Raw genomic sequence first — 144,179 nt, forward strand, 5'->3', positions numbered from 1 at the left:
AATTACAAGTAGTCAAGCTGCAGAATGTCCAGCTTGAATGGCAATTGAATGAGATATTCAACAAAGAGGAGGAAGAGAGGATATGACGAGAAGAGTCAGCAAGAGATGATGGATGAGTTGATGGGGGTTTGTGGCATTGAATATATATCCTATCAGTGGTAACCATTTATGTTACACATATAATGTGGATTGCTATCTCATAGTAAAGGCGGCATTATCTGAAGAGCATGCTACTAATAGCCTTAAGCTTTTTTTAAGGGAAAGCTTGGCAAAAAGCGGATCTTTTTCGAGAAGAGGATCGACATAAAAACATTGTGAAGGCAAGGAGAAAAGGGGGCGTCCATAAGCTCTATTTTCATCAACTTCTTCTCAGTCTCTCGGCTTTCATGTGGCGCCAAGTCATTGGCCTCTTTGAGAGCAAAGTCTTCCCCTCTGAGACTGGATGCCCTACATCTTGTCTGTGGCCATGAACTAATAATTGAACAGGACCCTATCACATGATCCCTTGCCTGGTTTAGATCCTTTCACTTTCTCCAAAAAGCATACGGATGCTTCTAAAGCTTTGTTTGGAAACTTTTATGGCCGGTGTTGCTTTAATGGATTGTTTATGATCAAAGAATTTCACAGCATCTGTAACACTGGAATCAAGGTAGTAACTTCTCCTTCTCCGTTTTTGCAGCCGATGATAAAATTTTGACGCTTGGTACATGCTTCTACTTCTTGTCCATTACATCACTTTGACATTATGTACGCGCATGGTTTTGGACACACCTAAGCATCTTCTAGCAGGATTCATCGGTCAAAGCTCCAATTGAGAATAAGCTGCACTATGTAGTCTAGAATTTGTCTTCTTCTTTTGATTAATGTGTCATATGCATGTCATATCAACAATTATTGCATTCAATATGAAGAGACTGGAGTTTAGTGCTACATAGCCTGATCTTGCTTGACTGGAGTTTACACAGCAATAAAGAAATTAGATGAGATTGCAAAGAAATTTTGCTTTGAGTTGATGTAATAAAGCATAAATGCCTTAGTCTAGGGTATAAGTATAAAAGGTGGATATGTAATATGTGAAGGATCTTTTTGCCATTTTACAACATTACATGTTTGAGGTCTCAATCTCCCACCATCTAAGAGGATGAATACTCTTGGCCACCATAGCTTGGGGTGCATACCATTCTGCAACCTCTCATCATTTGATTCTCAGCCATTTATAGTAATATCATTTCATGCCTAGCCACTTTTGGCTATGGTTTCTTGGCATTTAGTTTATTTCTTTGTATTTTCAGTTTAATGGTTACCTGTGGGAATTAGAATATGTACATTGGTATTAGAGCACATCTTTGATCCAATGGAAAGGTCATTTTCATGGTGAATCTAGTTACAGTTTAGGCACAAAGTAACTAGAGGACAAGAATTAGTCACAAGATTTGATTTAGTTAAAATCGTGACTAGTTAATGTCTAAAGCCTAAAGTCTTGATAGTCTTGAATAATGTCTAAAGAAATAATGGCGGATTCATAGTCATTTTGGTGATTCGTGGTCAATTTTGGGCCATTTTGAAGGATCATGGACTTAACTAAAGCCTAAATAGGGTTTAGAGAGGTTAAAATGTGATTGCTTTTTGGAGCAAGCTTCTCTTTCCTCTTTCCAAGCTTCTTGTTGAAAATGCCATGGAGATCTCTTCTTATTTCTCTTTTCCATGGCCATATCTCTTCATGAAACCTTCAAAGAATGATTCCTGATGTCTCAAGCAACCTATGGACTACCTATTTGGCCAAGCATCATCAAGTTTATGATCACGTGGAGTAGAAGAAGGAGCTCGATAGTTTGTGCCATTTCTTTGTGCTCTTTCCTACCTGTTTATTCAGCAATCTCCTTCATCACTGAGCTTCTCCTTCATTTGTTAGATCATTGGCAGCCCTAACATGAAGTACATACACTCTATTGCTTGATCTTTCACTCTCCTTTAGTCCTGAAGGTTCCTTCACAACCCTAGCTATGGCTGAAAGTGGACAGCATGAAGATCTCAGCATTTTCTTGAAGTTTTGAGTCAATCTTGGTCTCTTCTTTTAGCTTCAAGAAGTGAAAAGCAAGCACTGACATTGGACAAACATTGGAGCTTCCAAGCAAGATTGAAGCATTTTTCTAATCTCAGATTGGGAAAAAATAGGGCAACCATCAATCTTCATTAAATTTTGCTTCATTGAGGCTTCAATCATGGGGCTTTTGTTGTCTACAACCCGAGAAGGTTTAATTGAATGTATTTCATAAAGATTGGGCTTACATTGAAGAATTTCTTCAAGATTGAAGGCATTTTCAGCTCTTGAACATGGCAATGTCTGAAATTTTATGGAACCCTTGACTGTAACAAGAATTTACACTCTTCAAAGTTCAAAGGATCTTCTCCAACAAGCTATTGTAGACTTTTATCAAATCATTGGCTTATCTTGATTGCATTGGAGCAATCTTATTGATCAGGAGCTGAAGATTACATGGGACAATCATATTGGACAAAGCTTTCTTGAAGTTGGTCTTATAATCTTCAATCTTGGTCCATTGATGGTGTTTTATGCTGAATGTTGATTGATTGGATTCATCTACTACTCTTCATCAACATTAAAGAGGTAATTATATTGCTTTTAGCTTAATCTCTCTTTTCATCCAATTGTTGAGCTAGTCCTATTGTTCATAAGAGAGATTGAGTGTAATAGAATCTCTTAATTCCCATTGAAGGGCATGTAGAATTTAGCCTAGGATTTATTATGATTGCTTCATGAATTTCTTTCCTGCCCATTCAAATGTTGATGTTGAATTGATAGCATAAAACTCACTGCCTGCTTAACTTGGATTTTTGTTGGATGATTGAACATTGATGCTATAGGATTGAAATAATGATGAAAATGGTAAGTGAGAATATTGTAAAAGCAGTGAGTCACTGCAAAAGGGTAATGCCCTATCCATAGCCCTTTCAATTTAGTCATTTTCCAATACCCACTTGCATTTCATTAAATAATTTAAAGGCTTTTTCAATCAATGCATAGCATCCTTGTTTGATTAGCCATTAGAATGTACTTGTCATGTTGGTTCCCACGAGGAAAAAACAGATGCCAAGTGAGTCACAAAGACAAAATAGAGGTGACCCTCCCATCCCAATTAAGACCCTGAAGGGGTGTACAACCCGGCTTGAGGGGAAGCTTTGCACACCCCTCTTGTCTTGGAGCCCATGCAATTTTTAAATTTAGGTGCAGGTATATTCCCCATTATTAGATTTTGGTAGTAGTACAACAATGATTAGCCCTATTAAGGGTACCACATATGATTGAAGATTCCATTAGAACAATATTGGAAGAGAAGTAGCGCATCTCCTATTTTCAGGATACCTATAGGTATTGGATAGAGTTTTTACAAGTCACACAGCAGGTACATACCAATCTACAGGCTATCCTTGATCCCTATAGGTGCCCCATAACCTCTTGTGGTTGTTATAGTGGTTTACAAGGGTTTCTTCCACTTAGGGTATTCCTACAGGGTCAAACATGGTACTTCATGTTTACAAGGTGCAAGAAACTCATGTTTAGACATAAAGATTCAAGTACAGAAAATTTTTTCCTAGTCCAAATTAAGAAACTGATAGCTCCATTTGAATAATGGATTCTAAGCTTTGATCTGAATTAAAAAATTTGGCGATTCAATATCCCAAGCTCAAGTTATTGCTAATTTTCTGACACTAGGTATACTAAGACAACACTCAGATAGCATACAAGGGGACACTATTTGACATTGTTCCACCCAAAGTAACCAATCTAAGTCCATATCTTTTGAAATCTAGTATATTCCCATATAATAAGCTTCCCATAAATATTAGGATTGGTGCTATATTTTGAGAGAAACAGAGGATTAATTGATAATTTTATTAAAAAAAGAAAGTGTGCCCCCTCGTTCCGCGCACCAATGCGGGCAGGGGGTAAAAAAAAATTGCTTTGATTGGAATGGTCGAGAGCAAGGGGGAACCCAAGGGTGCTAAATGGGACATGATGAATGCCTGGAACACCTTTCAAGGTGAAAACCCGACATGCGGGGATGAAAAATAAAAATTTGGACAAAAATCAATTTAGAAGGATTCGGGCATTGGATGAAGATGCCATAAAAAGAAAACTTGGGTAGGGTGATGGGAGGAATGGCACAGACAATGCAGCCGGGCTCGGACAATAGCAAAGAGAGGGGTTCACATGGAAAAAGATGAAAACCCAACCACTAAAATTCACATGAAAATTAATTTTGCAAAATTTAATAATCGAAACAAAATGTGGAAAAAAGAAAATTATCCATAATGAGGAGTCTTTGATTTGCAGCAAAGCAACAAATCTTTATTCCAAGAACTCATCTCAGCCATAAAGGAAATTGGGAGGAAGCCACAAAGGGAACCTCAAACTATTGAATATTCCCATGCAATTCCCTTTGTTGGTAATCCTTCCCATCCAAACAAAGAGAATTCTCAACTATTTATGTACACTTTTGAAATGAGAGAACCATCTAGAGTGAGGGGCAACCATCATCTTCACAAATCCATGGCATTCATACCCCAAGGCCTCAGTTTAGCAGCCCAAAAGATAATCATAGACATGATGGGGAATAAGACAACACTCGATGGGATAATGATTATCATGGATGTGACCCCTTCTACAAGACTTTTTATGATGAACCCTCAAAGGTACAAAAAGAAAATGCAGTCAACAATCAAGTTCATGAAGGTGAGCGGTATGATGAGCGAAGATTAGTCCATGACATCCCAAACCAAGAGCATGTTTCAAATGGTCAACCGTCATCTCATGGTTTTGAGCAATCTACTTTTAGGCAAAACTCATGGAACAAATATTTATGGAGGCAACATTCTTACAGGCAGCCATCTTACAATGAAAAAGAATATAAGGAAAAGATCAATATCACTAATTTAAAAGGGGATAACGCTTCACCTTTGGAATGGGAGGAGTCAATTAATAAGCTTGAATTGCACTTCACCCTTTATCGTAGAAGTGAAGAAGCCAATATTTATTTCGTAGCTCTTCATCTTGAAGGTTACGCCCATACTTGGTGGCATTACATGCACAAGATTGGGAAAAACTTTGTCACTTGGGAGGAATTCAAGCCAGCAATGATTGATGTCTTTGTTTCTCCTTTGGAAAAAGAAAGGCTCCAAAGAAGATGATATGCATGTGCTCAAAGAGAAATGTTCGTTAGAGACTATTCGAACACCTACTTGAATATTTTCGTGTATGTTGAAGGCATTTCAGATTTTTCTAAGCTGAATAAATACATTTTTGGTCTTGACCTTGCCCTATCATCGAAGGTAGGAGCTCAACAACCAAAAACATTACATGAAGCCATACAATTGGTTGAAAGATACTCCTTGAAGTACAAGAGAGATGCAAAAAGTTTCCAGCAATGGAGTATGGGTAATAATATTTCCAATCAACCTACAAAATATGGGCAAGTTTTTAGCCAATCAAGAAACTCTTTTAAGCAAGAAAATAGGGATTATAACAGTCAAAACAACTATAACAGAAAAGTGCTAATAGGGTGGAAATTATGCACAGAAACAGGGGCAAACACTTGCTACCCATTGATATGGATTCTTCCTTGCAAATACAAGTTGCCAATGGTGTATATGAGTCTAGTAAAGAAGTGTGTCCATGTACTTCAATTGAGCTATCGTCCTCTTATACAATACATGTAAACTTGATCACTTTGGATATGGGGCCTATTGACATTGCTATTGGATGTAATTGGCTGAAGACACTTGACAAATTCACTTTAGACTTGGAGCAAATGCAAATGGGATTTAATTGGCAAGGACAGCACATAGATTTGAAAGGCATAGACCACAAACACATAGATTTGAAAGGCATAGATTTGAAAGGCATAGACCACAAACATATAGAACTTATCTCCATGAAGATATTGCAAAAGGAAATCAATGCCAAGTCATGTATCTTCACTCTTTTTCTTGCGAAAGTAAATGAAGAGAAATCATCAAATCAACCATTTTCTTCTTCAAAGAAAAGGGATCCAATATTGGAAGAGTTATTGGAGGAATACAGATTTATTTCAGCCACCATCATCTTTATCTCCACCAAAGTGAGAGGTTGACCATCATATTGATTTGTTGCCCAACACAAAGCCTATCAACAAATCTCCCTATCACTTGTCCAAGTTTGAAAGGGAAGAAGTGGAGAGACAATTCAAAAGAATTGTTGTAAATGGGTTTAACTAAGCAAAGTCAATCACCATTTGCCTCTCCCGTGCTCTTAGTCAAGAAGAAGGATGGATCATTTTGCATGTGTATCGATTATTAGGATTTGAACAAGTCAATGGTCAAGAATAGGTATCCTATTCCCTGAATTGATGATCTTTTGGATGAGCTTAAAAATGCAAAGGTCTTCACCAAAATAGATCTTCGATTGGGTTATCATCAAATTCGAATGAAGGAAGGAGATTGTTGGGGGTAAAGGCACCTCTGCCTAGCCGCCCGTGTATTACTACACTGACAATCACCACCACTGCACACTGCAGGTGGCGGGCGCCCGTCACCGTCACTTTATTATTTATTCTTTTAGTGACAGTTTGAATAAAGGAAGGCCCGGTCACACATTGTGATTGTTGGAGTTCCCATTTCTTGTCTCTCTCTTTCTTGCTCTTGCTCTCCCGCCATAGCTCTTGAGTGCAAGCTTCGATCCTTCTCACCTTTCAACCGGTATCAGAGCTCGGCTTCCCAACTCTTGAGCTTGGCTCATGGCATTCTCAGCTTCCCATCGACTCTCCACTTACATTGGGTCTCCTTCCTGGCAGCCATAGCTCATTCTCTTGAGCTCCCGTAACTCCCCGGCTTCCCGAGCTTCTTCCCGGCCTATTGAGGCACCATCAGGGCACTAACATTGAGATATTACTTCATTATTTCAGATATTTATTTCAGTCCACATGTCTAGGCAAACAGGGCAGCCACCATTGAAGCTTCCAACCTTCATATCTCTTTACCACTCGTTGTGGGCTACTAGAGGCTTGTTCCCAGGCCCCTTTGGCTCATGTTTGAGCCCTCCAACCACTCCAGATCTACCATGTGGACTAGCAAGACCAGCAACAACCCCACACAAATTTGCACCTATTTTCTGGACAGCCACACAGTCAGCCACTTCAGCTCCAGCTCTAGCTTGGCATTAAGCACTTGTTTGGGCTTCATTTCGGGCTTCTTGCACATGTTTTGATAATTGGCATTGATCCTTTGGGATTAGGCATTGGTTGGTGGCTGAAAATAGTGTTTCAGGACTGTTATAAATAGTGCACAAACATTTGATGCTAGTGCTACATTCACAATTTATGCCTATGCTTGTTTGGGCATGACTACATAACCGGTTTGATGCCTATTGCATCCCGATTGACTTGGGGATTGAAGCTACATGTAATGCTATGATTTTGGCCTGATTGTAGGGCTGGAAATACTCAGTTTATAATAGTAAATGCATATTAAATACTCTTGGGCCGAAGCTATCTTTCATGCTTTGACATATGCCTATTGGTTCCGGGTGTATATCTTGGGTTATGCTATGATGTATTAATCATCAAGGGACGACTTCGAGCTTGTCATTGGATCCAGATGATTTTGGAATCTTGAGCTTATTTCAGCCCGCACTTATTGACATTGGTCTATGCTTGACAGTGGTCGGTGCTTTGACAGTTATATGCTATTTGGGCACATGCTTACCCGACGCCTACGGCTTGATGCATTTGTCTTGGCGCAGTGTACCATATACTTGTTGAGCTTTAGTGCTCTCTAAAGATTTGGCTTGGATTCTCATTTGCTATTCCAAAAATTCTTATTGGATGTCATTTTGGTTATCAGAGATATTTATTGGGATGTATGTCTTGCTCATGGATGCTACCTACAGTTGCTTTATAACCATCATACTCTTAGGATGCTATTGAGGCATTGTCTTGGTTACATGTCTTTGGTACTTTGACTTGGCTTGATTGAGTTGTTGAGCTCGTTTATCCACATTTTGTGCTAGTGGGAGCATCTTGTATACTTGACCGACATTGAGCAGGAGGTTTATGCTATTTGACATTTTGCAGATACTTGAGACTTTGGGATCTCTTACACTTATATGTTGCATGGTTCATACTGATATCTTGGAGTTGCTTTTGACCTAAGCTTGGACTTTGCACTCTTGTGAGCATACTTTGCCAGGTCTTGCCAGTGTTATGTATACTTTGCCCTACTATCCAGGGGGTATGCTGCCTACTCACTAATGGATGCTTTGGTGTCATGTTTGGGTATTTGCTTAGGGTCTTGATGACTGTTTGGTGCTGATTTATGCCCGTTTATGGCTAGTCATGTCTTGGCTATCATTTATTGACTTGGTGCAGTGATTTGGTCAACAATTGACTCTTACAGTATCCTGTTATCATTTATTACATCAAGCATATAACTCCGAATTAACATGGATTTTTCATGCTAAAATATTCCGAAATGATGTACTTTCACTAGTACTTAGTGGGCAACAACTTTGATTGCACTTTTCTCACCATTTTCTCTCGATTTTGGTGATTTTTTTTGTCATTTTCTGCAATAAACAGCAAGCAGTTTTGAACTGTCTGCAGTCTTCCTGCATTATGGCGAATTTTTCCACTGAACATGCTATTTTTAACGTCACTAAGCTTGATGGTACGAATTACTCTTATTGGAAGAGCCAAATTTGGCAGGTGTTGGTGCAGAAATCACAGATCAAAACATTGAGGTTTAGCGGCGGACAGCCGCCTGCAACTATGCCAGATGAGGAATGGTTTGAGCTTGATGAGTTATGCAAGTCCACTATTGTATTATCTCTCACAGAATAGGTTCATTACAATGTATTTGAGGAAGAATAGAGTGCATGGTAGTTGTGGGATAAAATCAAGAATCTCTATGATAAGAAAATTCCAGCGAGTCAAATGTATTGGTTGAAGCAGCTTATGGATCTGCACATGAAGGAGAATGTGACCATATCTGCTCACTTGAGCCAGTTCCATGCTATACTCAAGAACTTGACTTTGCAGGACATCACTTTTGCAAAGGATGTCACTCCTCTTTTCTTGCTTGGTACTCTTAATGAGTCATGAGATGTATTCCGCATTGCATTATGTGCCTCTACTGCTACCTTGAAATTATCTGATGTTGAGAGTGCTCTTCTACAGGAAGAGGTTAACCGTAAGAATTTGAATGCCTCTCGTGTGTCGCATGCTATGACAGTTAGAGGCAGGAATGATGGATATGGCAAGCATGGCAATGGCAATGGCCGTGGACGAGATTCTCAGAAATCTCGGTCCTCATGGAAAGTCACGTAGCAAATCCCGTGGCAAGAATGCAGATGTTACTTGTCACCGTTGTGGGAAAAAGGGCCATATTAGGCCACAATGCCATGAACTGCGCAACAAAATGTGAAAAGATAAGGGGAAAGACAAAGTGCAAGATAAGTCTTCTGATCGCAGCATAGTGCCTGCAAACTCCAGTGTTAAAATTGAAGAGATCAATGTTATGCAGCCTAAGGATGTTGATGATGATTATATCCTTGCAGCTTCTTCTAGTGCTTCGCAGATGACGGAGATACACTTTATGTATGCACAGTGTTGGCTCTTGGACTCAGGTGCTTCCTTTCATGTGACGCCTTGCCGAGAGTGGTTTCATTCATACCGTACTGTTTCGGGTTCTATGCACTTGGGTGATGACAGTTCTCTTAATATTGTGGGCATTGGTGATGTTAGGCTGTAGTTTCCTTCTAGCAGCAGTTTTGTTATGCAGGATGTACGACATGTACCTGCTTTGACACGCAATCTCATGTCAGCTGGACAGCTTGATGACGCAGGTTATCATGTATCTTTTGGAGACTCTACATGGAAGATCACTCGTGGCAGACTTGTGATTGCAAGAGGTGTCAAGGCTGGCAACCTCTATCCCTTAATTGTATCCACTTCTTCCCTTGATCGTGTTTTGTCTGTGGGTTCTATCCCACATATATCTCTTTGGCATGCCCATTTGGGCCATATGTCTTTGAAGGGAATGAAAATGCTTTCTGGTTTGCAGTACTTATCGCCCCTTGATTATGCATGTTTTGATTCATATGAGTATTGTCTTTATGGCAGGCAAACTAGGTCTACACATAAGAATTCTGGTAGGCCACGTATGAGTGAGCCCTTGGCATTGGTACATTCGGATGTCTATCATCCCATGCCTTCTTAGTCTATGGGTGGTGCAAAGTATTTTGTTACTTTCATAGATGATTTCTCACGAAAAGTTTGGGCTTATCCCATTAAGCTAAAATTCGATGTCTTGGCTATGTTTCAAAGATGGCTTGCATTGGTTGAGAACCAGTCTGGGTATAGGCTAAAATGCCTAAGGACAGATAATGGGGGTAAGTATGTCTCACGTGCTTTTGAGCAGTTATGTGATGAGAGGGGTATTAAGCATCAGTTGACCGCCCCCTACACCCCCCCAGAATGGTCTGGCTAAGTGGATGAATAGAACCATCTAGAAGCATGTACACAGTATTGGCTCAGATCGGATGTTGTACGCTCGCGTAGTGAATGTCGAAAGGTCCCCAAGAATAATAGAACTCTATTTTTTGCACAAATTAGAAGGTAAAAAGCATGAACGACAAGAGCAAGAGACCAATTGGGTGCAATCTCCCCCCATGCCTTGTGTGAGGGCTCCATAAAGCATGTATTTTATGTATTATTCATCTTCAAGCTCAAATAATAGCCCAAATTACAAAATAGCAAGCTTTTAGCTTTTGAGTTTGCTTTAACACAAAATAGGAATAAAGCTAATGGGCAGTACCCAAAGAGTCTGGCATGCCCAATACAATGTCCAAGTAGAAATAACATAATCGTGCGTCCATGCGCATACAAAATAATAATAAATAACCGACGCCTCAATAAATAGGCGTGACAAAATATAGGCGTCATGCCTAAGGTATGCGCCCATCAAGATATAATCAATAAATCGAATACTCACTATCCTCCAATGCTTTCCTCCGCCACTGCTGCTATCTCTACACATCAACTAAAGCATTCACAATCGTTAGTAAAATAATATAATTAAACCGACAAAAGTGAATACCTAGCAATCTTCAGCTACATAAATAAATCAACTGGTTAGAAATAAATCCTAACCTTAATTTATTGTGAGTGCGCACTCTAAACTCATAAACATTTATTAATTTAATATGCATTTTGCGGAATCACCTGCTATGGAATCACCCATGTACACACTAAATTAATGAAACGCCCGAAAAGGACAGGCGTCCCCATCAACTTCTCGCACAAAGAATCCACTTTGTGTATGAGCCCCGATCATCAAAGTTTACGGAATCCACCGTGGCATGGAATCCATCGTGAAATATGCCTCCTGGCATCATACCCCCGGTGCACAAATCGGATGTTGTACGCTTGCATAGTGAATGCCGGAAGGTCCCCAAGAACAATAGAACTCTACTTTTTGCACAAATTACAAGGTAAAAAGCATGAACAACAAGAACAAGAGACCAATTGGGTGCAATCTCCCCCCATGCCTTGTGTGAGGGCTCCATAAAGCATGTATTTTATGTATTATTCATCTTCAAGCTCAAATAATAGCCCAAATTACAAAATAGCAAGCTTTTAGCTTTTGAGTTTGCTTTAACATAAAATAGGAATAAAGCTAATGGGCAGTGTGCCCAAAGAGTCTGGCATGCCCAATACAATGTCCAAGTAGAAATAACATAATCGTACGCCCATGCGCATACAAAATAATAATAAATAACCGACGCCTCAATAAATAGGCGTGACAAAATATAGGTGTCATGCCTAAGGTATGCGCCCATCAAGATATAATCAATAAATCGAATACTCGCTATCCTCCAATGCTTTTCTTCGCCACTGCTGCTATCTCTACACATCAACTGAAGCATTCACAATCGTTAGTAAAATAATATAATTAAACCGACAAAAGTGAATACCTAGCAGTCTTCAGCTACATAAATAAATCAACTGGTTAGAAATAAATCCTAACCTTAATTTATTACGAGTGCGCACTCTAAACTCATAAACGTTTATTAATTTAATATGCATTTTGCGGAATCACCTGCTATGGAATCACCCATGTACACACTAAATTAATGAAATGCCCGAAAAGGACAGGCATCCCCATCAACTTCTCGCACAAAGAATCCACTTTGTGTATGAGCCCCGGTCATCAAAGTTTACGGAATCCACCGTAAAACCTCACGGAATCCACCGTGGCACGGAATCCACCATGAAATATGTCTCTCCTGGCATCAAGTATGCTTAGCCATGTAAGCCTCCCACAGAGCTTTTGGGCTGAGGCAGTTAGTATAGTTGTGCATATCATAAACAAATCACCTTCTAGTGGTTTGGATTTCCAGGTTGCAGAGGAGGTATGGACTGTAAAACCTCCCTCTTATGTGCATCTCCGTGTCTTTGGTTGTGAGGCATTTTGCCATGTGCCCAGTAACAAGCGAAGTAAGCTGGATCCTAAGAGTGTCAAATGCATTTTCCTTGGTTATGGGGATGCAGGCGAGATGGGTTACCGTCTTTGGGATCCGCAGGTGCGGAAAGTCATCCGCAGTCATGATGTAGTCTTCCATGAAGACAAGATGCATAGGCAGCCTGAGAGAGTTATTGAGATCTGTAAGGTCATAATTTAGGAGGAGCCGAGGGCTCTTGCACAACCAATTGGACAGCCTACAACTGCAGCAGATGCTCATGTCCAGGGTGTTGGACAGGCAGCTGGGCAGGCAGCAGAGCTTGACGGTCTACTAGAGACAGGCATCCACTTGATAGATTTCAGCTCTCAATGCATTATGTCTTGGTTACAGATGCAGGAGAGCCTTTCACTTATGATGCGACTATGCGCAGGGGTGACAGTCACTCCTGGGAGAGGGCTATGCAGTCTGAGATAGACTCCTTGCATAAGAATGAGACTTGGGATTTGGTTTCCTTGCCTACAGGCAAGAAGGCTTTGCCATGCAAGTGGGTATACAAGCTGAAAAGTACCCCTGGACACCCCAAGCCGGCATACAAGGCTAGATTAGTAGCAAAGGATTTTAAGCAGAAGCATGGTGTGGACTTTGATGAGGTCTTTTCTCCTGTGGTTAAGATGACCACCCTGCGCTTAGTCTTGGCTTTGGTTGCTCAGCTTGACTTGAATTTATACCAGATGGATGTCAAGACGGCTTTCTTACATGGGGACTTGCATGATGAGATTTATATGGAGTAGTCTAAGGGCTTTGCAGAACTTGGCAGGGAGCACCTAGTGTACAAATTGAAGAAAAGTTTTTATGGCTTGAAGCAGGCACCTAAGGAGTGGTATCGTAAGTTTGATGCCTTTATGCAGTCACAGGGTTACAGCAGGAGTGCTACGGATCTGTGTCTTTACACAAAGAAAGCCCGTGATGGTTCTTTATTGATTTTGGTACTCTATGTGGATGATATGCTGATAGCAGGGAAAGCTCATGATGAGCTAGATGCTCTTAAGGCTCAGCTCAAGAAGAGCTTTGAGATGAAAGATCTGGGACAGGCTACTCACAAATTTGGTATCCGCATTAGACACGACAGGCATCAGACGGAGGGAGTACATTCATAAAGTCCTTAAGTGCTTCCGCATGCAGGATGTAAAGCCTTTTGGCTGTCCATTGCCTTCTTATATGAAGGTATCACAGGCTAATTATTCACAAACAGATGAGCAGAGGGCCAAGATGACCAGGATTCCCTATGCATCCACAGTGGGCAGTCTTATGTATGCCATGATAGCCACTCGTCCAAATATTGCCTTTGCAGTTGGTGTTGTAGCATGCTATATGGCTAGGCAAGAAGCATTGGGATGCCGTGAAGGGTATCATGAGGTACCTGAAGGGCACTGCAGATATGCACATATGCTATGGCAACCAGGATACAAGAGTCATGGGGTGCACTGACTCTGATTATGCAGGATATGCAAATGGTAGGAAGTTCACTTCCGGCTATGTTTTCACCTATGCTGGAGGTGCTGTTTCTTGGATGTCCATGGTGCAGAAATGCACGGCCCTTTCTACTACAGAGGCCAAGTATGTTGCAACCACTCAGGCTTGCAAGGAGGCCATTTGGTTGGGTCGTTTGGTTGCTGACCTTGGTATTGATGATGTCCCTACATTGCATTCGGATTCTATGAGTGTTATTCAGTTAGCCAAGAATCCGGTCTTCCATCATGCAAAGACGAAACACATTGAGGTGAGGTATCACTTCATAGGTGGATCGTTGAGGACAAGTCTGTTGACCTTGTCAAGATCTCGATTGACCAGAATCCTGCAGATCTGCTCACGAAAAGCCTCTCTACACAGCGCTTTGCCTTTCTCAGGGGGCTGATGGGAGATGATGTCTTTCCTCATTCTATTGTACATGTGTACATGTTGTACTGTCTTTTTCTTTTTTCTTTTCACTCCTCACTAGGGCAGATTCGCCTTTAAGTGGGAGGTTGTTGGAGGTAAAGGCACGTCCGCCTAGCCGCCCATGTATTACTACACTAACAGTCACCACCACTGCACGCTGCAGGTGGTAGGCGCCCGTCTCACCATCACTTTATTCTTTATTCTTTTAGTGACAATTTGAATAAAGAAAGGCTCAGTCACACATTGTGACTGTTAGAGTTCCTATTTCTTGTCTCTCTCTTTCTTGCTCTTGCTCTCTCTCTTTCACATTGTGACGATTCCTTGAGTTATCATCCTCCTATAGGAGGTTCATCAATAATTATGCTCATATGGTGACTCCATTAACAGATAGACTCAAAAAGGAGGCTTTCTTTTGGGAGCCATTGCCAATCAAAGTTTCAATGAGCTGAAATCTCTCTTAATTTCAACGCCTATCCTTGTATGCTCGGATTTCTCTAAGGAGTTTATCATATGTGCGGATGCTAGTGGAAGAGGAATTGGGGTTGTTTCATGTCAAGACCATGGAATCATAGCTTATGAGAGCTGAAAGCTTGATGACAAGGAGTGTCAATTAATGTTTATAAGCAAGGGATATTAGAAATATTGCATGCTATTGAAAAGTGGCTTCCATTTCATGGTCAAAAGTGATCATCGTGTGTTGAAACACTTCCTTTCACAACCAAATTTGTCTCCCAAGCAATGAAGATGGTAGCTACTCTTCAAGGATATGACTGGAAAAGATAATATGGTGGTGGATACCTTATCAAGAATGTGGGCATGTTCCATCTCTATAATTTCAATTGGGCATAAGGACTGGATACATGATATCTAAGAAGAGTATTTTCTTGATGAGCAAGCATCAAAGATGATGAAGAAATTTCAGCAAGGCAAAGGAGAAGAGTATCCCAATTTCAAATGGCACAACAGTCTCTTATGGTATCATGGTAGAGTCTACTTGGACACCACAATTTTCTTTCAAATACCATATCTTGTATGAGATGCACTCTTCGCCTTTAGCGGGATACCATGGGTTGTTCAAAACATTTGACAATATCCATAAGAGTTTCTATTGGAAGGGCATTTGGAGGGATGTCAAGGATTATGTTATGCACTATCTTTCGTGTCAACAAAATAAGAACTCCTCTCTTCTACCCGGTGGCTTACTTCAACCACTCCCTATTCCTCAAGGCAAGTGGACTGATATTACAATGGATTTTATTGTGGGATTACCTACAACAAAGCATGGGTGGAATAGCATTTATGTGGTGGTAGACTGGTTAACTAAATCATCTCATTTCATCTCTACCAAGGCTCAATTTATAGCAAAGCAAGTGGCTAAACAATTTATTGAATGTATTTTTAAGCTTCATGGTATGCCATTGAAGATCGTATCTGATCGTGATACTAAGTTCATGGGAAGTTTTTGGAGGAGTTTGTTCATTTCTATGGGAACAATTTTGACTCCTAGCATGGCATATCATCCCCAAACGGATGGCCAAACAGAGCGTGTCAATAACTAGTTGGAAGTCTATCTTCAATATTTTTGCCATGACACTCAAGCTTCGTGGGATCATTGGCTACATCTTGCTGAATTTTGTTATAATAACACTCATCATTTGAGCATTGGCATGTTGCCATTTGAAGCGCTTTATGGATATAAAGTGCAAATACCCTCAACTCTCTTTCATCAAGATGTGAATCCACAAGCCAAGACTGAAGTTGAGAAAATGGAAGCTCTTTTACATCAATGCAAAGAAAACATTAGAAAGGCACAATATGTTATGAAGGCTTGTGCTCATGAAAAGAGGAGGTCTTTGGAGTTTGAAGAAGGATATTGGGTATTCCTCAAAGTGCCTAAATCTAGGTATGCTTCTCTCAAAGGGGGTCATAATAAGTTGGATCATCATTATTATGGGCATTATCAAATCCTCAAATGAGTTGGCGAGCTTTCATACAAGCTTTATTTGCCTTCTTCAATAAGCATTCATTCTATCTTCCATGTTTCCTAGCTTAAGAAATACTAGGCACTCCGTGCCTAGGCTCGCCCCGGCGCTTCGCACCGGGGCAGGCGCGATTTTTGGGGGGGGCGGGTGTTGGACGCGTGGCACCCGCCCCCGCATTCTCTTCGTTTTTTGTGGGGGAGGTGGGGGGACTACCACATGGCACCCGCCCCCCACCTTTCCTTAACTAATAGTATAGATGTGGGTCCACTCATAAGAGTTTTAGAGGAGTTACCTCCCATAGATGAAGATGGTCTCATCATTTATGAGCTCAAAAAGATTATTGGCAAAAGAGAAAAGGTTTTAATGAATCATTCACTATTGGAATACCTTATTAAATGGCAAGGTTTGCCCATGGAGGAGTCTACTTTGAAACCATCATCATACCTTGATTCTTTTCCATGGCTTTTGCAAGAAACAGAGTAAAATCTGAATAGGACAGCTTGATGTATAAAAATTCTGTCATAAAAATAATTGTTCTACTATCATCAAAATTGGATTTTTATGGCATGGCTGGATACTAGAGATTGTCCTCTACATTTTTATAGCTCATACATGGTGATTGGACATTTCTTCTTCAAGTTATGGCCATTCTTGTGCAATAGCCTATTTCGGACAGTTTCCAGCACTATACTCAAATATTATACTTGTACTTCATTATCATATGAGATCTTCTTCAACTTGGAGTTTCATTTCAGCATGGATCCATTACTTACAAAGCTATCCTTGTAAATTCTCCCAATTCCAGCTTTGAGGACAAAGCTCTTTTCGGCTGGGATGGCTTGTAATAAAGAATAAATGCCTTAGTCTAGGGAAGGGTAGGGTTAAGTATAAAAGGTGGAGATGTAACATGTGAAGGATCTTTTTGCCATTTTACAATATTACATGTTTGAGTCTCAACCTTCCACCATCTAAGAGGGTGAATACTCTTGGCCACCATAGCTTGGGGTGCATACCATGCTACAGCCTCTCATCATTTGATTCTTAGCCATTTATGGTAATATCATTTCACGCCTAGCCACCTTGGCTATGGTTTCTTGGCATTTATTCTATTTCTTTGTATTTTCATTTTAATGGTTACCTGTGGGAATTAGCTTCTTTACAGCCGAGTGATTATCCTTCCACCTTTAAAATCAGTAAACATGAGTGTTAAAACTATACACACAAGGGTTGGTCAATATGAACTCGGGCGCACAGTTGAAGAGGGCTCTTTCCTCTTTTGCAACAAGGCTTGTTGGGAGACAGACAACAACTGACACTTGAAGAAAGCGTGAGTCTTGCAGCAAGGTGGCCAGTTTATGATTGCATGCATATTATGGCATAGAGTTCGTCATCTCATTAGTGACTTGGGAAACCATCAACATAGTAAGTGAAGGCGCAGCTGATAAGGAGCATTCTATCTAGACACGTTGCATGGAAGAGGTGTGACAATCCTATTATAGTAATCAAACCTTTTTAACAGTTTTGGTGGGTCGATGACCATTAGTTGTGTTGCCTCTATTTGGCATCACAGTTGTCGGGTTTACTTGCCAACAAAGGTTCGGGATTAAAGAAAAAGAAGAAGGACAACGTAAAGGAGGAGTCTTCTAAGGGTTTCCAAGTATCCTCTAAAGCTTCCCATTCCAAGAACAATGCTAATATCATGAGCATAATCTGAAGATGGATGGGAACATGGTGATGCTTGTTGTGCTTCAAGGAAGGCCTTCAAGTTGTCTTTAAGTGCTAAAAGAATTGAACTAAATTTCTATGACCAAAAAGATTATAGTAAGAGGTCCACAACTGACAGGAGTTTATACTTGGGAAATGGGCTTGCAAAGACAACTAAGCCAACTAAGACAAGCCATGGGAGGTATGACATCATGACGAGCAATGCATAAAGGAACTTTCATGAATATGCCAAAAAATGATGAAGTACTTATCATTGAGAAGCTTACCACCAGCTCTTCTGTCTTGTGGGAAAAGTTCTTAACATGAGCTTATTTCTTAGAGCAATGATTAACACATTGTCAGTTTACTTCCCTTTGGCTTTGAATTTATATTTGCAATATAAAAAACCTTTGACATCAAATCTAATGACTTGAATTGATCTTGTTCTTGTCTAGGTCTTTGGCCAAATCATATTCTTTGATAGGATCCACATGCTTTTTCAATCGGCTAGGGAATAGGGCCATACCCACTTTTATCTTCCCTTTTTCTTCTAGGCCTTGACAACACCTGTGCTTTTTCTTCTTGAGGAGGTACTTTGGCATCCTTTTTCTCCTGGACTTCTGGTCATGTCTCTACAATTGTCTATGTGGCTCTCTAGTTCTTTGTACTACATTGTTCTGTACTGCACTATTTTGTTGCTCCCTAGGAAGGTTGAACTTCACAGTCTTGGCAAGAACGTTCTCTTTTGGAACTATGGGTTCTCCTTTCTTTGCACGTGTTATTGAAGTAACTTCCAATTCCACCAAATTGGAAGTGGGTTCTTGGGTCTTTTGTTGGGTATCAGAAGTATCTTTCACAGGAGTTGTACTTGGATAGTCTTTTGTAGTGTGGCCTTCTCCCTTGCACTTACTACATAAGAGCTTATAATCTATAGACCTTCTAGGGTTTGGATAGTTTGGTGAGATATGACCCTTTTCTCCACATCTATAACACTCCACCTCTGATCTCTAGCCACTGCCAGAGACTGTCATCCTCTGTAACTCTAAGAGGAAAATCTCTTTGGACTAAAATTAGGATTGAACTCCCTAGGCTTTGGCACAATATCATGCATTGTCATTTTGGATTCCAACTAGTTGAATCTTGTGTCTTCATCTTTCTTTCTTCTTTCGTGCATCTCTTTCACAGAGCAAGTATCCTTTGTATGGTTCTTCCTCAAACAATATGAACAAAAGGCTTTAGAAATGGTTGGTTTTCAAGTACATTCAATGGTTAAATGTCCTCCTTGATGGCACTTTTTGCACCATATATTAGAACGCATCACATCTCTCTTCCTTATTGAGAAGCATTTTGATGTGTGGAATTGATGGTGCCATGCTCGAATTAGCTTCTCCATTGGGTTGTAGGATATCTTTATATTCAAAATCAAAATGTTTAGTATCATAAATTGCTTTTAAAATACTTTATGAGATAGAAAACAAGGAACAAAGAGCTTACTTCATTGCATGTATCATTTTCTTGATGCCACCACTTCGCAACTTTATAACTTGAATATTTTGAAGTTTTTCACACTATTTATGAACCCTAATACCATTTCTTTGAGCCTTAATTGATCTCCCTATTTCTCTAGCTCTAAGATAGTCTCCCTGTTTTGTAATAGTTTGTGCTTGCATTGCTCTAATATTAGCCTCAAATAGGCACTCTCTTGCTTTAACAAGTCTCTTGCTAACTTATATGCATCGCTACTTGCATCTAAATGTTATGTGTATCCTAAATGGCTATTATACCCATCTCCAACAAAGCTAACCAAGGATATTATATTCCTAAATGGAGGCATGAATTTATACAAATTATATTTTGGATACAATATGGATATAAATGATATGATATAGGGTTTATTTTTCTGATGTAATGTTGAGGACCGAAATGGCTTTTTTTTTTTGCTAATTGTTGCTGTTTTTGTGAGTTAAATGGTTGATTTTATGATGAATTGATTAATTTTGGATGAGTTCAAAAGTGTTTTGTAATGTACTGGGATGGGTTGAGTATGTTTGAGAAGCTCATGATGGTTTTTAGTCGAGATATGATATTCTGATAGATTCTGTGAATTGTCTATTTAGTTCTGATAGTGTTTGTTTTGTCTCTATTTTGATCTATTTTCTTTTTGTTTGTGAGGTTGAGATTGTGAATGAGTCTTGAGAGGAATGATTGAGAGTGTGTTGGGTTTTTAATGGTTTGAGATGGTTTTGGTTTGAGCTGTATGGACTTTATGCCTTCTGTAGACATTTTGTAGTGTTTTTGTAGAGCTTTTGTATGTGCTCTATAAGCGTCTGTTTGCTTATGTAAGTGTTTTGATGGATGGATTTTTAGCTTGGAGAATGTTTTGAAATCTTGAAAGAGGAAGAATACAAGCTCAAAATAGCTTGAGAAATTAGAAGAAGTAGCTAAAGAAGACTTGAAGTGAAGAGTGAAGTGATAGTGACATTGATAATGATAATGTCATTGAGCTCAAGGGACACTATAGTGGCTTTGGTGACTCTTCATATCAGGCATACCTCTTGGGATGGGTATCCACAACCAAGAGAGGATTATTGAGAGTTATTCTTGGTTATTCCAATTTTCCATTGAGAGAGAGCGTATGTGAGAGAGATAGAGTATGAGAGATAGCCAATTTTCTATGAAGAAACATTGTATCTAGATGAGAAAAAGACTATGAAGATGATGAAATATGAATACTATGTGATGAATCCCATTCAAATTTGATCTTTTGTTTGCGTTATTGTGGTTCTTTGATGGTTTCTATGAAGAATATGTTGAAGATTTGTTATGATAAATCCGTGGAAGATTTACTATGTGATGCTACGTGAAGATTTGTGGAGATTGGTGTTCTTTTTCTTCTTGTGGTTGATACTGATATTTTGATATGTACATGTAGCCAATACTCCTTTGGTTTCGAGTGAGTTGGATACTGATATTTCTCAGGTTGCTAGTATGATTGATGTCATGAGTATGATACGGAAGATCATGGTTTATCTCAAGTTGCACAGGTTTTAAGTTTGTGATCAGTCGGGTATTACAACACAGGTTTTGACTACTGAGAGGATGAGGGCTAAGGATTTGGCTCAGCAATTGAGGCAGAAAGTAGCAGATTATGATGCTATTTTTGCTAAGCATCATGAGCAAGTTTTAGCATTGCAGTAGTAGCTAGAGCATAACAAAATTTCGGTGAATGTCTTTGAAAGATGGACTGAAGAATTGAATTCTCAGTGTTTCGATAGTATGCATAATTTTATGGATATGTATGCACAGTTGCAGGTGGATTATAAACTGTTGATGAATAGGTTTGATCCTTTGACAAAGCAAAGATTGAGCAATAGATTCTTCAAAATTTGGATGTGGATGTGGATAGGTTTGTAGTACTTAAATCTGAGTATGAAGAACTTCATGATGCTTTGCTTTCGGAAGTAAAACAATCATGGCAGAGGGCTGCTCAAACGTTGGATGCTTTGGTTTCTTGTCCCTTTGCTATGTTTAACGATGTGTTTAGGGTAGAGCAACCGGTTGATAGTCATGGAAGTGAAGAGTTGTATAAGAATATATCTATCCTTAAGGGAATATGTCGTGATTTGGAGATAAGATTGCAAGTGGCTATGGAAGCCAAGAGAAGCAGTGAGGATTATATTGCTACTTTGTTGCAAGAGAAACATTTTTATGTCAATGATAGCAGTGATATTGTACAGGAGGTAGTGCATGAAGTGCATGATGAGTTTCAGGAGATACGAGGAGTTGTACCTGTTGGACATGATGGTCAGTCTTCTGGAGTGCAAATGTCATCTTGCAGAGATATCATTGTCTATGTTCCTATTTCTTTCTGGTTGCTCATAGTTTCATGATGTTCTTTCTTTTTTTTGGATCTTTGTACTTTGTCTATCTTTTTGATTGGCTTTAGAACTACTTATGCAACTGCACTAGAGATCTTTAAGTATCCTAGAGGGGCTCTAATCACTACTGCTCAGTGTGGCTTGTCAAGGGGTGCAAGGCCTCTGGCAAGGTATAAGTATGTTCTTTATGTCATCTAGTGTCTTACTTTATGCTTGTGGACTCAGGTGATGCCTATGCCAATCATCCATCAGGCCGTGCCAGGTGTTAGGGGCACAAATGCCTAGGACTCAAATTCCATTAGTGACCTTAGTTTCTTACTTTCATATATGGATATAGTGGTTTGAGATTAGCCTATGTAATTATGTCTTTAAATGTTATGGGAAAGAATACCTATATGCCAGGCGTGCTCCCCCCACCCCCACTACTATATAAATAGGGGTAGGTCATCATGTCAAAGGCACATAGACACACAGCAACCCATGCAGATGTCTCTCTACTACTATTGACGCGACAAAGCTCTACTGCAATCAGTCGAACCTCTCTCTCTCTCTCTCTCTCTCTCTCTCTCTCTCTCTCTCTCTCTCTCTCTCTCTCTCTCTCTCTCTCTCTCTCTCTCTCTCTCTCTCTCTCTCTCTCTCTCTCTCTCTCTCTCTCTCTCTCTCTCTCTCTCTCTCTCTCTCTCTCTCTCTCTCTCTCTACTCTTACACGGAAGCGTTTCCCGAACCCATCAAAGCTTCTTCCATGGCTCCCAAGAGACATCAAGATACTGAGCAAGGTCACACTCAGAGAGCTCCCCAACGCGAGGAAATGGCCGCTACTGATGGAACTCAACACGATGTTGAAGCACAAGCAGAAGTTAACCCCGAACCCATTCAAACCGAAGAACTATCCCACAACGAATTGAGGTTGCGGCTATAAACCGTATTCACAATGGATGGCCAAACAAAGATAATTAGGTTAGTACCTAAGAAAAGGATCACAATTAGTTAGAACTTACTTTGACTTGTAAAATCATGTTAGTATCACCAAATACTTTTTAGAAAAGGAACACAGAAATTGATGAAGGGGATAGATTCTATGCATCGCATTGACAACTGTGTTAAAATGTCTTATGGTTATGACTGCTTTTGGATTTGTGAATGATGAGTTATGGCTCTTGTGATTCCGGGCTTGCACAGAGCCGAACAAATTGTGGATTGTGGTGGTTTGGGACATTGGGGTCCCCAACCCAATGCTCCCTTACACTCTGTAGAGTGTTAAAAAACCCATCTCTGCAGGTGGGGATCCTACACTCTCGAGGGAGGTAGGTGTTCTTTATTTTGATCACTCGAGCACCTAAGAGAGCAAAGGGCCGAGTGGTAAGTGCCCCTGTTATGTAGGACGGCTCTTGAGGCTCAGGGAAGCTTAGAGGGGCTCTGAGCCAATAAATTTCCATGTTGACTGTGGATGGAGTGCAATCACATACAATCCAATCTCGAGGGATTGGAAGGTCCTATCCTAGGTTGTTGAACGGTGTCTTTCTGCGAAAAGACAGTTTTGTATCACTCTGCGGGGTGATGGTGAAATAAAGTATCTAATTTCTAAATTGTTTGTTATGTGCTAAAGATCGAGTTTAATGAACCCAGTTTAATGGGTTAATAAAAGGAAGCTGGTTTTATATGTCCAAACAGTGTGGTAGTATGCTTTGCTAATTAGAAAACTAAGCAAACCCATCGAGGAAAGTGGAAGCTTCAATCCTGACGATTGGACGCTTGTAGCTGGGTGGACCCGATAAGTTGAACACTAGATAGGGCTGATTAAATCGTGACCCTCCTAGTACTGGTAGGATTAGTTACCAGGTTTAACACCATTTTAGGTCGGAGCTGAGATTTTACCTTATGTGGGTAGGGGGATCAAGTTACAATATCCCCTGTCTCTCATTCTCTTTGAAGCAAGTGCGATGTTAACCTCACTCCTGCCTTTAATTACAAAGTGGTCTTTCTTAGGTGGGCGTTAGATTGCTGTTAGGGGTGACTTGTCCATGCTTCCCCTATGAAGTAGAACTGAGATTCCCATGCTCAACTAAGTCCAAGGTTTCCCATGGGGAGATGGGATGGTGATGTGCGTGGATATGAATTTCAATCAACTACTTGAGGACTCCTCTGGGTTTGTTGGAGGAGGCACCTCACACGTGGTATCAAAGCCTAGGTTTCAAAAGAGCCTAGGTTTGAAAAGAGATTTTAGCGTAAGGTTAAGTAGTCAACGTATAAAAGGAATTAAGAAAATAACCACACTTGTTTAAAGAAAACTGTTGTTGAATATCGTGCACTAACACTAGCATACACATTGTGCTCATTAGGAACTTAGTGATGAGGAAGCTACACGTTTGTTGGATATTTTTCCCATCATTTATCAAGTAGCCTTAGGGTCGAATGAATTCTCATATCGTGAGGCTATATTTGAGATAATGGAGATTATGTTTATTTCTCCAATTGCATTGCAACCTTATCCTAACACATGGTACATTAGATATTTATGGCCAAGGAATGGGTCACATATGGAGATATATTGTGAGTATAACATTCTTCTTCATTATGAACTATGGAGGATTTAATGGGCTAAACAACTAAGGATAGTTAAGATATACCTTTTGTTTAGTGCCTTTGTTGAATGGTTACTAGACATTGGGGATGAGCCTGTATCTGAAACCTTGTGGGTATATCGGAAAGTGTTACAAATAGGACCACCTCAGAAGTTGTTGTAGTACCAAGAAGGCCTTATTTTGGTATTGGATGTTTTGGTTATCCCCAAGAGCCACCACATTATGTTGTTTGCCATGTATATGAGAATCCCCCAAGATATAAGAATATAGACCTTGATACTTTTCATGAGGAAAGGATCCATGAGATGATGTATTGGTAGATCATAGTATGATCAAATACATATTTGTAAGTACTTTTCATAAATATAAAGTCTAATTATTGTTTTTGAAGAGCGTGAGCTATGAGATTATGATGATAATTGAGCTGATTTGACAAGTTAATGACGAAGTACGTTTTATGCGAGTTATTTTTGAGATCATGTAGTCCACTACTTGTGTGCCAGTCAAACATGTTGGAATTAAGAGAAAGCGTAATGGCTATCTTAGAGAAGAATCGTCTGTGGAATTGTTTATGCTTACGAAGGGGCTAAAACTAGAGCCCAAATCCAGGGAAGGGACGGCCCTTACCTATACTTAGACTCAACTATACGAAGATGTGAAAGTCTATCTCAAGTTGTTGAAATGGCTTGAAGAACTAAAACTAATCGATGTTCTTATACTATGACAATTAATGGGGAGCCAATGACTGTTGAGAATAGCAAATTATGTATTCCCATAGAGGTTGAATGTGTGCCCAAAAGAGGCTTGCCCATAAGTGGCTTTGTATGAAAGATATGACAAAGATGTATGCTCTAGAAGCTCTAAGAAGAGATGTCCAAAATCCCATATGCACAGTGAGGTACAGTGGTACTATCCAAAAAGCTATAAAGGAATGTACTTGACACTTTCAAAGTAGTGGCACTATCAATTTGATTCACTCAAGATTGTGTTTATGAGTCCAAGCTAATCTATCTTGGAACCTAATTCACTTGAGTTACAATCTCTCCTTTTGATAATGTATCGTGTGTTTGATTTGCGTCCACCATAGCTAACTAGCTCTAGATCCGTGTTTCTCAACATGGTATTAGAGCTATGGTTGAGCTAGGTAGCTAGTAGGTGGAGTTTCTCCTTCTTTTCATGCTTTACAATCCTTCCTCTCTCATTCTCTCCCTTGTACAAACCTATTTTTATTCCAGTATCTCAAGGTATCCAACATCCATTGTGCATTCGGGGTGAAGAAGCTCAAGGAAGGAGGTGCAAGGTGTTATTCAAGAAGCTTGATTTGGATTTGGAGTCTACATTGAAGCAACGACGAGGTGCAAGCTGAGATCAAGAACTAGAATCTAGGCAAGAGGCTGCAGCAGGACTGAAAGATGGTACAACCAATGGTGATCTGTATAACAATCCAACCGTGAGTGTTGTTGCAGAGAAGCTTGATTCAAGAAATGAGAATGGCGACCACTCTCCAGTCATGTTGTTCCGTCAAAACCTCAGCTCTCCCACCCGCAGCATCCAGTAACCATGCCGGCGGCAGAGCATTAGCCTCTTCCATCCATCATTTGCCTCTTCCGCTTGGCCTGAGTTTGTTGTCGAGGTCCCTGTGCAAACCTTCCGCCATTGTGATGCGACGCCTTGAAGCTCCGCGTGGTTTGAGAAAGGGTGGGGTTGAGCCTGACCTGCCTGAAGACACCACTTTTGATCACAGCACTGCAGGAGAACCTCGAGAGGGTGAGGAGGATACTTCTCCTTATGGCATCGCAGATGGCCACCATACCTATCATGATGGGGAAGATGAAGAAGGGCTAGAAGTACATGAAGATCATTCACAGTTGTCTTTCGGATTACCACCTATGTCAAGCACTACCCTCCAGCCAGATAAGGAGATCGGTGGGAAAGATGGCATGGGTAGCCTTGTTCAGCTGTCGTCGGTCGTCTCTAATCTCAATTCGGGTATCACACTCGATGAAGGCTCTCCATCTCCTGGATCAAATTACCATGTCTTTAATAGCGAGCTATCGCCCTGCTGGTTTATCATCAAAGCAACAGAGAGATCAAAGGCCTTTGCATTTAATCATCGGCAGTCGGCTAAATTGATGTTGACCACAGAATGCAAAAGATAACACAATTTTAATATATTAAACCTTATCATTAAAGGTTTTGAAGTCTCCCCTATTAAAGCCCTATTCACACCTTGGTTTATCCATTTTTTTAAAAATTCATACTAGACCTTTCTTGAGAACCTCATTCACACACACCTCTGATTGCATTCAAACCTTCACTGAAATTCAATATCAATTTTTTGAAATTGTAATCGGGATTAGACACTGCCATTGAGCAAGATTGCCAATTGGTAAGACCTTCCCTCATTAAATGATTTGCTTGCACAAGCGCTCAAAAGGAAAGTCAATGCCAAATGAAAACCCAAAAACCATGTATTCCAAAATTCATCTCATGTGTGAGAGTTTGTCAAACAAAGCTCATGTATCCATCAGTGTGCTCACGTATAAAAGCATGAAGCAAAACGACCATGTCAAGAAGATTGAAGCAAAAAGATAAGTACCACACATCGACAAAAGGGATAAGGAGCATAACAAAAGCCAAGGAGCATGAAGATAAAGAATTCCAAAAAAGACGAAGAAGATCAAAGGTTGCCAAAGAAGCAACAAAACAAAAAGGATGAAGAAAATATTTTCCGCTGCTACAAACTAACAAAATGTTTTGCAAAAATTTCCCATAGAGGATCTCGAATTCCCTGAGTGGATCTACTTCCCATAGTGGATGTAAAAACCCTACCAAAGATGTAAAGTTTCAAGCCTTAACTTGACTAGGCTGCCAAAGAGCTAGTCTCCTGGTCCATGTCTACATGTAGGGGGGGCAAAAGCCAACAAGGGTAGAGACATCATTTGAGGGGGGGTGTTGAGAATAGCAAATTATGTATTCCCATAGAGGTTGAATGTGTGCCCAAAAGAGGCTTGCCCATAAGTGGCTTTGTATGAAAGATATGACAAAGATGTATGCTCTAGAAGCTCTAAGAAGAGATGTCCAAAATCCCATATGCACAGTGAGGTACAGTGGTACTATCCAAAAAGCTATAAAGGAATGTACTTGACACTTTCAAAGTAGTGGCACTATCAATTTGATTCACTCAAGATTGTGTTTATGAGTCCAAGCTAATCTATCTTGGAACCTAATTCACTTGAGTTACAATCTCTCCTTTTGATAATGTATCGTGTGTTTGATTTGCGTCCACCATAGCTAACTAGCTCTAGATCCGTGTTTCTCAACAATGACCCTACATCACTGGGTGTATGACCAATATACAAAGGTTATCTCTCTTGATACGATAACCCTTATATTGGAAGTGTAAAGTCAAAAAATTTATGAGCTTCCAGAGTATCCCAATCTCCCAAAATCTTATCGATTCCTAGAGATACCTCATTTTGTAACAAAGAAGATACGGAGATAATCAAAATCGCCAGCTGGTGCAAATTGATGAAACATACAAGGACTCCAAGAGAAAAAGTTTCTTCTCAAGCATACACCAACACCTAGGTTTAGCAGTGAAGGACCCAAGGTGGAGCAAGATGCAAAAGGGTGGATTGAGGCTTTGGACCACTATTTCCTAGCTATTGAAACTACTACTGCAAATCAATCCATGACTGCTCATCTTCGTCTTACGGGCGAGGCTAAGCTTTGGTGGGAACAATTTTGCCAAGATAAAGGGGTAACATAAGCTTCCCAAACTTGGGAGGAGATAAAAAAAGTTGTTAAAGGACGTTATCTTTCCCCATCTTTTGAATCAATCAAGATGAATAAATTCTACAACTTATGACAACTAAGCTAACCTTGGAAGGATACTATTCCACATTTGTGAGTCTGCGCAAATATGCACCCCCAATGACAACGTCTCAACAGATTGCAAGATTCTACCAAGGACTAAATCCACCTTTGGACACTCGCCTTCAATCAATGAGACCAATGACTCTCGAAGATGCTCTTATGTGAGCAAAACCTATGGCTGTACATTTGATTAATAATCAAATGTCAATTAAACGTAAGCAAAGCACAAATTTTTCACGTCCTCGTGACACGGAGATGCATTGGGAGGGGACACGCTAGGCATCATCCTGATGCTCTACAGTAGTCATATTCCAAGGGGGACCTGAGTGATTTACCCAAGGAATGCATGGCTTGGCATGGAGCCCTTTTCTCTTCTGATTGTACTTGTTGTGGACACGGAGGGGGCTTGGTTCCTGTACTTGTTCCTTATTTCATTGATCTGATTTAGAGTTATGTCCTTCTTCGTGGACCAGCTCCAATGGCTCCTATTGAGGCAGCTGCATTTGTTGTTTTGGTTCCCCAAACCCCTAGCAAGGAGAGTTCCTATGAGGTTTAGCTAGTTGAGATTAGGGGAGCATATTACTCCTCTACTCCTAAGCCAATGTTAGGCTTAGGTGTCATGGCATGGAGTCCATGTTGCAGTGATGTGCTAGCTTGTAGGCTAAATCTTTGATTCCATCTTCATTAGAGTAATCTCCTCCTCCTTTTTGCCTTAGTCATTCTTCTTCTCTTTTGGATTTTACTTGCACTCTTCTTCTAATCACCTCAATTCCTCCTCCACCCTTTGCAGCTCTCTGTTTTCTTTGGAGGTGGATCGAGTTCTTCTTATGGGGATTTTGAGAGTGTGATCTTTCCTTTCCACTTGACATGACAATTTTTTAGCCTTGTTGCTCACGAATTGTCCTCTCACTCTCTTATTGTTGAGATGGTTGGTCATTCTCCTTTTTATTAGTAACTCTCTCCATGTTATCATGCTATTCCTTATGGACTTTGTCTCCCTTTTGTTCTTGGATTGGTGAGGGCTCACCCCCAGCATATTATACACACCACTCCTTGGGCATTTCTCAGTCTTGCTGCTAGCTAAACCTAGGGCCTTCTCCACTGTCGCAGGGCTCAACTCCACCTCTACTTGGTGAGCTTCTTCTTCTCTTCTCACCATCACCATGCCACAATTTCTTTTGACATCGAAGCTTCTTGAAATTTTGCGCACTTGCTATAATTGATAGCCTACCTTGACCTTCTCTACATACTTCTGTAGACTGCATTGGTCCAGGAGTTGTTTTACGATTGGCTCCTCCATGATGGTTTCTTCTAGATTTAGGGTAAGCTTGAATGTGAACTAGTTGAAACCCCTGGTTTCCACCATTAGGCCATACTTTGCTTGCTCTTCCACCGTGAATGGGAGCTTGCTACCTTAATCTTGCGCGGGATGTAGAGTCTAGCCAAGAAAGAGAGAGTAGCCAATGACTAGGCTTTAGGCCATGCTCAAATGTAATGTGTGCTTTCTATAGGGGTAACTTTCTCTTCCAATAGTGGGGCTTCCATCATGGCTCTTTGTTCTTAGTATTTATGTCGCTTTCTCTATAATGGTTCTTTGTGGGGTTGGTGGACTTGTGATGACTTGGACATTAGACACTTTCGTACAGAGACCCGTGCCGTCCTGCATTCACTTGCCAACTCGTGAGAGTATATACAAGTCATAAGCTTCAACCATAATGAACAGGTGCAGTTCAAAGAGACATCACTTATCTGAATCCCATGGTGTTAACTTCAATGCATATCACCTGTGCTTGATTATCATGTGTGTACTGGCTTTTTTTTTGTATTATCTATACACAGTCACAAAACACATTGTTTATTTATATACACGTTTATAAATCCATGTCTCTTCATCAGGATAAAAACCAATTGTAGAACTCAATATTGTATTGAAGTGTGGCACACACATCTAGTACTCATGGCAGCCTACTCAATAACAATAGATGTTTTGCAACATCGAGTAGCATAGTACCTTATCCGAGTCTATTGGCAATATATAGTTCCTCCTCAATGAGAATTTTATCAATCAGAGAGTTCTCTTAGCTGGCTCCGGCTAAGTCCATACCGTGAATGGAAGTTGGTGCCACATAGATTGGGTCTCTTTGAGACCATCGTTTGGCCAATCGCTCCTCTAAGACTAGCTCCAAGTTCGGCCATTGTAGCATGGTTTTCAAACCAATGTTTTGCAAATTGACTTCGACCCTCTGATTGTTGCTTTAGCTACTCTATCTCAAAGAGATTTGGTTGGCAAAGCACTTCTTTGAATGTCACAATCAAGTGTAGTTCGTCGGCTTCCTCGTCAGAGATGAGTTGCATGCGCTCATATAGGAGCTTGCCATAGTGCTCATTAAGATATTCTTGCTCTTCCTAGGATAGATGATATGGAAAATATTCCTCAAGTTGCTCCCTAGGGAATGTGCCCATGTCTGCAAGGACGTAAGCATGTGCGAATAATTTGATTTCAGACTCCAACTCAGTTAAGCACTTTGTAACACTTCTATGTTCTATGAAGGCTTGCTCAATTGCTATCTCATGCAAGGTTCTAGGAGTTTCCCTATGCTTTAGCATAGCTAGGGGCTCAAGCCTAGATGAGCAAGATTAGTCAATGCTAGGATTGATTATGTCCTTAGGGTTTTCATGTTTCTCCTGAGGCTTTGCTACTATTGAGTCATGGTTCTCCTCAGTGTGACTGGTATAGTTTTGTTACTTGTTGTGATCATGTTGTATCCACTCTTGATTGGTCAATGTAAGTTCTGTTGTTGGTGGATTGCGTGTTGCAAGCAACCATTGATGGTAATGGTTGCTTTGACTTATCATAATACACAAATGTTTCTGAGGTTTCACCAGTATTAGGAGAGATGGCAATGGGTTCATTCGTGGGTGAACTCAATGCTTTGTTCTTCAACTCTTCAGCACTCTTGATCTCAATCTTCTTAGAGTCTACAGCCACTTGCAACTGCCATTGTTTTCGTTGTTTCTCCTCTATTTCTTGGGCAACTGAGGTGTATCCTTTAAAGACTTAGGACCCTAAACTAGATCAACCGTCGATGTGCTTAGTTGGGCCTTAGCATTCTCTTTCTCTAGTGTATCCTCATGGGACATAGTTGCAACCTGCTAAACAACCTCGTTAGGTTGTGAGGGTAAAACTGCCTCTCTTTGTGGAGAGTCTAGCTCTTTAGCCAATTCTCTTTTGTTTAGTTACTCATCTGTTTGCATTGGCAGTTGCTCTTGGTTAGGTGTTTGCTATAGACTCTTATCCTTACCCATTGGAACATGTCTCCCTTGCTTCTTATTAGTGCCAGTGTTGTGTTTAGAGTTGTTTTTCTCTTGATTAGGAGGTTTGGGTGACTCTAGTATAGAACCAAGAGACTGTTGAGATATCGAGCTCCACTCGTGATACGCCAGGGTGACCGTTGTCTATTTATGTCACCGACTTGTCAGTTGCAGACGCGGTTGGTACACTGCCCATGAATAATAGCTACATGATAGCTATCCTTATCTACTCTAGTTTGTGGCTCAGTTAGTATGCCACCTTAGTTAGTTGAGTTTGGTTTGAGACCCATATATAGGGTTCTTCTATTTCTTTGTAAGAGAGTTCTTTTTGGCTTACACAACTAAGAAGAGGAAAACTGTTTTCAGCCTCCACCCTTGTGTGTCTTCCCCCATTGTGCAAGCAAGAAAGCTTCAAGCGAGACTCCTTCCTTCTCTCCCACAATCTTGACATGGTATCAGAGCCTTGTTCGTGGTAAGGAGCTCAAGAAATCAAGCCAAGCTCGCGGTGTTCTGGTAAGAGGAGCAGTGTTGCTTTCATTTTCTATTTTGGGAGCAGATCTCTGCAGGTAGCACAGCCGAAAAGTGCAGGAGTGCATTGTCTCAGGTTGAGACGCCCTTCGCGGTGAAGCAAGAGGGCAGTATATGCTGCGGGTGAGGGCTTTAGCCCTCGGCGACCTTGTTTTTTTGATTTGAGGCCATTTCGGGGCCTGTTTCGGAGGCGGAAGTTTTCTGCACGCACTCAAGAAAAGGCCCAGTTTTATGCTGTGCAGCCACTGTTCTACAGGTCAGTGAATAGTTACTGTAAAAATTGCATTGTATGCTTGTGCGCAGAGACATTGGAAGTTACAGAATCATCCCTGTTGCCTGTTGATGCAAAATCGTCACTAGGAAGTGACTGTGTGGTCATATACCACGTTCGCCAATTTTACAGATTTTCCCTTGTGAGGGTGAAGCTGTGGTTTTTGCAGTGACAGAATTTTTTGCAGTCTTCTGTAATGGCATCTGATTCTCTTTCACAGATTGTCACTGAAAAGCTTGACAATAACAACTTCCAAGCATGGAAGTTTAGAATGACGAATTTCCTTATGGGAAAAGGATATTGGGAATTTGTTGCAGGAAATGAAGAAGAACCAGTTCTTCCTGATGTTCCCAATCAACAGCAAATGCAGGCATTCAAAGCATGGCATGAGAGAGCCAGGAAAGTTATGTATTGGCTGTCTATCAGCATTTCAGACTCTATGATTGTGCATATTCAGGATGCAAGTACGCCAAAGGAGGCATGGGATACTCTGTCAAAGATGTATAGCACAAATACGCAAGCCAGGAAAATGCAGCTCAAGCAAGAGTTGCACAATGTGCAAAGAGAAAATATGAGCATCAACGACTACCATATGAAGGTGAAGAAGATTGCAGATGCACTTGCTTCCATTGGGTCACCAGTGGAAGATGATGATTTAGTTTCTGTGACCTTGAATGGTCTAGGAAAGGATTATGCACAGTTTCGGACATCCATTTCAGTTCATGAAAGATTTCCTGATTTTGAGGAGTTGATTGCTCTTCTAATTTCTGAGGAACAGAGAAATGGTGGTGCATCTTCTTCAGGAGGAACTTCAAAAGAAGCTGTCTTCTACTCAAATGCTGGAAGAGGTAGAGGCAGAGGTAGAGGAGGCCGATTTGGAGGCCGTGGTAGAAATCAGAATATGCAGCAAACTCAAGAAAACCAGTCCTATGGAGGAGGACGTGGTAACTCTAGAGGCAGGGGGAGCCAAAGAGGTCGTGGTGGATGGCAAAGAGGTCAAAATGCAAACAGTAATGTTGAATGCTATTACTGTGGTAAAATGGGTCATATGGCTAAAGACTGCTATAAAAAGCAGAACGACATCATGAATGGAAAACTGCAACAAGGGAACTATGCATCTTCTAGTAGACAGGGCGATGACAGAAATGAGCATTTGTTTATGGTGCAGCACATGAACAATTCTGTGACAAGTGCAGAAGAAAGCAATGATGTATGGTATGTTGACTCAGGTGCATCAAACCACATGACAGGTCATGCAGAATGGATGGAGGATGTAAGGAAAATGGAAAAACCAGGATTTGTGGAGACTGGTGATGATACTGCACATCCTATTGTGCAGATTGGAAAAATTCCCTTGTCTATGCAGGATGGGAAAAAGAAATACCTGTCCGATGTATTTCATGTCCCGAATATCACCAAGAATCTGGTTTCTGTTGGTCAAATGGTTGAGCAGGGCTTGCAGGTCAGATTTAATCCTCATGGATGCTTTGTTGAGGATATGAAAAATAAAGGTCGCTTGATAGCAAAAGGAAAGAAGAAGGGCTGAATGTTTACATTGGATGCAGACATGTCTGAATTGAGTGCAGCAATGTTTTCACATGGGACCGGTGGAGTTGCAGATATTGATATCTGGCATAAACGCATTGGTCATGTTAATGTACAGGGACTTAAATCAATGCAGGCCCAAAATATTGTTGCAGGCTTGCCGAAATTCAAGGTTGCAGAAATGCATAAGGTATGTGAAGCCTGCCAATTTGGAAAACAGGCAAGGAAACCATTTCCTAGACATATTCAAGAGAGTAAGAAGCCATTGGAATTAATCCACTCTGATGTGTGGACAACTAAAGCTGCATCTCTTGGAGGCTGTCATTATTTTGTCAGTTTTATTGATGACTATAGCAGAAAAGTTTGGGTGTATTTTATTTAAAAAAAAGTGAAGTTTTTGGGCATTTCAAAACTCTTAAAGCTATGGTTGAAAAAGAAACAGGCCTGCAGATAAAATGCCTAAGGTCAGATGGAGGGGGAGAGTACCTCTCAAATGAGTTTGCAAGGTTCCTACAGGAGCATGGCATAAAGCAGCAATATTCATGCAGTCATACCCCACAACAAAATGGAATTGCAGAAAGAAAAAACAGGCATATTGGAGAGGTATCTCGTGCCATGCTCAATGAAAAAGACTTGCCAGATTTTTATTGGGCTGAAGCAGTTGCTACAGCAGTCTACATAATGAACAGGACTCCCACTGCAGCAATACATGGAATGACTCCAGAGGAGAGGTATACTGGTAGGAAACCAGATATTTCTCATTTGAAAATTTTTGGTTGCATTGCCTATGTACATGTGCCAGATGAGCTGAGATCCAAGTTGGATCCAAAAGCTGAGAAGTGCATCTTTATTGGTTACTCTCTGCAGCAAAAAGGGTATAGATGCTATAACCCTTCTACTCGTAAGTTTACAGTGAGCAGAGATGTTGTTTTTGATGAGATGAGTAGCTGGTATAAACCAGTAAATGTGATTGATGATGTAGATGCACAAAATGGTAATGCTGCACAGAATTCACAGCAGCAGTCACAAAATATTAGTGGACCTGGAGCGTCCTCTAGCAGTGGTTCACATTCTTCGCCATGGACAGGCAGATTGAGATCAGGAGAATCTTCTCAAAGCAATGCAGATAGTGGTATGCAGGTATCACGAAAAGGAAAAGAGAAGGTTGATCAGCCCATGTTTGATGTGAATGCAGGTCACTCTTATGTGGATGGTGAATCCAGTGGCTCAGAACAGAGCATTGATGATGAGTTGGGTATTCCTTCTATTGTTACACCTGGAGTAAGGAAGACCAGGGATGTTTTGAGAGCATCTGGGAGTGAACCTACTTTGCGCAGGTCTACGAGAGCTAGGTATCCTGTGGATAGGCTGAAATATGATGGATTTACAGCCATTCACTATGCATATATGGTCAAAGTAATACAGGAACCAGAACCCACATCTTTTGAGCAAGCCATGGGAAAAGAAAAATGGGAGAAAGCCATGGATGAAGAAATGGATGCCTTGGAAGAAAATGCTACATGGGAGTTAGTACCTTTGCCTAAAGGTAAGAATGCAATTGGCTGTAAGTGGGTTTATAAGGTGAAGCACAATGCAGATGGTTCTGTGAACAGATACAAGGCAAGATTAGTAGTCAAGGGGTATGCACAAACATATGGCATTGACTATGAAGAAACATTCAGTCCAGTTGCAAGGATGGCAACTGTAAGAGCAGTCATTGCTATGGCTGCATCAAAGGGATGGTCTTTACATCAGATGGATGTAAAGAATGCCTTCTTGCATGGTGATTTGCAAGAAGAGGTCTATATGGAGCAGCCACCAGGTTATGTGCATACTGTTCATCCTGAGTTTGTTTGCAGGTTGAAGAAAGCCTTGTATGGCTTGAAGCAAGCACCTAGAACATGGTCTGACAAGATAGGACAGTACCTTGTCACTATTGGCTTTCAGATTTCCAAGGCAGATTTCTCACTTTATGTGAGAAAAACAAAGAAAGGTATTATGCTACTTGTCATTTATGTTGATGATTTGATTATGACAGGTGACAGTGATGAAGATATCCTTCATGTGAAAATGCTATTGAAGCAGAAGTTTGAGATGAAGGATTTGGGAGAGCTGCGTTATTTCTTGGGCATTGAGGTGATTAGATCACCAAGTGGGATACAACTCTTGCAGAGACAGTATGGATTGGACATGTTGTCCAAATATGGGATGACAGGCTGTAAGCCTATTTCAGTTCCTTTGGAGCAGAATGTGAAGCTGAGCATAGATGCAGGTGAGCTTCTAGAAGACCCTACTATGTACAGACGCATAGTAGGAAGTTTGATTTATATGACTATTACCAGGCCAGATTTGAGCTATGTTGTTGGATTGGTAAGTCAGTTTATGCAGGCTCCAAGGAAACCACATTTGGATGCGGCTAGACGCATACTCAGGTATGTGAAGTCCACATTGCAGTATGGACTATTTTATGAGACTGGGGTTCAGATACAGTTGCATGGATACACTGATGCTGATTGGGCTGGTAGTATTTCTGATAGACGATCTACCAATGGATATGTGTTCTCTTTTGGGAGTGCTGCAGTCACTTGGAGCAGCAAGAAACAGCCTACAGTTGCCTTGTCGAGCACAGAGGCTGAGTACAGGGGTGCAGCAATGGCTGCATGTGAGGTAGCTTGGTTGCATAAGCTACTTTATGATATGCATCAGTTTACAGATGGGCCAGTTGTCATTTATTGTGACAACATGAGTAGTATACACTTGGCAAATAACCCAGTCTATCATGCTAGAACAAAGCACATTGAGGTGCATTATCACTATGTGCGAGAGAGGGTTTTACTAGGTCTTATTGATCTAGTTTATGTCAGCACAGAGGATCAGGTAGCTGACATATTCACGAAGGCATTGGGCGCAGAGAAGCTGCGCAAGTTCAGAGACCTGCTTGGTGTGCAGGAATTGGGATTGAGCTCGAGGGGGAGTGTTGAGATATCGAGCTCCACTCGTGATACGCCAGGGTGACCGTTGTCTATTTATGTCACCGACTTGTCAGTTGTAGACGCGGTTGGTACACCGCCCATGAATAATAGCTACATGATAGCTATCCTTATCTACTCTAGTTTGTGGCTCAGTTAGTATGCCACCTTAGTTAGTTGAGTTTGGTTTGAGACCCATATATAGGGTTCTTCTATTTCTTTGTAAGAGAGTTCTTTTTGGCTTACACAACTAAGAAGAGGAAAACTGTTTTCAGCCTCCACCCTTGTGTGTCTTCCCCCATTGTGCAAGCAAGAAAGCTTCAAGCGAGACTCCTTCCTTCTCTCCCACAATCTTGACAGAGACAGTTTAGGATTCCTGTCATGTAAGCTTGGACGAAACCAACTGAAAAAGTCAGGGTTGTATTGATGGGAAACATAGAGATCTAGGATTGCACAGTCTTGAGTGAGGCAAAAGATATATGCGCTAACATCAAGTACCATGCTTCCTACTTTTAGCCTGCTAGCCACGTATAGATCTTCTTCTAGAAGCAATTTATCATACAAGGAATGTTTTTGGACAGTGGCAAAAAGCTAGACCTCATGGACCATTGCTAACACTCTTAATGAGAGGGCAACATACATGGGACCATGTATTGATGTCCAAAGGGCTTTCTTTTGCTCAGCTAGTGTCATTAATTGGTGGCCAATTTTGGCTACCAGAGACTCTGGTTGGATTACCATTTCTGCACAAAGTTAACTTGTCCTTTCCTTTTTTGTTTGATTGCTTCTAGTTTTTCCTTGTTTGTCTCACATTGAGTAATATAGAGTGAGGGTATCAAGTGCAATTCCCTAGCTGTGGCTTTTGGGATGTCCTTTATGACTTCTTCGGCGACAGCTACATAGCAGGAGCAAACATGCTGTTGCCCAGGGGTTCAGCTATGAGCTTTGTGTGCTTTGGTGTTGGCCTTCCAATGTCCACATGGATGTATGGACGTGTAATGGCTGTCAGCTTGTGATCAAGCTTCATCATGCACTTCATCTTTGGTTCATTGGTCAAATGCGCCATCTCCTTAGCCAAAACTTCGAGAGATTTCTCCTCAAGCCTAGGCTTTAGGTGCTTCAAAAGTGCTGGAGGTGTCAAGGATGTTAGTTGTGACATCTCTTCTACAAGTGAATTGCTAAGGACACGTTCCGCAAGCGGCATTGTCATGACCAAAGGCTGTGATTGCTGTGATTCCTGATTGGAAGTAGTAGTGGCTAGTTCAGCGGATTGGCTACTATTGGTAGACTGCAGTGTCAAGTCCTTAGGCAAATTGGAAGTGGTTGTGTCTTTTGTTGCCCTTTGAGCATTCACTTGTGTAGATCGAGCATCAATTGAGCTAGCCACATTGGATTACACATGCATATCCCTAGGTTGAGAATTAGGGGTGTTGTCATGTCCCGCACTTTGGACATTTGGAAGCTTAGATGGAGATAGAGATTGGGATTGAGCAACTGCACTTAACGAATACTGTTGTGCCTCTTGTGTCTGTTTAGGGAAAAAGGGTGTAGGAGATTTGGGACTCCTAGATGGACTTGGCACTGGCTGGAAGATTTGCTCATTGCTGTTTGACGATTCTGCCATTTGCTTTGTTGAGAAATCAGCCTTACACCTCTTGTGCTCATTATCCTCTTGGGAAGTCAAAGACTCCTTGGGCACTAGTGGTGTTTGTGCACACTCTATGGTTACATCCAAGATCTGCTTGTTAAGCATGCTAGACTGAGGATCTACCTTTCAAACAGTCATGTTTGGTTTCTTGATTTCAATCGTGAGGGGCTCAGTCACTCCAACCTTGTTGAGCAAAGACTTGGATTTTCGTTTAGATATTCTCCTGTGCTTCTTTGCTTTTGATACGATCTAGCCTTCAACTTCTGATAGAGGTGGTTTAGCAGGGGTTTTGGCACCCAAATCCATCACTTACTTGTGTAATACCCTTGAGTACGTAGCAACGCTTTGGATATCCATCACGACATTGTGATGGCTCTCCATCGATACCTTCATCTATAACGCTTGGGCTTCTTTTGTGGTCTTCTATGATATCGAAAGTCAAAAGCATGTCCTTGGCATTATCTCCTGACCTTCTTGTTTCAAGCATGGCCTCACTCACTGGTTCTCTCTATTCAACATGCACTTGTATCAACTCTTTCAACAAGTCCTTGCTCTCGTTACTAGGCTTGCATGGTATGTCAAAATGTTCATTGTCTTTCCCTCGACATTTGATGAGGTCACCCTTACTCAAGGTCGTGATTATCCTCACACCCGGTAGTGTGAAGTGTATCCCCGGTACTACATAGTCTGTCTCACATTTCACACCCTTTTGAAGGGTCTTCCTAGGTGGGTTTCCTTTCCACAATTAGCACTATTTGAAGGAACATGAAATAGGATAGGCAAGCTTTCAATTTCAATAGTTACAAGGATTTTTCATTTCCCTATAAGTGCTTGTGGGTGTTCCCTGTATGGACTAAGAGTTGCATTAGTTGATGTGAGCTCTAGTTGGCATAGTAAAGTCCATGCTTCATAGGTGAAGATATTAAAATTTTCTCCTTCATCGATGAGCGCATCGACACTATGCTCTCTTTTTGCGGTGAGTTTGACCCTAAGATAAGCAAGCGGTACTATGTCTTCATCTTCTAGGTCTTGGCTTATAAATTCAAGCCTTCTAATGCATGCCTTTGAGTCCCCAATTGCACAACTGAATATGGATTCTCTATTGATGTCTTGGGTCTAAGCAGTGCCATTCAAGGTGAATCTATCATCAGGATTGTCATGTCTAGTCATCCTTGCAGTTGTAGCTTGATATTGTTGCATTCCGCTTTGACTAGATGCAATCCAAATGCAACATATATATGTTTTTGTGGTGTGGCCTTTTTGTCCTTGTTGGATAGATTGGCCCTTTGAGGTTCTAGGGTCTTTGATTATCTTTGTTTAGGTATGGGATTTTGGTTGCTATTTTGCAAGTGAGAATCTATGCTTGTGTAGAGCCATTACTACATTAGGATCTAATTTGGAGGACTTGTCACGGTGTGCATTTTCTCTCCAGCCTACTTGGGGAAGGACCGTTCATAGCCATAGGGATTAGATGTATCAAATTTGTATTCTGTTCACCTACCCGATTTTGACAGTTTTCTGTCCGATTCTCAGAGGTCCGATTATCAAGAGTCTGATTATCAAAATCGGACATGCGATTTTGGGTTGGTCGGATATCGGTGGACGGTCCAAGTCGCAGTGGTCCGATTATGGGTTGGTCCAATTTTCATATGTCCGATTTTTGTGCATCCGATTCTGGGAATCGAACATCCAATTTGACAGGTGTCCAATTTTGGTATCTCTAGTCCAATTTTTGTGTCTGATTTTCATGCGTTTGATTCTGGGAGTTCGATTCTAGGAATTAGATGTCTAATTATGGGGTGTTCAATTTTCAAAATCAAACAACTTATGCCCGATCAGACAAGATGGGTTGGTCTGAGTCCAAAAAATGGACCCGTCCGAGTCCGATTCTGGGAATCGAACTCTGGTAACAGTGTCCGATTCCTATGGACAAGTTTCCAGGGATGACGAAAATCACTCAATTCTAACGATTTTGGTTATAAGGGGTTTTCGCACAAACTTCCAGAATGTAAGAATAGACCCTAATGAAGGATTGTGTATACCTGGAATAGCAAATAAACTCCAAAATACAAATCGGCAAACAAATCAAACCCTCTTGCCCTGTTATGACAACAGAAATACTAATGTCTGTTTTTCTTTTTTGTTTTTTGTTTTTTCCTACCCTAATGCATCCAAATCACAAAGCAAATACCTAACTACGCTAACATGCTTTTCCAAATCCAAAAAACCAAAAACCTACTTGTTAAGGAGATCGAATACCTCTTCAAACTCCCTCGTTTCCTATCTATCTACTCAAGCACTGGTTCGGGGAAAACCCTACTTCAATGCTTGATTCGGAGCGCACAAGCACTCAAGGCTTGAATCCATTGGTCCCGGGCAACGGAACCAAAATATAGAGGTCAACCGCCAAGACCCATGAACCTCTTATTGTTTCAAGCATTCCAAGCTGAGCACTAATGGCTATCTCTCACATAGCCGATGTGCTATCTCTCTCTACAAATGTAGTGAGCTTACCTTTATGCCCAATCAAGTTACCTCCTCTCCCAAGCACTACGGTAGCTCCACGATCCAAGTGCAAGCTTCAAGCAAGCTCCACGCTCCAAGCTCCATTGCCACAAGCAAGACAAAAGAAGAGAATGGAAGAGAAGAAGAAAGGAGAAGATGGAGAGCTTTTCCACCACAGTCCCTCACCCTCATACACTCCCTCGCACTTTCACACTCCCTCTCTCAAGCACAAGCTCAAGCAAGTAAGAACAAGAAGAGGAGAGCTACTTTTGGCGACACACAAGAATGAGCTTCTCATTCACTTTTCAACTTTATATACAAAACCCTAAATCCCTTTTAGGTAGTCATCCCCTTTACATGGCCATGGCCTAGGCGCTTTTTCCCATTGTTCTCCTATTTTCCTAGCTTCCTTCCTACGGCCCATCTACCTTTACAATTTGCACGGCCGATGCTCTTAAAATAAATCATGGTGCACCTTGTTTTACAAAAGTATTGACTTGCACTTTTTCTTGTACACCTTTCTCCTTAATTTAAGACTTTTCTACACTTCTTGTATTTCCATATTTTTCTTAGTGCGCCTTCGTCTTCCGTTTCACTTTTGCCTTGGTATTGTCTTCTGCTTTAGATTTTTCAGATTTTTTGCCTTGTTCGTCTGAGGGTTAACAATGTCTTTCCTTCTCGCATATTAGCACATGTGTAGCTAGGAATTAAGTATCCGATAAGTGTTCAAGCTTAACCAAGCGCTCTGTCCATGCCTCCTTCCCATCCCATCTCTCTTGAAGGACTATCCTCAGGCTAGGGATGAATAACTCTAAGGGTAGAATTGCCTCAGTTCCATAGGTCAACCTAAAGGGATTCTGACCCACAACCATTTTATAAGTCGTGCAGTAGGTCCACAAGGCCGCCATCAACTTGCTATCCTAGTCACTGCACGAAGTAGAGATTACCTTAGTCAAGATGTTCACCAAGATCTTATTTGTGGATTCCACTTGGCTGTTTGCTTGGGGGTAATAAGGTGAATATTTCCGATGGATGATTAGGAAGATGGATAGGAGATGAGCTATCGCATCATTGAGGAAGTGTGTGCCTTGGTCGCTAACAAGTTTGATGGGGTAGCTGAATCGTGAGATCACTTGCTCCCATAAGAACTTGGTAGTGGTTCTAGTGTCATTTCTTCTCATAGCTCGTTCTTCTACCCACTTTGTTAGATAGTCAGTGGCAACAATGATGTATTTAGCTTGTGAATATTGTGTTGCAGGACTAATGGGTTCGACAAAGTCAATCCCCCACTTCTTGAAGGGTTGTCATGCAATGATTGGGGTAAGCTCCATGTGGTCCTTACGAATAGGTACCTTAGTCCGTTGGCACTCATCATAATGCTTTACGAATCGTGTTGTATCTTGAAAAAGGGTAGGCCACCATTGCTGGGATTGCAGCACCTTATGGGCTATCGTATCTCCACTGAAGTGTCCTTCTGCAATTCCACCGTGTGTCTCTATGAGTACGTCATGCATTTTATGCTCACACATGCATCTGTGCAGCAATCTGTCTTGCCCCAACTTGTAGAGTTGGCCTGCTATCAATTGATAGGAGGCCAACTCTACACACATGCATCTACGCATTTTATGCTCACACATGCATTTATACAACAATCCGTCTTGCCCCAACTTGTAGAGTTGGCCTGCTATCAACTGATAAGGTTGGATCTTTAGGATGATTCGCCTCAGTCGGGCCTTTTCTATTGGTTGTTCAGGTAATCTGTGCTAAAGCACATGGACTATGTCATCTACCCAATACGGTGTCATGTTGGCTCTAAACATATCCCTTTCACTGGACAAGCTGAATAGATGTGCGTTTGAAAGTTTGTCTACAATGCCTTGCCCAGCAGACTCTCATGTGGGGATGCAAGACATATGGTCAGCTATGTAGTGCTACTTCCCTTTACATACCACCATGGAGAAGTCAAATTCCAAGAGTAGAAATAACCATCAAGCAATGGGTCCTGTAGTGCAAGGTTTATTAACCAGATACAACAAGGCTTGGTGGTCAATAAAGAATGTAAAAGGCGTAGCCAAGAGATAATGCCAAAATTTCTTTACAGCAAACACCATGGCCAATCCCCCTCTCTCTATTGTTGAGTAATTTATTTCGATATCAATGAGTTGTCTACTAGCAAATCTCACTAGATGATCTAGGTTGTGTTCACCAGGCTGGCACAACATAGTTCCTATGGCGAATTTTAATGTGTCGATGTGCACATGGAACGTGAGTGTCCAATCTGGGGCTTGTAGGATTGGTGCCATGGTTAGAGCCTTTTTTAGTTTCTCATACGCACGTTGGCATTCCTCAGTCCATTCAAATATGATCAGTAGCTTGTATAGAGGTCTAACAATCAATGCATAGTTCAACACAAATCGCTAATAATACCCTGTATGGCCTAAGAAGCATTAGATGCCCTTGTAATTGGTTGGGGGTGGAAGATCGAAAATGACCCTAACTTTTGAGAGGTCTGTGACAATGCCATTCTTCGACACTACATGCCCTAAGATGCATCCGTGCTTCACCCAAGACTGCCACTTCAAGGGGTTCAATGAGAGACGATATAGTCGACATAGTTCAAAGACTGCTTGGAGTCAGCGGTCTAAGTGTTTCCCCCAAGTAGAGTGAACAACAGGTCGTCCACGAAGACCTTTAATTCCTTCATAATCATATCTTTGAACAGTGCACATCAATCATTGAAAGGTAGCTGGTACATTAGTCAACCTAAAAGGCATGACTATGTAGGCAAAGATACCTTATTCAATGGTAAATATGGTCTTGTGTCTATCATTAGGATGCACTTGCACTTGATTGTATCTAGAGAAGTCATCCATGAAACTGTAGGCCTCTTTCCTTGCTACTCTCTCGAGCATGTGCTCGATGTACAACAATGGATAATTATCTCTCTTTGTAGCCGTGTTTACCTTCTTGTAATCGACGCACACTCTAATATTTCCATTCTTCTTCAATACGATGACTATGGGCAAAACCCAGTCCGTGTGCTCAATTTTGTAGATTGAGCCCTACTCCCATTAGCTTGCCAATTTCTTCCTTGACGATGTGGGCGTGCTTTGGATTCATAAGGTACGGCCACTGACTAACTGGCGTTGCGTCTGGTATCATGGGTATGTTGTGAGTCAACCCACTCAGGTCTATCCCCTTGAGTTCTTCTAGGGACCAAGCCAGGACGTCTATATATTCTCATAAGAGAGCAATGAGGCTTGCTTCCTCTTCCTTGGTCAAGTCATCGACTATAAAGATAGGTCAAGGTGTCCCCCCTTCCTTGGCCAAATTGACCTCCTTGACCTTGGCGGGTCCTTCCATTGGTTTGCTTGCTTTCCCTTGTCGTTTGACTCTTGGCAAGATCACTATCCTATCCCCTTTTTTGAATTTCGTGAATTGCCTTGGTAGGTATTGTGGTTTTTTCTACTCTTTTACCTCCGTATCTTTAGGCAACTTCCCTCGTTCCTCCCTTGATCGTTAGTGTCTTAGGTGGATGGGTAGGTTGTCCTTGGTACGTCTAGTCTTGGAAGGTAGAGGGATCTCAAAATCACTATCTGAGATGACTTCCAACTCAAAATCAAACTCTCCGTCTTCACTAGAAGAGGGAGTCTCTCTTGGTGGTCACAACTCAGAAGGTGAGTTTGTTCTCAGTAGTGGTGCGTTGTTCAGGTGGGCTAGGCTTGCATGCTCGTAGTCGATTGCGCCCATGTGCTCCAAGCAAGTTTGATCACAGTTCTTGTGCATGACTCCTTTCTCTATTCTAAGGGTGCTCTACTTGCGTGGTCTAGAGTCCACTCGTATTTGCTCGATTACATGTCCCCCCAGTGTCATATTCTATAGTATCGATTTCCCTTTCGCTCTCATCATTGAAGAAACAACAGTCTTTATATTCGTTGTCAGAGCTGTCTTTGTCTGATTGCTCATCATTCTCCAAGTTCTTATACGTCTCTTCTTGTTGATCGGGGACTAAATCCCAATTGTACATTAAGTTTAAATTGTGCACCTTGGACCATCGCCATTCAGGCTCATCCAAGAGATCGTGGAGTGGCCTAAGATTAGATGTTGGATTGCCATCCAATTTGTCGTTCAGATATCCTAGGATTTCTATGAGCTCTTGTCTATTGTTCAAGACTTGAAATGTGACAGGGTTGGGCTTTCCGCGTAAGCTTCCAGCTATCATGCAGATTAGTGTTGAGGGTGTGTCCTTGGGCTTGCCAATTGCCTTGATGGATTATTCGTACTCCTCATTATTCGAGAACGATAGGTCAATGGTAGCAAGAATATGCATCTAGTCTCGCTCATCCTCAGGGCACGAGATATGCTTGGTTAAGGCCCCATAGGATTTCCTAATCTGATTTCACCCTTCAGCATGGTGAAGATGGCATATAGGTCAACTGGCGTAGACTTCCAAGTGTCCATCTCTACTCTTACAATCTTCGTTCAATTGCCTAAGAAGATAAGACCGTTGCCCCAATCTTCTACGACTCTCGCATTGCGCATCCCGAGTCGGCCTAGCAGGATGTCGTAGTCCACTCCCTTTCATGACTGTAAAGTCAACAGAGAATTGGATTTCTATGATATTCATTGGCTAATTTTTCAACACTCTGAATGGTTTCACCTTCATTCCATTAGCCAATGTGACGTTGAACTTAGCAGTCTCGATCGGTGGATTACCCCAAGTTTGGGGTACTGCATGGCTTAGCACACTTACTCCCGCCCCCATGTCTACGATTCTCTTTCTTGTGACATCCCCCAGAGAGCTAAGACTGACAAGATTGTATGCATTTCTGTGCCTTCCCAAAAAGCATTGACATGCAAGGATTTAGATATGGAGTGCAACATCAGACTCGGTATTTGCGTTTTTGCATTGTGCTCAGGCAAGTCTGTGGCAACTGGCTGATTTGATTCTTCAACCTACTGTTTTAGCTCTTGCCATAGTATTGGATGCTGCCTAAGCAGGTTTCCTAAGCTTAGACTCACAGGGGTGGTCACCAATGTATTAAGGAGGTTGCTAGCCGTTTGCCTCTCTCCTAACTCTGCAATTCTTGGCCAATGGCCCCAATTGGTTTGCTGGCCTGTAGCATTTAGACTTTGTCTAGACGACATTGCTTGTGGTGCCATCGTATCCCTTGATTTTGGTCATGGGGGAGACACTGATGTGCTTATACTTGAGAGATCATTGATCTCGTCTTCTAGTATGGGCTTAGCTTCTTTTAGGTGCTCTTAGGACTCCTTCACCCATTCCTTCATTTTCTCGATGGCTTCGAGTTGGCGCTTCGGGTTGGGGTACTCCTCGACCTTAGCAATTTCCTTTTCAACCATTCGTGGAGTTGATGTTTTTGCCTCTATGTCAATGACTTTCTTTCCAATAGGCAGTGTTGTGGCACTTTCGATTTTGAGAGTGACCTTAGCATCTCGCCTTTTCTTCCTCCGTCTCTGACTCTTCTTTCTAGCTGAGGTTGCCCCAAGGTTGTTAGGCCCTGTCAATGATATGTCGGCCTTCTTTGTCTACGTGCGGGTCATGACATGCAATGGGATAGGCATGGCCTCCCCATCGAGTGTCTCAACACCGAACAACCCCAATGGAATCAATGGCTCGTTTGTTGAACTAGAGGATGGCTTCCATCTAGGGCAATCGACAAAGAGATGAGTGATTCCACACTCAGAACATTTTAGGTCAGCCTTGTCTCTATTTTCTTGCTCCATCTCGGAGCAAAGCAAAGAAATGTGTCCTGGGAGACCGCAAGTCCAATACATGATTGGCTCTTGGGTCTGCCCTCTTAGGCCTCTACCTCTCCCTCTACCTAATGCTATCACTAATACTAGTTAGTAATCTATAAGGATTGCATTGCCTTCTTCATTGTACGATACATAAGGGTTTACATAAGGCTCATCGCCATTTGGCTCCTCCATGTAGTGGATTGGATTATCACTTGGTGGATGGGTTACATATGATCCATGTGGTCTAGGGATACCTATAGGATTTATCTCCATCTTAGGGATGGCCAGCTTAGCATCATTAGGTGGGGCTCCCATTCCAAATAAGTTCACTGGAGTATTCACAAGGTAGGGTTGAATGTAAGGCTGCATGTATGGGAGTCTCCAAGGTAGTCGACAATGCTGCATGGTGTCATGGCTAAACCTACTGCAATTAGCGCAAGGTCGTGGCCTAGGGTCTTGACAATCGGCTGGCAGGTGATTTTTGCCACAATGCACGCATTGGACATGTGGGCGCATTGGTCGTCTCATCATCTCCTGCATTTTAGTTATTTCCATCTTCATCTCTCCTAGCTATTGTCTTGAATCAATGCCCTTCCCCTTATCCTGAGCGTGCTTGGGCTTGATCTCTCACTTGACATTGAAGCCCTTTCATAATCCTTGGCACTGGACTCTTCTTGATTCTAGCTCTTGGAGTTTCTCTCTTTGAGCTGGTCGTCCACTCTAGTAGCTTCTTCAAAAAGACTCTCACCAGTGCATCTCATTGCTCAAGTTGCTGGCCAAGGCTTTGTAGAGCTCTTCACTTCATATTTTGCTAAGGAATACCGTGGACACCGCTCTTTCGGTTGGTCTCTCGCCCATAGGGATTCTCTTGAAGAGACTCCTCACATGGGTCACATAATCTCAGATGTTCTCTTTCTCTTTCTGCTTGATGTTCGTTAGTCGCACTAGCGGATTATCGGAGTATCTAGGTTCAAAAAATCTCTTAATGAATAGATTTTCTAGGCCATTGAAATTGGCACGCTCCGCAGCATCCAGACTCGTGTACCAAGTTCGACCCTTGTCACCTAAGCACAGTCCGAAAGCTTGGGAGTGTTGAGTAGGATCAGTGAGGCCGTTGACCTCGTAAACCTGCTCAAACTTCTCCACAAAGTTGTATGGGTCATCGTTTGCTTGGTATTTGTCTAGTTGCTTCACTACCATGGGAATTTTTAATTGGCTCTTAGAGCCTTGGTTGATTCCCAACCCTGCCAGTAGCGATGTTGCCAACACTGTAGCACTCTATTCTATTGTCGTGTTATCTAATAGCTGCTTCATTAGAAGCTCGCTCAACATAAGGTCTCCTTCTAGCACTCTCTCACTCTCTGTCTGATTTATGCCTATTAGGGCTAGCACTCTCTGGATCTCTCGCATTTCTATACTCTGGCGTAAGCTCCTAGTTTGCTGATTCTAGGTATACTTGGCTAGACCTTGCAGAGCCCTGCATGCTAGCTTCCTCTTCTCCTCAAGATCTTCTATGATGTCCTCTATAGGTCTGCCACGGTGTTCTAGTCAAGTTTGAGCATCATATATGTTCGCTAACTGATGGATAGCCTCAAGAAAATCTCCTAGGTCAAGTTCTTTTGCTTCTACAGCATGAGCTGCCCTCTTCCATGTCCAAGACTTTCCGTTTTGCTAAGTTGTTGATCATGTTTATGAGGCCGAGTAGATCCACTTCCACGATAGTGTTGATCCTTGTTGCGTCTGGCTTTTTTGCTACGTTCTTCGCTTGGTCCTACTTTTGGGGATTCGGTCATCCGTCTATATCTTGGGATCTTCTCTTATTGGTGGGTTCCTTCAAGGTTTTATGTTTGAGTGAGTTCCTTGTTAATTATAACTAGTCCTCAACTTACCCTCACTGTGTGTATGTGTGTGTGCAGGTGTATTCTTTTTCGTGCCCCATGCACAACCAGACTCTTAGCTCTTCTTAAGTGTGTTTCGGGTGCTGGAAATCAGAGTGAGTGAGAAAACAAAGTGTCTACGTAGCTCTAGCGCTCTCGCTTATGGTTTGTCCTGATAGGCTTGTATGTTCTCAGTTTTTGGCTATCCTCACCGGCTTATAGGTTATTTCACTGTGCTATGCCATTCAGATTGTGTTCAAGGTCAATTTGGGGTCTTACAACTAAAGCCCATAGCACCAGACACAAGTTTGTGGAAACGCGCTACTATACGATTTCAGGTTGTCCGGCCACGATTTCTAGGTCTATAACTCTCTGTAAAGCGTTCGGTGGGTTCTTTGGGTGTGGGTCACACTCTTCATTGGTCGGGGTTTGTCAAATTTCTAAATTTTCTCTCTTAGGCTATGTTCGATCTACTAGAGTCCAATTTTGAAAATCGAACGTCTGATTTACTAGTGTCCGATTCTAGAAATCGAATAGGGTCATGTCTGATTGTCACGATCGAACAAAGTGTGTTCAATTGGACATCGTGGGTTGGTGCGATTTGAATATGTTCGATTCTTAGATAGGTGTCCAATTCGACAGGTGTCCTTGGGTCCAATTTCATGGTCCTATTGTTGCGATCGGATGGGTCGGTGGATGAGGTGTTGTGTTTGATTTTTTCTCATCCGATTCTCGAAATTGGACATGGGTGGGTTGTTTGAGCAGTGATGTGGTGGGTCCAATCCTATGTGCCCGATTTTTTGGATCAAACCAAGTCCTTGGTCCGAGCGTCCAATTCCACAGAATCGGACACTGGGAAGAGTGTTCGATTCTGCCGGCCGAAACACGCGCCGACTACAATTTGTTAAAAATCTCCACTCTTAAGCTACTACCACCTACAAGACCTTCCAAAATTGAAGCAATGATGTAGCCCAAGGGTCTCATGTACCTAAATCCCGTAGAATACTTCGACACGCTCTGATCGATCCGATGTGGACTCATGACCTACAAGCTTCCTCTTTCTCACTCTCTTTCTCTCTCTCAAAGCTAAGATTGTAAATGAAGCTTTCCCTTGCCCCTCAAGGCCTTAAACCTTTGCTAAGTACAACCTTAGTCTTCATGATCACTCCCCTTGCGACTCTGACACATCTAAGCACTCCTTTTTCCCATTCTTCCTTGTTTGTGTCTTGTTCATGCGTGGTTTACAATAGCGAACCCTAAGCTTTCCACTCAGATCTCTCAATCCTATCTGATTTTAAATGCAACAAAAATCAAAAGCAAAGTACTGAAACGATTTCTCCTACTCAACTAATCATCAAAAAACAAAAATACTTACTTGTCGTATGGATTAAAAACCCAAAACCTTCTATCTATCTTAAGCTCCGGTTCAGGGATGAAACCCTTACTTCGACACTTGATTTGAGCGCGCAAGCATTCAAACACGAATCCGTTGGTCCTGGCCATGGAACCAAAACGTTGGGAGCTCATGCTCAACCGCTAAGACCCACGTACCACTTATTGTTCAAGCATTTCAAGTCGAGCACTAATGGCTACCTCTCGCATAGCCAACGCACTATCCCTCTCTATGAGTGTAGTGAGCTTACCTTGACGCTCGATTGAGTTGCTTCCTCTCTCAAGCACTCCGATAGCTCCAGATTCATGATACAAGCTCAAGCATCCTCAAGTCTCTTCCTCCAAGCTCCATCCTCCATAACCACGTGCGAGACTAGAGAAGAGAAGAGAATAAGAAAAGAGGAGATGGTGGAGGGCTTCACCTCCAAGATCCCTCACCCTCACACACTCACTTCCTCACTTACTCGCACTCCCTCCATCAAGGACTCATAAGCAAGCAAGCAAGAGAAGAGAAGGAGAGAAGAAAAAGAATCCACCTTGCCACACACCAAAGAATGAGCTTCTCATTCACTTTTCAACTTTATATACAAAACCCTAAATCCCTTTTGGGGTGGTCATCCCCTTATCCCCTTTTTTACATGGTTGGCCGTGGTGCCCTTTTTCCCATTGTTCTCCTATCTTCTTAGCTTTCTTCCTACCGCCCATTTACTTTTACAATTTGCATGGGTGAGAGCCCGGTGCTCTTTTACAAAATAAATCATGGTGCACCTTGCGCTCTTTTACAAAAGTATTGACTTGCGTATTTTCTTGTGTCCCTCTCTCCTTGATTTAGGACTTCTTTGCACTTCCTGTGCTTCCAGATTTTCCTCGGTGCACCTTCATCTTCCATTTCACTTTTGCCTTGGCCTTGTGTTCTGCTTTAGATTTTCTAGATTTTCCACCTTGTTCGTATGAGAGTTAACAAACATCATGAACTAACCTACTAATAACTAACTTATAATAATCTACTAACTAGCCAACCAACTGACTAACTTACATAAACTTACTAACTAATAACATCATAAACTAACCTACTAATAACTAACTTACAATAACCTACTAACTAACCAACTAATAACTAACTAATAACGATTCACTAATTAATAATTCTCTCTCTGTCTAACCATCTAACCTATAATAACCTACTAACTAACAACATCATAAACTAGCCCAACTAATAACTAACTTACAATAATATCATAAAGTAACCAACTGACAACTAACTTACAATAATCCACTAACTAATAACATCCTAAATCAACCAACTAAGCTACCATCTCTCTCTCTCTCTCTCTCTCTCTCTCTCTCTCTCTCTCTCTCTTCTTCTCCCTGCCTTGCTTCTCTCTCTCGCTCTTCTTCTTATTCTCTTTCTCTCTCTTCTCACCGCTCTCTCTCTCTCTCTTAACAACTTTCTCTCTCTCTCTCTCTCTCTCTCTCTCTTTCTCTCTTCTCACCTCTCTCTCTCTCTCTCCTCAACTCTCCCTCCCTCCCTCCTCTTCTCTCTCTCCTCTCTCCCTCTCTCTTAGCAACTGATCAACTCTCTCTCTCTCTCTCTCTTCTTCTTCCTCTCTCTCTCTCTCTATCTATTTAAGATTTCATTAGATTCTACCAGATTTCGCCGATGCTCCTTTTGCTAATATACTGTAGTAGGAAAAGGGTGAGAGGACATCTCTCTCTCTCTCTCTCTCTCTCTCCCGCACAGAGGTGAAAATGCCTCTCTCTCTCTCTCTCTCTCTCCCCCTACAAAGACATGCGAAAATGCCGCACAGGTGGAAACATCGTAGAGAGAGGACGAAACGCCTCTCTTTGTCTCTCTCCCATAGGGAAGGAGAAAATCCCACACATAGGCGCATGAGAGAGAGAGAGAGAGAGAGAGAGAGAGAGAGAGAATGATTTTAAGGAGAGAGAATGATGACTCACCTGCCTCTGCTCCCTTGTGTTGGCCCTCTGCCTACTGTCTCTGTCTTTGCACGTTGCTGTTTCTAAATATTGTTGCCTCAGCCTACACTTGCCTTTAAGTGAGAGTGCCACAAAGAGAGAGAGAGAGAGAGAGAGAGAGAGAGAGAGAGAGAGAGAGAGAGAGAGCATGTACGTTTTCCTTTGCTCCCAATCATGAGCAATCCTCACCGCATTTCTTGGTTTGGTTTGGGAGCTCTTTGATGCTTCGACACCTCCCGAACTTGTAGCTCAAATGATAAAGTAATATAGATAGATAAAAGATAAGTATAGATATTGATAGCTCAAATAATAAAGTAGTATAGATAGGTAAAATATAGGTATAGATAGATTTTGAATGATAAATTCACGAGAAAGAGGGAGAAGAGAGGAGGAAAGAGACCACATACGTTTTCCATTGCTCCCAATCACGAGCAATCCTCACCACATTTCTTGGTTTGGTTTGGGAGCTCCTTGATGCTTCAATACCTCTCCAATTTGTGGCTCAAATAATAAAGTAGTATAGATAGATAAAAGATAGGTGTAGATAGATAATGAATGATAAATTCACTTCTAAACGTTTTTGAAAGGTAAACCCCCTTTGGAGGGTTCTTAAACCTTCAAAGTCAAGCCGTCGATGTTGGAGGCTGGGGGAGGGGGCGGGAGGAAAGAGAAGAGAGAGAGAATTATGCACGCTTTTGCGTGACTGAGGCCAAACTTCAAAGGGTCGTTAGGGCCAAGCTAAACTGTAATTCTGACAAGAAAGCGATGGTGGCAGGGTCCAAGTTACAGAAGCCATGTTCTTCGTTCAAGAATAACAGCAAAACCTTGAAAAAGAAGAAGAAACACGGGAGACCTGGACAGGACATTTCTGCTGTCCCAACAGTAAAGCTTCCAGACACGAGTGCAGTTCAATGGAGGTCTCCGGAAGGCCAAGCGCAGTGGCTCACCGTCGCCTTCGGTGCAGCCCAAGGTCCATCTCTGTCACACCTAGAGAGCAGCGATATTCCGCGTAATGCACTTCTCTCCCTGTCTCGCTTTTCCATGCTTGAATTTCACATGCAAGGCTACAGAATTTAGTAAGATTTCCGGTGTGGCAGAAGTGTGGTGTCCTGACTAGAAGATACATGCATTTAATAGATTTTGGTTATTGCAGAAGATAGTGTGGTGTCCTTGCCAGAGGATAAAGACCGGTCCATTGAGAATCTGGCTTGGCATGTAAATAAGATGTTTGGAGAATCCTGGGAGCAGTTGGTTTCGAAGGGAGATGCTGAAAAGGAGAGAGGATGTCCTGTTCTTCTCATTCTTTGCAGCTCTGCAGCTCGATCTGTCCAAGTCCTCAAGTAAAGTTGTCTTTTACCTTGAAGCGGTTTCGTCATAAGTATGGATATGCATAAGCCTGGAATATCAATTGCCATGTGGACATATCATCTCAGTAATTAGTATGGTGTGATCATCTTTGGATGGCATAGAACGAGCCATCAACAAGTCATTTGTAGGGAGAAAACTGCAGTGTCTATATCTGCTGCTTGTAAAAATCTTGACTCTTCAGTGGATGTCTAACAACAAAAGGTGAGTGACAAGGTAGTACCATATGGGATCCCAAATCTGCAAAAAGTGGCTACACATCTGCCCCAAGTCAATAGCTTGTTCCAATTGGATTTTGCAGCTTAGTACATGGAATCAAGACTACTTGTCTCTTGTAATATCTTGGAAGTTGATATTTACCTTGTAATTAGTCATCTATTGGCATTCGCTTCCTATGATTCTTGGCAATTGAAGATGAGGAAGAAGGTGATCATGCTCAATGTACTGATGCTTGGTTGCTAGTTTGGCAACATTCACTTCTCGTCACTTACACAAGGGTGGAGGGAGGTGTGAGAGGGTAGTGGAGAGGCCTGAGAGAAGAGGTGACGGACTCAATGAATCAGCTGTGAAGAATGAATGAGAGAGTGGAATGATGAAGTTTTGAATCATGGAGTGAATGTGATACATGGGAACAAAGGTGCCGTAGCACAAGGAAGATGATGAAGATAGCCACGAACCACGAACTGCAATGTCCTCCTAAAGGGGTGTGAGGGTAGTGGAGAGGCCGGAGAGAAGAGGTGACGGACTCAATGAATCAGCTGTGAAGAATGAATGAGAGAGTGGCCTATAAATAGGCACAGTCAGTCTAGGATGGCGTCCCTTTTTGGGGCTGCAAATCCTAAACGTAAGACGCCTAAACGCAAAAACACAAACTGTGGGTGAAGGGTTTTTCAAAACCCCCTCTCAGGCCCCAAAAGGGGAACAAGAGAAGAGTGAGGTGGAGATGCAATGCTACATGTTGAAGAATGCTCCTGCAGTAGGTGCCACTTGGACAGTGTTCCTCATGGAAAAATTGTTCACTTACCTAAGCGTCCTAGTACAAAGATAATGAAATCATGCAATGTATAGGAGGTAGAGAATCCCTAAGATTCAAGATTTCCAACTGAAAGGGAACCGACAGTAAAGAACAGTAGACAGAGTGAACTGGAGAACCCGAAACTCAACCTTGGGAGAGAAGCCACTAGCTCTGTGTATCCATGCTGGAAGGAATACGAATTGTTGCAAAGCAACTCGACAAGTACCAACCCCACGATGACCCATACAATTTTGTGGAGAAATTCGAGCAAGTTTGCGAGGTCAACAGTCTCATCGACTTGACTCAATGCTCTCAAGCATTCAGGCTTTGCTTAGGTGACAAGGGTACGACTTGGTACACGAGTCTAGATGCCGGAGAACGAGTGAATTTCAACGGCCTCAAAGACCTCTTCATCAAGAGGTTCTCCGAGCCCGGATACTCTGACAATCTGTTAGTGAGAATGATGAATATTAAGCAGAAGGAGAAAGATGACATTCGTGACTATGTCACCCACGTAAGGAGCCTCTTCAAGAGAATCCCCATGGGCGAACGGCCTACTGAGAGAGCGGTGTCCACCATATTTATCAGTGGAATACAGAGTGAGGAGCTGTGTAAGGCCTTGGCAGATAATTCAAGCTTGCAGTGAGACTCGATAGCTAGGGTGTTTGAAGAGGCCATTCGAGTGGATGACCAATTGAAAGAGCGGAGCTCCAGGAGCTCAAATTTAAAAGAAACCAACTCGCAAAGTTCGGAGAGAGTGTCAGCCTCTAGTGAACGATTAGGTCCAACAACCCAGGACAAGGGGAAGGCCTCTGAGACAAACCAAGACTTGACTGAGGTGAAAATGGAGATAGCCAAGCTGCAAGACATGTTGAGACGACCAATGCACCCGCATGTACAATGCGTGTATTGTGGTGGAAGCCACTTGCCGGTCGAGTGTCAAGACCCTAGGTCACAACCTTGTGCTAATTGCAGTAGATTTGGTTATGATGTTGTGCATTGTAGATTACCAAGAAGACTCTCTTACTCACAACCCTATGGCCAGCCATACCTAGCAAGCAGACCCCAACAATTCTTCGGAAGGGCGGCCCCATTGGCCCTTCCTATGCCTAATGATGTTAAACTGGCTATTCCTAGAATGGACATAAATCCTATAGGTATACCAAGACCGCATGGTCCCTATGTGACTCATCCACCAACTAACGCGCCAATCCACTATGTGGAGGAGCCAAACGAGGAGGACTTATGTATACCCATACGTCTCGCACGACGACGAGGGAAACACAGCCCTTATGGACTATCGGCTAGTGCCGGTGATGGTGTTAGGAAGAGGCCTAGGAGGGCAGACGCAGGATCCAATCATATGTTGAACTTGCGGTCATCCAGGGCACGTCTCATCACATTGGCCTGAATGGGAGAAACCAAATAGAGATAAAGTAGACCTAGGATGCCCAGAGTGCAAAATCACTCACCTCTTCATTGACTATCCCAAGTGAAAACCATCCTCAAGTTCAGCCAACGTGCCATCTGTCCCATTGGGGCTATTCGGCATTGAGAATCTTGATGGGGAGGCCACACCTATCCCATTGTGTGTCATTACCCGAGCACAGACAAAGCATGCCGGCATATTGTTGCCAGGTCCGAGCAACCTCGATGTAGCCTCGATCGGGAAGAAGAGCCGTAGACGGAGAAAGAAGAAACTTGAAGCTAAGATCATGCTAAAAATCGAGACTGTCACCACTCTACCTGTGGGAAAGAAGGTTACTGATACGGAGGCAAAAACCTCAGCCCCTAAGATGGCCGAAAAGGGAAGTGCTAGGGTAGGAGAATACCCGCATCCTAAGCACCAACTAGAGGCTATTGAGAAAGTGAAGAAATGGGTAAGAGAGGCCCAAGAGCACCTAAAAGATGCGGAGCCCATCCTAGAGGACGAGATTGAGGATCTCTCTAGCATAAGCATGCCAGTCTCACCCCCTCGATCAAAAGCAAGAGATGCAACTATGCCGCAAGCAGTACTGCTTAGGCAAAGCCTCAACACTACAGGCCAGCAAATCAATCACGGCCATTGGCCAGGACAATCCGGAATAGGAGAAATGCGAGCAATCAATGATCTCCTTACCACGCTGGTGACCACCCCTGTGATGCTGAGGTTGGGAGACCTGCTTAGGTCGCATTCCACCCTATGGCAAGACGTGAAGCAGTGGGTTGAAGGATCACAAGAGCAAGCTGTTGTAGACTTGCACACCGTGACTCAAATTGTGGAAGAAAAGGTGGACATAAAAAAAATTTCTTTATGAAAGTTTCGTATGAAGAATTTTTTGGTTGGTAGAGATTATTGGAACTTATGTACATGTGATGAGGCTGAACTTGAAATGCATGAAATGAATTCGAAAAATGATTAGAAAATGAGTCATAAGCTATGGACGAAGAGAGCATGCAAGGTATTACATTGGTTTTCCTTATGTATATCAGATGTTATGGTTCTTGCTATAAGATTCCGAGATACACGCTCGACTTTCTTATATACTTAAAATATATATGGCGAATATTATGCTAGCACAGAGGGAGAATAGATGAGAGAAAAGAAAGATATAGAGAGGGAGAGAGAGGTAGAGAAATTGGCAACACACTAGGGACTGGAAGATAGGCCAGTCCCCCCCTTGTGGAGTTATATTATTGACAAGGAGCAAGCTCCTCCATTACACATAAGTTAGTTCTTACTTGTAGATCTTGGAAATAAGATCACAATTCCTTGCACGGTATACAACTGGCCAACACTTGCACAACTTGGAAGTTGGCACCTTTTGATCCTTTTTGAGTCTCCTTCTCTCCTACACAATATGTGTAGGGCTCTCCTCTTAGCGCTTGATTTCAGCAGAGCTTCTGCAGCACTTGCACCTTCTCTTCTCCTCTTCGAACTTGATTTCAACAGAGCTTCCACAGCACTTGCACATTCTCTTCTCCTCTTGGAACTTGATGTCAACAGAGCTTTCATAGCACTTGATTTCAGCAGAGCTTCTGCAGCACTTGCACCTTCTCTTCTCCTCTTGGATGCATGCAAAGTGATGCTTCCTTTACCTCAAGATGCATGTGATCCTACATGTCTTAGCCTTAGGCGATACAACTCAAAAGGGGATTGTAGACACAGGAGAGGGGGTTAGTGTACAAAGCCACACAGTGCTTCAAACGTGGGGAAGCCTGCCTGTGCAGACCGCCAGGTTCAATGTCACACTAGCAAATAGTATGAAAGTGAAACCATTCGGGGTACTTAACAACTGGCCGGTGAAGATCCCAGGTGTCCAGTTCTCAGTCAACTTTATAGTCATGAAGGGAGTGGACTACGACATCCTATTAGGCCGACCCTAGATGCGCAATGCTAGAGTCATCGAGGATTGGGGCAATGGCTTAATCTTCCTGGGCAATAGGATGGAAGCTGTGAGGGTAGAGATGGACACGTGGAAAACCTTACTAGTCGACTTAAATGCCATCTCCACGATGCTTAAGGGTAACGCTCAGGTCAAGAAGCCCTATGGGCCCTTGACCAAGTATATCCCATGCCCGGAGGATGAGTGAAGGGGAGCTATGGAGCTCTACTCTGAGACCTACGGACCGCTTATTGATCAAGAGTTTCAAGCCGATCAGCCATGGCTACCTCTCACATAGCTGATGCGCAATGCCTACCTTACAGGTGTAATGAGCTTATCTTGATACTTGATCGAGTTCCCTCCTCTCTCTTGCACTCCGGTAGCTCCACGATCCTTGTGGCAAGCTCAAGCAACCTCAAGCCCTCTTCATCAAGCTCCATCCTCCATAGCCGCGCGAGAAAAGAGAAGATGGGGAGCTTCTTCTCCACGATCCCTCACTCTCACACACTCACTCCCTCACTCCCTCACACTCCCTCAATCCCTCACTCAAGCACAAGCAAGAAGGCAAGAAACAAGAGAAGAAGAAGAAGAAGCTTTGGCCACACACAAGAATGATATTCTCATTCACTTTTGAACTTTATATACATGCCCTACTTTTTGGGCGGTCATCCCCACTTTTTACATGGCCGGCCATTAGCCTAGGCCCTCTTTCCTTATTTTTCACCATTCTAACTTATCCCATTCCCAACTAGTACATACAATTTGCACAGGAGTGAGCCTGGCACTCTTTTACAAGGATTTAGGAGTGCTTTCACAATTAATGGTGCACTTTTACTATTTTCTTTTCTCAAGGCGACATTGAGGCCTTCTGGAGAGGTCGTCATTCAAATTTTTTAGGGTCTGACTTCCATCCGGGGCGCCTTTTCCTTCCTTTGTCCTGTGCCCTTTCGGTTATCTCCTTTTTTCATTTTCCCGCTCTTCTACTCCATTTTCCCACTCCTCTGTGCTGCGGTAAACATTACCTCCCTCCTAGTAGCTGAGTGCCAGTCCCATGGCGCTGCGGTGGGGAGTAGCAGTGTAGTTGGGGTTGTTGATAAGTGGAACTGGTGGGTAGATGACCACAATCAAAAGGTGCTATTGTGAATGAGAGGTGATGGAGTTTGATTAACGATGATCGGGAGAGATTCCGTCGGGCTTTAGACTTCATGAAGATGCTCGGCATTTCTCACACTGTTGTAGCTCCCATTCTGCGACGGCTGATAAAGGTTTTACATGGGCATCTCTAATCCTTTTCATTGCTAGTCCGCTGTTGAGAACCATGTAGCCATCCATCCCGTGCTGATTCGAAAGCACTTAATCAATAAGCAATCCGCAGGTCTAGGGGTTTGAACATACATTTGGAGAATATGAGGTTCCAAAATCTATGCCAATGGTGGGTCCATCATTGAGTTTTCCTTCTGCTTGATTTGGTTCAGTCATGGTAGCCATCAACAGGCAGATGGTCGGCTACATCAAGCATGTTGGTCCATCCAACCATCGGAGTATGCAAAAGCTCTTGAAGTTGCTGTAGTGGTGTCCTGTCTGATTCATGGGAAAATTCCTGGTCATTAGCGGATGTCGTGGATGGTCTTCTTTAGCTGGGTAGCCATTCACCGAGTCACGATCATAGCCTGCAAGAGAAAGTTGTGCACTCCCTAAGGGGTATGTCTGTCTCACGGTGTGGTGTAAGTGCATGTGTAGTGGAACTAGGAGATGGGTCTAACCTTGGGTAAGCCCTTGGTAATATCCCACACTTGAGGACCCAGTTCATGTGTTGTTGGAGATGCAGTGCAAAGATTAGGGTGACAGGTCTGGAAATCCTGCCCTTGATGTGCCCTAAGCGTGAAGTGGGGGAGGGGCCAGGTGTAAACCCTAGGTGTAGTGAGTGAAGTGAGCCCGCTTTTTTCTTTTTTTCCCCTTTTCTTCTCTTTTTTTTTTGAATAATTGCATACAAGGAAGATGTCATGGCTAATGACTATCACCTTCAATTGGATTACGAGGCGGTCGCAAGCATTGGGATAGGAATGCGCGACTTGTAGATATTATTTAATACGGGCCCGGGCCTTCAGAGGTGTGGATGGCAAGAAAGGATGATTGCACCTCGTGAAGCGGGTATCACTCATATCCTCTAAGATTTCTAGGCAGCAAAAGGAGAGAAGTAGGGTTGCCCTCATCATTAATCTAGTCATGGCTCTACTATCTATCCCTAGGTTGATGTCAAAAAAGAGTGGAGGGAGGTGGGCTTCCTTGGCTATGGGTCTCTGCATTAGTAGGAACTTGATAAGCCTAAGATAATTACAGGTAGTTAAGAAGGCTGGATCTGGGCCAGAAGAAAAATTTGCGAGGAAGCGGTTGATAGATGGGAGGAGATCCTCTAACCTAAAGACTAGGCATTCCTCGGGGCTCCTGGCATTAACATTATATATCTTAGGAAATTCAAAATCCCCATGAATATTTCGATCATAGTCAGGGCATGTAGATGGGGTCATTGCATTCTTCAGGGAGCGAGCTACAGAAGGCGGTCCAGGCGTCAGAATTGGTATCCCAAATCCTCCACCACTTCGGCTGTGCCTCGTAGCCTTGGATGGTTTTGGGAACCTTGTTTACCTTGTCTTGCCAATAGTCTTCAGGCTCTTGCCTCCATCTGGTTATTATGAGTCTTCTTTCCTCTATCCACCTATTTGCAAGATCATTAGCTAGATCCTTGATCTTGGCTAGAATACTTAGAGGCAAAGCATAGCCCAGAGAGCGTGGATAAGCAAATGAAAGTTCAAAAGGCCTCGTCTGGAACTCTTGTTGACGCCATACGACCAATTCTTGAGGCCAATCGATAGGATGGGGATCCCCTCGTAGTGGCACAGGCTCTTCAGGGAATTGTCTTGGTAGTGATCGTGCTCTGCGTTGGGCTTCCTCTGCTAGTTCTTGTCTTCTTCTTTTGGCTGCCACAATGCGCTCGGGCATATGGGCATCTTCGGGCTCTTCAGGCGGGAGGTCTGGTAGAGGCGGACTGGGCATTCTTTATTGCTCTTCTTCAGCATCCTACTCAAAGTCCGGACCCTCTTCTACATTCTGCTTGACGACTAATGGAACCGCTTGTGGTAGTGGTGGTGGTTGCTCATGCCCTTCAAATCCAAGTTCCTTAAGCTCAACAGTGGAGAGGCCGGCACGGTGTAGGTAGTGAAATTGCTGCTCTTTGGTGATTCTTGTGCCTGTTGGAAGCTCCTGTTCTTGAAGGCCATACTTGAGTGCTCGAGTGGTCAGTTCTAGCTTTCTTCTTACCTTCTCCATTGAATCATTGCCCTCCGCCTGGGTGACGTGTAGTACTGTGCTGAGGAATGCTTGCCTTTGTGTGTTGGCACATACATTGACAGCTTCTGCCCTGGACTCCGCAAGCACTCTCTCGCACTCAGCCATCGCAAAGCATTCTGTTAAATCCCTAACTCTTTCAAAATTGTTTCTTTCCCACTCACTGGCTCTCTCATCCATCTTCTTTCTTCCCTCCTCCAGCTCACTTGCCAAGGTTGTCACAACATGCTGCTGCTCATTTGTTAAGAACTAGAGTTGGTTCCTTTTCCTAGATTTTCGAGCCAGCTGCAATTTCTTTTGCCTGATTTGCAATGCTGAATCTTTTTTCTGCCTCGGCAAATAGCTCTGACTTTTCTTGCACAAGCTGCTCTTGACTTTGGATCTCTGCGAAGTGCAATCTTCTTTGGGTGAAGGCCATGGCCATGAGGGCCTCTATGTTTCCCTTGGTAATCTCCAATGCATCTTGCAGTCATTGTGCCTCATTCTGTAGCCTTTGTGCTTTTGCTGCGGGAACTCCCGGCCTTTCCTGTTTTAGGAACTCTATTTCCCTCTCCAATCTGTCTTGTTCATCAAGTTCATACCATAGCTGGAAAGCTATGGCATCTTCTTGTTGCTCACTTGGCTCACCCTCTTGAGCTTCTATATGTCTGTATCAGTTCGGCAGTTCTCTATTGCAAGTCAGCATACTACTGCACTAGTAACTTCAAGCTTCACTATTCTGCCACGAGGTTTTGCTCTTCATCTTCCAGCCTTTGTCTTAGGCAGCTCTCATTGTCCTGGGCTTCCTTGGTCTTTGCTTCCAGCTGATCTTGTAGAGTTTTCACTTTCCTTCTACGATCGGCTCCTTGCTTTGAAACTTCTAGCCTTAAGGTTGTCGAAGTTTCCTTTTCTTTCTCTAACTCCACCAGGGCTATCTTCTTTTCTTCTTTTGCCTTGTCCAATTGTGCTAGAAGCTCAGCCACATAAGCGCCATAGTCGGCACAAGATGGCAGTGGAGTAGGGGCTGTAGCGGTGGTTGATACCTCTAGCTTCTGTCGTTTTGGATCTTGTCTAGACTCGGCATTTGCAGCAGCGGGCCTTTTTGCTCCGACTTCTGGTACAATTTCAGCCACTTTACTGACAAGTAGCTGCATCATGTTCATCAATTGGGCCGTGTCTAGAGAGGGCGTGGGTTGCGGGGTAGTTGTGGTTGTGGTGTCAGTTGTTACTGGCACAAAGGAGGAAGGCAGGGGTGCAGCAGGGACTTGCCCTTGCCTACAACTATTGGAGCCGTTTCCACACTGCCACTTGCTTCAGCTTCATGGTGTGGACTCAAAGGATCGATCTCTCCTGCCCCATGGGTTTCTTCGATAGATCTATGAGTGGCCTCTGCCAACTGAGCAAGTTCTTTCATTCTTAGTTCTTCGGCTTCCTTCTCTGCCCTTCTTTGCCTCTCTTCTTCTGCTCTCTTTGATTCTTCTCTAAATTTTTCGAGTTCTTCCTCTTCTTTTTTCCTTCGTTCCTCCTCCACCCTTCTTGACTCTCTTTGAGCCCTCTTCATCTCGGCTTGCTCTTGTTTGCTCAATCTTTCTTTCTTCTCCTTCTAGCTCTTGTCACTCTTGTTTTGCTCCCGTGGTTTAGCCGCTTGAGTAGGTGGTACCTCCGGCTCTCCTTTGTCGCTTAGTGTCCTTTCACTCGAACCTTCTTCCTTGCGGTGAGGTGAGCTTTGATGCACAGCTTGCTCTTCATCTACATCAGCATCCTTGATAGCCTCATGGATGATTGCCGTCAAGACACTGCCATATCTGATTGTGGAGGCTTTCGAGGCAGGATTTTTCCTTGCGGATCGTGCAGTAGAAGCAAGAGACTCCCCACCAATTAGCTGAACTCTTAATAGTTTTTTGCACAAAATCGTTCCAATCCACCTCCTCTGGAACTCCTGCAGCGATGCTCTCTAGTAATGGCACCCCGATTCTGTTCATTAAAGCGTTGTATCTCTGTCTTGAGAAAAGGGCGTGGACCATTTTAGCTTGCATCTTTGTTGCGGGGTCTGGAACATCAACCAAACTGATTCCATCCAGGGCGTGGACCATTTTAGCTTGCATCTTTGTTGCGGGGTCTGGAATATCAACCAAACTGATTCCATCCACTGTGTGCATGTCATCTTTTTTTACTCCCATCATGGTATATACATCTCTCCTTGGGCGCCTCTCCTTCTTGGACACAAGCCCCATGGCTTTCTCGACGATAGCTTCATTAAGGGACACTTGCACCCTTCTTTCCTGGTCACCAGTCCTTATTGTGACCGTGCCACAGCTCCTACCTTCATCAAAGCTCTTTAAAAAGTCAGTGCACATGCTATAATCTACAGCCTGTCTGATCTTTTCCACATGCTTTCAGAGGTTGCATTTATCCACCAACTCCTTCACTGCCGGCTCTTCCAGGATAGCATTGTTTAAATTCAGGGTATGTTTGAACATGAACTGGCTAAATCCACATGTCTCAACACTAATCCCATACTTTGTCAGCTCCTCTTCAATTAATGGAAGTTTAACCCCCTTTTCTTGTCCTGCCATGGTAGGTGCTTGTCATTACACCATGCCAATATTAGCGTTATGAATTGACTCATCATTAACAAAAACCCAAGAAAGAATGCATGTGACAATTTTCCATGCTGCTTTAGAGGTATGAAACTTGGAAATAATTCAAAAGCAACATCTATTTCCTCCTTGCATTCTTTCCTATTTAAATTCAGTTGATCATTTTCATCCATCACTACACCTTTCTACATCACTTGGCTCTCACTTTGCTCTGCTCCCCCCCCCTTCCTTAAGTTTTAAAGGAATCCTTCCTAGGATTAGCAAGGGGAGAAGGAGGACTCACATGGACTTTGTGGGGCGAGTTACTTGGCCAATAGCCATAACAGAAGACTGGTATATTTTCAGACTCGATAGAGATAGCCACTTTGCATTTTCCTAAGAGTGAGTAAGTGTTGCCCCCAAATGGGCCGAGTTTAGCATTTGTGGGATGTAATTTAGGTTGACCAATGCGTGTCCAATGGTCATGCATCAAGATATTATAGTCGACACCTTCGTCGATCAAGGCATCAAAGGAATACGTCCATTCTGCAGTGATCGTGATTCATAGGTAGGCGGGTGCTAGTGCTTCTTCATCTTGATCTGTCAGTTCGGTAATAGTGGCCACGTAGACATTGACATGGCTTCAAGTATAAGTGGCTCATGCAATGGATGGGAAGGAGGATAGTACTTTTTCATGCGACTGCCATTGAAAAAGCCTATTCCTTCACCTTTGAGCATCTCCAATTCAACATTGCCTGTTCTACTAATTGTCCGTACTCGAAAATGTCCTAGTCCTCGAAATTTCATTTTCTGTTTGTGACCCTTCACAGAGTATAGTAGAACGAGGTCCTCTTGATCAAAGTTGCGCTGTTTGACATGCTTGTCAAACCACATCTTTCTTTGTGCCTTCTCACAAATTAGAGCGTGGGTGACTAAGAGTCAAGTCTCCGTGAGACACTCTAACTCCACTAAGCAGTTGGTCCAAGCCTCTCTTTCCTCCCAATGCTCCTGGGCTGCTATCCTTAAGCTAGGGACAAAGAACTCTAAGGATAGAATGGCCTTCGTTCCATAAGTCAGTCCCCACTTGTACACACTTTCCTCACCTATTGCTAATATATGCCAAGTCTTTAACAAGCACCGGAATGGGCACTTCGGGTTGGGGTACTCCTCGACCTTAGCAATTTCCGTTTCAACCATCCGTGGAGTTGATGTTTTTGCCTCTGTGTCAATGACTTTCTTTCCAATAGGCAGTGTTGTGGCACTTTCGATTTTGAGAGTGACCTTAGCGTCTGGCCTTTTCTTCCTCTGTCTCTGACTCTTCTTTCTAGCTGAGGTTGCCCCAAGGTTGTTAGGCCCTGTCAATGATATGTCGGCATTCTTTGTCTACGTGCGGGTCATGACATGCAATGGGATAGGCATGGCCTCCCCATCGAGTGTCTCAACACTGAACAACCCCAATGGAATCAATGGCTCGTTTGTTGAACTAGAGGATGGCTTCCATCTAGGGCAATCGACAAAGAGATGAGTGATTCCACACTCAGCACATTTTAGGTCAGCCTTGTCTCTATTTTCTTGCTCCATCTCGGAGCAAAGCGAAGAAATGTGTCCTGGGAGACCGCAAGTCCAATACAGGATTGGCTCTTGGGTCTGCCCTCCTAGGCCTCTACCTCTCCCTCTACCTAATGCTATCACTAATACTAGTTAGTAATCTATAAGGATCGCATTGCCTTCTTCATTGTACGATACATAAGGGTTTACATAAGGCTTATCGCCACTCGGCTCCTCCATGTAGTGGATTGGATTATCACTTGGTGGATGGGTTACATATGATCCATGTGGTCTAGGGATACCTATAGGATTTATCTCCATCTTAGGGATGGCCAGCTTAGCATCATTAGGTGGGGCTCCCATTCCAAATAAGTTCAGTGGAGTATTCACAAGGTAGGGTTGAATGTAAGGCTGCATGTATGGGAGTCTCCAAGGTAGTCGACAATGCTGCATGGTGTCATGGCTAAACCTACTGCAATTAGCGCAAGGTCGTGGCCTAGGGTCTTGACAATTGGCTGGCAGGTGATTTTTGCCGCAATGCACGCATTGGACATGTGGGCACATTGGTCGTCTCATCATCTCTTGCATTTTAGTTATTTCCATCTTCATCTCTCCTAGCTATTGTCTTGAATCAATGCCCTTCCCCTTATCCTGAGCGTGCTTGGGCTTGATCTCTCACTTGACATTGAAGCCCTTTCATAATCCCTGGCATTGGACTCTTCTTGATTCTAGCTCTTGGAGTTTCTCTCTTTGAGCTGGTCGTCCACTCTAGTAGCTTCTTCAAAAAGACTCTCACCAGTGCATCTCATTGCTCAAGTTGCCGGCCAAGGCTTTGTAGAGCTCTTCACTTCATATTTTGCTAAGGAATACCGTGGACACTGCTCTTTCGGTTGGTCTCTCGCCCATAGGGATTCTCTTGAAGAGACTCCTCACATGGGTCACATAATCTCAGATGTTCTCTTTCTCTTTCTGCTTGATGTTCGTTAGTCGCACTAGTGGATTATCGAAGCATCTAGGTTCAAAAAATCTCTTAATGAATAGATTCTCTAGGCCATTGAAATTGGCACGCTCCGCAGCATCCAGACTCGTGTACCAGGTTCGACCCTTGTCACCTAAGCACAGTCCGAAAGCTTGGGAGTGTTGAGTAGGATCAGTGAGGCCGTTGACCTCGTAGACCTGCTCAAACTTCTCCACAAAGTTGTATAGGTCATCGTTTGCTTGGTATTTGTCTAGTTGCTTCACTACCATGGGAATTTTTAATTGGCTCTTAGAGCCTTGGTTGATTCCCAACCCTGCCAATAGCGATGTTGCCAACACTGTAGCGCTCTATTCTATTGTCGTGTTATCTAATACTGCTTCATTAGAAGCTCGCTCAACATGAGGTCTCCTTCTAGCGCTCTCTCACTCTCTGTCTGATTTATGCCTGTTAGGGCTAGCACTCTCTGGATCTCTCACATTTCTATACTCTGGCGTAAGCTCCTAGTTTGCTGATTCTAGGTATACGTGGCTAGACCTTGCAGAGCCCTGCATGCTAGCTTCCTCTTCTCCTCAAGATCTGCTATGATGTCCTCTATAGGTCTACCACGGTGTTCTAGTCGAGTTTGAGCATCATATTTGTTCACTAACTGATGGATAGCCTCAAGAAAATCTCCTAGGTCAAGTTCTTTTGCTTCTACAGCATGAGCTGCCCTCCTCCATGTCCAAGACTTTCCGTTTTGCTAAGTTGTTGATCATGTTTATGAGGCCGAGTAGATCCACTTCCACGATAGTGTTGATCCTTGTTGCGTCTTGCTTTTTTGCTACGTTCTTCGCTTGGTCCTACTTTTGGGGATTCGATCATCTGTCTATATCTTGGAATCTTCTCTTATTGGTGGGTTCCTTCAAGGTTTTATGTTTGAGTGAGGGACGCTCGGACCAAGGACTTGGTTTGATCCAAAAAATCGGGCACATAGGATTGGACCCGCCACATCACCGCTCAAACAACCCACCCCTGTCCAATTTCGAGAATCAAATGAGAAAAAATCAAATGCACCCCCTCGTCCACCGACCCATCCGATCGCAACAATTGGACCATGAAATCGAACCCAAGGACACCTGTTGAATTGGACACCTATCTAAGAATCGAACATATTCAAATCGGACCAACCCACGATGTCCAATTGAACACACTTTGTCCGATTGTGACAATCAGACATGACCCTATTCGATTTCTAGAATCGGACACTAGTAAATCAGACGTTCGATTTTCAAAATTGGACTCTAGTAGATCGAACATAGCCTAAGAGAGAAAATCTAGAAATTTGACAAACCCCGACCAATGAAGAGTGTGACCCACACCCAAAGAACCCACCGAACGCTTTACAGACAGTTACAGACCTAGAAATCGTGGCCGGACAACCTGAAATCGTATAGTAGCGCGTTTCCACAAACTTGTGTCTGGTGCTTAAGATTGTAAATGAAGCTTTCCCTTGCCCCTCAAGGCCATAAACCTTTGCTAAGCACAACCTTAGTCTTCATGATCACTCCCTTTGCGACTCCGACACATCTAAGCACTCCTTTTTCCCATTCTTCCCTGTTTGTGTCTTGTTCATGCGTGGTTTACAACAGCGAACCCTAAGCTTTCCACTCAGATCTCTCAATCCTATCCGATTTTAAATGCAACAAAAATCAAAAGCAAAGTACTGAAACGATTTCTCCTACTCAACTAATCATCAAAAAACAAAAATACTTACTTGTAGTATGGATTAAAAACCCAAAACCTTCTATCTATCTTAAGCTCCGGTTCGGGGATGAAACCCTTACTTTGACACTTGATTTGAGCGTGCAAGCATTCAAGCTTGAATCCGTTGGTCCTGGCCATGGAACCAAAACGTTGGGAGCTCATGCTCAACCGCTAAGACCCATGGACCACTTATTGTTCAAGCATTTCAAGTCGAGCACTAATGGCTACCTCTCGCATAGCCAATGCACTATCCCTCTCTATGAGTGTAGTGAGCTTACCTTGACGCTCGATTGAGTTGCTTCCTCTCTCAAGCACTCCGATAGCTCCACGATTCATGATACAAGCTCAAGCATCCTCAAGTCTCTTCCTCCAAGCTTCATCCTCCATAACCACGTGCGAGACTAGAGAAGAGAAGAGAAGAAGAAAAGAGGAGATGGTGGAGGGCTTCACCTCCAAGATCCCTCACCCTCACACACTCACTTCCTCACTTACTCGCACTCCCTCCATCAAGGACTCATAAGCAAGCAAGAGAAGAGAAGGAGAGAAGAAAAAGAATCCACCTTGCCACACACCAAAGAATGAGCTTCTCATTCACTTTTCAACTTTATATACAAAACCCTAAATCCCTTTTGGGCGGTCATTCCCTTATCCCCTTTTTTACATGGTTGGCCTTGGTGCCCTTTTTCCCATTGTTCTCCTATCTTAGCTTTCTTCCTACCGCCCATTTACTTTTACAATTTGCACGGGTGAGAGCCCGGTGCTAACATCATAAACTAACCAACTAATAACTAACTTACAATAACCTACTAACTAACCAACTAATAACTAACTAATAACAATTCACTAATTAATAATTCTCTCTCTGTCTAACTATCTAACCTATAATAGCCTACTAACTAACAACATCATAAACTAGCCCAACTAATAACTAACTTACAATAATATCATAAAGTAACCAACTGACAACTAACTTACAATAATCCACTAACTAATAACATCCTAAATCAACCAACTAAGCTACCATCTCTCTCTCTCTCTCTTTCTTCTTCTCCCTGTCTTGCTTCTCTCTCTCTCTTGCTCTTCTTCTTCTTCTCTTTCTCTCTCTTCTCACCGCTCTCTCTCTCTCTCTTAACAACTTTCTCTCTCTCTCTCTCTTTTCTCTCTTCTCACCTCTCTCTCTCTCTCTCCTCAACTCTCCCTCCCTCCCTCCCTCCTCTTCTCTCTCTCCTCTCTCCCTCTCTCTTAGCAACTAATCAGCTCTCTCTCTCTCTCTTCTTCTTCCTCTCTCTCTCTCTCTCTCTATCTATTTAAGATTTCATTAGATTTTACCAGATTCCGCCAATGCTCCTTTTGCTAATATACTGTAGTAGGAAAAGGGTGAGAGGACATCTCTCTCTCTCTCTTTCTCTCTCTCTCTCCCGCACAAAGGCGAAAATGCCTCTCTCTCTCTCTCCCCCTACAAAGACAGGCGAAAATGCCGCACAGGTGGAAACATTGTAGAGAGAGGCCGAAACGCCTCTCTTTGTCTCTCTCCCATAGGGAAGGAGGAAATCCCACACATAGGCGCATGAGAGAGAGAGAGAGAGAGAGAGAGAGAGAGAGAGAGAGAGAGAGAATGATTTTAAGGAGAGAGAATGATGACTCACCTGCCTCTGCTCCCTTGTGTTGGCCCTCTGCCTACTGTCTCTGTCTTTGCACGTAGCTGTTTCTAAATGTTGTTGCCTCTGCCTACACCTGCCTGTAAGTGAGAGTGCCAAAGAGAGAGAGAGAGAGAGAGAGAGAGAGAGAGAGAGAGAGAGAGAGCATGTACGTTTCCCTTTGTTCCCAATCATGAGCAATCCTCACCGCATTTCTTGGTTTGGTTTGGGAGCTCTTTGATGCTTCGACACCTCCCGAACTTGTAGCTCAAATGATAAAGTAATATAGATAGATAAAAGATAAGTATAGATATTGATAGCTCAAATAATAAAGTAGTATAGATAGGTAAAATATAGGTATAGATAGATTTTGAATGATAAATTCACGAGAAAGAGGGAGAAGAGAGGAGGAAAGAGACCACATACGTTTTCCATTGCTCCCAATCACGAGCAATCCTCACCACATTTCTTGGTTTGGTTTGGGAGCTCCTTGATGCTTCAATACCTCTCCAATTTGTGGCTCAAATAATAAAGTAGTATAGATAGATAAAAGATAGGTGTAGATAGATAATGAATGATAAATTCACTTCTAAACGTTTTTGAAAGGTAAACCCCCTTTGGAGGGTTCTTAAACCTTCAAAGTCAAGCCGTGGATGCTGGAGGCTGGGGGAGGGGGCCGGAGGAAAGGGAAGAGAGAGAGAATTCGGCTTTTGCGTGACTGAGGCCAAACTTCAAAGGGTCGTTAGGGCCAAGCTAAACCGTAATTCTGACAAGAAAGCGATGGTGGCAGGGTCCAAGTTACAGAAGCCATGTTCTCCGTTCAAGAATAACAGCAAAACCTTGAAAAAGAAGAAGAAACACGGGAGACCTGGACAGGACATTTCTGCTGTCCCAACAGTAAAGCTTCCAGACACGAGTGCAGTTCAATGGAGGTCTCCGGAAGGCCAAGCGCAGTGGCTCACCGTCGCCTTCGGTGCAGCCCAAGGTCCATCTCTGTCACACCTAGAGAGCAGCGATATTCCGCGTAATGCACTTCTCTCCCTGTCTCGCTTTTCCATGCTTGAATTTCACATGCAAGGCTACAGAATTTAGTAAGATTTCCGGTGTGGCAGAAGTGTGGTGTCCTGACTAGAAGATACATGCATTTAATAGATTTTGGTTATTGCAGAAGATAGTGTGGTGTCCTTGCCAGAGGATAAAGACCGGTCCATTGAGAATCTGGCTTGGCATGTAAATAAGATGTTTGGAGAATCCTGGGAGCAGTTGGTTTCGAAGGGAGATGCTGAAAAGGAGAGAGGATGTCCTGTTCTTCTCATTCTTTGCAGCTCTGCAGCTCGATCTGTCCAAGTCCTCAAGTAAAGTTGTCTTTTACCTTGAAGCGGTTTCGTCATAAGTATGGATATGCATAAGCCTGGAATATCAATTGCCATGTGGACATATCATCTCAGTAATTAGTATGGTGTGATCATCTTTGGATGGCATAGAGCGAGCCATCAACAAGTCATTTGTAGGGAGAAAACTGCAGTGTCTATATCTGCTGCTTGTGAAAATCTTGACTCTTCAGTGGATGTCTTTGCATATTGTAAATAATTGTACATCAACTAACAACAAAAGGTGAGTGACAGGGTAGTACCATATGGGATCCCAAATCTGCAAAAAGTGGCCACACATCTGCCCCAAGTCAATAGCTTGTTCCAATTGGATTTTGCAGCTTAGTACATGGAATCAAGACTACTTGTCTCTTGTAATATCTTGGAAGTTGATATTTACCTTGTAATTAGTCATCTATTGGCATTCGCTCCCTATGATTCTTGGCAATTGAAGATGAGGAAGAAGGTGATCATGCTCAATGTACTGATGCTTGGTTGCTAGTTTGGCAACATTCACTTCTCGTCACTTACACAAGGGTGGAGGGAGGTGTGAGAGGGTAGTGGAGAGGCCTGAGAGAAGAGGTGACGGACTCAATGAATCAGCTGTGAAGAATGAATGAGAGAGTGGAATGATGAAGTTTTGAATCATGGAGTGAATGTGATACATGGGAACAAAGGTGCCGTAGCACAAGGAAGATGATGAAGATAGCCACGAACCACGAACTGCAATGTCCTCCTAAAGGGGTGTGAGGGTAGTGGAGAGGCCGGAGAGAAGAGGTGACGAACTCAATGAATCAGCTGTGAAGAATGAATGAGAGAGTGGCCTATAAATAGGCACAGTCAGTCTAGGATGGCGTCCCTTTTTGGGGCTGCAAATCCTAAACGTAAGACGCCTAAACGCAAAAACACAAACTGTGGGTGAAGGGTTTTTCAAAAGCCCCTCTCAGGCCCCAAAAGGGGAACAAGAGAAGAGTGAGGTGGAGATGCAATGCTACATGTTGAAGAATGCTCGTGCAGTAGGTGCCACTTGGACAGTGTTCCTCATGGAAAAATTGTTCACTTACCTAAGCGCCCTAGTACAAAGATAATGAAATCATGCAATGTATAGGAGGTAGAGAATCCCTAAGATTCAAGATTTCCACCTGAAAGGGAACCGACAGTAAAGAACAGTAGACAGAGTGAACTGGAGAACCCGAAACTCAACCTTGGGAGAGAAGCCACTAGCTCTGTGTATCCATGCTGGAAGGAATACGAAGGCCTTGTCACCAAGTTGCGGTTGAACCTTCAAGGTCTTGATCTAGGTGGTAGCTGAAGATCCTGGGTATCAGTAGAAGAGATGACTGGTCGAAGACAACCACCCCAAGAAAGTAGAGGATGGGTGAAGAACTTCATGTGGAGTAGGTTCCCCCTTTGAGGTGGGAGGTGGAGGGCCCCTCGCAGAAGTCAAAGAAGTAGATGCCCCCTCTGAGGGCAAAGAAATAACATTCCCCTTTGAAGCAGATAGAGAATCCAAAAACTCATGGATCATGGACTCTGAAATGTATAATGACGAAGGAAGTGCCGTTGGTCGTGCCGAAGAAGGTATTTGGGGTGCCAAAGAGCTCCTGGAGTTGGCCTATCGACCTTGAGTAGGCGAGGGTGAAAGGTGGTGCTCAGACCGAGAAATGAGTGGGTAACAGTCGCTGCTTCTCAATGGAGCAGACCGGGAAGCCGAAGAAGAGGAAGGAGTCGAGCAGCCATTGTCTCTTGAAGGAGCGGACTGACGAGGAGACGGTATGAAACAATCGTTGTCTCTCGATGGAGCGGATTGTAGAACCGCGGGCCGTGGTAGCCACTGTGCCTGAAAATAGGTGGGAGAACACTGCCACTGGCATTGCAATGATCTCCAAGAGGTCGTAGCGCCAATCGATCCTCCATATGCTCGAAAGGACTTAGTGCGCATCGGATGCGTCTTATTGCCTTGAGCATAGTACTTTTGATAGTTGATGCAAAATGATCTCTGTGGCCCAGAAAGGAGAGGTGGCACAAGGAGTGCTTGGTGGAAGACGCATATACTCTGGGGGGGGTGGGGAGCAAAGGTTGAAGTTGGCAAGCATTGGTGGTGTGTTCGGTGATGCCACAGTAGGAGCACCCAGTAGTCTGGACATCTGTTGGTAAAGAAGCCATGGATACCAGTGTGCCTTGCTGAAGAAGGAAGAGGTCAGCCACTATGAACCACAAACCGCAATGTCTGTCTTAAGGGGTGTGAGGGCAGTGTGAAGCATGAATTGCAATGTCCGTCTCAAGGGGTGGGAGGGTAGTGGAAGGGTTGGAAGTGAGCTGCCAGTAGGAGGAGGATGTGACCAGCAGTAAGAGGTTGCAACCAGTAGAAAAATGTAAGTGACGAGAGAGACTAAAAACGTAGGCAGGACAGCTTGCAGGAGAGAGAAAGACTTTGCTAAGGTTAGGGTGGCTTGCTATTGCTTGTGAATGGATTGTTGAGCTAAAAATTCATTACTAATTGATTAGTTCTTTAAAACAGCCCAAAAACAATAAATTACCAAAAGTTTCATCAAACAAGGAGTGGTTTTAGAGAGTTTGTGTTCCACATGCAAAACCCTAATTTAAGAGGATCCTTTTGTCTCTATAAATAGATAGGATGCCCACCATTCAGCCCAATCCTTGTCTTTCAGGTTTTAGCCATTAGCCCTCTTTCACTAGTTGTCCAGCCCCTAGCGATTACTGCTACTTGGTCTAGATTTATAAGTAGACAATTGGCTTTTTGCTCATGATGTTGATATCGGCCCCTGTGACCCTACCTTTAGGAGAGCTGCTCAAGCAAAACTCGACGCTATGGCAAGGGTTGAAGCAATGGGTAGAACAACATGATGAGCTTGGAGTGATCGACTTGCTTGACCACGACGCAGTAATGCGCATACCAAGCTTAGCTTTGAACTTAATGCCTAAGTCTTTGCACATATATGCCTTTTGGAAAGGCATAGAGATGCACGCAATCTTGCCTACTTGGGATTCGTACACATTGACACCTTCCTTAGCCTCTCCCACGAGAGGCACTGGCTGTTGGACAGCTCTACCCTTGAGCAACTTGTATGTTCTTTTCTTCATTTATAGCATTCATTCATTCACTTGAGTTTTCTCTCTTCTCTATTTGTGTTTGTGTGTTTTACATTTTGTGCTTTGCATCTAGGATTTGAGTTTTGCATGTCATTGTTTGACTCTTTGTGTTTCAGTTCTGGTCATACTTTTTGTGTTTCCTCAGTGCAAACCCTAGCATATCTTCACATAGTATTAGAGCCGGTGCTCTTTGAAAGAGTATGATGTGGCTATCATAAGTGTTTAGTTTTGTGCGAGATACATGAATGACACATATGTGATTCACGATGGCTGAAATGATTCCATCTTTGGATTCTCTAATGTTTTCTTCAACTACTCCTTTAATGAAGGCCTTAGAGGAGGCATTATGGTATTGATTTGGAGGACCATGCTCCTACTAACCTTTCTTGTAGGGATTACTCATGAAGGCCCAATTCTTTATCATCTCATACTCCTTCATAAGGTTCATCTTAGTTGGAGCACTTTGCTGACGAGATTGATTACTTCTTAGTTGAGGAAAGACTATCCACTTAGGACACAACTGAAAGTTCAAACTCTTCATAGTGAAGCGTAGTGGTGGGTCTATACAATCCATTTTTGTGTGAGTTTAATTTTATCTATATTGCTTATTCTATTATGCAAGAATCAATTGTAAGTCACCATGGAAACCCAAATTGGCGCTAGTATGGTTTTGAAGAAAACTCTGTTCAGAGATGTTCCACAATATAATCCTTTATCTAGCGTCATTTGAGTATGAGGTTGGTGCTTCCCATTCACCTTTACATTTCGCACCCTTCCCTCTCACATTCACTTCACATTTAGATTCCTCTTCTTTCAAAATCCCAATGCAACCATGCGAACAATAAACCTTGTTGGTTTCAAACTGAGATTAGCAAATTCCCAATCGGCAACACATCAAGCTGAAATCTTCAATTTCCAAGGCCAAATTGCACATGCATTTGACATGAATGAGGGAAAATGAAGAGAGAGAGAAATGCCCCATTTTCTACCCTAAAATAATGACCAACATTAATTTCCAGCCTAAATAGTGACCATTATCATTAATCCTGAAGTTGTCTATTGTTTTGGAAATTGGAATGCTTGGGGATCCAAATCGAGTCTTCAATAGTTGCATGTAGGTCACCTTGCTATAGATTACTATATCTCTTCAAATGTGTTGGTAATCTTTGGATTTGAAGCAACAAAACTTCATGCATGGCTAAGATTTACTCGCATGCATCTCGAGACAACTGGTGAACCCTAATTGCTATAATTGCAACCCCCTCTTGTTTTAGAGAGAAAATTAGGTCACTTGCTAGTTTCTAGGGACTTGTTGTTGTTCGTGTCATGGGGACATGAAATTTTGAGATGCTTAATCTTGTTGATAACATGTGATTAAGTTATTGATGAAATGTGCAAGGTTGTTTAGCACATGTGATGCACATGGCAATTATTTCATGGTAACAAGCCAAGGATTCCAAGGATGCAGTGGGTGTCAAAGGTAAACGTTTTAGTAAGTTATGCCAATTGGGTTTTGGTGGTCAATTGGTGCCAGTTTTGACCCTAAGGACAATTGTTTGGTCAATAAGTGTTAGTGGTGACATTAGAGGCTAGCATTAATTAATTTATCAATGCTAGTCTAAGGGTCAACAGAGGGTGGGGACCACTCTAGGTTGCAAGTGGCCTAATCAATTTAATTATGGATAGGCACATTTAATTTTGGGCAAAGTAGGAAGGGCTAAAATTAATTTTCAGAATTATTTAATTTTGAAAATTAATTTAATGGTTGGATAATGTGTGGTGTGTGAGAGAGAGCGCTGATGATTAGAATTTGTTGCTGTGGAGACATTCTGGAGGTTGCCAACTGCTGCAAGAGACCCTAGTGCTACAGGTGACAGCATTTATGATGCCTACAGATGCAGGCGACAACATTGAATCTAGCAATAGTAGCTGGGCACTTCCCTTGGTAGTAGGCGACAACAATCTGGGCTGATTAGAGCAGGCAAGAGTCAATTTCAGCCATTTTCCATGTGGAAATTGGGAATTTCTCTCTTCTTTGGCATTCTCTCGTATTCTTGACTCAATTCTCAAGAAATCTCAGCATTTCTTAGCCATTTGGAGTAGAACTCAGCCATATTTGGTGGACAGCAGAGGGAATTCTGCTGTAAACCCTAAATTTTTGCAGAAATTAGGGTTTAGCAGCCATCTTGGGACTGTGCCAATAGGAGAGGGCATCATACATTGAAATCAGCACCTGAAATTTGTTGTATTGTTAGGGATTTCAAATGTTGAGTCATCCATTTTAAATTTGGGGCAGCATTTGGCCAGTTGGGGTCCAATTAGAGCAAGTCTTGGGTGAATTTTAAGGGGCAAATCGCCCAATTTGTTTGCTGATTGTTGGAACAACAAAGGGCTTTTGGATTAGCCAAGGAGATTGTGGAATCTCGGCTTGTAATCAATCCATTGGCAATTGAAGTTAAAGAAATACTGAAAGGGGTGCCGGTTTTGGGGCCAATAGGGTGTCCAATGTTTAAGATTATTAAGGTAAATTGTGCATTTCAATTTATATTTATTTGCTGATTGCTGTAATTAAGTGCTTGATTAGGGAACTACCACCCCATCCAAAGAAGGAAGGCTGGTTTCAGTTTTAAACCTTAATTTCTGCACCAACAATTGCCAATGACCTCATTTTTAAGGTTTCCTATTGTTTACAAACCCAATAGAATCTGCCCCTGATCAGGTTACCCTACTGTCCTGATGCTTCAACAACTGTCTCCCAACTCAACTAAATTCACCACCCTTAGACCTGCCCCAAATAGGGGCCTCCACATGCAAAATTGAGTTCCATAGCCATTTGGCCTTGCTGTCATTAAAGCAACATTAAAGGCTATCCAACCTCAATTTTAAATCCTTACCTTTTGGAACTTGGAAATGTTGAAACTTTCCATACATCTTAGTCTAGGATGTAAATCATTTGAATATCTAACCCCTATAATTACGATAGTCATTTCCAAGGGGAAATTCAATGTCCTTGACCAATATTTGACTCAATCACCCCATTGGCACTTGTACACAACTTCTTTTGGCAATGTCTCCCGTTACAAAGGCTAGGATTGCCTGTCATCATGACACACATTTAACTTATTCTCACATGTGTAAAACTTAAGTGTCCCAACTTGAGTGTCCAAAGAGTATTAAGTTTAAAAAATCATGTCCTCATGACATGCCCTACTGTTCCAGCACCAAAAAGTATTGTAGATCAGGTCACCTTGCCATTCCAGCCCCAAAAAGTGTTGTAGATCAGTGTTGTCGTGCTGAAAATAGGGTTTTCTTGTTGTTCTCTGCTCCAACAACAGCTCTGCACCTGGTCACCTTGCTGCCTTGATGGCTCAGCTACTCTTTCTCAACCCACAATTGAGTTCTTCACCCTTAGATCTGCCCCAAACAGCCTAGGATGGCTCCTAAATTTAGCTAATTGCCAAGTGTCTAACCCGCCCATGCAAACTCAACCTCTAGACTTCATTTCTAGCCGATAATAATTCTTTAAATTGAAAAAAGACATGGTCTATCCAAACTTTGGCCATGCCCAACCCCAGTTTTAAATTCCTAACTTCTTTGGACATGATAGTGTTGAAACTTTCCACGAACCTTAGTCTTGGGCATTAAATCATCTAATTCCCTAATTGCCATGGCAGTTAGACTTGTTTCCAATACGTGTAACCAAGATTTGTCGCCAACACCCCACTGACACTTGTTCACACAAACTTTTGCCAATATCCTCCACAACCCAAGCTAGGATCTGTCATAGAGATACACGTTCAACTTAATCTCACATGTTCATCACCCGTGCATAACTCAAGTGTTGTCCTGACTTAAGCATCCAAAGAGCATTAAGTTAAAAATTCACATCCTCGTGACCTAAATTTGTTAAGTATCCGAGACTTTTAAGAAGCAATCTCTTGTGGGAGCATCCCTTTCCTAGATTACAAGTGTGAATTGAACCCTTCCATATAGTGGTGACTAAGCAAAGATTTTGATATGTGTAATGTCTTCAGCCTCTAGCATCTTGTTGTACAGAAAAGGCTAAAATTTGAGCAGTTTTTGATAGGAGATATGTTGGAAATAGTCAAGAAGAAATATGTATGGAGAAGAATAAAATGACCTATGAGGTCTTTGAATGGATATTCACGTAGTACAAAATGAAAATATGGTTGAAAACAGAATTTAGTACAATGAGTGTATCTATCCTGCTACTAGTTGGTCTACCATCCCAAAATGTCCCATGGGGTTGTGTAGCATGAAGTGAATATGGTGAGATTAAGATGCCAATGGTTGGTGTTGTGTTTTGCAATGATAATTGTGAGCATGTTGTGATGGGTGTTAATGTGGGTGAGGACCTTGTGCTTAGGGACATAGCTTTGTGGCTTTATCTAGTGTTACTTTTCTTGGGAAAATTTTGGTGTTCATGTGGGGTCTAGAACTAGGAGAGTGGATTTGTTGTATGAAGGCAGTTGGAGTGCTAGTTTAGGTGGCTTTGTTTTGGAAGAAGTCATTGATAGCCTTGTGTGGGTCCCATGGTGTGTTTGTGGTGGTCCATGACTGAAGGAGCTGTTGAGTGGTTGATTGTTAATGTAAATCTTGTAGTATGCTTTGTAGTGAAGGATAAGTTTTTTTTTTTGGGCATCATTTTCTAGACGCTTTGAGGAAGTCCTCATTTCTTTTTTGCAAAAGGTGCGAAGTGAAAGTGCAAAACTCTGATTTTACTTTCAGGGGATTGAAGAAATTGACTAAAGATTGCAAACCTGCCAAGTTGTTTGCAAAACATATCAAGATTGAAGAACAGGTGGAATTTTCTTATTGACCTCAATTTAGGAAAGGCCATAAAGTCTGCTGTTAATTTAAAAAGTTGTGTTTCTTGTGGAGAATCTTTGGAGTCCAAGTGCTTCATGTCTGTCGCTATAATCTTGTCAATGATGTAGAATAGTGTTCTATATAAGTTGCAAATGAATGTTTTACTTATATGTAGACTAGTTTGCAAGGAAATACCCTTGGTGAAAGGCATAAGTAGATTATAGTGTGACCTTGTTGTGGTTCTTGTTAGTTAGGAATTGTCATAGTGCTAGAGATATTTAGTTATGAAGTGCAATTCTCTGATATAATAAGAGGGGTATCTAAGTGCCAGCTATAGCGAAGCTCCTCTATCCATCACCCCTAACTTTGCTTTGGTGATAGCGGTGGGGTGGAGGGCGTATCTTGATCATGCATGATATTATTATTATCGATGGTCTCTCTATGCAATCTCAGCTATAATAGTGGTCTCTCTCTGGGCCTGTTTGGTCAACGAGTGGGCTCAATCATTTGTGATGTAGGCTGCAACCCCATACCTTAGTTCCATTCAGGAGAGTAGGTGTGACTAGAGTGTCAAACAACCATAGTTTGGTGCAAGGTTCTTGAAAGTGTATGTGGGCACATTGGCTTGATAGTACATCCAAGTGATGCCCAAGCTCTCTGGTGACTCGTGAGTCTGAAATGAGTATAATATTATTGGTAGTATTGGTATTAACAATCTATTGGTAGAATTGGTATTAACAACCTAGCTAGACTAGCTTCACATCCATCTCCTGTATTAATGTAGACAGATAGCTCATGTATTGTCAGAGTGGAGTGGTGCGGAAGCATATGACCAAGACAGAGAGTGAACAGAGAGAGAAGAGAGAGAGAAAGAGACAATGGAACATATAAAATTTGCAATGAAGAATGCTGTATAAGGAAGCAGATATGTTCATGGGCGCAGAGTGTATGTTTGCATATGTCTCCATCTTGAAGATCTCACAATCTGTGAATCTTGAAGCAGTTTCCATGATCAGCAATCTGGAAACTTATAATCAGAATGACTGAAAGTATGTGGAGACTGGGCAGAATAAATAGACCAAAAGAAATGCTAATAATAATGCAGGTTGAGGTTGGCTGCATTAAATGCAACTGATTGCACAGAAACTGGCCGACTGCACTTCTTGTGCCATGTGGCACCTACAATGAGTGCAACTTGCTGCACTTGTTGACGCCACTTGTTGTATGGCCAGGCTGCCATGTGTCTTGCCTACTGTGACTGCACAGAAATCTGCCACGTGGATATCCTACCTGCTCCACCACACAAAACTGCTCACAAATGCACATTTCTGCCTGTCCAGGGGATGACAATCTCTAACACCCCCTCTTAGATCCTGGACAAGGCATAAGGCTAAGGGATTTGGAAGTAAAGTCTAAGGAAGTACCTTCGTAAACAAATTTGCAAGATTGTTCATAGGGTTTTGGCCCAAGGCAAGGCAAGTCTCATTGTCGCACTGAAGAATAGTAGGACATGTCTGCAGGCAACCAAGCTCCTCCAATAACTTGCGAAGCCACACTGTCTCACATGTGGTAGAAGATGTTGCCTGATACTCCGCCTCAGTTGAAGATAGGGCAACCGTGGGCTGCTTTTTGTTGCTCTAGGAAACAACACCGGTGCCCAAGGTAAAGCAATATCCTGTTGTGGACCTCCAATGATCCACGTTGCTAGCTGAATTTGAATCACTTCATCCTATAAGTACCAAGCTTGCATCACCTGTACCTATTGGAAAATAGAGCCCAAGATTGGGGGTCCCCCAATGGAATCGCAAAATTCTCTAAGCAACCTGTCAATGCACCATCTTGGGTTCACTCATAAACTCGACCACACATCTACAACATAACATCAGTCAACAAGAGTATTGCCTGTATTGGAATGAGCTGTGGCCTTCCAGTTCAGATTCATAGGGGTTGTAATAGACTTGCATCCCTCCATCTCATACGTAGTCAGGAGCTTGTGCACATACTGTTGCTGGGAGATAAAGATCCCCCTCGGAGTTTGATAGATCTCATGACTTAGAAACAAGTGAAAAAGTCCCATATCATCATCTTAAACTTCTCATGAAGTGCTGTCTTCGTTTGTGCAATCATTTGGGCATGGTTACCGGTCACAATCAAGTCGTCCACACAAAGTATAAACAACACACGGTCTCCACTTTGAGGTGTGGACATAAAGACATGGGTTGGCCATGGAACCTCAATCTCTCTTGAAGGAACGAGTTAGTCTTCTCATTTCAAGCACGGGGAGCTTGCTTAAGGCCATAGAGAGCCTTCCTCAATTTGTACACTTGATCGTCATGAGAATCGAAGCTTGGAGGCTGCTCAACATAGATCTTCTCCTTCAACTTCCCATTCAAGAAGGCAGACTTCACATCCAATTGATAGATTGACCATTTCATATGGCTAAAGTATCATGGAAATCAACTCTTGGGCGTTGTGCAAAATCTTTAGCAACAAGGCAGGCTTTGTGTTTGTCCAACGTGCCATTGCTGCGGTACTTGGTCTTGAAGACCCATTTGACTCTAGTTACCTTTTTATGTGAAGGCTTAGGCACAAGAAACAAATTCCATTCCTCTCAATCGACTCCAGCTCTTGCTATATCGCTCTTTGCCAATGATCATGCTGTTCTTCATGGAGGTGGGCTCCGGATCTTGCATGGCATGAGTCTTTAAATACTAACTAGTGTACACAAGCTTGGTGTGGTGTGTCTGGTTTCTTCGAGAATGCTATGGGCTATCCTGCAGCGGCTACTACTCCTCAGGGACCCCCTCAATCCTTGTGTCACATGCCCAACGAGAAGGAGGCCGGATCTCGTCTCGTCGCTCTCCATTTACTGAAGTCTCTGGAATGTCCATTGACTACTAGGGCTCAATTGGAGAGGTCGGTGGCGGAGAGGTAAGCTCCTCATCAAAAGAAGAATCCTCAAGAGGCACGGGCTCTATAGGGACAATCGTTAGTGCCCCAACTATCTCATGGATCTCCAAGACTGGGGATCTCCTCACCCCCCTTTGAGGCTGGAACTTCTAGGAAGCGAACATCACGGCTCGTGTAGACATCCCAGCTTAACGGGATTATACAATCGGTAACCTTGTGATTGGGAGCTATAGCCCACAAACACTTGTCTTTTGGAAGCAACTTCAAATTTGTCATGCTATGTTTTTGGAATGTGAACATAGGCGTCAAACCCAAAATTCTTGAAATAAGAAACATCCGGCTTAGATCCAAAATACACCTCATAAGATGTCATACCACATAAGGTATCATACCAACAATAGCGGAAGTAGGAGATTGATTAAGAATGTGGACTGCAGTAGCCACAGCCTCAACCCATATAGACTCTAAGGTGTTTGTCTATGCTTCATCATGGTACAGGCCATCTCGATCACATTGTGATTCTTCCGCTCCAATATTCCATTCTCCTGATGGATGTTGGTGTTGGCAAACTCTTGGTGGATACCACAATCTGCACAAAAATGAGCAAGCTCATTAGAAACAAATTCTTCGCCCTTATCCGATCGTAAGGTCTTCAGTGTCCGGCTCGATCAGTTCTCCTCAAAGAGTAACCAATCGGTGAAGTTGGAGAAAGCCTCCGACTTCACCTTCAAAAAATAAGCCCATGTCATCTTGCTATAATCATCCACAATTAGTATGAAATACAAGCTCCCTTTAAGGGACTCCATCCTCATCGGTCCACAAAAATTGGTAGAAACAAGCTCCAAGGGTGTTGAAGACCGCCTTGAAGCCTTGCTGTGAATGAGTTTACTCCCCACAGATGCAGGAGACACATGGCTGCTGGCTCACCACAATATGTGGCAAACCTTGAACAAGCTATCCCTTAGACGTCTTCCGAAGGTAATCATAGTCGAGGTGGCCAAATCGAGCATGCCAATGTTAGCAGTCATGTTTGTCATGCCTTGTCATCTCTTGCCTGTGAGCCTCAGTTTGAGTCAGATGAGGACATTAGGAACTCTGACATGTCTGTCATGTGTTATGATGGGGGAGGCTAGTCACTCTTGACTGGCTATCTTAGGATGTGTATTTCTTTTTGGCCTCTTTTAGTGGGCAGCCATTGGCTGCCCGGCCACTTTTTGGTCACTGTTGTGGGGCACCCATTTTAGGGCATTTTTAGGGTTTGCGTCCATTTTAGGGTTAGGGTTAGGGTTTGTCCTTTGCCTATTTATTGGCAGCCCCCCTCCCCACTTGATCACTTGTCTTCTTGCAGATTCCGACACTCCTTCTCCCCCGTGGTGGTGCTGCCATCATCATCAGCCTGATCTGGTGCCCTCACTGACGGTGTGGGCTGCGTGCAGGGACTGATCAGTCCATTTCAGTGTATTCAGCATTCATTTCAGTCAGTGCAGATTTCTCTTCCTTATTTTCTGCTTTCTCTCTCTCTCTCTCCCTCCGTGTTCGTATTCCCTCTTCCGCAGTGCACTCTCACAGCCAAAGCTTAGACTGTGTCTGAGAGGTAAGAGAAGAGAAGTCAAGGTAGAAGAAGATCGCAACTTGTAGGCTCCATTCTTCTCATAACCTGAACTAAAGACTTGTCTCGATCCACGATTAAGAACTTGAAAGGAATCCACATTAAACTCGACCAAAAGGCCGAGGGCACAAATCTTGTGCATTGAAAGCAAATGGTATCCCAAGACTGGCACATAAAGCACCTTGGATGTATGGGCACCACCATGCCCATCTGGAATAAGATGCATGTTACCCGGTCCCTGAATAGGAATAGAATAACTATCACCAATGAGAATCTGCTTATGCGAAGGCCGTAAATGAGCACCACCTGTTGTAGAAGGAGTCATGTGCCGGGATGCACCACTATCAACAATCCACTCCTGAGTGTGTGGGGTAGTCAATGTAGCTTCAGAGGCCTTCAGGGTCGATGCCTCAACCACTTCCAAGTGGAGGAAAGCAGCTTAGCTGATGAGGGAGCAGCCATCGCTTCGGAATTCTTTGAAGACTTCTCCTTCTTCTCCTTTTTCTTCTTCTCTTTGTCGGGGTAGTTCTTCCAGCGACCGGTCTTGCCATAGATGTGACGGGTGGACTTCTTTTCGTTGTCCTTTTATTTGTCCTTTCTCTTCTTCTTTTGGTCCTTCCCTTCTTCTAAGAGGACTAACCTATCAATGCCTTCGATCTAGAAGCATTGGTTCCTTTCAATTGCTCCTCTTGGTTCAAGGTCATAGGAACCAACTTGTCTCAATGAAGAGTCTTCGACCGCCCTGAGGCAATCAAGGGAGAATGAAAACCATTGAAATGAGGCAATAACTGTGAAAGAAGAGTTATCACCATGTCTTCAGAAGTGATTACCTTTCCTGTGTTTTACACATGCATCTAAAGTTGCCTCAGCTTGTTGATATGCTCCTGCGTAGAAGATGACTTGTTGACACTCATGGTCTTGATCTGCACTTCCAAAGAAATTGATTTCATGACGGTCATGCAATTATACATCTGATCAAGCTCCAGCCATATCTCTCGAGCCATCGTCAAATGCTCTATATGGGAGATCATAGCTGTGGTTCATGAGAAAAATAAAAATGAGCGGATGTGAGCATTTAGTTTGTCCTAATGTGCTTGAGCCTTTGCCAACTCCAACTTATCACTTGTAGAGAGTTTGGACTTGTCTCTCGAAGAAGGACGATGGATAGCCTCCGTAACAAGCTCCGCCAAATCATAGGACTCCAAAATGGCAAGTATCATAACCTACTAGATGTGGTAGTTCTTGCCATCGAGCTTTTGATCAGATGGAAGAGTCGGTAATACGGGCACCTTTTGATCAATGATCGCTTGATACTTTGTCTCGACCTTAGAAGACATCTTTGCCTAAAATGCTTGCACAAGACACAGAAAGAAGCTCCCTCTGACTATGTAAATGCAGCTTGCTAGGGCTCTTCTCCGCTTGTCCCGCTCCTTCGTCACCCATGGGGGGTGATGAACATGTAAAATCTGCACTTGAAGGCCCAAAGTGCAGCCTTTTTTTTTTCTCAAACAGCAAAAATCAGTAGAACTTCAGCAACTGTGCTCTTTTCTTGCATGTCCATGCTCGCCTAGCCTTGTTTTGATGCATAGCCCTTTATCTCACCCTTGAACGCCGAAAACGCAGCCTTGTGTTGTGCTGAAATCTCCTCTTTAGGTAGGTCCACCCTTAGTTAGTCCTTCAATGCACTGATACCATGTCAAAGTGAAGCGGTGAGTTAGCGTATGACTAAGACAAAGAGGAGAGAGAGAGAGTGGAACACAAGCGCAAAAATCTGCAATGAAGAATGTTGTATAAGGAAGCAGATACGTACACGGGCGCAGAGTGTATGCTTGCGTATGTCTCCACCTTGAAGATCTCAGAATTTGTGAACCTTGAAGCAATCTCCACGATCAACAATCTGGAAACCTGTAATTAGAATGATTGAAAGTGTGTGAAGGTTGGGTAAAATAAATAGCCCAAAAGAAAATGCTAAAGATCAACTGCATTAAATGAAGCCGATTGCACAAAAATTGGCCGACTGCACTTGTTGTGCCACGTGGCACCTGCAATTAATGCAACTTGCTGCGCTTGCTGACGTCACTTGTTGTACGGCCAGACTGCCACGTGTCTTGCCTACTGCGATTGCATAGAAATCTGCCACGTGGATATCCTACCTGCTCCAACACACGAAACTGCTTGTGAATGCATATGACTGCTTGTCCAGGGGATGACAATCTCTAACATGTATGTATAGTCCAAATAGTGTGGACGAAAGCGGGCATCCTTGTTTCACTCCTAAGGTGCCGTCAATCCTTTTAGATATCCCTCTGGGTATGCCCATATGATCTGTCATAGTTCCATGAGCAAAAGTGGCTTTGTGCACGTCATCGAATCTTGCTTGAGATAGTAGATTGATGCTTTGATACCAATGAAGCGCCCACCTAGGATCGAACTTATGCACGAGACATCAGATTTCCAAAGGTAAATCCAACTCATAAGATATGCCACTTATCTTCTTGGTCATCTAGAAAGGACCACAATACCTCAAAGACAGTAATCGTTAACATCTCGTGCATATCGTGCAAAAAGTCAACATCGTTAACATCTCGTGCAAAAAGTTAACTACAGATTGTACAAGGATGTGGTTGCATACCAATAGTCCACGCCATCACGGTGTATGGATGTGTAAGTGAATGGTCCAAGATTGGTGATCACACAGTGAATGTGCACAATAGGGCCTTGAGCCCTATAAATAGGACTTAGTTGCCCTAATCCGGAAGTGTCCTTGGTGCATTTGCACTAAGTCATTTCATGACCACTATGACAATGCTAGTAGTGCCCATCAGGATGTCTAGGGATGGAACACTAAGCATATTTGTCAATGGAGAGCTTGCCATGCTACAACAAATGTTGAGTTAATGTAGGGGTTTCTTCTTGAGTTTCATTCTCAGTTACAATGCTTTCCCTTAGCATTCGATACTGGAGTCATCTCCTTGACTGCTATGTGTTGAGAGATTGAACTTAATGCAAGGTCTGTTCTGTGAAGTATTTGATCGCAATACATCAAAAAAGACATGCTGAGCAAAATTCATGTTTTGCACATACAGGCATCCTAGAGTGTTTTGGATTCACTGCCTCACTTCTTGCAGAGCAACCACTTTTCCAGGAAAAACAGAGAATGAATTCAGAAGTTGGAAACTGCCTCAAAGGAGACATCATCCTTGCTTTGTTCATAAACTGCCGAAGCAAACTCCATCTGAAATCAGAAAAGCAGCAGCTTGGAAAACCTGTTGATGCATCTGAGTAGCTGCAGACGATCACCACAAGACAGTGGGTGCAGTCAAGCTGTGAGAGATGACACTTAGAAAGCAGGAGCAGATCTGCAGCAATACATAAATAGCAGAAAACATTGCCAATGATAACAGAGGCAAGAATGGCAAAGAAGCAGACATGAAGAAAAAATGATGAGAAATAATAGAACAGGGAGAGAAAAAGAGCAGTCCTGCTGCTGCCTGGAAGCATGACTGGTATGCAGCAGACTGTGACTGCCTTGGAGAGAGTCACAGCTGAGGAGAGCAGGTGATCGCTTGCAGAAAACTGGTGATCACAGCCCTAGAAACCCCAATATCAGGGCAACACAATGGCAGCCTCTCTCAGGACATTCCACCTCACATGCATGCTCACGTATGCGCATGTGCATACGCACACACTCTGCACGCATGCACATGTGTGCACACACATCAAGTGTTTGATTGTAAGGCTGGTGCAAGAACATGTATTAAGGCTATACATAATGTGCCTTAGAAAAGTTAAAAACTCTGATTATATTTTATCAATAAAAGAGTTTCTATGCAAATATTTTTGCAGATCAAGGCTTTGAAAGAATTTGTGAATATTGCAGTGGGCACACCAAACAGGTTTGTACCTTCCACAATTGTGCTTTGGACTATCCATTTCTTTATTGTATAGAGCCACACTGGTTACAGGTGTTTCTATCAGAGCATACCAACAAAGTTCGGGGTATGGACAAGGAAATGAAATTCTTTGTTTTTACCACCATGTACTAACAGTTCACATATGCTCATATAGTTTTATCATACATATGTGCATAGATGAGTGTATTATTTGCAACTCTATCTCCTATGCATGCACTGAGCAAGATATTGCAAACTGTTCTTCCTGCTACCCATCAGCTAGGCTAGTAGTATTAGCTATATCACAAACTGCAACACCTTCCAGCGAGAAACACACATTTTTCATGGTCATCATTGTACTCCAGGCTCTTCAATACTGATGAGGTTCAGCGACCATCACTGGCGTTCTTCCTGAATTCTACCTCTTTGCTCCACAGTTCTACTTCATTTAGTTCACTCTTCAAAAGAATTCAAATGAAAGTGCCTCACCACTGTCTGGTTCATCTTCCTTTCGTATGTTTCTAGTGGCTGAGACCTTGAACTTGCTATCAATCGTTTGAAAAGTAACCATTTGAGGAACCCCCCAATCCTGATTCATGCAAGGTAATCTAGGGCAGATAAACCAGTTTAATGACATCTACGAGGCTCATTATATGTTATTTGAGAAAAATTTTTGCATACTGCTTTTCAACATTTGCACCAACCATACGATTATAAGAAATTTAGGGCATGTTGTTTTTTTACATCAGCTAGAGATAGTTCAATACATATAAAATAGTTGCGATTGGAATTGGAACCAAGTTTTTTTGGGCACCTTAGGTGATGCCAAGCAAGAAACCAATTGTATGATATAAATTGATAAGATACCAGGTTTCTACTTATTGATTTGTGACATTGCTTCACAAGCCAAAAAGTGTTTATATGGGCTTACCTTTCACAAAGTTGATAGTAAATTGGTTATGTTGTGTTGTGTTTTGTGTTTGTCACTTGATTTGGCACTTAATGCTTGTTGGAGCCTCTTTGCATAGCCTCTGTTGGGTGTAAAGTCCCTTCGGATGTAAAGTCCCTTCATCTCTGTGTGTATAAACTTACATGGGTGTGAACACACCCTTATTTGTACCCGAACATATAAATACATTTTATTCTTTGTGTACCATCACTGCCTGGTACACTCATCTTTGGATTCTCTCGCTCTCACTCTCAACACTGCTGCTGCTCCATTTCTGTCTTGCACTCCATTGCACACTCATCCAACAAACTAGTATCAGAGTTGCAGCAAGAGTGTGCACGCTTCCCGATGATAGTGTGAGTCAATTCAGCATATGCACGTGAAGGAGGAGTCAGGTTGTTCACCTTTCAGCCAGTCAATGGGCAGCAGGCATTTGTCTTGACCATGCAATTGGTTAGGTTGCTCAGTTGCATTTTTTTAGGCCAACATGGGCAGTGGATTAGTTGGCGATAGGTCATTTTTGACCAAATAGGTCAGCCGCATGAGCAGGTTTGACAATGTGAGAAGGTCCTACGGTGTGAGCAGGCGATAGCTTGGTGGAGACCACACGAGAGGAGAGAGAAATGGATTAGGAGCAATGTTGAGAGTGAGGGTGAGAGAATTCCAAGATGAGTGTACCAGCCAATGACGATACAAAAAAATGTATTTATATGTTAGGGTACAAATAAGACACACGGAGATTAAGGGACTTTACACCCAACAACCTCCCACTTGAAGGCTCGAAGTGGTACCTTTGTAAGACTCTTAGTGAGAACATTTGCAGGGTTATCTTGGGTTTTGACCTTCGTCAATGTGACAAGACCATCATCCAAGACGTGTCGAATGAAGTGGTACCGAACATCTATATGTTTGGTATGTGCATGAAACATGGCATTCTTAGCCAGACATACAGCACTGTGGCTACCACATCCAAGCATTGGAGTTCCTGAAGAGAGACCAAAATCCTTGATCAAATGGCCAAGCCAAATAGCTTCCTTAGAAGCTTCTGTGGCTGAAATATAATCAGCCTCTGTAGTACTCAGTGCCACAATTTTCTGCAGCCTTGAACACCAAGAAATGGCCCCACCAGCCAAAGTAAAGACATACCCACTAGTAGATTTTCTAGTGTCAAGATCTCCTACCGTGTTCGAATCGCAAAGTCCCTATAACTCTAGTGTACCCATTCCATAGCATATACACTTTTCCTGTGTACCTTTTAAGTATCTAAAGATATATTTCACTACTTCCCAATGTGGCTTGCCAGGGTTAGACATGAATCTATTAACAACTTCCACTGCATGAGCAATGTTAGGGCGAGTTGCAACCATGGCATACATCAAAGAACCACAAGTTGATGCAGGAGGTATGTTTTTCATAGCACTAGCCGCTGCATCATTCTTTGGGCAATCAGCTTTGTATGCAGCGGTAAAGGCACACCGATACATTACAGCAGTCTATTCAGCCTGATTTATAGCCACAACAGCATTATGGTACCTTGTCAAAAGAGCAACCCCTTATTCTAGATCAATTGGAGCATACAAGGGCTGAAATTTAGCAGCCTTAAAGAGTCCTTCACTAGCTGTTAGACACTCTTCGGGATAGCAAACAACCTCTTTCTTTGGCTGCTGCACATGAGCCTTTGCTCACAAAGATCAAGGTAATCTTTCTGCATGTGCATTGGTGGCCATAGCATGCAATGAAGAACCTCTATGTTGTAAAGATGTTTTTTCAGATGATTGTTGGGTGAAAGCAATGAAGGTAGAGATTGATTCCATCCATTTGAATGACACTTGGGAGCTATGTGACTCGCCTCACGGCAATTGTGCCATAGGTACCAAATGGGTTTACAAAATTAAAAGAAAGTCAGATGGTTCTATTGACAGGTACTGAAATGTGGAACCAGACTGACGAAGAGCTGAATCACTCAGTGAAACGTTTGATGATCTTGAAAACAGTGGCAGGAGACGTTCATTTCTCCTCCCAACCTCGCCTAGATAGTTGCTGGCACCTCCCTTCTTGTTTCCTCTGCCAGCTGTCCACTTCAGGTGAGTCCTACTATTCTCGGACTCTCTAACTCTCTAGGCTCCCCTAGACCCTGTTCGGGTGCCCAAGGCCCCCAGACGGTCATCCCTCGTGCCTGTTTTCCATAATTTACCTTATTAATGTAACATTTCCTTCCCCTTAAGAATCGGTTTCGTCCTCGAAAACGATACTTGGAAGGTCCAACTGTAAATTGGGAAACCTTTTCCTTAGGGTACTTACTCGCTCCCATGTTGAGCTTTCTTCTGAACAATCTTTCCACTTAACCAAACATTCTTGATAAATAGTATTCCTTGTTCGTTTGTTATGAACATTTAATATTCTTTCTGGTTCATGTGGATTAGATTGGTCATCTAATAGCTTCTCAAGTTTATCATTTAAGATTAGATTATCCAAATCACCCAGCTTCTTCCTTAGCTTGCTTACATGAAAAACTGGATGTATTTTACTACCAGCAGGTAGTTGGAGCTTGTAAGCCTGTTCTCCCACCTTTTTAAGTATTGTGAAAGGACCACAATACCTGGGTGAAAGCTTTGGACATCGTCCCATTTTCATGGTTTTAGTTTGTTCTAGGACCTTAAGGTAGACCAATTCTCCTTCTTCAAAGGAGATATCTCTTCGGTAAGGATCTGCATAAGCTCTAGCTCAATTTTGAGCTTTCTTAATATTTTCTTGAGCAAATTTTAACATACTATTTATATCCTCCAAAAAATCCTTGGCTGCTTGAACCTGTTCCTTATGCAGTCCCACTGCATGAGGAGCTCTGGGCTGAAACCCATACATTAACATAAATGGACTATATCCAGTGGAAGAGTGCTTGGCACTATTATATGCAAACTCTGCTATTGGTAGATACTCTTCCCAATTAGTTTGCCTTTTACTTACATATGCCCTAAGCATATCTTCAAGGATTTGGTTAATCCTTTCAGTTTGCCCATTTGCGGGTGGTCCGCCGTACTCATGCTAAGTTTAGTATCCAACTTCCTAAATACCGCATGCCAAAATTGACTATCAAATTTTCTATCCCGATCAGAAACTATATTTGCCGGAAGGCCATACAATCGGTATATGTTCTCTACGAACAATCTAGCCAATTCTAGTGTTTTAACATTAGTTGAAGTTGGAATAAACCTAGCCATTTTGGTTAACCTATCCACAATCACCTACACAGAGTCGTGTCCCCTCTGTGTTCTGGGTAATGTAACAATAAAGTCCATGGAGATACTCTCCCATTTTCCCGAAGGAATCTCTAATGGGTGGAGAAGTCCTCCCATTTTTAGTCTTTCAGCTTTATTAACTTGGCATTTATTACATTTGACCATATAGTCAAGGACGTCCTTATTCATTCCAGGCTAATAGAACTGCCTTTTAATAAGACTATAAGTCTTATTAACTCTTGGATGTCCCGTGCTAGGGGTATCATGACCCTCAAAGAGTATCTGGCGCCTTATTTCTTCATCTTTCAGGACACATACCCTACCCTTGTAGAGTAAATAACCATTATCAATGGTAAAATTCTTCCACTTGAATCCCATTTGAGCAACCCCGATGCTCCATTTCTTTGTCGAACATCCTCAAATATTCCTTCCTCAGTGGAGGCCCTTCCATTTGGATCCCCAATTTCTATTGCTTCCCATATGTTGGAATATGCCGGATCAACTTGTCCTTTCCCTTTTAAGGATTCAAGCAAATCGAAAGTGAACTGAGTAAAACTCCATTCATTTATGATGGGCATTCTGCTGAGTGCATCAGCCACTATATTATACTTTTCTTTTCTATACCTTATCTCATAGTCGAACTCTTGGAGGAGACCCATCTGGCTTTACGTCCTTGTAGATCCGGTTGGTCAGTAAGCCACTTAATGCTTTCATGATCCGACAAGATCAAAAGTTTGACACCGTACAGATAGTGTCTCCATTTCTTCATTGCATGTACTATTGCATATAGCTCCCTCTCATAAACAGAATAATTCTGTTTTGCATGGTCTAATTTCTTGCTTTCAAAAGCAACTGGTCGACCTTCTTGTAATAAGACCGCGCCTATCGCCTTATCACTAGCATTAACTTCAACCACAAATGGTTTATTGAGATCCACAATTAATAGTACAGGAGCTATAGCAATAGCTACCTTAAGTTTTTGAAAACTTACATTTTGGTCTATTCCCCAATTAAAACTCTTTCATTTCCCTTTAAGTTGGTCTGTCATTGGAACAACTATTTTGGCATAATCTCGAATGAATCTCCGATAAAATCCAGATAATCCTAGGAAGATCTGTAGCTCTTCCAGGTTCCTTGGAGATGGCCATTCAATAATTGCCCTTACTTTTTTTGGATCCATCTTGATTTCCTCTTTCGAGATAATATGCCCCAAATATTTGACCTTTTGTGCGAAGAATTCACATTTAGTTTTCTTCGCATAAAGGGAATGTGTTCTTAACAATTGGAATACTAATCATAAGTGTTCCAAATGTTCTTCTCTTGATTTACTAAAGATTAAGATATTATCCAAGAAGACTACTACAAAGTGTCCTAGATAGGGTCGTAACACACTATTCATCAGCTTCATAAAGGTAGCTGGTGCGTTAGTGAGGCCAAAAGGCATCACCAAAAAATCATAATGCCCATATCTAGTACGAAATGCTGTCTTAGGAACATCTTTTGCCTTAATTCTTACTTGGTGATAGCCTGATCTTAAGTCTATTTTTGTGAAGAATTTTTCCCCTTGTAATTGATCAAAAGATCTTTCATTTTGGACATAGGAAATTTATTCTTCACTGTTATCTTATTAAGTGCTCCATAATCAACACAAAGTCGCATAGAACCATCTTTTTTCTTTACCAATAAAATTGGTGAAGCCCAAGGTGAATTGCTTGGTTGTATAAACCCTTTATCAAGGTAATTCTTAATTTGTCTTTCAACTTCTTGGTGCTGTGTTTCACTTAACTTATAAGGTGGTTTAGAAATAGGGTGTGTATGCTTATTTGTGTCAATTGGGCGATTTATATCACCCCTATTTGGTGGAAGGCCACTTGGTAAATCAGAAGGAAACACATCTTTAAGTTCATCTAACAAACCGCTTAATTCATTACTTACATTCAACTCACAAACATAAGAAAATTGTTGCTTTATATTACAGAAGGTAAAAATGTTTTGTACAGGAAGAGACCATAACATATATACCTCACAAGCTTCCTTCTTTATCAGCTTTTGAACTTCAGTGGAACACAACAAAGGATTATCAGATACTTCATGTTCACCTTGAATCACAAAAGTCTTACCATCCCTTTCAAATTCCAGTGTATTATGATGATAACTACGTTTTAAGGATGGTTCCAATCTCCATAGCCACTCCCTCCCTAAAGCAATATCGGCTCTTTCCATATTCATAATTTGGAAATCAAGTTTATCTTTACATCCTTGGATCTCAATTTCCAAATTGGATACCATTGTATCCCATATTTTATTATCCCGACCTTGCATCATACGAACAACATATTGATGCCCACTCTTTTGTTGGGGAAGTTTCAATTTTTTGACAAGTCCATAATTTATGAAATTGTGTGTAGCAGAGTCATCAATCATGACTCTAACCCTCTTTTCAATTATCAATCCATGCACTCTAACTAAATCATGTGGCCCAAAAGTAGGTTGCTACATAGAAGTTGACATACAACACCTGTGTTGTACATCCTTGTGCAAAACCTCTAAAGATTTATACTTTTCATGCCTCTTTAATTCTAGGGTCTGCACTACATGGATTTGTTTTTCTTTTCCCTTGCCCTTGTCCTTGTCCTTTCCTTTATCTTTCCCCTTTTTCCTTTAAGGGCAATTCCAGGCAGCATGGTTAGGGGATAGGCAATTGAAACACAACCTTTCTTTTTTGGCCTTATCAAAGTCATCTTGACTTAACTTTGGCCTTACATATTGTTTCTTTTCAAAAGGTTGTTTCTTGCTCTTAAGAAATGACATTTTCCTTTTAAATTTGCCTGCAAATTTTGAGGTTTCCAATTCTTTAGTCTTGGGCTCCGTATCAGTGAGACTAGTGAGTGTACCTGGACATGTACTATCTTCATTGATTAATGCAAATTTAATTGCCTCTTCAAGCGTCTTAGGTGAACTCCTTTTCACTTCCTTTTTACAAGCCTTATCTAGTTCCCTAATGAATCCTCTTGTCTTTTGAAATTCATCTATTCCTTCCAATTTGAGGATTATCTTAGGATATTCCTCCAGATATGTCAGCAGCGGTTTTTCCTTTTTTCTGACATAATCCTAATCTTCCCAATTTCTTTCCATTTCATTTTCAAGAAGGAATTCTTTCAAAAAGACCGATTCAAATTGAGCCCAAGTTTCAAGTATTTTATTTGCCTCCTTTAAAGTTCGCCACCATTTATACGCCTTTGGCCCCAAAGTTAAACTGGCCTGCAGCGCCTGGAGATATGGTGGAGTATTCTTAAGTTTGTGCAAATCCTCCCATTTTTGGAGAAAATTAAAGATAGTGTCTTTATTTCTATCTTTTTCCTCCCCGTGAAACTGAGGGGGTTTCATATCTTTTAAAACTTGATTATCCCTCAACTTTTGGTGGGGCTCTTTAGGTTCTTGCATAGTCACATCCAAATCTTTCGATGAAGATGGAATATCCGAGGTTTCTAACCTATTTTTATCCCTTTCTAGTAATAAAGTTAATTGAGATTTTATTTCGGTGAGTGTTTGAGTTAAAAATTCCATTTAAACCCCCTGTGCTTGCACACGAGTAGTTAGATCATCAAATTGTTCTCGTGTGGCAAAAAATTCTTCCCACTGCTCTTCTTGTATCTTTGTTTCATGGGGATCTACCATAGGGTGGTCCCCAGAACTAGAATCCTCAATTACTCCCTCTCTCCCTTTCCCCTCCATTAATACACTGGAATTGGAAATCAAATATAAGAAATTTGCGTACAAAGTGAAGTACTTCCCTGATTATAGTGATAGGGCAACTGTTGATGGCTTTTAGTAATAATCCCGAAGAGCGAGGAATAGTTCGTCTTTCCCAAACTGAGCCAGTCACGTCGACAGTAAAGCTTATTGGCAGGAACACCGAATAAGGAAGGGCCTAACCACACCCCCTCCCTAAATGGGTCACATGAACCAGCTGTACCCCTGTTACGTGTGAGATTCGTCCGACTGACTTCGTCTGATTGGTGACGGGTTTTATTGCCGTTCGATTGCTACTGCCGTTCGATTGTTGTGCTTCTCGAAATACTATCGTTTGATTGCTGCGCCTCACGAAATCAATCGTGTATGACAAGATACGGGCCAATGTGACGTATGACATGTGGGCACTGTCTTCTCAAAACTGGTACCCGTATGACGTGTGGGGCACCATCTTCTCACCTGACCCGTTTGACGTGTGACGTGTGGGTGCCGGAGAAAGCCTGTGGGAAACAGGCGAAAGCAGGACCCGACGGTTCTGATACCAGTGAAACGTGGAACCAGACTGACGAAGAGCCGAATCACTCAGTGAAACGTCTGATGATCTTGAAAACAGTGGCACGAGACGTTCTTTCTCCTCCCAACCTTGCCTAGATAGTTGTTGGCACCTCCCTTGTCGTTTCCTCTGACAGGCGTCCACTTCAGGTGAGTCCTACTATTCTCGGACTCTCTAACTCTCTAGGCTCCCCTAGACCCTGTTTGGGTGCCCAAGGCTCCCGGACGGTCATCCCTCGTGCCTGTTTCCCATAATTTACCTTATTAATGTAACAGATACAAAGCGAGCCTTGTTGCCAAGGGCTATGCCCAACAGCAAGGAATCGACTTCAAGGAGACTTTTGCCCCTACCTACCGCATTACTACCATAAGGAGTATTATTGCCCTTGTTGCCTACTTTCATTGGGAGGTGCATCGGTTGGAGATCAAGACTGCATTTCTCCATGGATATCTCACTGAAGAAGTATATGTCTCTCAGCCTCCAAGATTTGTAATTAAAGGCTTTGAGCACAAAGTCTATCGTCTCAAGAAGACTTTGTATTGTTTAAAGCAAGCTCCACGGACTAGGTTCACCCACATACATTCTCATCTATTGCATCTTGGATTTCAAAATAGCCCTACCAAGGCTACTCTTTACATTCGACATTAGGGATCTGATTTTATTCTTTTTGTGTTTTATATTAATTACATACTTGTCACTAGGACCAATGCTTGTCAAATTGCAGCATTTATGTCTGATTTACAACAAACATTTGCCATGACAAATCTTAGTCTACTTCACTATTATTTGGGTATCCAATTTGCCACCATTGAGGGGGGGCATCATTATGACACAATCCAAGTATATTGGACAGCTTGGTCAGTGTTTTCAGTTTGAGGATTACAAGCCCGTGTTTATCTCCTAAGAGCCTGGTTTTAGATTCACTTTTAATGATGGTAGCGGATCCTTTGATACTATTTTATATCAGCAGGATGTTGAATGCTTGATTTATCTGTCACACAAGGCCCGAACTTCAGTTTGCTATGTCCCAATTGAGTAGATATGAAGCATGTCTTTTGATATCTTGAAGGCACCTATGATTGGGCTAGATGTTTAGTTTCTTGTGTCTCTCGTAGTGGCAATTACTTCTTCTTGGGTATATCTCTTGTTTCTTGGTTTAGCAAGAAACAAATAACAATTGCGACTTTTAGTTGTAAAGCTAAGTACAGAGTTGTGTTCATAGCCATAGTGGAGTGTGTTTGGCTCCGCAAGCTACTTACATATCTTCATGTGCACCAAATGGCTCCGACACTCACACTAACAGATAGTGCTTTGGCCATTGCGTAGAACCCAGTGTTCCACGCCCACACAAAGCATATAGAAGTTCATTATCATTATGTTCGTGAGCAGATGCCACGTGGAGAAATAGAGTTGTCTTATGTACCCGTTGAAGACAACTTGGTAGATCTTTTCATGAAGGCTCTTCCTCGACCAAAGTTCTAGGCTTTTCGTCAAGCCTTGAATTGTCATACGCTGCATTGTCATAGGTTGCTATATCCACTTGGATGAACTAGTGCAACCATGATCTTATATTTTTTTTCATTTTCTAGGATTTTGCTATTTTTCCTAGATCAGTCCACCCATTTCATGGAGAGGGTTTGTAGGCCATCTCGTGGACTATGCATTGATGCCCTTTGATTCATGATCTGGGCTCCCTAGGCTTTTAAACTGCATTAAATGCAGTTGTTGCTCCTAGTGCCCTAGTACTAAGTGACACTAGGTTAGGGTTTATTTTAGGGTTTCCTATGATGGTTAAGCCGTTAAGATTTCATATTTTATTATTTAAAGACACTTGGTGGCTTTTTTTGCACTAGTGTGGCATTATTACAGGATTGTAAGTTAGTCCCTGGACTGAAGCTGTCATGGCATGATGACAGTGATTTGTTTGATATACACACATATGCTCCAGCAATTGGATGCCTTATTTACCCATGCAACACTAGGCCGGAGATACAATTCAGTTTCAGCCCGAGTAGATATATGCATCAGCCATGCATGTCACATTGGCAAGCTGTTAAGGGTGTCTTTTGTTACTTGTAGGGTACTAGATCTCTTGGCTTTATGCCAAGGGGAAACCACTTCATTTACATGCTTACAGTGATTCTGATTGGATTGGTGATTATGATTCACGTCACTCCACTAGTGGCAATTGTTTCTTTCTTGGCTCATCTTGCATATCTTAGCTTAGCAAGAAACAATCCACTGTTGCCACATCGTCATGTGAAGCTGAATATAAGGCAGCTTTCACTACCACAGTCGAATGTATATAGATTAGATGCTTGCTTGCTGATTTGGATGTATCTGTTACGGAGCCTACTCCTTTGTTCACTGACAGTCAGAGTGCCATTGCAGTGGCACGGAACCCGGTGTTTCATGCACGCACGAAACACATTGAGATACATTATTACTTTGTCAAAGAGGGGCTACATGCAGGTGATATCAGCCTTGTCTATTGTCCTACCACCAGTAATGTGGTAGACATCTTCACCAAAGCTCTTTCTTGTGACAAATTTGAAGCATTTCGCAATGCTTTAAATTTGATCTCTTTGGTGGCGGGGATGATCATTGTATTTTTTATCACTCTTCACTGTAGGGGGGGTTTGTTGGGTTTCACTCACGCCTACGCTCACAGAGGAGTGTCAGTCTGATCAGTAGGACATTGGGGCACTTTTTATTCTCGGTACGAGAGGTTTTTTCCTCGAGACTTATTCTCCTTTTTCGTATGTGGCTATGTTACACATTTACGAGCACTTATCATATTCGGGTGTGAACATCCTTTACAACCCTGAGGTTTAAGGATTGTACTTTGTACTTTCAGTTTTACACTCTTTGAGTCTATTGCATTGGGTGTCGTGCTTTACTCTCCACATTGTCTACTGCACTCTCAATTGAGCTTCGATCCTCTCAATCTCTCACACATGAGACTATGGTGGAAGTCCAATGTGGCTGGTGTGCAAGACCAATCAACCATATCTTTAGCTGTCGTGAAAGGTGTTGATTGAGAGGGTTGTCCTTATGCCATGTTTGATGGTTTGCCACTAAGGTGGGTGGAAATGAGGAGGTGCAAGAGCAATAGGTGTAGGTATTGTAGGAGGACCTCTCTTGGTTGCTTAGAGGGAGTGTAAGATAGGGCATCGTAGTACAGTTGGGTAGGTGATTGGAAGGACTCACCGTGCATTCGTAAAGTTTGCACAAAGGTTTAAATGATTAACTAGGTTGACTAGGCGTAGGCATGGTCATTGTATGAGTAGCCGATTGAGGATGGACATGTGCATCATAAGTAGAGGATGGGTATCCTTGTTTAAGTGACCCATCAAATGAGAAAGGGGCACCATAAGCGGAGGATGTCTACCCTTGCGTTTGAGTGGCTATGGGTAGAGGTCCATGTGGCGTTAGGGAGATACCTAAGACAACTATTAGAGGATAGACAAGTGTGTTCACTTGTGAGTAGGTGTGAGGTACAATGTCTATGTGTGGCATCTCAGTAATTGAGTACCAAGGTGCAAAGTGGCATGCACTTGTGAGTAAGTAACTTGTGGAATTGAAAATGAAAATGAATTGGGGATGAAAGAAAAGATCCTAATACTTGGCATGAAAGAAATAGAAGCAATGTAGATAAACCAAGTGTGGAATTTGACCCTAAGCTATTGAAAGCATAAGAAAAAGATCCTCAATGATCATTTGAAGAGGGAGAGATGGGAGTGAATGGAGAATGATTAGCAACAACAACATGCTCATATAAAACAGAAGGTAATGTAACAAGAATGCCTGAAGATGTATGTCTATCTCTAGAGCCTTCTATATGAACATTAACATCTTGTGGTGCCTCACGGTATCAAGTTTTTGCAAAGGAATAGTGTCCCGAACTTTGGAGGTGAATAAATTGGTGTAAAATACATCATACTTCGGAGGTGGGAGATGAGTAGTAAGAATCATCACCATATCTATCGGATGAAATCCTCTTGCCAAGGGAAGCAAGCTCATCTTGTAACTCCATCTTGTTGATGTGGTCCTTCATGGAAAGAGAAATCTCAACTAATAACATTCGGAGCTTCTTTTTGTGGTAATTTAGTGGGCAAAGTTCTTCAACTGGTAAAGAAGATAACTTTGTCCAAACCTTTGCTGCAGTTGGGATTCTGCGAACCCGAACAAGGACTTAATTTTGCAAACCCATAAAAAGAAAAGATCGGGCTTGAGAGTCTAGTTTGATCCCAAAGAGCTGCCTATTCAACAGTGGAACTATAATGGGGAGCTTGCATGGGATAGGGTATTGAGGTAGTCACAAAAGCCCATAGATCAAAGATATCCAAGATACACTCCACTTTGCAAGACCAAAGGCAGCAGGTTGTGCCCTTCAGTAGGAGTCCTATTAGAAACATATAAGGAAGCAAGTGGGGAACGAGGCCACTCGATTTTTCTAGACCTATTAGAATGACCATCTCTAGAATTTTATTGCTATGATCTTTGGTCTTCTTTGCATCAATCTTCGAGATCTTCACAATTGGGATAGCCTTCGCAATGGGTTGACTCATGGGAGCACGAGTCTTCAAAAATTTTGATGGTTTCTTGATCGGAGTCATCAAACCTATTGAACCGGTAGTTCATCTTCCTTCAAGGAACCTGCAAAAAGACAAGCAACAACTTGCTGCATTTTGATGCTGAGCTGCTTGAACGGAAGCAAAAATAGCTACATTATTGCAACACAAGTTGTAGATGCTAGCGGATGTTGAAGAAGGCCTGAATAGTATAGAAAAGCCGTGTTCTTTGCAAGAAATCTGCACCAACCAGCATTAGAGTGCGGTCTCCTCTTCATTGAACCTCTAGGTCCTCTCTTTTGGAGATGATACCATGTGAGAGTGTGCATTAGAAGAAGAACATAAACATGGAGAGAGACAAGGGAAGAAGAAATCTATACTTAACTCAATGGAATGCTGAATACAAAGCAAACTGATGGGTCACTGCATAAAACCTGAAGCATTAGTGAGGGCATTGGATCAGGCTGATGATGGAGAACACATTGGATGATGGAGGACAGCTACTGGATGATGGAGAGTGCTGAAATCTGCAAGACAGAATGCTGCCAAGTGACTAGGGGTTGCTATAAATAGCAAAACAGTCTCCAAATTTACTGATTTTCTGTGCAGGCATGTGCTGGACAGTTTGAGTAGCATTTAATGCTGGTCAGCTGCTGAAAAACAGGCAGATAGCTGCATTTAATGCAGCACAAACTGGTTGCCAGGCTGAAACATGTGTGAAACCAATTAGGACAACATAAAATGTAATGCACTTGAGCAGGATCACCTGGCAGCAAGTGTCAGCATGTTAAAAACTGACTAAGAACTGTACTGCTTGCTAATGCAAGGGCTAGAGATAGTTAGAGCTTCTCCATCTCTGTCTTTGACGGAGCTCACAACCAAGCGATGACAACATGAAATAGAATAGGCTAACATCCATCACCTTTATGAAAAATGGAAGGCTGGTTTCGTGGTTCCATCATTGGGATACATCAGTTCTCTCAAGTAGGTGGACTCAAGGCACGTGATTGCAAGCTAGAAAGTGATTTGCTGAATTTTTTTTTCAATTGTGATAAAATTCAGAAAGCATGTCTTCTTCACTCAGTGAAGAAGTGCATTATGGTGATGTCTCATTAGAAGACATTGGGAATAATGCAATGCATGATCATGGAATGGGCCTTCAACATGAGTAGCATTCCGAGAATGTTTGTTTGTTTATGAAGTTGGAGCTTCAATGCATAAAGTTGCTAAAAATCAGCACGTGGAAGAGGATTTCTATGGTCAATTCAAGGCACAATTGATTACAGGATTGGGCACTTTATTATCAAAGCTCACAAAAGACCCACATTTATGAGTTTATGTAGTCATTGAGGAGGGGTAGCAAGGGGAAAAGGGGAAAAGCATATCTTGATGCTTTAGGAGAGCACCTGGCGCCAAAAGTAGATGTGGTAGAGCGTCTAAATGGACCCAATGCATCTAATGCACTAATACAAATGTTTGATTTGGGGCAGGTCAACAAACAAATGCACCTATATCTTGGAAATGTAAACACTATGATTTTTGACAATAAGGTATGCATTCAAATGTGGAACATTCGGGGTATGTTGGTGGTGGATGTGTGTTTCATGCTATGGCTGGTCATGCTATTGCTTCATTTGGTATGCATGGCACAATTATTCTTGGTACGTAGCCAGATAATGCATGGAATGAGCAAATATATCTCGGAATGTGGATGCAAAATCCTGTCTATAGTCACATTGGAATGGTCCTTGCTATGCAAACGGACATGTTTGGCAATGCAAGTGGTGCTTCTACTATGTTTGTAACACAAAGGGATTGGGCTGGTCAACTAGATTCAATGTTTAATGTTGGTCAAGCTGGAATTGCAGCAAATGATTTGTTTTTGTAAGAGTCTTAAAATTTTGAGGATCCATGTGATCCTAAGATTAAAATGCATAGATTCTAGTTTGGATTTCGGAGAATGAAGTTTGAGGTAGAGTTTCCATGCACTACTTGGTGAAATTTCAAGATTGTTTCACCTATAAACGCAAATGGATGGAGGAGGGTGACTTGGCAGATCATCCACAGTGTTGTTATTTACTCTTATGTGTTTTAGGGTGGTTACACACCGCCATTGCCCGCCCAATCTGTGCCCAGTTTGTGGGCACAGGAAAATTTGACTTGGGCGGTCACCTGTCCGCCACCTGCTTACACACTGGGCAGTGGACACTTTTCGTTATCAATAAGTGTCCGTCCATCTTCCGTCCACAATAGTTTACACACCGGCCACCACCTACCAGCGGACACTTCCTGAATTGTATGTGAGAATGAAGGGGCGCTACGAATGTTGATCATCATTCTCATAATAATTATTTTTAGAATGCTTGATTAAACACTTTAAATCGACTAATAAACCTTTAAAAAAAGTCACCAAAAAAACTGAAAACATGAATCTAAGGTTTTTCCTACCAAAGAACTCCAAGATTATGACCTTATTGCGTCGTTGCTTTCTGCGCCAATATATTTGTTTCTATGGTGACTACTATTCATGTTTTTGGAAGCTCACTCGCTTCCAAGAGAGCAAGGGAGTTGAATCCCTTCGCCATGTTGTTGAGGCATGGCTCTACTGAGCTCTCTGCGGAAAGGTGGAAAGAGGGAAATTTTTTTAGCACACCACCCCTCTTTCCACCTTTCCACCTGCGCTACAGATGCAAGGATGACAGAAAACTTAAAAAAAACATGCAAGGATGGCTGAAAATTACTTACTTGGATGTGATTGTGTTTACTCACCATTGTCTTCGTCGTCCATCTCCTCCGCAGAGTCAGAATCACCAAATATTGTTCTCACATTTGCGCTCTCCCTCTCTTGATACATGGCTCGAGCAATGTTATCTCTTCGAGATGCCCCCCCAAGATGGATTGCCTCTTGTGTTGGCTCTGCTGCTTGAGCTCTTTGTATTGCTTGTGTGGTACCTGTGTTAGTTAGCATAGCAACCTCCGCTAATCCATTCCTCAAACTATTTTGCTGGTCCATGTCTTGATGAGCCGCATTACTTTCTCTATCAAGTTTTGCTGTCGCTTCATGTATCCATGCATCATCAAAACCATCTCCATGCACAATGCATATATTATGTAGAACAATGCATGCTGCCACCATCTTTGGGACATTTTGTAAAAGCATGTCACATCTCTTTAATAATATACGAAATCGCGCTTTAAGGATGCCAAATGCCATTTCAACTGGCATACGAGTACTTGATTGTATGTAATTCCAATAATAACGTTCCAGAGATAGCCCATCCTTACTACCCTTGAAAGGAGGAAGCATCCAAAAGCGTGCAGGATAAGCACAATCGCCTAGTAGACAGTATTGTCCCAGAGCTTTGTTTGTGCATCGTTTTCCTAGGTCTGAATGTTGAAAAACATTCCAATCGTGCATAGAACCTGCCTAGCCAACGTCATAGTCCCAAACAACACAATTGGCAGCCACGCTTATCTGTAGAATAATAGAGTGGAAGCCCTTCCTATTAAAATAATCTTCATGGTTCTCCCTTGGGGCAATTATGGGTATATGACTACCATCTACTGCACCAATAACATATGGTATGCCTCGAAGGGCTTGAAATGCACCAACATATTTTTGCATTTGTTGTGGGGAAGGCCACTTTACATACATACTATGCAACCCAGAAGCACCCAGTGCATCGCAAAAGTCCAAAACAGCCAGTTGTGTAAACGAAGTTGAGACTCCGTATAAATCGGCTATTAGTCCCAAACTTGAGCCGCTTGCCAAGCGATGCAGAGCGACACAGACCCGCTTTTCCACAGGTACTGCCCTTCTAAAGTTCGTATTCTTGCGTCGCATTTGTGGTGCTAATTTCGCGACGAGATATTAAAATGTACTCCTGCTAACTCGTAACCTGCTTTTAAACATTCGGTTTGTATAACTCCCCATAAGCCCCTGCTCCATAAAAGTTTGTGGTCTTTGATAAGCCCAACATGACCGTCGATCGTGCCTTCGCTGACCTATCCTGGATCGACGTGCAACGTAACCTCGAGCCATGCACTCCATCAAAGTATGCAATAGCATGCTATCATCGTCCCCGTCATCCAAATCACTCAACAAAAGTTGAAACATTGCTATGACAGCGACTACAACACCAATGACACACATTATCAAAAGACTTTCGTCGTCCATTCACCTGTCAAAAGATTAGACGAAACCTTATGAGACACTTGAAGAGAGATGTGAAGGGAGAATAAAAAACTTGTTTTTTAAAAAGTTCGAAATTCATCTACAGTTGAATTCATCATTCCTTTTTAAGACTTTTGATTACATCTAATAGACCAGATACTGAGGAGGCAAGCGTGTCCATGATAACGAGCTTGCGCTCTTCAAATGTTTTTTTTTCCTCAAGGTTTGATTTTTGGTTGGCTAACATTGATCGGGCGGTGGTAGCCATGTCACTGAGAGACTCCTCTATCTTTCTACCCTTTTTATTGCGTGCTCCTTGGTTGGTTGTTTGATCATGCACGATCTTCGAAGGCTCATTGGAGCCAATGTCTTCTTGGGTATGGTCACCTTGATCATTGGAGACTGATGTATTGTTGTCTTCTGACGAAGACAACCCACCAACAGAAGAGGCATGTGCATCGCTAACAACATTGGCACGATTCCACATATATTCATCCACAATATCATACCACTGACAAATGATTCTGCGATCATTGCCTGATATGGCATTGTGGGCCTTATCCTTTCTGTATGACTCATAAACGCGTCCCCAACGTTTTCTGCATGCCTCACCATCTTTGTCAAACTCTGGAAATAGCGATGCTAGCTGGGTGGCAACCTTGGACCATATATCCACTCCTTGCTTCGGTGGCTTTGAGAACTCCACACTCATGGATCCTCGGATGTGAATGAGTTGTACTGTCCATGCATCCTTCCATTGCGCAAATGGTTTTTTTGTGGCTATTGTATGATCTTGTGTCTCAAGACCGTCGTTTTGATTCTTTCCTTTCCGCGCCCTCTTTGGTTTAGGAGGTTTAGGAGCATCAGACTCCGATGATGTTTGTCGTGGACGTTGTTTGGCGGCATTCTCGGAAGATGGAACCATTGGTTCTTGAGCCTGAACCAAGTCAACCTCTTCACATGAGTCTTGGTTGGCATCACAAGAACTTATTGCTTGTGGTTCTTGTTGTCGTGGTGCTGAGAGACCATGTTGAGGACTATGTGCAACTGGACGAAGAAATACATTATTGTGTACTGTTGTGGGTCTCTCTATACCTAATTGTCTTGGTCGTTGGAAAGGTACGAATTGAGGAGGACGAGGATTGATCAAAGGAGGGCGGTTTGGAAACACATTTACAGGGATATTGCCAATGGCGGTGTGGCTTTGCATGTGGTTTGGAACACCCACACTTTGGCTCGAAAAGTACATGAAGTCATTATTGGATATTGCATCTTGGCTCATTTGAGACACGAACTGGTGATACTCTTCCATGGGAGTGCTCTCTTGAGAATCCATTCCAATCGTCCACCTTACGCATGAAAATTGATTCATCATTTACACTATGTGAATGGACAAACAAGTTTATTGTTCTTTACATAATGCACTCCATTTTTTTAATTTACATTTCAATAATTGATTGTGAGGTATAGACAAGTTTATTGTTCTTCACATAATATACTCCATTTTTTTTAATTTACATTTCAATAATTGATTTCAATAAAGAAAATGAAATGTTATACATATACACTGACTCAAACAAAATGATGGGATGTATATATAGACAAGAAGTTTTAGCCATTGTCAACCTGTAACAGATGCCAAACATATATAGCGGAACTAAGAAAGAATTTATTGCAATGATGAACATATATCAAACAATATGGTTAAAGAACAATAAAGAAAAGGAAATGTTATACACATACATTGATTCAAACAAAATGATGGGATGTATGTATAGACAAGATATTTTAGCCATTGTCAACCTGTAATAGATGCCAAACATATATAGCGGAACTAAAAAAGGATTCGTTGCAACGATGAATATATATCAAACAATATGGTTAAAGAACAATAAAGAAAAGGAAACGTTATACATATACATTGATTCAAACAAAATGATGGGATGTACAAATAGACAAGATGTTTTAGCCATTGTCAACCTGTAATAGATGCCAAACATATATAGCGGAACTAAGAAAGGATTCATCGCAACGTAATTAAGGCCAAGTAATTTAGCCCAAGTACCTAGTGAATCATGTTTCAGCCCAATAATAGTCACTACTTCCAATAAAGAATAATTAAGGCCATACAACCACTACTTGTCCGTATAACCACAACCTTTGCACAATCACCATCAGATTTGCTGCTCGAGTAATTTAACTTAAAGTTTAATTACACCCATTACGTGCAATGGCATAGAATCCAAAAGAAATTAATGTTTCTTCCTCTTCGCACACATAGACCAATCAAGCAAAAGGCAAGAAGAGAGCACATTTTTCTTGTAGGGTGTGAGTACTACCATAGATAAGAGGAGCCACAACACAATCAAGTCATGTGCTCAAGTGAACATCTCTAAAGTGCTCAACTCAAGTCCACCAAAATACTAGGATAGCTCTTGACTCGAGTGACGATCACTCGAGACTTCATATAGATACTCTTAACTCGAGAGCCACATGCACTTAAAGTATACCCTTTTATATATGGATAACTAGTGTGTACCCCATTCAAGCCCATACCCTTTTACACTTAAGATTGTAAATGGGGTTGTAACCTAGTGGTTCTCAAGGACAAGAGAGCCAATGGGGTTATAGCCTAGTGGTTTGAGTATGGGTTGAGTGCTGAAGGTATGTATTCATCAAATCTTAGGCCCGTTACACACCGGTCCGCGGCCGCCCACGAATACTAAATCCGGCCAATGAGAAGGCATGTATTCATCAAATCTTAAGTTCTACTTCTCGAGTGTTACAAAACATTATGTGTGTAAAGATGTCCTCAGCCTTCAAGGTAGTTCATATTTTCTTAAAAGCCCTAAGTGCTATCTTATAGACAAAATGGATATGTCAAAGGCATTTTCAACATCCGACTTACACAATCTACAGATTCCTTGTGCCTTGTTTTATTTCTTATATATCATACCTTCCTTATAACTAATGCTCTTATCATAACTAATGATTACCAGGGCAATCAAAGAGAGAGAGAGAGAGAGCATACTTGTGAATGTTGTGAAGTACCGATCTGATAAAGACCTCTGCCTTCGAGCCAGAGATATGAGAAAACCCTCGGTTGAAGCTTGCGAATCACCTGCGAAGCCTACAAATTACATGCAAGAAATTGGCCATGATCAAACCCTGAACTGGTTAAATTACATGCAAGCAACTAGCCATGATTAAACCCTGAACTGGTTTCTGGAAGAGAGAGAGACCTGGCTGGATGCATCAGATTGAAATATGCCTTCCCATCTTCACGATGTGAACATTTTCATGCGAAGAGAGGGATGATGAATCCAGAAAAATACAGAGAGATGAACCTTCACGATGTATACATTTATGCATGTGGTGAAACGGGCAACACAGGGAAGCTCCTGTGTATCAACGGCTCCCTGTGTGTCAATGGCCACAGGGTGCACCTACCTGGAGCCCATGCCCACGGCAGAAAACAGAGAGCTCTCTGTCAGATGAGCATGGCGGCAGCAACGGAAACGGGCTGCTGCAACGGAAACCTGCAACGGGAACGGGCTCCTACAGCACAACGGGGATGGTTCCTGGAGCCCACTTTGTCCTGGAGCCCACCATGGGACCAACAGAGGAGCTCCGGCCAATCGCGATGGACCAGAGAAGGCGAGGACGGAACAGGACGGGGGAGCTCCCCCGCCCTGCGGAACGCAGAAAGGGGGCGGGGGGGAGCATTGAAGACGACGTGCCGGGCGCCATGTGTGTGTAAGAGGGGGGCGCCCTCTTTTAGAAATCCGGCCTTCTCATTGGCCGGATTTAGTATTCGTGGGCGGCCGCGGACCGGTGTGTAACGGGCCTTAGTTGGAGTTGTCGGGCTCATTTAGGTTCAGCAAAGTATACCCTTACTAATGGACAACTCGATTATATAGTGGATCTTGGATGTACTTTGCTTGCATAAGTGGTATTGTATACTATCGATATTTTTGCAATTCAAATCACGATTAAGTATACTACTCACTAGTATGTAGATGTATATGGTTTGCATACATTTGCAAGGCGTGCATAGAGTACATGGGATGTACATTGGAATGTGAGGTACACTTGCAAGCTAGCATGGGGTACATGGTTGGTATGTAATGGACATTTGTAGGTGCTGCAAGAGTACCTTTGCTTGAATTACATGTGATATGCAAGTGATGTACAATTGTAGGGTTAGTGAAGATATATATGATGTAGGTGATGGGTGGGATGCATTAGTTTGTCTTGGTAGTCAAAACTATGTTGTTTTTTGGCATGTGGATGCATTCCTTATGGTTCAAACAACAACTAAGGTTCATCAGTATGAGTTGGGTCAAGCAATAAGTGCACATGTTTGATTATGATGTTGCATGCTTTACCATCGGTTACACATGCTTCTATCACACTGTAGTGCAATCGAGGATGATTGCAAAGATTGAAATGGGAGGTCTATCATGAAGATGTGAATTTTTTTAACTTATTGCTCTTTGTATATGTAAGTTGTGCACGTGTGGTGCACATGCAAGATTAAGTTGAATGTGTGTCATGGTGACATATATATGAAGATATGCTAGGGTGTACTAAGAAAACACAGGATGTACGAACATGATTAAAACATAATAACTCCAAAAAAAGAACACAAAATGCATACAAAGAAAAAAGATAACTCTGAAGTAAATGAATGAATGTGTGTACAAAAAACTTAAAGGCAGACCTGTACAACAGCTGATGGCGCTTGTGGGGGGTGGGCTGAGGGGGTACTCTGTGTGTGATGTCCACCAAAGATGGATTCCGTGTGTTATAACCACTAGTTGGAGCTAAAATGAGGCTGTAGATAACAGAGCAGCAGGCTGGGAACTAAAACGCAACAAACTTTGGGGCTGAAGATGGTCAACACAATAGTGTATTGGATGAAAATGATGGTAGCTGGTCACATGCAGCAGTTTGGAGATGGACGACTGCTAGCACTCCTCATTAGGTCACCAATAGATGAGCAAATTGCTTGAGTGTGTGGCAGCAGGTAGAGAGTTTGAAGATGTGTGGGCAGCTGCCTAAAGGAACCAATAGGCAGCAGCCATGTGATGAAGACTGGAATGAATGGATGTGCAGGGTGCCAATGACTGAGCACACCATCTATGTATATATGAGGAATCATGCAAACTGTGGGAGTTTGCTTACGGGGCATAGGAACCCTTTTTAGCATTAAAGTTTGGAGTTCTGGGGCTGTTTAAATGAGCTAATGAAGGTTTATTGTGAGATGGTCCTTTTCTAAGATTAACAATATAATCCAAGCTTGGGCAATGGGGACATTAGATCTTGGTCAGGGATATCAAATATCCAAAATGACTTCTGGTGTCATAGGGGTTAGAGATTTAGATGATTTAATATCCTAGACTAAGTTTTGTGGAAAGTTTCAACAGTTCCAAGTCATAGAGATTGGGAAGTTAAATTTAAGGTTGGCAAGGATTCAATGTTATTTTAAAATGAGCGCAGGACGAAAGGGCTATTCAGCTTGAATTTCCATGTTGGGCTCTTTTCTTTCTCATTCTGGGGTGGTTTTTGGGCCATACAGGGGAGTAGTGAGTCAATTAAGAGGTGGGACAAGAAGGGATTTCAAGTTGTGTATTTCTGAGATTTGGATTCTGATTCAGATCTACTTCTTATTCTTGTGCTGGTTCTGGTCTTAATGATACAGCTAGAAACATGACCACTGAAAGAATTTTGAAATGGTTTATTATGACAAACTCCTACACTCATGGTTTTGCCTAGTCCTAGCCCTGGATTCAAGCTTGCTTCTCAGCAAGTTTGTATTCAAACTTTCGGACTAATTCTGTGACTACAATCTCAAGCCGAAGCCCAGAAAACTCATGACAACCTTTTGGTGTTTGGCCCAAGGTCATGATAAAAGCAGGTTCTAGTCCAATATTCTTTCTTTTGCTCACTTTCCATTTCTGTATTACACTCATCTTGAAATGACATCACATGACATGTTACGCTTGAAAGATATTATGTTTCTTTAGGCTTTATACTGTGTCCCAAGCAACACTCACTAAGATGTCAGGGCTTGGAACACACTATCCTACAATATCCAAGACCAACATCACCAACTCAAAGCTTAATACTCTTACTAGTTGCCTATTACTATGACTTCAGTGCATCAAAATTTAAGCAAACTGTCTGCTTTCTTATCTGGCAGGGTGAGAAAGCTTATAGATATTGGTGCTTTTGGATTAGATCGCCTCTCTGTGGTCCTGCTTGATATGCAGGAAGATGCTAAAGGGTTTACTCTTTTCACTATCCCTCAAGTCAAGTAAGTTTGATTAGCTGATCTGGATTTGCAGCTGGCCAATTTTCTTGAATAATGGGATTCTTTGCCTTTTTTCTTTAACCTTTTAATGTTTTCGCATTTCAGGTCAGATTTTTGGGAACTTTATAAGGTTCATTTCCACCAGCAAGTTTTGGACAAAAGGGTTAGAATATGCCTATATTAGCTGTAGAATGCAGCTTATATTCTCATTCTCAGGCCCATGCTTAATGTAGGTCTATATTTTTCCAATCTTTTTGGCAATCTATCCCCTCTGTCTGCAGCAGTAGATTTGATTTAAACTCACTTAGCTGATGTATCCTGGTGTTCAAGAGTAAGCATCTAGCAGTGGTTCTGCCTCCAACCTTGTTTGATAATTCGAGTCATTGATCTCCAATTCACATGGCTTTTGTATTTATTTGCCAGTGGCTTGCATTGTTGGTGCCAACAAGTGCATGGAGGACTAAATAGTTGTGTATCATGAGCAGAGAAGTCTGCTGACAGAGGATTTGATACGGCTCTTTGGAGCTAGCTATAAGACTCAGCGAGTACAAGGCATTAGTCCACACATACCAAAAGAGAGATAAACAGGTGAAAGGTTACTCTAGCTGCAAAAAACTGTTTTGAATCAATATTTTTCTTCTTAAAGAATTAAACAAAGAAAAGAAGACATCATGAGAGAGAGAGAGAGAGAGAGAGAGAGAGAGAGAGAGAGGGCTGATTTGGCCTCAGGTATTCATGGTCATGTGGACTGTGTTTGAGGAATGTTATTTTGGCAACTTAACTTCCATGGTTTCAGCTGGTGTGATCCTCAGAGAGGGAAAAGAATAGTGAGCTAGGAACGAAAGAGTTATATTGACGATCTTTTATATCCTCAAATCTGTATAGGCCAGAGAGACGAATCAAAGTTTTTAGTTACAATTCACTTTGGGGAGCCATTGGCACAAAAAGGAACTGTGCCAAAGCTTTGTTAGCATGTGAGAGAGAGAGAGACAGAGAGAGAGAGAGAGAGAGAGAGAGAGCCTCTTAAGAGGTGAAAGTAGCCTATGAGACCCAACCATACATCACTTGACTAAAGGAAAGGAAATGCTGTCTAATTAGCACCATTAGGTAGATGACCAACTTTTTAAGATGAAATAATGGTTTGATTGTTATCATATGCTTCTTATGGCTTTTAAAAACTTGGAATATTCTAATAGTATAGTTTATATCTTTGGCTTTTTGATTTCTCACACATGTAAAACCCAAAAGTTTGCTAAAAATTCAGGCTATTTTTTCAAGCTATGGATGATGATAAATTCCTTACAATGTTTCTTTACCAAATTTTAAAGGCTATAGCTCCTTTTCTCCATATAAGATGTGAACTACATTACTTGGTATGCAAATTTGAGGATATAGTATCAATTACAGTCGGAATTGTGCTTTGTAGAATGCAAGGCTAGATTGTACTTTTGTGATCTCTATCACATGCAATATGCATTGCACAATAAGCAATGTTCTCTATATATCTTTTTATGAGATAGTATGGATTAAACAAGAGTTTTAGGCTAGTTAATTGTGTGCACAATGCTAGTTTGAAGCACTCATTTCCTTATTGTTTGTGTGAATTTCATACTAAAAATATCAGTGAAGTACATGATATTATTGGCCTATTTGGAGGTCTAAAAGATAAGAATTGGTATCTCTAGTGCAAATGTCATAGCCATACTTTGAAGATGGCCATATAAGAGATTGTGTACATTGTGTGGTTTTGATAACTAGATTAAGTTTTGGGCTTGTGCCTTTACATTTATAGGATTGACTCTTAACTGATGCAATATCAGTGCAATGAGTTTGGTTGCTTTTATTTTTTTAAAAATCTAGTACTATGGTGGATTATGTTAACTCAATTCCCTTCACAACTTTGTACCTTTATGATCATCTACCACCACTTTAAGTACACAATTTCGTGACTATGTTCTTGAACAATATTTAGACACGTAATTTATCATAACTTAGATAAGTAAAGTTTTGTACATCCTTCATTTGTAGTTTTCCATAGTACCAAATATTCACATGAAATTGAGACTTTATTGTTAGAAGCTCCTTTCTTTGTGTGAAGGAAGCGCATTCATAGGTTCAACTACTATAAGTTGTCAATTGTATATCAGTATGGAATGTTGTCACAATCCTATACATTGTTGAAAACTAGTAGTTTTATATTCTTGATATATATTTTGATAATGTAGATATGTCTTCAAAATGCGTTTTTAGGTGATGCATTTTCTGAAAAAGATGATTTTTTCTAGTCATACATAACTATCAAATCAATGCTAAGCTAGAGGTAAAGTGTTGAAATTGATAAAACATACCAGGCTACTCTAGATCTACAATCATGATATATACGATTAGTATACATATACAGATATCTCATTGGAGGATATAATGATGCTAGATGAAACCTATTGAATGTATCGTAAACCAAAAGAAATTCAATCCTTTGCCTTTTTGAACCCCTTGATGATGGCTTTTGCCATCTTGATAAAGTATTGATTAGCTTGTTTTCTAGTTGTCTTTGTCTTGGTAATTTCATTTCGTCATGATTTGAGCTATGCTAGCATAAGCAACCAAGACGTTCCTAAATTGTTTGATTATTTCCTTCCTTGGTTTTTCATGTTGCCATCCGATTGAGCATCCTTGGTGGTCTTCATTATCTAATTCCTAGTATATTTCTTCAAACCATTTTTACATAGGATTCCTAAACACCCATGGAATGCAATCTTCTTTGGCAATGTAGCTTCATTAGTTTATTGAAAAGATAATGTATTTTATGCCTTGCTTATATATCTTTCCCTTGATTTCCTTACATGTCTCCTTTTACACTTTGGTTGTCATTTTCTTGTCTTCATCTTTAATCTTTAGCCTTATTATTAGATATAGCCATCTTTGTTGGATATTTTCCTCCAGCTCTGAAGTGTGGCTTGGCTGTTGATTTGGGTTGGGTAGTGATGCCAATATTGCATAGGAATTCTTTCGGTATAGCTTGCTATTTGGGAAATAGCTCAAATCTAACACTCATATGAGAGAGAGAAAGAAATAAAGAAAGAAAGTTATATTAACGTCTTCTAAAGATCAAAACTGGTCTATGAGATAAACTGTGATACAACTGATGAGGTCCAGCTATCCAAAATAAAAGTGCTGAATGAAAAGCTAAAAATTGGAAATTGAAAATACGGTGCTATGAGTGTGATAAGTGTCGTGCATGTGTATATGCGTATATAGCTCTGGTACTCTAGATAATGACTGCAAAAGAGAAACAAATGTCGGCTGTGATAGGAGAACAACTGTCGGCTGTGATAAAGTGGTGCGATGTGTATATGTAACAGATGCAGGGAGATATACTATCCTGGGATGTAGTAGCAGTCGTCGAAGTCGCTAATAGCAGGTGATCCCTCTTGGATGCAAGATGTGGTACATCGGCGGTGAAGAAAGAGCAAACTAGAGATCTGAGATCCAATGTGTGGAGTGTCGTCGGATCTCATTCTGCTGTCGATATAGATCAAGAATTCTCTGGATCTCCTATCGGTGTGGCTGTGGGGTCCGAAACCCACGGATCCTCGTGCGGCATCGGGTACGCTGGTCCTCAGCCTGCTGTAGTGTGAGCTCGGAGGTCTGGCTAGAGGTTGGTATAGTAGCTCTCACTCTGTCCGTCTGAAAAAACTGTGTAATAGTCGTCTGGGTGGGTCCCTCTTTGACTGGGACCCGCTGTGTGCTCTGCTCTCTGATGTGCCATGTCTCTCCCAGAAAACGGTCAAATGATCTCTGATCCATATCAGTCATACATCCCTGAAGTGAGTTGCTCAATGTGTATCTAGATCTCAACTCTGAGTATGCCGGGCATTTGAGAACCAAATGCTCCTCACTCTCTATCTCTAATCTGCAAAGGGGGCATATCCTCTCCTCCCGTGGGATGCCACTGGCTTTGCCACTCTCAATCATAAGCTGATGTGATGATACCCTGAGTTGTCCAATAAGAACTCTCAATCGATGTGGCATATAGATCTGCATATATCTCGGAATCTCTATGAATCCTTGCTCTGATATGCTCAAGAACTGTGTATAATAATGTGCCATCTTCGATGGCAGTGGCTGTGCAGGGCTGATCCATGTCCTCTGTATATAAATATGCCATATCTCCTGTCTGATGACTCTGTTCCTCTCAGAGAGAGAGAGGGTGTAAGTGGGAGCCTGAGTATCATATAAAAGAGGTGGGAGTCTATCAATGTCCAGCCCATGTCTGTCAAACCAAGCTCTAGTCTGTGCATACCATGATATGGTATCCCTCGCTCGAGCCATCTTCTGAGATGCCATATATGCTCTGTATGCAATGCGATATCTGTCCATATCCTGAAATCTGTGTAGGAAGCAGACTGTCTGAAATAATGCCTCGACTAGCATGGGCGGTGTGGCAAGCTCTGCTCGCACAATGTCATGTGGGACTGAGGCCTTGCTGCGAATCAATCTAGATATCATGATCACCTGAGGTCTCTTCATCAATGTCTATATATAATCGGCAAGGCCTGGTCCCCATATAGCTGCTCCATACATCAGTGTTGGAGTGACTAGAGTATCAAAGAGCCATCCCTTGGTGCGGGGCTCTTGGAAATGTGCCTGATGACACTGTCGCTCCATAAGAGCCAATGCTGAGTATCCTCTAGTGAGGCGGTCACGAGCTGCTTGTGTCATCGAGAAAGTCCTTGAAGCTGCTGTAAAGGTGACTCCCAAATATACATATGATCCAGTGACCTCAATACTCCCTCCTGCTGCCATGAAAATACTCTGTCTGCGTATCTGAGCTGATGTATGGAATATAAGAACCTTGGTTTTACCAAGGTTCACTGTCATGCCTCTCTGTATGCAAAAATCATCCAATTCTTATAAATGCTGTTGTAATCCCTGAGCTAAATCTGAGACCAACACAATGTCATCTGCATATAGTAAGATATGAACTGTGGCTCCACTGAGATCTATACCTCCACCGGCTCGCTGTTGAATAAACTCTGCTATCTCATCAATGTATAGCCCAAATAGAGTCAGTGAGAGTGGGCATCCTTGTTTCACACCAATGGTGCTCACAAGGGGATCTGATATACCTCCCAGACATCTGACTCTGCCAGTAACCTGCTCATATAGTGCATAAATACCCCACATCATGTCATCATCCACCCCCAGATCAAGTAGGCGTCTGAAAAGCCTCTCTCGGAACCATGTCAAAGGCTTTGCGGAAATCCACAAAGCAACAATACAATCTCTGTTTCTTCACTCGTGTCTGGTCGATCAGACAACGGAGAGTGAAGATGTGGTCTATGGTAGAAAATGCCCGTCTGAACCCTGCCTGTCCGGGTGTGGCATGCACTCTCTCTCTGCCAGCGTGCTGAGCTCCTCCTCCATCACCGTGCCATAAAGTTTGGCCAAAACTGGCCCAATCATGATGGTCCTATATGTGTTAGGATCCATAGGATCCCCTGACTTGTGGATAGGTACAATGGTGTGCTTTGTCCACGAGTCAGGGAACCCCTCAGACAATGCACGGTTGAAGAGGTGAGCAATGAGTGGAGCAATGTGTCTCTGCCATATATAATATGCTCTGTCTGAAGATCAAACTGGTCTCGAGCGCAGCCATGCTATAACCGTGAGATAGCATGTTTCACCATACTAGTGGTGAAAAATGATGAAATACCCGGTCTCGGTGTACATGGTGTGGGTATCAGCGGCTGTGCGGGTACATGATATAAACTCTGTGCGTATCCATGCCATACTGCAGGGTCATGTATCGGTGTGGGTGAGCGTGGTTCTCTGATCTGCCTCCATGCCTCTACACAATCTCTGCTCATAAGAAGGTGGTATATATCCCAATATCTCTCCTCCCATTCCCGCTTTTTACGGCGGGTCAAGCGGTGCATGCGTCTCTGCGCCTGTCTGTGTGTGATCTCTCCTCTGGCCTCCAAATCGCGTAGCTGTCGACGTAGATCTCTGCACTCATTATCATACCACCTGTTCTGTGGCATGGTACCCGTCTGAGAGGGGTGCGTGTATGTGTGATGTGGAAAACTGAGTGTAGCAGAATCATGCAAAATGCGTGTGATATCAGTGGTCAGTGTATCAAGGGGTGCGTATGGATCAAGTGACGTGATGTGCTCCTCCAGATGCTGTGAGTAAACATGTGAGAGCTCATGAGTGAAGTGTATGGTAGTATGCATGTGGGGTATGATATTTGCAGGTGGTGATGGTAATGAGGTGAGGAGTGAGAAACTAAGAAAGGTATGATCGGCACCGAGTGGAAGTCTCCCAAGGCCGAAGGACTCGATAGTATGCATCCCATCGATCGGTCCGAGCAGATAATCTACAGTACTCTCGCCCCCCCATGTGGGAAGTATGTAAGACCTCCTGAATATGGCCATCGTGCCATCCCGTTATAAATAACGAGATGATGTCTACTACCAAGCTCAAGTAAATGCCCTCCATACCCTGTGGCGTCTGGCCCAGTATCTGCTGACTCCCGACTGATCCCCAACTCCTCAGGGTCTAATGCTCTCATGATCTCTGGCTGCTCCATATCAAAACTCTTACACTGTCGGCTCTGTGTGCGCCCGTTGAAGTTCCCCATAAGGAAGACCTCACCCAAACTAGAATACAGAATAATGTCCTCTGAGAGTTGTGAATAAGGGGAGGGGGAATCTCTGGCTTGAATATCACCTTGCGTAGTAGCATATCTGGACCCTCGTGGTGAAAAGTAGCATACTGCCATATAGATCCATCTCTCATCTGATATCTGCACTCTGATCCATATGTAACTGGCCTCCTCATCTCGTCTCACTAACTGGATATGTCTCTGTATCCCCTGACGGAATAGAACTGCCACCCCTCCTGAGCCCCTAGATGTACTCTGCCTAGTAGTAGCCCGGTATGTAGATACCCACTCAAATCCTGTAATGCGTGGAAGCCCTCTCTCTGGGCTCTCATGTGTCTTTGTGAGGCATATAACATCATGGTCGGGTAAAATCTCCTCAAGTTTGTCCGGTCGTGACCATGGGGAGCCGTTGCAGTTCCAAACTGCCACACGTATCGGGGTCTCTTGTACAGTCCTCTGCCCCGTCTCATAGGCCACGCCCCCTATTTGGTGGGGCGTCCATCTATAAAAATCTGGCCATCTCGATAGAAGGCCTTACGGCCTTCTCTACGTGCTTGGAGTATCTGTGGCATGCATGCTCGTCTGTGTGCAATCTGCATCTGAGTCAGGTCCTCATCCATGAAGATGGGAGCCCCAATCATCCCTCGGAGCGAAATCCGCTTCCGAAAGAAAGCGGCTCTGTCCTCCGGTGTGCTCATATGTAATATCAGAGCTCTGACCCTGGTAGTATCTCATCTTGCAGGCCATGCCTGAGTAAAGGGCATGCTCGTGTACCCTAGTCGGGTGCATAGCCCGCGTGCGTCCTCCTCCGGAGAGGCCCCTTCGGGAAGCCCGGTAATACGCACGTTCAATCTACGCGCATTCCTGAGCCTCTCCTCCTCTAAGGTCTCCTGAACCCGAACTACCTCCTTTTTATTTTCTTCCTAGACCTCCTTAATGTTCTTCTTCACTACCTCAATCCACCCCTCCTTATTCCCTTCTAATTCTTCCTTCATGTTTGCTTTGATTTTTTCCTCCCATCCCTCTCTCGAAGCCTCAACTTCGGTTTTAATGCATACCTGGAGGTCCTCTCGGCATTCCTTCGTGATAGCCTCTCAGAGGTCCGCTTTGAAATCCACGTCCTCTCTTGCCTCCCGTAGATGTGACACTTCCGTTTGTAGCTTGTCCAGGTCGGTTTTGAGATCCCTCTTCTCTTCCGTGAGTGTCTTCACCATCTTCTCCAGTCGCCGGATCCTCTCATGGAGCCGGCGGGTTTCTTGGTTCAAGGCATTATCCGCATCCTTCTTGAAATCTTTCTTCGCCTCCTTTGATAGCCTGGTTGATTAGGAGCTCCACGTTATGGAGCTCGAGCGGCATGTCGCCTCATGGGGAAAAAGCCCCCTCCTGGTTCGAGGATCGTGGAGATTTTGCGGGATTGGGGGGACTGTGGCAGCGGGTCTGTGGGGGGTTGCGAGCAGAGCAGGCGCAGGGGGGGCAAGGGTCACAGACAGCGGGGTAGGCAAGGCTGTGTGACGGGCAACAGACCGGGCAAGGCTCCTGGCGGCGGGGCTAGCGAAGGCAGGGGCGACGTACGCAGGCTGCGCAATCCATGCAGGGCAAACAACGCGGCGAGAGAGAGAGAGAGAGAGAGAGAGAGAGAGAGAGAGAGAGAGAGAGAGAGAGAGAGAGAGAGAGAGAGAGAGAGAGAGAGAGAGAGAGAGAGAGAGGCATGCCTATTTGCTGCTCTGTGTCCTGTCCTGTCCTGTCAACCCCTGCAGGGCATGCCTGTCTGATGTGTCTCCCAGAACCCCTGCAGTGCGGCGAGAGAGAGAGAGAGAGAGAGAGAGAGAGAGAGAGAGAGAGAGAGAGAGAGAGAGAGAGAGAGAGAGAGAGAGAGAGAGAGAGAGAGAGAGAGAGGGAGGGTTAGTGAGTTGCATGCCATCTACCAAATTGGCTTATGAGTACATTTGAAGCTCAGGGAACCACCACAATTCATGTAGTGTGGAGAAAACTTAATTGATAATAAATATCTTGACATGCAGTAATAAATAGATGAAACATAAGAAAAATAGGAGTTTGATATGGTCTCTCATTGATCTATCAAGCTGAGATAGAAGAAAGAGTGGAGCTTTGGTTGCGTAGTGGTATATTTGTATCCTTTGGTGGAACCTCAAAAGGATGATATGCAACAAGTAATGGTGATGCAGTTTGTATCTCTTAATAGCTATATACACGATGACTTTGTTTTAGACCAAGACACCTATCTCACATATGATCTTGAGGTATCCATTGCACCTTCAACTCTGAAAATTGGTGCAATTGAAGGGTTTGTACATAAAGAAAATGTTTGAGTTTTGTTTGTAGTTGTTTGTACCTTTGCTTCTGCAAGTATTCACAACAATGCCTGTAATTCTATGTTTTACTTGTAATATCTTTACCATGAGTTCTTTGAACCATTATGCTAACTAATATGTTGTCTTTTGATGTGGTGTTTCCTTTGAATGTTAATGTCATTGAGTTTTTTTTTTTTTTTGCATGGTGACTTTAGGAAATTGATTTTGGATTTTGTACATTTTTTCTTACAAGTTTGTCAATGATAGTGAATTTTTATATTTTATGAAATTGTTCGTCCAAATTAGGCCATGATCATGTTGACTACCTCTATTTTGGAATTCTAAAAACAAAGTGTTCAAAGAAACTCTCTAAATAGAAAATGATAGTACCCTTTAAACACATCTTATCCTACGTAGGAACATCGAGTACTCTTGATAGGAAGTTATCTTCATCCCAAAAGTAGTAATGACAAAGGATCAAACTTAAAAAATAAAGCCTAAAAGGTCAAACTCAAAAGTCAACAATCAAAGTGAAATTTTTCTATGTGGCTTAGTAATGTTATGCACATACAACAATGACAAAAGGGTCAAGGATAGAAAGCAAAAGGAAAAATATCAAGGGATAAGATGCAAAGGTCAAAGGCACAAATTGCTAAATATTGTGTTTTCCAAAACTAACAAATGCCAAAATTGAAAAGATTTAAAAATAGTATGGTGGGATTGAGAAGCCATAAATAGCTAGGAAAGCCCAAGTTAGGGGCTAAAAATTGTAGGAATATCTTTAGGAGCTATTTTAGGCTTTAGTGTTGCTTTAAAATAAATTGTAGAGTTAAATTCTAAGCTCAATAAATTCCAAAGAGCGATCAGAATCTCATTTCATGTAGAGAATTTTTAATGCAAGAGTGTTGGGCTCACTTATATATGAATTATATTAATGAAAAGTAAAAGCAATTATTCTATGTTTAGACTAGAGTTTGTGTGGTTAGTCTAAACCCATAGGTAAATTTCAAAAGCCCACAATGGCTTACTGGCATTGTAATGGGTAGGATATAAAAGAAAAGGATTATGGCTACCCACCCATATAAACCTATGTACCAAAATGAATAGAATATCTAATTCTTGTGCCTGCAACTTTTTAGAGTTTCTTCTTTCTTATGGTCTTCTCCTTCTACCTCCATATGCAAGAGAGAAATGGAATGATTGCAATAATTTATTAATGTTTGCAAGAGACCAAAATGACCTATAATACCATAAGTTGAAACCATGTAAAATGATATAGTTGTGTTGAAATATTAGATAAAACTATTTGGAAATACATAACGCATCAAAAGAAAGCTAAATTTGAATGTTGATAATGAAAAATCAAGCAGACAGAGAGAGAGAGAAAGAAAGAAAGAAAGAAAGTTATATTAATGTATTCTAAAGACCAAAACTGGCCTATGAGACAAACTGTGATACAACTGATGAGGTCCAGCTATCCAAAAATAAAAGTGCTGAATGAAAAGCTAAAAACTGGAAACTGAAAATACGGTGCTGAGAGAGAGAGAGAGAGAGAGAGAGAGAGAGAGAGAGAGAGTGTGTGTGTGTGTGTGTGTGTGTGTGTGCACATGCATGCACACACTTATTCCTTGCACTTTGTAGTTTCTATCTCTTCTTCTTTCTCTATTTACTTGTGGGATCATGAGAGAAATTGAAGGCTTGTCAAGGCAAAAGGAGCTTCTACAAGTTACATATCTCAAATTGGTGAAGCATGGAGCATCTCCTTGGTATGCCTTTGAAGGGTTTGAGCTTTATTGGAAGAGTGACTTAGACTCAAAGAGACATCAATCATAGTACTCAATTGCTTAAATAGCTTGGATTTTGGCTTTTCCTCAACCCAAGCTAAGTGGTTTACCTTGAGCTAAAGGTTTGGGGACCCTCTTAAAGGCTTGAAACTTCAAATAATCCTCACATGCACTATACAGCTTGGATTGGACTTGGTCTTCAAGAAGGACTCTAGCTTGGCTTGGCCTTGCTTCAAAATTCTTTATCTCGAACTTGCATTATTTCAAGCTTTGCTAAAGCTTATAGATTTTTTGTTTTATATTTAACTTGTGCTTGAGGCATACACACTTTAGCAATTATTGGCTTGAGGTAAACTACATGGAACATCATTTTATACCTTGAGTCAAAATCTCCATCCCACCTTTGAAGCTCTATAAGATCAAGGCATCATCTTCATAAGAAAGGTACACTTGGAATGAGTTTAGTAACTATTCTCCCTAAGAAACTAACTTAAAGCTTGTGTGACTCATTTTAATGATAGTACACATATTGTGCTTAAGGCTAGGTTTACTTGGGTTAGACTTGATCCCCTTACACACAAAAGAAGTTTTCCTTGAAGTAGTTTATCCTGAGTCTAGTATTACACTACCTCAAGGCACTCTCTTTACACAAGACATCATCGCTTGAGTGCCCAACACCTACCATAAGAAGAGTGTTGCCTTGAAAATCACCGCCCTTGAAAAGTGCATATTTGACTTGTCAAAGCAAGATGCAATAAGGATTTAAATATTCCACACACTTTGACTCGAGACCATTTTACCTAAACCCTAAGATATTTTGCCTCCAAATTTGATCCACATTCACTTGAATCTCAACAAAAGGACTCTAGATTGTCAAAGTTTAAAGCCTTTAAGCAAGTTGGGATTATTTTACTTACCTCAAGGTAAGCTAATTAATTTTACATCAAGCTTGTCATTACTTATGTTAATTTTAAAACCTTCACTAATGTGAGTGTTGTTGACCCCAAGCTTAACAACTTGAATGCCAAAAAAGAGTACTAATACACTAACCTTGCAATGAAAAGTGCTTTCCCTAGGCTATTAGTCAACTCCTTGAGGCTTAACCTTACATTGAAAATTGTTTTCCCTAGGCTATTAGTGTTATCTCTCTCACTTGAGGATTATACATTGAGGCGAATTGATGACAACTCAAACCTTGTATTTTCTACCATACATGGAAAGCCTTACCTCTTGTTGGTCTACAAACCTTGATTATATGCCTAGGCTAGAGCAAATATTGGTGTCCCTTAGCACATGTTTTGGCAAATCACTTATACAAACCTCATTTATAACATCTTTTGGCTCAAGCTTGTTCCTTAAGTTCTAGGTTTTGTTGTGCACTCCAAATGCATTAATAATCATAAAAAGGGAAAGACAAGAGTCTTAGCTCTTAAGCTACACTTGAAACCCAGGGACTAGCCACTGAATTTAGAATTGCCCTTGGTGACCCACAAGGGTGATTCTAATCACCCTTGGTGACCCACAAGGGACTAATTACTATGGTACAAGTTAATCTCAAGTGCTTGAGCTTTGGGACTACCTAAACTAACTTATGTTTACTCTAGTACCCTACATATTATGGGTTGTATCTCCAGTGAACTAAAAAGGCAAAGGTTCGAGTAAAGAGCTCAAAAAACTTGCTAAATCGAGCTTTGGGTAGACTCTTGAACCTAGGTAGATTAAAGCACACAAAAGCATAATCATGAGTGGTTTCTATGCTTGAGAAGCAAAGACTGTATGCCTCTATCTAAATCCCCTTAGACCTCTAGCCCAAACCACCCTGATTGGGATTGTCAAGGTAGATCACTTTGATGAGATAGTTAATCAAATTGAGCCTCTAGTTAAGGTAAAATAGAGAAGAATGCCTTTTAGTTCCTGAAGGAGTAGAAATGGATTCTACTTTCTTGGACCACATTACATATGATCTACTTACGGAGATTAAGCAATGCTCCATTGCCTTTCAACATAGTTAAATAGTAAGCATATTTGGTCAACCCGTCGACACAAGCCTAATAAATTTGAGGCCTTCAAAGAGTTGACCTTTAAAACCATAGGCCATATGATCAAATCTAGTAAAGTAATTAGAAATCAAAAGAGTCTGATGGAACCAAAGGAATATTGAGTAATGCAAGAATCATATGCATTTTCAGTTTCTTTACAATTGATATTGTACAAAGACATCCTTTAGATGACACCTCGATAGAAGATGCCAATATCAAGCTAGAAACTAGCTTTACTCACTAGATTGGGAGCTAATATTTTGGCTAAGGAGAATCCAAAATCCCAATTCATGCCAAGTAACTTGATTAATAGATGGCTAAAGAAGTCCCTTGTAGCTTTGTAAAGCTATTCGAGTAGGCATGTGATATATGCAACCTATTGTTGTGGATGACAACAAGGCACAATATTTTAGCTTATGCTTTGGAAAGAAAAGAAAGACTTGGCTCACAATTCTTGAGATAACTCAGAAATCTAGACTCTATATATTCAAAGACTTGTTCATAAAAAAGTTTTGCTTAAAGTAGGCTATGCAAACAATCTCATAGTCAAGCTCATGAATCTCGAACAAAAGAAGAACAAATTCATTCCAAACTACATGAAAAATATCTAATGATTATTTGAAAGAATATGCACTAGAGCAGCCCACTTAGAGACTTGTTTTACAATCTTCATCAATGGAATCAAGGACAAAGAGCTTTACAAGGCCATAGTTGTTACTTGTGGCCTAGACCAAACTCAACTAAATGGAGCACTTGAGGAGAAATACAAGTAGATGGCCTACTCAAGTAGAGGAACAAAAATAAGCTATATACGCCTCTCAAAAACCTTGAGAGTGACAAACACAAAGAGAGTGAATCAACATTTCTAGAGGAAGTAAGAAACGTCAAGCAAGAACTAGCAAATCTAATGGAGGTTAAGGTCTAGGCCTACTTATCAACCAAATATCCAACATAGCCATTGTGGTGGCAATACTTTCCAACCAAATACCGAGGCTTGAGAATGTACCAATATGTGATAACTATGGAAGGTATTGTCACAATGCGAATTTGTACTTGGCACCGAGAAGGATACAAATTTTACCCTATACATAGAGGAGAACTCTATGGAAGAGGAGCCCTCGTGGCACTTTGACCATCATAATAAAAAATATAGGAGACTCCTAGAATAGAGATCAATCCATTTTTTTAAAAATCCTACACTATTGCATGCACCCTATATGATGCAGCCACCTAGTGAATCATGATGTGATCTTGCTCACTATGAAGTAGAATCTTAGAAGAAGAAAATCTACATAAACTGTTATGTGGGCATTGATGAGGAAACATAGTTCTTATGGACTATTAACTTGTCTCTATCACTATGCTTGATGAAGGTAGAGGAAGAGGAATGGGATAGCCTCAAGAAGTGGTAGCTTATTAGACTCCAACCCACCAACCACATTTCTTCATGATGCCCTAAAAGGCACGACACAAAGAAAGATAATAAGGCAAATAAAGTTATTCAAAATGTAGGATGATTCACATGTACCTTGACTATCGGGAAAAAATGTAAATGAATAAGTTCATACTATCCTCTTCCCATGCAACCTCTGTCTGAGTTGAAAAGATTAAAGAAAAATCAAGATCTTTTCCCTTGAGTGCAATTAAGAAGGCTCAAAGTTTGGATGTGTAAGTCATATGGGGCATTATTAGTGGTTGTCCCAACCATTTGGAAATAAAAAATCCAAGAAGAGAGCACTTAGAAATGCATTTAACCAAATCAACCTAAAGACTGAAGGTGAGACCACCCAATTCATGATATCTATTGCATTTGATGGGGGAAGCATCAAGCCTCCATCAGTATTTAAGAGATCTACTAAAGTAGAAGACTACCTAGACCCTAACCATAAGTTTAGAGACCATAGAGAAATTGAATGAATGGGTGAAGGACACATAGACCAAATTTAAACCATTGGATGAGATGATGGACAATAGTGTTCTTAATCTTGTGACCAAAAGATCAGTGGTAAGATTAGACTCTTGAGGACCCTACTACCATCCCTATTGAGCATAAAAAGCCTTTTTTCCAATCAATACTAGAACCTCAATCGTTGGGGGTAAAGGCACCTATGCCTAGCCACCTGTGTATTAGTTACACTGACAATGCCCGCACTATGTATTAGTTACCTTCACACCTATACACTACAAGTGGAGGGTGCCCATCACTATATTCTTTATTTTTTAAGTGACATTTGAATAAAGGGAAGGTTGGTCACACATTGTGACTAAGAGTTCCCACATCTTCTCTCTCTCTCTCTCTCTCTCTCTCTCTCTCTCTCTCTCTCTCTCTCTCTCTCTCTCTCTCTCTCTCTCTCCACCATAGTTCTTACTTCCACTCCATGCTTCCATTTCAAGGCTCACTCCCTTCAATTAATATCAGAGCCATTGCACCAACATTGAGAAGCTCAACTTGCAACTTGTGGAGAAAAGCTTCAATCATAGTTTTAATGGCAGCCATGGCTTAGCTTGAAGTAGTATGTATTATTGCTCATTTACTTCCTAGCTCATCAAGGCATGTCTCGGAGCTTCATTGAGCTCCCCTTAAGATCTCCCTGATCTCTATTGACCTCAGCCCCAACCAACACTAAGCCCAATATCGCAAGTGCAATTTGCACTGATTGGGTTGCACCCCTTTCTTGCTTAGGTCTACTTCATCCTACCTCATCTCTAGCTCTTGGCGTTGCTCCTGGCCTTAGGAAATCACTTGGCATTGTACCCAATACCTTTGGCATGAGTTTGGGCATTAGTTGAGCTCTTTGGTTCAGCCACATTAGCTCACAATTTATGACACTTTGTTGTATTACAATTCTGAACATCCCTTCATTGTTTGGAGATTAGTTATGCTTCCTAGGATGTCTATTTGATGCTGGATCATCTAGGGATGTTATGCCAATGTAATGAGAAAAAAGCCTACTTTTCTTAATTTTACAGAGGCTTTTCACAACTATAATAAGCAAGGTTGAATGCTATTTTATCAAAGGAACTTCATGCCTATTGCTCGTTTATACTTCCCAAGAACTTTAGATGTTACACTAGGGTATACCATTGAACTTACATGCTTGGTTATGCTTCCAAGTTGCTTTTGAGCTGAGCAAGTTACTTGGTCGGATGCTTCTGAATATATGCTACTTGGATCTTGGATATATGGATGCCTTCCACATGATGTTTTGAGCTTTGTTTGCTTGTTTGGCATTTAACTTTTGTTCTAATGGAAACTGCTACTCACTACATTTGGATATTACATCAAGCATTTGGTTACATGATTGAGCTTGAGGGTCTTATAGTGAGACCATGGGACTTTGTGACATGTACGTGCTCTTGTCATGCTTTATGTATGCAATTGATGCTTAGTGGGACGATTTGAAATTACTTTTGGGCTGGCACCTATCTCTGCTACCATGTTGTTAATGATGTATGCACCTTGGTTAGTTATGTATTGAGCTTCCATTACTTTACTCAGTCCGTGTTGTGCCTTTGGTTGGTCTCTTCTATTACCTGTGAGACCCACTCTATGCATGATGGTTATGCATATGAGATGTATCTCAATCTAACACATTGATTCTTTGACAGTTCTTGGTGCCAATCATATATTCCCTCACTATTAATTGATGCCATTCCCTAGCAGTTGTAGTTTGTCTTAGATCAGTGATTGCCCCTCTTTGGCATTGATTCTAACTATTATACTTTATTCTCAGCATGTTGTAGTTTACTACATTGTTTATTCAAGTCATCACCTCCATTTGACAATCATTTATTCATATCTTGTGGATAGCTTCTTGGTTTAGCAATCCCTCTCTTGTCTTCGGCTTGTTAGCTCCCTCATCTCGTGGTGTTGAGATGAGTTGGTGGTGCATTGATAGCTCCACTCTCACCCATTATGTGGTTCCTTGTTGTACCTTCGGCTACCTTGTTAATGCATTCCATGATATGAATATGAGTGTTTTCCCTCAAGATGGGCCATTTTGCAAACTGTGAGCATTATGTGCCAGCCATGTCATGTTGAGTTGGATCTAGCATGGTTTTTAAGTTGATTTATAGGTTATTACAACTGTTTGTTTTGCCCTTCTATGCATACTTGGTCTCAGTATGAGTGGTGATTCCAATGATAGCGCTATCTTTAATATAGACAAGTTGGATGGCACCCATTACAACTATTGGAAGGCCTGAATCTAGCAAGTTTTAGTGCAAAAAATGTAGGTTAAGCCTGAAACATGAAGGTGTCAAGCCCAAACGTATTGATGCATATGATTGGGCTGAATTAGATGAGCTATGTAAGTCCACCATCATATTGTCTCTCTCTCAGCACATGATTGGGCTAAATTAGATGGGTAGTTTGCATGGGACTTATGGGAGAAGATTTGCAATGCTTATGACAAACAGAGCCCCGCTTCTCAAATGTATTGGTTGAAGTAACTCATGGACCTTTGTAGTATGAAGGAGGGCACTTCCATATCAACCCACTTAAATGAGTTTCATTCTATTCTCAGCCATTGGTCTTTGCAGGGGTTGGAATTCAAGGGAAATCTCCCCCCTTTGTTTCTCTTGGTTACATTGCCTAAATCATGGGATACATTTTGTACTACTATGTGTGTCAACATGCGTACTAACGGGCTAGATTTACATGGTATAGAGGGTGCACTCTTGAATAAAGAAGTTAACAAAAGGAATGCCAATGGTTCCCACACCTCTCATGCTTCAACGACTAGAGATAATAATGGTAGGAGCGGTAATGAACGTCGTGAGAGAGACTCTTAACATTCTCATTCTCAACCACATGGACAATCTCGCACTAAGTCATGTGGGCCATAAGTCCTCATTGACTTGTTATTACTGTGGGAAAGCAAGGCATATTTGGCCATAAAAGATGATCTATTGCATAAAAGTACCCTTGGGCTTACTCATCCAAGGAGGAATAATGGGATTGAACTTAGATATTTTTACATGTTTGCCATTTGGTCACATAGTCCTCATCTAACATGCAAGTTAAGACCCAACCAATTTCTAGGTTCACAAACAAATGTTCCTTATAATTGAGGCCTTACAACTTTGAGGACCTTGGATCATTGGTGGCACCATACGAGGTGGAGCATTGAGCATATCTAACCCTTATCCACCTATAGGTGAAATACTTTCCAAGCCCAACGCCTAGTCTTTGAAGATTGAAGTAGATGCTTTATAAGTACTTTGATTTTTGGCAATTGCGATGCAGCTTTGATGGCCACATCTTAGTATAGTTTTCTCTTCATCCTACACTCCCACATTATCCTCCTTTTTAAATAAACTACTTCACATATAGTAAAACAAGCTACCTTGTACTTTGCCTTGGTAGAGGACAATACCATTGTTGGTTGCTTCTTAATAATCCAATGACCAAAAATTGAGTTCCAGGAATCAATATCTCTTGCCCAATCTAAGTCACTATTCTTGACCAAAGAAGTTTCAAAACTATATGCGATCCCATAGTTAAGAGTTGATCACTAATATCCCAACTTTCCAATGACTATAATAGGGTTTGTTTTGCAAAACCGGTATCTAGCTTTATGTGATATAAATAAATGAGATTTCCAACCAACATCTTATACCTCCCAATGTGTGCTAGTGCTTATGTAACTTCAATGAATAACTTTGCATTGACTTCTATTTTTGTAGGTATCTCCTTGCAAGTGACCATGCCAAATGGTTTCAAAATGTTCCATGCATATTTCTTTTGAGAGATGAAGATCTTTCTTGGCTCTTGCTAGACCTCAATCCCCATATATGCAACAAGTCCAAATCTATCATTTCAAACTCAAAACTTAAAGCCTTTCACATAATGGACCATATCTTCACAGTTACTGGTAATAAGAAGGTTCTCCACATGTAAACAATCATTACAAACTTTTCACCATCCTTGTAAACATAGAAGTTAGCATCTGAGACATATCTTTTAAAGTTTAAGCTAAAAAAGAATTTATCTATCAATTGATTCCATGCTCTTATCTTAACCCATATAATGCCTTTTTTGATTTACAAATTGTATTCTCAAAATTGTGAATCTCAAACCCTAGTGACTAAGCCATGTTTACCTCCTCCTTGATGTCACCATATTCAAGAATACCAACTTAATATCCATTTGGTAAGCTAGCCACTTTTTGTGAGCAGTGACTACAAGTATTGTGTAAATAGTTTTCATTTTGATAGTTCAAGAAAATAAAAAATCAAACCTTCAACCTATGAAAATCTCTTGTGCAACTAATCTGGCTTTGTATTTTTCTAGGATTCTATTATCATTGTACTTTATCTTCTAGACTCACTTGGTGTCAATAACCTTCCTTTTGGTTGGCTGATCCACTAGCTTCCAAGTGTTATTCTTCATCATGCTATTATACTTAACTCACATCTTTGATCTTCACACTAAATTTGTAAGTGGTTCTTCCAACTAGTTGTCTCTCTTACTTCTCTCATAATCTCAACCATCAAGGCCATACTAACTATATGAGAAAAAGCCTTCCTTTGCTATTCTATTCTTTGACACTTCCTTGGTCCATCTTCCTTCTCCTCAAGAGATGTGGGCATAGGATTATTTTGATCATTGAACTACTTCACTCCATTACAGTAATGGTTTTTCAAGTGGCATGATGAAAGGATGGTGAACTTTATCTTGATCATCTGAAGATCGTGATTTCCCCTCCTTGAGAATAGGAATAGCTCTTAGGATAGATTCATAGTGGACTACTTCCTTGCTTGATGATAAAGTGGAAGGACTTGCATTTTCCTCCATTGTATGTGGTTGCTCATTGAATACCATGTCATAGCTTGCCATGATATTCTCTATCTCTTAGTCATAGAATTTGTAAGCCTTTTACTCATCACTATCACCCAAAAAGATAAATTTGGTGGTTTTTTATTTTAATTCGTTATGCTTCTCATTTGGAATATGTACATGACAATCACAGCCACAAGTTTTGAGATGACAGAAATATCATTTCTTACCATTTTAGGCCTCATGCAGTGTTTTTCCCTTAAGCACCTTTGTGTGGCTCCAAATGAGAATGTAAATTATAGCATTAACAACTTTGGTCCAAAACTAATTAGGCAATCCCTTTCCCTTAAACATGCACCTTTCCATTTCCACAAGGGTGTGATTCTAGCCTTCAACACCACCATTTTGTTTGCATATGTGAGATTTCATCAGCTAGCACTTGATCCCTTTGCTCTTGCAAAGGACTTCAAACTTCTTTGACTTGAAACTCACCACTACCATCTATTCTAAATTTCTTCACACTTTTTTTCATTTAATTTTCAATAAGTTTTATCCATTATTTAATGCTATCAAAAGCTTGAGTCTTATCACAATGGAAGTACACCCACCTTCTTCTTGCTATAGTTGTCAATAATCAACATGAAATAAAAAGATCCCCCTAATGCTTGCATAGGTGTCTTACTGCACAAGTCAGCATACATCAATTCTAGAGGAGCTTTGCCTCTATTCTTGCTTTCTTGTGGGAATACCTTTCCTTTTTCTTGCCCATCATACAAGTTTCACATGTTTTCTTCATTATTGTAGGTAAGCAAGCAACCATACCTTGCTTGTGCATCTCCTTTAATATTGCAAATCCAATGTGACCAAATCTTTTATATCAAAGTTTACTTGTATCCAATTCAATGGATTGTAAGAGTACTTAGCTTATTAATGTTTTCCTTCTTTCTTCTTTGCCAACAACTTTGCCATCATTATCCATAATTTCTACAATTGTCTTGTTGAATCTCACTTCATGCTCAAATATGGGAGAATCTAATTTTGCATGGTTATTAGCATCATGGGCTAAACAGAATTATAAAGACCTTTCTTATTGGAAATAGACACCACTATCCAATAACCATGAATTAGTGGTAGATGCTTCTTGTGCTAAAAATGCACTTCATTAATGGTGGGCATGAATAGCTCCAGCTCTACTTTACCTGTATTGGTTGTCTCCTTCCCTTTACTTTTTAAGGTATCATTAGCCTTATGTCAATCTATGATTACGTGTAATTTATTCTTTAATACAATATGGCAAAAAAAGTGAAATCTTTGCTATTGCTTTCTTCTTAGACTTTAAGTTGCAACTCCTCCTCCATTAGTAATATACAAAATTCCTCAAATGTAAAAGCTTAAGGTCTCACCTAAGTGTTAAGACTTGTTACCATTCTAGCAATGTTTAGTCAACAAATGTAAAGACACAATTAAGCTAGCTCCATTTGGTTGCATAAATTCTTCATCCAGGTGATGAATGCTTCTATTATCTCTCCTTTAGCAAACTTCTCTATTACTAGCTAATTTTTGAGGTTCTAGATCCTTGTTTGGTTTTATGTTTTGTATTGACTCTTTAGTATGTTCTAAGCCTCTAACCTTTGTTGTATATTGAATCAATGTTAAAACACTATCAAAGATACTTGTAGCTATGGTACATAGCACATTTACATTCCTTTATTTCAAAGCCTATAGAAGATCAACATTTGGAGAATTCATTACGCTCAAATTCAATGGATTGAGGGTTGATTCTGGTTCTGGGTCAATCCCTAGTAGCATCTCTAGAACCTCATAGGAGTCAAGACTACTTGCAAGTTTAAACTTCTATAAAGTGTAGTATGTACCATCTAACTTTCCTTCATTAAAGGTTGGTCAATAAATCAATGTTTGAATATATTGGCACAATAGCACTACTTCCTAATGCTCCAAAATTGCATTGGAATATAGTAGTAATGCCTCTTGATGCTCCAAAACTACTTGCGAATATAGACATCACTCCTTTTTGTTATTGAAGCCCTTGCCTCTCACATACTCTTCAATCCTTAAGAGTCCATTGGGCTTTGATACCATGTAAAAATTACATGATGTAGTAAACATAATTTAAGCAAGGAATATAGAGGACACAATAGCAAATTAGAGGAGAACTTAAATTTATTGATTTGTAGATAGACTTATACAAAGATGGTTCTATCCACCCATGTGCTTCCACTATGAAGCTTAAATGGAAATTTAGACAATCAAGGTAAAGAGATTAAGGCTAGCTAGAAGAACTCCAATTGGGTGAAAAATAGATAATCATGGTTCTAATGGGATCTCCCTTTTATAGTCTACAAAGGTGGCCAAGTCGGCATAATCGACAAAATTAATGTATACTAGTTGGGCAAGAAATATTCTCTTTATCGTTGGGTTACAGATATTGCTATAAACCACTACCAAGATGGCTACTAGACTCCTTGAGGATCCCCCCACCCCCCCTTAAAACTAAGAACTATGGGACCCAAAATGGTAGTCTATGATAACTCTCACACCCTACAACTTGATGTAGGATGCCTTGAGTTGCTATTAACTGAACTACTCTATCTAACCCAAAGGCTAGATCCACAAAGGTCACCTTTTTTCCATCTAATCACATAGATCTCATATGACATATAGGTTAAGATCCAATCAATATCTAACCTCACACATGGATTCTCCCCATAATGGAGATGTTATAAATTTGAGCATCATGGATCATTGGTGGCATCTTATGAGGCTTAGGTATTAAGCATAACTGATAGTAGACCGCGCTGAACGGCAGTGGCAGTGGCAGTGCCCATCTTCTTCATTGGTTAGCCATTGAAACGCTATGGAGACTAGAACCTGGTTCCACAGGAAAGGAGGTGGTGGATCAAATAATTTACTATGGTGGGAGGGGGTTCTTTTGGGTTGGTCTTTGATAATTAGAGGTTGCTTAGAAGATTTTGATCGAGCAGACCATTTGTGAGGCTTGGATCCTGTCTATGTTATGCCGAGGTAGCCTGTGGAACCAAACCGCGGCTATTTCAAGAAGGGCTGCCTTATCTGAAGAAGGGAGAGACATGATAAGCTTCCAGCATACCTTTGAAACCTTCTTCCGGATATTGCCAAGCATGGGCAAACCTTTGTATACGTTTCCATTGGTGAGCTCGCTCAGAAAATGGCTCTAGATATTGTGGGTTATGACTATGGAGCAGCCCGAGTATCTGGATAACAGTGTTCCTTATGAGGGAGAGCAAGCTCCAGGCGCATATTTTCACTAGGGCCTCTGGGGCCATTACTACAGAGAGTGTCCATCGGCCAAAGATGAGGAGGATCCTAGTCTCATACAATCAGGGAAAGTGCTTGGGCAACTATGGTTGAAGGAGGTCGAAGGATGGACAATAAGCACAAGCAGTCAGAGAAAGGGAAGGAGATTGACCAGGATTAGCAAGCCATTCGCAGTCACAAACCTGAAGTTGTAGATGCTATCAGAAGGTGGAGGTTTCGGAGAGCACATGGGCTCGGCCTCCTCGAATCGAACTTTAGGAACTAGGCATCCATTTCCACGGAGGAGCAGACAGAGAGCCAATGCTTTCACCAACATCAACCGGATTCCATTGGATAACTCTCGATTGGCAATATCCTAGTATTGTGGCAAAGGTTCGCATGGCTTCAATGCATGAGGAACTTAAACCTCATGGCACAAGCTGTTTTGTGATAACAAGCTCGGCTTCTTAGGCATGCTGCATCGACAAGGGAGATGGAGAAGTTCTCCCTCATTTACAATAGATGGCTGGTGTAAGGACCTGCAATGCTGTTGGGCGGAGCACATTTAGAAAGAAGAGGGTTAGCGAGAGTCTAGTAGCGCTACAGTAGCAAGATGAGAGCTAGTTTAACTGACCAAAAGCTGATTGTGCTTGCATGCAGACAACACTTTTTCTCCCAGCAAGAAGCTCCTATGATGTTGTGGCTATTGGTTTGATTGTGAGACCTATCAAAAAAGTGATCACCAAGGAAGAAAACAACTCTTTGGTAGAGGGGCTCACCCTAGAAGAACTAGAGAAGGCCTTGAAAAGTTAAGGGATTGGTAAATCTCCTAGTTTCGATTGAATCTCCATCGAAATTATGTCCAACCTCTAGCCCAAACTTAAGCATAGTGTTATGTCCTTAATCAATTGCAACTGGACCAAAGGCATCATTTCCAAATTCTTGGACCAAAGGTATGGTGTTATGTCCTTAATCAAGTGCAATTGTAGCAGAGGCATGATTCTAGATTCTTGGACTAGAATCATAATTTCCTTCATTCCAAAGAAGGAGGATTGTACTCAATTGAACCAATGGAGGCAAATCTCCTTAATGGGGGTGTTGTACAAGATTTTTGGCAAAGCTTTAGCAATAAGATTGGTTCCAATTATGCAAAAATGCATTAACCCTGATCAATATGGTTTCATGATAGGGAGGAATGCTTTAGACAATACACACAATGTGATAATGGCATCAATGGAACTCAAGGGTTTTGACAGGTTAATTGGGATTATTTACAAAGGATGATGATCAAGATGGGGTTTATTGATCAAATTGCCAATCTTTTGTGGGTCCTTGTAGAAAATACCCAAGCCTTCGCCTCTTTGAATGGCTCCTTAGTCCAGCCTTTGAATGTGCTTAGAGAGATTAGGCAAGAATATCCATCAAGTCCTTTGATGTTTGTTTCAGCTACTCATCCACTTTGTTGATCAATGGAGGAAATGATGCAAGAAGACAAGTTAGAAGGCATTCAATATAAAGGGAAGGAACTTACTAGCTAAGGGTTCACGAATGATCGCCTCATGATGAGGGGTGCAAGTAAGGGGAATTTTAGAAAATGCCATGTAAATCCTTTGGATCTATGAAAAAGCAACATGCTTTTGTATTAACTTCTAGGAATCTTGCTTCATTATCACCACTCAAGATCCTTGCAAGATCTTGGTTGGCAAAGGATCCATTTTTATGTCTTGGATTCTCCATGGGGTTGCAAGCTAGTAGCTTGAGTAAAACTAATTGGGTGTTGGTGAAGTTAAGGAACATAATGCATGGCCCCTTCACGTCAAACTAAAAGTTAATAAAAACTTTGCCTCTCTTTTATGCATTGAAATCAAAAACTACAAAAGAGCTATGATTTGCTCCCTACCAAACTTTTGTGGGCAAATTTGGCAAATCAAGGCATCTGGCTCCCATTGGCATGGAACATGTCAAGTGCAATCTTTAAGAGGGTTTGCAACTAATTAACATTGAAAACAAAAGCGAATGCAATTTGAACAAAGTTGCTTAAAAGATATTGGGAGCAAAGCATTCCATGGCTTGTTTTACTTGAGGAAGCCTTATTTACTAAGAATAAAGGATTTCATGATAAATGGGATCACAAGAGTTATGAGGTCCTTTTATCTCGAGCCATCTATGAGATGGGTGCTCAAGGTTCTATCAAAACTCATCCCCACAGAGAAAGGTCTTGTCAAAGAGCTCTTAACTAGATGAGCCCAAGGCTATCACTTGAAGGTGTCTTTTGGTCACGTGCCTTTTAACCCTCTTATGCATGGCCTAGACAAGAAGGCTTTATCCTTGGTCAAGAGAAATCTTTAAAGCCAAGCAATATGCAGATGTTTATGGCAATGCCATGTATACTCCAAGGGATTCATTACCCATGATATTTCAAAGTCCATTCTAGCATTAAAATATGTGGCCAAAGAAAGTCCTAATGTGGTGGGGGGGACTACTAGATCAAAGTAGAGAGAAGTCCATTCATTACTAAGGGCTGCAAATTCTATGGGGGATAGTGTAAAACAACCTTGGAACATGGATCTTCTCAAGAAGTGATTCACTAATATCTTTACAAGAGTACAAGCAATAAAGATGTCCTACAAGATAGGGTGTTTGCATAGAAGGTTATCACTACTGCAACTGCCAACAAGTTGATCCAAGGGCGACTCACCAATGGAAGATGCCACTATGAAGAGTCCAAGACAATGGAGCACATAACTTGGGATGTGTCCTAGGCAAATACCATTTGGAGGAGTTTCTTTCCCTACATTGGGGCATCCACTTTTGGCAAGGCAAGCTTAGATCTACACATTTTGTAGAGAGAATGTGAGAAAGGAAAATTATGTTGATCCACCATCACACCCTTGACAATTTAACACCACCAAATTTGGGAGTCCAAAACAAGCTCATGTTCGACAAATAGGAAGTATGTAAGCATAGAATAAGTATAAAAGCTGGTGGTTTTAGTTTAATGCTTGTATAGTTGAAAAGTTAGACAATGAAGATCTTACTAGGTTAGCAACTTTACTTAAGTAACACCTCATAATTGTAAGTGAGACATTATTATTATTATTTAATACTATATTTTCACATGTAAATAAATTGATTCAAACCTTGTGGTTTCATAATTACTTTAACCCCATAAAACTCTCCATTACTTTATACTTTCTACATTACACTACTCAACATAATCACCTCACTTTCAATGTGAGGTAAGAGATATTATCATGATTGTGGCTTTCAAGAGGTCTATGAAATGCCAGAGCAAACCAAGTGACAACCCAAAGAACAAAACATAGAGTACAAAAATCAGATAAGTAAAAAGAACCTTCAAAGCATTGCTTAAATCATAGCCGAAGACCATTTGATACATAGAGAACAGAATGAATATCATAAATACATTTACAAATGATTCAATGTATAAACCCTTAACATCATGAGCATCTAAGGCCTAAATTAAAAACCCCTCACCTATAAATTTATCATGAATAGAAAACACCCTTTTTCTATTCAACCAATGAATATACCCATCAAATGATTCAGTTCTATACTTTTAAAATGTCTAAAAAATGGATTTTCAAAATCCCTTTGATTGAATCCATGTGATAGACTTATATATTAATGAGTGATCTTCAAAGAATATATTGCATACCTTTGACCCACCAAAATAGAAGTATAATAGTCTAATCCAACAATACAATTAGTTTTAATGTACATTCATGCTGTTGAAGCATCTCGCACCAATTGGAAATCTCATGTGGGACCCCATCTTCAGTTACCGTTTCATGTAGGGGCCTAAGAGTTGATCCTCTAGATGAGGCATATAGATTAGTGCAGCCACGATTCCTTAAAGCACTCAAAGTCTTATATCCATTATGTGTACATGGGAAAAGTGAAGGAAAACACAAAACTTAACCTTGCAATCTGAACTCAAATTGTACAATGCTGAAAGTAGGACTAATGATCAACAAAAGCACTCTTCAACAAACATAAGTAATGTTAAACATTGATAATTTTATGATTCTCAAGTCACCAGACTAGTCATAATCATGATAGATAAAATGACACAAAACTTCACATTAATGCCATGACCATAATAAAATAGTTAATAATGTACGAAAATCAGACTGTACACACAAGGTGAGCACAAATTGAATCATGGCACAAGAGCAGGCCAAGGACTTTTGCTTTTGCATTGTGATTTTTGCCAAACTTCACATCAACCATATCACTCACATTGCACACGTGTGTCAAACTAGTACGTTTGCACATTTGTAGAGTAATGCTTGCACAGTTGTAAAGCTGCAAACAGCACATCTGGCAGCAAACAAAGATTGTGCCAAACATTCCATCCTGAAAAGTCCTTCGCAAGGGCAAACTGTATCACAACTTGCATAAACATCCTGAAAACAAAAGACTTCACCACTGTTGAGACAAGACTAAACACAATTAAATTAACATCACAGAAGTGTTCCCAAGACGCCCACAACACCATAAAAGCAGGCAGCCTTCTGAAAAATAAGTTGCTTTGGAAATCAGCATACCTTGTTGTGAGAATGTTCGGCCTCCATGTCTCATTATGAGGAGAGAATTTAACAAACAACATAGACTAACAACTGCAAACCTGAAATTTGTAATGTGTGGCTCCAGTCCAAACACATCACAGTCACAGCACAGCTTTGCAATGAATCGATCCGAGAGGCTTTGTTGCCCCTTCCTTTAGACTTTAATATCACAGCCACAGTAAAGCTTTGTAATTCATCGATCTTCAAAAAAGAACTCTGAAAAGCTCTGATGGTACTCTCTCCATGGCAGTGACCCTCAATGTAGCTCAACAAATGCTGCTAAATGTCGGTCGCATACATTGTTAAACATTTGCTACTCCCAAAACAGCTCTCTTGTAACCTGATGGAGCCAGGGAAGAGGAAAACTTATGAAGTTTGCTATTACTTCCTGTTGTCATCTACTGTGAATTCGAATTCTTCTGGCGGGCAGCGGCCTTCACTGCTTCCTCATGTGTAGAGGGAAAAAGCTCCACATATCGACTTCCAAGCATCATTTTATCTCTGCACATGGCATGCTTGGATTCATTTGGTCCTTCAAACTCAACAAATGCTTCTCCAGTGGCACGACCATCTGAATGTACAACAAAAGTGATTGCTTCATCTTTTAAGTCATACCCCTTGAAAAACTCCTTTATATCTCGCTTGGAAGCCGAAAAAGGAAGACCTCTAAGCTTTAGGACACCAGTGTGTGGTAGTTTGTCCTTGTCAGAAGACGGTTTGGGGGGAAGTAGAGATGTTGGGAACTCTCCCACTGACTGTGTACTGCTCTCTGTAACTTCAGCAGCTATTGCAGAGTAATAGTCCTGCTTCTTGCTGCGGAAGACTTCTATGTAACGCTGCCCTATATTCTTCTTGTTTCTTTGAAGGGCAAAATCAACCTGTATTGGTGTGCTAAAGACGCAATAAGCTTCCCCAGAAAAGCGACCCTGCTTATGTGTAAGCAGCACGTCTACCACATCCAGCCCTGCAAAGAACTCGTAGATATCAACTTCGGTGCAGTTGAATGGCAAACCCCGTAGGCGTACCACAGGAAAAGACCTAGCCTGTCCAAAGAAAGGGAATCTTGGTCCTCTGAAAAGAAGGGACTCCAATGATTGATAATCAAGAGGCATGAAGGGACTGAAATGGTGATCAAAAGGCGGAGGAGGAGAGCCAGTAAGGAAAGAGGAGGAATTCTGGCTCTGGGGAATGTTACTGTTGGCAGGAGGATGGGGAGGAGAAGCTGGGAGGAAGAAGCTCTTGCTTGAATATAAAGATGATGAGAAACCACTTGCAGAATGAGATGATGAGAGACCACTGGCGGATTGCGATGACAAAGCACTGGCACCATGGGATGATGAGAGACCACTGGCAGAATGGGATGACAAGGGACCACCAGGGTAACCACTTGCAGCCGGAAGGGATGATGTGTACCCACTGGCAGAATGGGACGATGCAAGGCCACTGGCAGAATGGGATGATGCATAGCCACTGGCAGAATAGGATGTTGGAAAACCACTAGTGGATTGGGGTGTTGGGAAACCGCTGGCAGAGTGGGATGTCGGGAAACCACTGGCAGAGTGGGATGTCAGGAAGCCAGGATGTGACGACGGGAAACTACTAGCAGATGAAAAACCACTGGCAGAATGGGATGATGAGAAACCACTGGAGGGTACAGACTGGAAAAAAACAGAGGATACAGATGATGGGAAATTGCTGTTTGAGAAAGACAAGAGGTTAGATGACAGCTTCGAAGAGACAGGAGGATAGTTGCTATTGGATACATACGGGTTCAAACTTGAACCCAGGGATGATGTAGTTGAGGCAGAGTTGGGATAATAGTAGGAGCCATGCATGCTCAAGGTTGGTGCAGCACTGCCACCTTCTGCACTACCATGAAGAAGTCGTTGCCTCTTAACCTCGTAGCCATCTGTTCCATCGCTGTAATTGCTCCTTCACAGATCAAACAACCACCTCATCAGTCCATTACCTTGAGCCTCACTCTCCTAATCCAGAGTTCAAGTTCCTCAACCTTAACAATGAACATTTAAATTGGAATTCTTCATTGATTTGAGAAACTCACAAAGAGACCATTCCTACTCATTTATCTTCTGCTGATGCAAATTAACTGAACCTTTGTTGAGCATCTTATCATCTGTGCCGCAAATGTCTATTGGAGAATTTCAACAGGCACAAGTGAAGACGTAACTCAGAAGTGAAAATTTAAAGAATAAACCAGTGCCTAGAGTCAACAAGCTCGCAGCTACTGATGCAATTCAAATGCACAGCATCTGTAGATACATGTCAATCTGTAAGAGGCACATCTACAAACTGTCAAAACCTGAGATATCCAATCATGGGTGCTAAGAAGGTCTAAACTCCATAACCTGCACAGAGGTGACATTGACACATGTGATGTTCACTCATAAAAATGTGCAGAAGAAACTGCTGACTGGAGTCTGCAAGGAACTGCCACCAATAAATCTCCTATTGTAGCATATCTATAGTTTGTCACTACCTTATCTGTACACAAATTGTCTAAGGATGGGTCAAATCTGCTAGACTGCCATGTGAGAGTGGTGTAAGGCGGCTGACTGAACTTAACCTTCAAGTCACAACAAAATATCCAACAGGCAACAAAGCTTAACCAATACCTTCTGCCTAACAGCATTTTCGAGAGTACCAAAGAAGTTTTCAGTCACAATAGAGCATACAAATTGCAATCTCAATTGAGCACGATCAATGAGTCCATCTGGCTCATCTACATCAACACTAGTAAAGAGACCCCTAGAAAGAAATGTTGGAGAGGGTTTTACCTGACAGGCAGGCCCCTGAAAAGTAAGAGCCTACACTTTTCTCACATCGTTACAAACTCCACAACCAATTGCAGTCTCAATTGAGCATAATCTATGACTCCATCTGGCTCATCTACATCAACCCTGACAAAGAGGCCCCTAGATAGTAATGTTCTGGAGCGTTTAACCTGACAGGCAAACCCCTGAGGGGTAAAAACCTACACTTTCTTCTCCACACCTGATGCAACTTCTAAACAGACTATCGTTATTGCAAAGACAGACAGATTCTCTGTTAGTCCACCAAGTGTCGTGTGGCAAACAAAGGGTTCAGTGTACCGTAAAAGGTTTTCTTTAAAGCCTTCAAAGGTGAGGCAGGCCTAAAACTTCCAATAACGAGCCGCAAAAGACCTAAATACTATTGATAAGAACTTGAAATTCTAGGGTTTTGGTGTGATTTTGGAAGCATACTGTAAGGCAGGTCTAAAACCTTCGATAACGAGCAGTGCCGGCTATACAAATTTGGCAAAAAGCCTACAAGATCGTCAGTAAGGACCTGAAATTTCAGGATTTTGGTGTGATTTGGTGAGCGCTCTGAGTAAAACTGACTCAGGAAGATAGAATTTTTCTGTGTAAGCTTCTTAGAGCTGCTAATCAATCTTGGTCTATGGTAAAGCAGAGGAAAAGGAGGTAATAGGCATACCCTGGCACAGGCGCTGGTGCGGGTGCGGGTGCGGGTGCGGGTGCGGGTGCGGGAGTGGCAGTTGCCGTTGCAGTAGTGGTTGCTGTAGCTGGCCCTGCTGCTTCTCTGGGGTACATGTTTCAAGAGACCCTCCACCTGCGCTCCTTCGTCCTCCTGCCTGCGCTGTCCTGGCTGGTCGTCGTCGTTACGATCTCTCGTAGCTTCTCTCTGCGTCTTTTTTTTCCTCTCTCTCTCTGAGCCTGTTCAGTTTTCACTTCACGGTAGCCTAGGTTATCGATAAAGAAGTACCAAGAACTTGCAAGAAGAAAGCCTTAGACAAAAACCTTTGAAGCCAAACCCCTTCTTCTAGCCTAGGTAGGGCCTTCCCTTTTCTATTAGAATCTACTTTGAACTTCAAATTTCAACCTTCCCAACCTTGATCTTGACCTTCGAAGCCATTAATCACTTGAACTCAAATGCAAACACGCTTGACCCGACCATGCCCACCACTAGTCGCCCATTGTGCAGTTCACAAACTCACATAGCTCATGAGATTATACATCACATGCTTTGCGCAATTTACAGACTCGCATAGCCCACGAGATTATACCTCACTCACTTTGCACAATTTACAAACTCGCATAGCTTGCGAGATTACACCCCACTCGCTTTGCACTTTTGTGAGCAAAGGTAAGTGACTCCCATGCTATCACATGCATTAATGCATTCATGTCTGTGTTTTTCAATGTGCATACATATATGATTCTTCTCTTCACTACCACCCAAGTCTGTAAACTCAATAGTCATTTAACCTCACTTCATAATACTCAAATAGTTCAAAAGATAATAATTCACATTTCAAGGATTCACAATAAACTGCAAATGTGATAGCATAATTGCATTGCAATTGTTAACAGATAAACACAACAAAAAAAATGAGATAAACACAACAAAAAAAATGCTCCACTATAACTATCAGTGAGTATGGGTGTCTTTATGGCACATCTCTCATATGAAAGCGTAGAACCTTTAATAGAGGCACCATTAGTTATCACTACCTTTCTTCTATATAAGCTCAAAGTTTGCCCTTGTGACTTATTGATAGTTATAGCAAATGCTAATCGAATGGGAAATTGTCTTTTTCTCATAATGAATGTAGACCTACTAACGTGGGAACAAAAGTGATTTTGGAAATATAAACTACATCACCAATATTTGTTCCAGTAATAATTTTGGCTTCCAACAAATTTTCATGGAACTATCCACACACTAGTCAAGTACCATTGCACAAACCAATTACAAGATTGAGGTTCCTTTAGACCATAACATGGGCATTTTTTAAAGCACTGAACAATAGAAGAGAAACAATATTCAAGGTCAATAGAGTTAAAATACATCCAAATATGTCCTCCTTTGATACCCATTCAAACTAGACTCCATTGAAGATGCCACAATCTACTATTGCACCATGTCTACATCCATCTCCTCATGATTCAAAGCATTACCACTCTACTTTTGTAGAAGATGTGCTCATGGTCCTCCCATGTGGTTTTCTAGTGGAAGACAATTTCAATCATCTACTCTTTTGTAATCTATAATTGATCACCTCATACGATCTAGCAAGTGTCTCCAACGTCCATTTGATAGATTGACCATCACGCGGTATCTAGTTTCGAACTAGCTATGGCAATTATACTCTCATGATGCTAGTTTGGGATCAATTGAAACTTGAAACTCAACCAATTAGTATGGCCTCGATTAGGTCCTCTGATTGTGTATTTTAGTCAAGTTTGTGGCTTCACTAATTATTTTAACAATTATGTGGAGTGGTTCTTAGTTTGGTTGGAGATTTGACCTATACACAATAGTTGTTGGGATGGGATCCTTTTGGCATGCATGGGACTAATACTTTGTTATGGGGGTTTTCAATTTTCTTGGGTCTATACACCCAAGTGGTTTGTCTAATGAAATTCTTAGGATTTTTGACTTGAGTTTCACATTCTTTTGACAAGTTGCATCATGTTTTACGATTAATCATCAACAAGGGGGACTTAATAGCTATAATGAGGCTTAAAATCAAAATTTTAAAGAGAAATAAAACAAGTGCCATCATCAACATCATTGAGTTAGGCATCATCACTATCATCACCTCAT

The 144,179-nt window shown here is 41.8% G+C and overlaps 4 protein-coding genes across 4 annotated transcripts; 2 read left to right on the plus strand and 2 right to left on the minus strand.

Moving 5' to 3' along the window:
• Positions 1–52,881: 52,881 nt before the first annotated feature.
• Positions 52,882–53,626, plus strand: LOC148028040 (uncharacterized). Its single transcript, XM_087688987.1, has 2 exons — positions 52,882–53,276; positions 53,421–53,626. Exons 1-2 carry the CDS (start codon positions 53,033–53,035, stop codon positions 53,609–53,611), a joined length of 435 nt encoding a protein of 144 aa, XP_087545113.1. The 5' UTR covers positions 52,882–53,032; the 3' UTR covers positions 53,612–53,626.
• Positions 53,627–70,477: 16,851 nt separating this feature from the next.
• Positions 70,478–112,188, plus strand: LOC148028041 (uncharacterized). Its single transcript, XM_087689734.1, has 6 exons — positions 70,478–70,846; positions 70,991–71,177; positions 79,056–79,128; positions 87,502–87,551; positions 110,993–111,106; positions 111,209–112,188. The coding sequence occupies exons 1-6, from the start codon at positions 70,603–70,605 to the stop codon at positions 111,285–111,287; spliced, it is 747 nt and encodes a 248-aa protein (XP_087545860.1). The 5' UTR covers positions 70,478–70,602; the 3' UTR covers positions 111,288–112,188.
• On the minus strand, positions 104,903–107,941 carry LOC148028042 (uncharacterized). The gene is made up of 2 exons (XM_087689023.1): positions 107,819–107,941; positions 104,903–106,136 (listed from the first exon to the last, which is right to left on the minus strand). Exon 2 carries the CDS (start codon positions 106,121–106,123, stop codon positions 104,903–104,905), a length of 1,221 nt encoding a protein of 406 aa, XP_087545149.1. The 5' UTR covers positions 106,124–106,136; positions 107,819–107,941.
• A 25,871-nt stretch (positions 112,189–138,059) lies between the features above and the next one.
• LOC148028043 (uncharacterized) lies at positions 138,060–142,363 on the minus strand. Its single transcript, XM_087689735.1, has 2 exons — positions 142,047–142,363; positions 138,060–140,504 (listed from the first exon to the last, which is right to left on the minus strand). The coding sequence occupies exons 1-2, from the start codon at positions 142,160–142,162 to the stop codon at positions 138,971–138,973; spliced, it is 1,650 nt and encodes a 549-aa protein (XP_087545861.1). The 5' UTR covers positions 142,163–142,363; the 3' UTR covers positions 138,060–138,970.
• Between the last annotated feature and the right edge of the window lie 1,816 nt (positions 142,364–144,179).

Source organism: Lygodium microphyllum, chromosome 12 (assembly GCF_053477565.2).
Source record: "Lygodium microphyllum isolate KBCC chromosome 12, Lygodium_microphyllum_v1.1.10, whole genome shotgun sequence".
Classification (NCBI taxonomy): Eukaryota; Viridiplantae; Streptophyta; class Polypodiopsida; order Schizaeales; family Lygodiaceae; genus Lygodium; species Lygodium microphyllum.

Bases quoted from the DNA above. Each gene is read 5' to 3' on its own strand.
- LOC148028040 (XM_087688987.1), top strand. From the start codon at position 53,033: ATGGTGGCAGGGTCCAAGTTACAGAAGCCATGTTCTTCGTTCAAGAAT. The intron at 53,277-53,420 runs GTAATGCACTTC...TGGTTATTGCAG, and splicing joins AGAGAGCAGCGATATTCCGC to AAGATAGTGTGGTGTCCTTG.
- LOC148028043 (XM_087689735.1), bottom strand. From the start codon at position 142,162: ATGTACCCCAGAGAAGCAGCAGGGCCAGCTACAGCAACCACTACTGCA. The intron at 140,505-142,046 runs GTATGCCTATTA...TGATCTGTGAAG, and splicing joins GCACCAGCGCCTGTGCCAGG to GAGCAATTACAGCGATGGAA.
- LOC148028041 (XM_087689734.1), top strand. From the start codon at position 70,603: ATGGTGGCAGGGTCCAAGTTACAGAAGCCATGTTCTCCGTTCAAGAAT. The intron at 71,178-79,055 runs GTAAAGTTGTCT...TTTTACTTTCAG, and splicing joins CGATCTGTCCAAGTCCTCAA to GGGATTGAAGAAATTGACTA. The intron at 87,552-110,992 runs GTTTGTACCTTC...CTTATCTGGCAG, and splicing joins GCAGTGGGCACACCAAACAG to GGTGAGAAAGCTTATAGATA.
- LOC148028042 (XM_087689023.1), bottom strand. From the start codon at position 106,123: ATGGATTCTCAAGAGAGCACTCCCATGGAAGAGTATCACCAGTTCGTG.